Source organism: Dendrobates tinctorius, unplaced genomic scaffold (assembly GCF_039654945.1).
Source record: "Dendrobates tinctorius isolate UK_male_01 unplaced genomic scaffold, ASM3965494v1 ptg000085l, whole genome shotgun sequence".
Taxonomy (NCBI): Eukaryota; Metazoa; Chordata; class Amphibia; order Anura; family Dendrobatidae; genus Dendrobates; species Dendrobates tinctorius.
The window spans coordinates 5,148,938-5,289,847 of NW_027361753.1; the positions used below are offsets into that span (position 1 = coordinate 5,148,938).

Here is a 140,910-nt window from a genome sequence, read left to right on the forward strand (position 1 = left end):
TACAGCAAGATTTACCGGTATCTCCTTTTCATCTGCTTCCTAACTGTCCCCTGATCCAGTAGCACATTTCTGGATCCAGTAGCTTCACAGCTGTCCCGGTGTCCCGGGAGGTCGAGAGGATGTCCCAGTTTTGTCAATATGCATCTCCAAGATGCAGAAACGGTTGAATGCATCAGCTCCCTGCTCCGCTATTCGGCCTGTGCAGCTGAATCTTGGCGCTTTGACATCACTATACCGTATTAGATAACAGAGCAGCTCGTTATGGGGCTAGATTATTGTGTGGGGGCATTGTTGGGGGCATCATACATTTTGTGTGAGAGGGAATCAGTCTGTATGGTGACCACAGACCAAGTATTGTAATGGATGGGGACACTGAAGGACTTCACAAGGGACACTGTTTCTGCTTGGGAGCACAAAAAAGTACTCGGCAAGATTAGTGGTGTCTGTAAAAGTACTTAAAGCCAGCGTCTATTTATGAAAATATCTGAATTTTGGTGAAAATTTTGCAATTTTCAACATTTCAAGGAATTTATCTAGATGTGTGGTGAGCACCTTGAACCCCACGGTGCATCACAGAATTTCATAACTTTGAGGTGTAAAAATAAAAAAAAAAGAAATTTCTCCCACAAAAATGTTGTTTTCACAAGCATAACAGGAGAAAATAGACAGTACAATTTGTTGTGACATTTCTCCTGAGTACACCGATGTATCATTTATGGTAGAACACTACTGATTGTGCACAGCGGCGCTCAGAAGGGAAGGAGCGCCATTTAACTTTTTGAACGCAAAATTGTCTGGATTGGATAGTGAACGCCATATTGTGTTTGCAGAGGCTACGATCTGCCTACACAGTGGAAACCCCCACAACTGACCCCATTTTGGAAACTATACCCCTCAAGAAACTTATCTAGATGTGTGGTGAGCACCTTGAGCCTACAGGTACTTCACACATTTTTATAACGTTGAGCCGTCAAAATTATAGACTACATTATGGTCCATTTTTACAAACTACTTTTTTCCCTCAAACATTTTGGTTTTGCTCCAATTTTGTTTCATTTTCACAAGGCTAACAGGAGAAAATGAACCATAATATTTGCAGTGCAAATTCCGCAGAGTACACTGATACCCCACATGTGGTGGAAAACTACTGTATGGGCAAACGGCAGGGCTTGGAAGTGAAAGAGTGCCAACTGAATTCTAAAGCTCAATTTTGGTTGGAAACGATTGCGGATGCCGTGTCACATTTGAATAGCTTCTGACAGCAGAAACCGCCACAGGAAACCCCATTTTGGAAACTACTCTTCTTGAGTAATTCATCTATGACTGCAGTGAGCAATTTTAACCTTCATGCGATTCACTGAATCGTATAACATTAGGCTGAGTAAATGGAAAATTAAAATTTTTGAAATGTTGCTTTGGCCCCAAGTTTTTAATTTTCAAAAGGGATAACAGAAGAAAATAAATAGTTCAATTTGATACACATTTTTTTCTGAGGAGGCCAGGAGCCAGTGTGTGGCCAAATCACTTTTGAGACACAGTGCAAAGCTCAGAAGTGAAGAAGCGCCATATTGGCGTTCAGATTTTGCTTGAATGGTTTAAAGGCCCCGTCACACACAGTGATCTCGCTAGTGAGATCGCTGATTTTGTGATGCCACAGCGATCTCGCCAGCGAGATCACTGTGTGTGACGGGGATCAGCGACCGGCCCCCCTGCCGGTTATCGCTGATTGTGCAGCATCGGCCTGGGCCGTTTTTCGATCGCTGGTCTCCCGCTGGCCAGCGCGCATCGCTGAGTGTGGCAGCGAGAGACCAGCGATCAGCGACGCTGGATGCTGGTTTCTAATGTAAACATCGGCTCCTGTATACCCGCCGTTTACCTTGGAAACAGGCATACACACTGTTTTCCAAGGTAAGCAGCAGGTATCCAGGAGTCGCGCGGCTCTTAGATACCCGATGTTTACATTAGAAACTAGCGTCCAGCATCGCTGGTCCTGATCGCTGGAGAGCTGTCTTGTGACAGCTCACCAGCGATCAGCCTAATTATGTCCCAGCGATCCCATCATGTCGGATCGTTGGTGGGATCGCTGGGACATCGTTATGTGTAACGGCGCCTTAAGGGTGCTATGTCACATTGGCAGAGACCTATAGCTGCCAGAACAGCAGAACCCCCTATATGTGATGTCACTATACCCCCAATGAATTAAAACATGGAATTACCCTCATGTGTGGCTGTACAGTACTGCTTAGTCACACGTGAGAATCAGGAAAGAAGAACTCTTGGAGAACAAATTATCTTAGAATAATTTGCAGACTCCATATACAAAGCCCCTAAGTGCATGAAGAGCAGAATCCCAAATGACAACATTTTGGAAATTGCACCCCTGGTGTAGTGACGATTTTGACTCCATGGGTGTTTTCCAGAAATAAACAGCAGTGGATTTTGCTAAATGAAAATTACAAATCTGCCATTGTAAAGCCCTTATATTGTGGTGCCCATGCAATATGCACAGCTCGTGGTTATGGAGACACATAACCTGTAAAATTAAGCAGGCTCTCGTCGCTACAGAAATGCCAAACATTTGGATGCTAAATGTGGTTTAAAGGGAACCTGTCACCCCCCCAGGCGTTTTTAAGTAAAAGAGCCACCTTGTGCAGCACTAATGCTGCTTTCTGTCAAGGTGGCTGTTACTTAGCTTCCGTTCCACAGCAGAAATAATCATTTATAAAATTGTTCAAAAACACCTGAAATTTGAGAGGGTGTCAGGTCTTTCCCCCTCTGACAGACGCCTCGCATCCATCACTTATTTCGTATTTGGCGCTGTCTCCTCAGTTTTCCACCAGAAATGCAGCGCCTGCGCTGTACTATATCTTCTTGGGCATGCGCAGTCAGCGTTGCCCGTGCTCACAGATCACATCCCGGCCTTCATATCGCGCGGCCACAGATCCCGCCCCGCAGTCGCTTATGATTTATTCACATTGCGGGGCTGGGAATCTTGGGCATGTGCAGTAGTTATCTGCGGCTCTCGTGCCCCCCTGTCAAATTTCAGGTATTTTTGAACAATTATTTCTGCGGTGGAAGGGAAGCTAAATAACAGAGCCACCTTGACAGAATGCAGCATTAGTGCTGCACAAGGTGGCTCTTTTACTTAAAAACACCTGGGGGGGTGACAGGTTCCCTTTAAGCACACTGTGGGGCTCAGAAGGGAGGGGGCATTTGGATTTGGGAGCGCATAATTTGCTGAATTTCTTTTGAGGAGTGAGAAGCCATAGCACTTTTCCAGAGCCTTTATACTACCAGTAATGTGGAAGCCCTCTATATTTCCTATTTCCTTTAACAGATGATGGACGGGAGTAGGGACTTTCTTTTTTGGGGATTGAGTTGAAGCTTTTATTGGGAAAATTTTACACAACATTTTGGATCATATTTATCCTGCGCTCTACACTGAGCACTTACATCTGGGCTTCCATCTAAATCTCCGAATGACATGATTTAGTTGAAGCCCAAGATGAATCCATTCACTTTAATGAGGCTGTGAACTTTGTCTGGCTTCTGTTCAGCGGAGGTACACAAAACTGTGGCTGACGGCACTTGTAAGCTTGAAAAAATGGATACTGCTGGAACATAGGCCAGACGACGTCCACAGTGCATCCATCTGCCTTATTATAGGGAATCCGCCAGAGGTTCCATCTGAAATCATGTATTTCAGAGATTTACATGGAAACCCCGGTGTAAGCCCAGGATGAATGTGCGCCGAGCCTTACTGCAATGTTTGGGAGCAGAATGAATAAGTCAACAGCAGGTTAAAACTGCTTATAGTTATTTTTTTATGCCATTCCTAGTGTGGTATAAGTGTGGTGCCCCTGAGGCTCAGTCGCCACAGAGGTACTGCACCTTCTCCTAAGGTGTGGTGCCCCACCAACTAGGTAAGTTGGGAACTCCTTTCCACACTCCAACACCTGCATCCCACACACAGGATAGTTCAGTAGGTCCGCCTAGCAGCTTCAGGCTGGGGGTAGCAGAGCACCCTTCGTTGAACCCTGCTTCGTAACACGAGATGTGCTGGGAGGTGGGTGGAGTTAGTATAAAAGAGAGGGAAAGTTGAGGATAGTAGGTCAGTCTGACGGGAGGTCAGGCGAGAGAAGTTCAGTTCTGAAGTTCAGTTTTGAGTTCAGTTTGAGTTCAGTTTAAAAAGAGAGTGCTGCAGCTGCCTCAGTGATCTGAGCCAGCTGGCACGGGAAAGAGAAGAGAAGGAGAAAGACGTAGACCTGCAACCTAAGCTTCCATAAGAGAGAGAAGGAACAGCGAGGAACGAAGGAGTCGGAGAACAGAGAGGAGTTGTGGGTTGAGAGAGTACCCTGCCTATAGGTTCTCAGCGCAAGGCCAGGGCCCGGTCCCCCAGGTTGTATGGACACATACTGCGTGGGAAATTCCCACACAGCAATGGCATAAAGTGAGACTAGGGACTTTTTTTTTTTTTAAGTGGCGGAGGAATACAGTGCGGAAGGATACCTACCTTCCGTCATTGGATTCCTGCAGCCCGTAGAGAACGGCAGCAACAGCTGATGCTGCAGTTCTCTACCCAAGATCGTCGTGGGACACACTCGTGGACTGCTTCGGATCGTGGGTGAGTATTTTTGTGGCTTGTTATGTTAATATTTATTCCGGAAAAGACAATGGCTTCGGGGAACAATGTGACAAGTATTGGTAAGTATGTTACTCTATGTTATATGTACTGTATGTCTATGTATGTATTGTATGAATGTATTGTATGTATGTAGTATATATGTGGTATGTATGTAGCATGTAGTATGTATGTAGCATGTATGTAGCATGCATGTAGCATGCAGTATGTATGTAGCATGCATGTAGTATATATGTAGTATGTATGTGGTATGTATGTAGCATGTAGTATGTATGTAGCATGCATGTAGTATGTATGTAGCATGCATGTAGTATATATGTAGTATGTATGTAGCATGTAGTATGTAGCATGCATGTAGTATATATGTAGTATGTATGTAGCATGTAGTATGTATGTAGCATGCATGTAGTATATATGTAGTATGTATGTAGCATGTAGTATGTATGTAGCATGCATGTAGTATGTATGTAGCATGCATGTAGTATGTATATGGTATGTATGTAGCATGTAGTATGTATGTAGCATGCATGTAGTATGTATATGGTATGTATGTAGCATGTAGTATGTATGTAGCATGCATGTAGTATATATGTGTTATGTATGTGGTATGTATGTAGCATGCATGTAGCATGCATGTAGTATGTATGTAGTATGTATGTAGTATATATGTAGTATGTATGTAGCATGTAGTATGTATGTAGCATGCATGTAGTATATATGTAGTATGTATGTAGCATGTAGTATGTATGTAGCATGCATGTAGTATATATGTAGTATGTAGCATGTAGTATGTATGTAGCATGCATGTAGTATATATGTAGTATGTAGCATGTAGTATGTATGTAGCATGCATGTAGTATATATGTGTTATGTATGTAGCATGTAGCATGCATGTAGTATGTATGTAGTATATATGTGGTATGTATGTAGCATGCAGTATGTATGTAGCATGCATGTAGTATATATGTAGTATGTATGTTGCATGTAGTATTTATGTAGTATGAATGTAGCATGTATGTAGTATGTAGTATGAATGTAGCATGTATGTAGTATGCATGTTGTATGTATGTAGCATGTAATTTTTTTTTTTTTTTTTTTTTTTTTTTACATTTAACACATTAGCCGGATGATGGGACTACTACTGTCCCATCATTGGCTAATGTGTCAATCACTGTCATGGTAGCAGGCATCGCCCGATGGGACTTGTAGTCCCATCGGACGATGCCTGCACAGACCCCCGGAGCCTGCACAGACCACCGGCAGGCCGGCACAGCCCCCCGGCAGGCCGGCACAGCCCCCCGGAGCCTGCACAGCCCCCCGGCAGGCCGGCACAGCCCCCCGGCAGGCCGGCACAGCCCCCCGGAGCCTGCACAGACCACCGGCAGGCCGGCACAGACCACCGGAGCCTGCACAGACCCCCTGGCAGGCCGGCACAGCCCCCCGAAAGGCCCGTACAGACCCCAGAGAGGCTGTACAAGGGCAGGAAAGGGTTTTTCTTATTCCGATACCGGAAGTCCCATAGACTTGAATGGGACTTCCGGTATCGGAATCGGCGATACCGATACTTTTTTTAAAGATCGGCCGATACCATCCGATACGATACTTTGAAGTATCGGACGGTATCGCTCAACTCTACCGATCAGGTGTAGTAAAAGTAATAAGATAGTATGATTTTTCAGGTCAATACGATTACAACGATACCACATTTATATAATTTTTCTTATGTTTTGCTGATTTTACACAATAAAAACTGATTCTGACAGCCATAACTTTTATATTTTGCAGCTGACGGAGCTGTATGGTGTCTTGTTTTTTGCAGCACAAGATGATCATTTCAGCGATACCATTTTTATCTACATTCGCCTTTTGGATCTCGCTTAATTCCCCTTTTTTTGGCAGTATGATGAAAAAGCATAGTTTTTTTTAAGGAGTTCACTGAAGGGGTTAAATAGCGTGACAGTTTTATAGATCAGGTCATTCCAGACGTAGTGATACCAAAAATGTGTATTTTTTATTTACATAAATATATCTATTTATTCGTTTATTGGTTTATATTTTTTCATTTTTTTTGTTCTTTGATTTTTTTAAATATTCTGACAATTTTTTTTTTACTTTTTTTAAAAACTTTTTTACTTAGCCCTCTTTGAGATTTTTAGTTTTATTAGGCCGGGATCACACATGCGAGGAATATGGCCAAGTCTCGCATGTTAATACCCGGCACTGCCGCCGGCACTCAGTAGCGGAGCGTGCAGCTCCATGTATCGCTATGCGTTCGCACACTCCGCTCCTGAGTGCCGGCAGGAGTTCCTGGTATTAACATGCGAGACTCATCCGAGTTTCTCGCATGTGTGATCCCGGCCTTACTCTGATCTCTGGTACTGCAATGCCTTATCCCTGTCAGTGTTACACAGACAGAGGACTATTAGACCATATTGCTGGCATGATCTAAGCAGGCCTCCATAGCTAGCAGACATTGCAATGATCAGACCCTCGCAATGATGTCACATGGCACCAGTTGGAAAGAAGAGGCAACCCCCTACTCCGAGCCTTCTAAATGCTGCAATCATTATCGATCGCAGCATGGCCCTGGACAGGGTAGGCACGGCTCCTGGTTATGACAGTCAGGGCTTAGCTATCATGTAAGCCAAGCTCCCTGCGGTGAGCATGCGTGCACTGTTCCTGTGCCTACATGATCGAAATGGCATAAATTTATGCCATTTTGTGGGAACACCTTCCCGACCATGAAGTAAACTTATGTCAAATGTTGTGAAAGGGTTAATGGAATAGGTGAACTGAAGAAGATGGGATAGCAAACTTCGGGCTTAAGGGCTACGCAATCTCTATGTACATTACAAATTATAATGATTATATTGCACATAAATTGTCACTGTATGTCATCTCCTCCTGTATATAGTATATACCTATATGTCATCTCCCCTGTATATAGTATATACCTGTATGTCATCTCCTTCTGTATATAATATATACTTGTATGTCATCTCCTTCTGTATATAATATATACTTGTATGTCATCTCCTCCTGTATATAGTATATACTTGTATGTCATCTCCTCTATATAGTATATACAGTACCTGTATGCCATCTCCTCCTCTATATAGTATATACCTGTATGCCATCTCCTCCTGTATATAGTATATACTTGTATGTCATCTCTTCCTGTATATAGTAAATGTTGTATGTCATCTCCTCCTCTATATAGTATATACCTGTATGTCATCTCCCCTGTATATAGTATATACATGTATGCCATCTCCCCTGTATATAGTATATACCTGTATGTCATCTCCCCCTGTATATAGTATATATACCTGGATGTCATCTCTCCTGTAAATAGTATATACCTGTATGTCTTCTCCCCCTGTATATAGTATATACCTGTATGTCATCTCCTTCTGTATATAATATATACTTGTATGTCATCTCCTTCTGTATATAATATATACTTGTATGTCATCTCCTCCTGTATATAGTATATACTTGTATGTCATCTCCTCCTCTATATAGTATATACCTGTATGCCATCTCCTCCTGTATATAGTATATACTTGTATGTCATCACCTCCTGTGTATAGTATATACTTGTATGTCATCTCTTCCTGTATATAGTAAATGTTGTATGTCATCTCCTCCTCTATATAGTATATACCTGTATGTCATCTCCCCTGTATATAGTATATACATGTATGCCATCTCCCCTGTATATAATATATACCTGTATGTCATCTCCCCCTGTATATAGTATATATACCTGGATGTCATCTCTCCTGTAAATAGTATATACCTGTATGTCATCTCCCCCTGTATATAGTCTATATCTGTATGTCATCTCTCCTGTATATAGTATATACCTGTATGTCTTCTCCCCCTGTATATAGTATATACCTGTATGTCATCTCCCCCTGTATATAGTCTATATCTGTATGTCATCTCTCCTGTATATAGTATATACCTGTATGTCATCTCCACCTGTATATAGTATATACCTGTATGTCATCTCCAAGTTCCCTCCCATCTGTACACGGTGGAGGCGCAGTGTCCCCACACCACAGAGCATTTCAGTGTGGCGGCTCCGCCCCCTGAGTGTAATACCATTTAGTTAGAAATTGTAAAGAAGGACTATTATAAATAATTTTAAAGCGAACGAGGCATTGTCAGGTTAGCGCTGTTACACCGATTAAAATTATACCTGGGTTGGAGAAATCCATCTTGTGTTTCTTTTTTTAATCTGTGTTTGAATTTTTATGTTAATGAGATGCTTCATGCCAGACAAAGAGAAGTTCCTGATTCTGGGCTCCCCTTGCAGTCTGTGTCAGAGGGTGGTCTGTGTTGGCACGGTAAAAAAATTGTGTTATTTCCAGATTTACAGAAGGACGATAACACCATAGAAATGATGAGAATAATAGGAATCAGTTACCACAACTGTCTGCAAGGAATACTGTTGCTCATAGCAACCAATCACAGCTCAGTTTTCATCTTTTAAACAGCTCTGGTGAAATGAAAGATGCTTAGTGATTGGTTGCTATGGGCATCACAGGCAGTGTAACCTGTTGTGGTCAAAAAGATGTGCCTATGAAATATATACAGCTCTGGCAAAAATGAAGAGACCACTGCAAAATTTTCAGTTTGTCTGATTTTTCTCTTTATAGGTATATTTTTGAGTAAAATGTAAATTGCTCTTTTATTCTATAAACTACTGACAACATGTCTCCGAATTTCCAAGCACTAAATTTTGTATTTATTTTCAGAAATTGAGAAATGGTCAAAATAACAAAAAAATGCAGAGCTTGCAGACTTCAAATGATGCTAAGAAAACAAGTTCATAATCATTTAGAAACAACAGTATTAATGTTTTAACTCAGGTAGAGTTCAGAAATCAGTATTTTGTGGAATAACCATGATTTTTAATCACAGCTTTCATGCATCTTGGCTGCTTTCCTCCAGTCTCTCACACAGCTTTTGAGTGACCTTGTGCCACTCCTGGTACAAAAATTTAAGCAGTTCTTCTTTGTTTAATGGCTTGTGACTATCCATCTTCCTCTTGATTATATTCCATAGGTTTTCAATGGGGTTCAGGTCTGGAGATTGGGCTGGCCATGACAGGGATTTGATGTGGTGGTCCTTCATCCACATATTGATTGACCTAGCTGTATGGCATGGCGCATTGTCCTCCTGGAAAAACCAGTCCACAGAGTTGGGGAACATTGCCTGAGCAGAAGGAATCAACTGTTTTTCCTGGATAACCTTGTATGTGGCTTGATTCATACTGTTAGGCGTCGGATTTCTGTCGCTGCACAGCGAGAATCCCGAGCCTTTCTTCCAGCAGTCTCCCATTCCTCTCCAGCCGCAGAGGGGGTTGCTCAGCAAACTCAGCAGTCCAGGCGCTCTGCCCAGACCAGCTTCGTGGGTTTGCTTGCTGCTGCCACCTCTGGCGCAGCTATGACAACACATGCTGCTCAGTAGCGAGATTCTCCAGGGACTGTCCCCATGTCGGGCCACTGAGCATGCCCGTGGAGTGATCTCCCATTGGAGATCGAGGGTCACGTGCTCAGGTCCTGCTCCTGTTCGGATTGGCCCATCCAAGAAGCCAGGAAGGTCCCGGACGCTCGCGGCTATAAAAGGTTTGCATGACCGCTCGGCCATGCGCTAGGATAAGACTGTATTTACAGACTATGTGGAGTGAGTGATGTATGCACGTATGAATGTCTCTGGTGAATGACTCATTAAGAAACCCCTACTCTTGGTACGCATGTGTTGAGCAGCCTAGCCTGCTAGCACCCAGGCTTAGGTGTAGGTAGGACAGAGGTTGAGTCAGGCATCAGTCTTCACCAGGGACTCGGCATGCCTCTGTGCACGTGCTCCACTTCATAGCCAGCGTCTATGGTGGCGCTCGCAGCAGCGACGCCACGCGCCCAGTGGGCCTAGAGGGACTCTAACCCCGTGTCCTTGGGGTAGAGTTCTGTGGCCGTACACTGTGTGCTCTATTGGCCGGGCTCTGTGAGCTAAACAGGGTCCGGCATTTACGTTCAGCAGTTGTGCATTAACAGAGTTCGCACCTGTTCACATTGGGTGACGTAACCCACGTGTGACTGTTTTTACGCTGCTCTATTCTTCCGCCATTACTTAGCAGCAGTGTACCACCTCTGCAAGGTGGGCCCCGGGCTGCGAACGCACCTACTATTATTTTATAATTTGGTGCGTTCCGCCAGCCCTAACACATACGTCCTCTGCAAAGATTAACCTACCCAAATCCAGCCTTGCTGAAGCATCCTCAGATCATCACCGATCCTCCACAAAATATCACAGTGGGTGCAAGACACTGTGGCTTGTATGCATCTCCAGGTCTCCGTCTAACCATTAGACGACCAGGTGTTGGGCAAAGCTGAAAATTAGACTCATCAGAGAAGATTACTTTACTCCAGTCCTCTATGGTCCAATCCTTATGGTCTTTGGCAATCTTCAGCCTGGCTCTCCTTTGCTTCTCATTGAAAGGCTTTTTTCTAGCTTTACGTGACTTGAGCAATGCTTCTAGGAGCCTGTTACAAACTGTTCTTACCATGCACTTCACCCCAGCTGCCATTTGCCGTTCCTTTTGTAGGTCACTTGATGTCATCCTGTGGTTGCTGAGTGACATTTGAGTAAGATGACGTCATCCCAGTCAGTGGAGAGTCGTTTTTGCCATCTGCCGGTCTATAGATTTGCTGTCTCCAATGTCTGCTGCCTGATTTTGTTGTAATGAACTGCCATCTTAGAAATTTTAAGGATGAAGGCAACATGATGCTCACTGTATCCCTCTGCTAGTAAAGCCAGAATTGAGCCCTTCTTTTCCTTACTGAAGACTTTTCTTTTCAACTCCTTTGGCATGGGTAAAAGTTATTTTTTCATTCCTATTACTTTTGGGATATTACTAGCACTTGTTTTGCCATCCAGCTTGTCCTATTGCAAGAGGATTGTGAACACCACAACAGGATTTTTTATACTTTCCTTCGTTAAATAAGATTTGGTTCAGGTGATCACCTAATCAGAAGAACATTACATAGAATGAGGTGTACTCTGGTTGGAATTCAGCTGACACTGGAATGGAATGGCTGTCAGACATGTAGAGAAGCTGATTTTTATAAAACTGTGCAGTGGTCTCTTAATATAGATTAGATTAGATATTTATTATACGGGGCTTTGCGTGTGGAGTGAGTGTGGCTATGTGGAGTGGGTGGGGCTATGTGAAGTGGGCATGACTTGACACACACACATACATACATTCATACACTCAGTTTTATATGTATAGATTTGAGCTTTTGAGTACAGCAGCATAAGCATCACAAGAGGTAGTGGCTCTTACCCATATCCGTTCTGTGGTGTTGCACACACGATCCCTTGTAATGTATTCATGTACTGATGGTGGTTCTACTGTCCTATTAATTTACAGATGATGGTTCTGGTGCTGTTTTTATGTACTGTTGAAGGCTATGGCGATACAGTCATATACTGATGATGATTTTGGTTTTGTTTTCATATACTGATGATGGTTCTGGTGATGAATACAGCACCAGAACCATCATCACTATGTGATTACAATACTGTATGAGTACAGCACCAGAACAACCATAACTACAAAAGATGTCAACACAATCACCATCAGTACAGGAATTCAAGACTAGAGTCACCATCAGTACATGAATACGTTACTAGAACCACTATTCATACAGGAATATGGCACCAGAACCACCATTAATTTTGTTTCAAACTGTATTTGTTGCATGTCAGATGTAAAAACAATCATACGTATCCCATTATAATGGGGTCCGTTTTGCTTCCATTGGGGTATCCGCCAAATGCTGCACACCTTAATTGAAACCAAATTGCCCCATTATATTTAACCAACATTAGTTTCCCATGGCAGTCCATGGTTTTGACACATAAAATATAGGATGTCAAGGATATGTTGTACGAGTTGTTATAATTATATAGACGCCAAATATGTCTGTTATTTGTTCATTTGTGATGTTCAATTTTTTAAAAGACGTACATTAAATAGTCATACTAATTGTTTTCAGAATTATTTAGTAATTTTATAGGAAGAAAAAAATCTGACTTTATTTTCCCTCTAAAATACAGGTACATAAAAGTGCACTGATTTATAGAGATGAATTCCTATGTGTTAGGGGCCAGGATTCTTCCTCGGCACTGGAGAAATCCCAAACACTGTCTTCTCCTGCGGATTCCTATCCAGTCTTAACCGTAGTGGAGCCTGCTCAGCAGAGACTTCAGTCCCAGCATCTTGCTCAGACTCAAGCTGTGCGTTTGGTTGCTTCTTCCTCTCCAGGTTCAGCTATAGCAACCAACATTAGACAGTGGCGAGCAGACGTTCCTGGGACTAAGTCCAGGATTTGCCCTTCTGAGCATGCCCGTGAGACGACCGCTCATTGGTGGTCGGCAGTCAGCTGCACAGGTCCTCAAGTGTGTCCAGATTTTTCCACCAGCAAGGTCCTGGCAGACTGGGACCAATAAAGGGATCTCACAGCCGCACAGCCATGTGCTAGTATAGACTATGTGGTGTGTGTGTTGTATGCACATATGATTGTCTCTGGTGATTGACTCATTATGAAAACCCCTACCCTTGGAATTCATGAGTTGCTCAGCCCTGCCAGCTAGTGCCTAAGCTGATCGTGCAGGTAGGAGGCAGAGTCAGTGCCTAGCGTCAGCGCCAAGTAGTGCACATTGTGGGTCCGGTCAGGCCCTTACCCCAGCGTTTTAGGGGCTAAACCTAGAGACCTTACTCGTGCCATGTCTGCTGTGCCCTGTAACAGTTAACAGGGAACAGTGTCCTTTTACGTTGTTGCTGCGGCTCTGTGGTGCAATAGAGTTCGCCGCTGTTCAGACCGGGTGACGTTTAACTCGCGTGTTTTTCAGTGCTCACCCGCCATCTTGTTCCACCATCACTTAGCAGCAGGTTCCATCTCTGCACGGTGGACCCTGGGTTGCGAACGCACCTCATTATTATATTTTATTTGGTGAGTTCCGCCAATACTAACACTATGTATCAGTACAATCTACCTGTAATTTAGGAGAATACAGAGAATATTCAAGGATAGGAAATTTTCTTATACATGTCAATACAGCCTGTGGCTCATAAATTTTACTGCTGCTTCCTATGTTGCAGGTTGGGTGTTCGAATCCTGGTGCGATCTCAAGAAAAGGAAAAAATGAGTTATTTAATTATTGAATGTATATAGTAGAGAGATGCTGGCATTGCTCCCCAGGGGGGATAAGGATCTAAGGAGCAATAAAAAATGCAGGAGAGAAAACATAGCACAGAATGAGTGGAAGTTGGAACATGGCCCTTACCTCCCGCCGTAGCAGGACACCTCCTCCCAAATTGTGACATTCCCGCTGGATTCAGGACAGCTGGAAGTTATAGGATTGATGTTTTCTATGTCTAGGAATAAATAAAAGAACAATATATAGCTCATAATTGATATATAAAACATTAAACAAAATATTACTCTACTCTTTATCCATTGTGATACAACTAAAAAGAGAAATTATAGATTTCAAGCCAGCAAAGTCCTCACCTGAATAGATCTTATCCATCAGAACCATCCGTGGTAATTCTATGTTCTCAGTATTTCTTGGTTTAATAGGGTATAGTGTTTCCTCTCATATGGGCGTCAGAGATTCGCTCCGGACGTAATAGGATCTGACAATTAGGTATTCTGTATGGGGAAGTGATGGCGTGTGATGTAAAATGTTTCACAATCACATTGTCATAACCTTCATTATTGCTCCAAAAGATATGTCTGGCTCACATACAGGCTGACACCACCGACCATCGATGTGGTCCTATAGATAAACCAAGAAAGATTAAATGAAATGGCATTCGATCTTCCGGTATTGTTTCCTATTAGTGATAAGTTAATGGTCCCAGTGAATGCTGTGCACAAGAAAATCACTCTGTGATCCTACAGGGATCCACATGGGATTATTGGACACCCAAAACTCGTTGAAGCGCAGACAGGCCGTCGTCCACCCTATGTGCCTCACTCTCCCTTGCGGTCCATTTTAAATGCTACCTCTTGAATAAAATCATCAGATTTTAATAGGACCAGTGAATGCCATTGTTCTTTCTTTTTTCTTTTTAGGTATTTATTAAAGTTATGCTTTTTGATAACAAAAAATGTATTAATGATGGCGCCAGCCAATATCCGTCTGTGTTTTTTTTAGTCATTTAGCATTAAGGTGGCGATTTCTTGATGGTTTTTATGCCAGAATTCTTTCGTAAAACACCTTAAAAAGTCATATTTTTTCACAACTTGGGAATTGTGCAAAAATATTGTTGCCTTTAGAGTTTTTATGCCAGTCCCGGCCAACTGCACCAATATGGGAGGGATGGGGTGTAGCAACGTTGCTTGTCAAATTCATGAAAAATTGTGGCACTTTAGTGATGTAATTAACCCCAGAAATGCACCCTAGTCCCTGACTTAAAGGGATTCTCCAAGAATGTGATAAAATTGCACCCATAACATAATTCAAATGGCTGCCTGTCTTAGTCATATTTCAGTAGGGGTTGCAGTCAGAAGAAACACATTTCCCGAGACCTGTGTCTAAACTGACAGAGGAGCTGTATCGTAAGCCCACATACATCAGTGAGCTGAGGATAAGACATGTCAAATCAGAAGAAATAAGTCTTCTGTTCAGCAGACTGACGGCAAAAGATTTTTTTTCTCCAGCTAAAGTCTGCTCCAGAATCTCACTGGTTTGCGGCTATTCTGTCATTGAGACACAGGTCTCAAGAGCAGTTTTGAAAGATGGATATTTGTTTGTGACATATAATCCTATTTTATTATGGTCACAATCTGTGGTCGTCAGTCATGTTAGAAGTTGTAGCGTTCAATATATAGAGGGATCTTATTAATCAAGATCGGGGTTTTGTCTTGAGGAAGAGGTCGCTGGAACAAGATGCACCAAATTTATGTCATGTGCCTTTTAATGAATTTAGTGCATCTTTTGGTAAGACATGTTCTCTTGTCATAGACCAGAGTTAATTTCTATCTTAATTTCTGCCAATTAATTAGGGAGAAGGTGGTGGTGGGGTGAGAGAGAGTTCAATTCATGATCACTTTTCTGGACATGTTGATGGTTGTAGTGTTCTCTGTATAGAATATATTATAATTGCATTATGGTCATGTCCAGTGGTTGGATCACATTAGGAGTTGAGGTATTCTATATATAGAAAATAATATGTGCATTCAGATAATGTAATCGTATAATAATAAGTACATCCATTGGTAGAGTTATGTTGGGAGTTGTAGTGTTCTACGTGTATAATATAATTTAAGGGTATATTGGTCATACTCATTTCCAGTTGTCAGATCATGTTGGAGTTTGTAGTGTTTTACTTGCATAGAGTATAGTAAAATTTATGTTATAGTCGTGTTCAGTAGTTTTGTATATAAAAAAAGTTCTATTATGGTTGTGTTTAGTGCTTGGGTCATGTCGCAAGTAGTAGTACTATGTCTTAGACCTACTTCACATGTCCTGGTCTTTCCTATACAGGAAAAAACAGTACTAGCAAGATAAATAGCGCACGGACTCGGACTATCTGTGTGTCTGAGTGCTTTCCTTATCTGTGTGTCTGTGTGTCGTCAGTGTGCTCTCAATGTGTCATGTATGGAATGAAATGCAGATTAGAAATTAAAAAGTGTTAGGTATTAAAGATATTTAAAGATATAAACAGCTATGAGAAACATGATAGATAGATTACTAACAGCTCTCAGCTGTTTGCTTAGCCTTTACTGGTTATTTTACAGGAGGACCCCAGAAAAACAGTTATGTAAAGTCACCCTATAAATTCTAACCAGCAAAGGCTAAACAGACAGCTGTGGGCTGATATTAATAGCCAGGGAAGGGGCCATGGATTTTGCCCCCCCAGGCTAATAACATCATCCCTCAGTGGCCCCAGAAATGACTCATCAATAAGATGCACCAAATATGGTGCTTAGCCTCGCTCTTCTCACTTGCCCTGGTGTTGTGGCAAGTCGGGTGATAGGATTGGGGTTGATGTCAGCTGTTTTATGGCCGCTGATATTAAGACAGGGGTTAGTAATGGAGAGGCAGCTATAAGAAGCCGCCATTACTAACCCCACAGCTGACATCAACCCCAGTCCTATTAACCCATATGCTACCATACCAGGCAAGAAGGAAAAGTGAAGCTAAGCCCCAGATTTGGCGTATCTTATTGATGTGCTATTCCTAGTGCCGCTGAGGGCTGATGTTATTAGTCTAAGAGGTGGGCAATATCCATGGCCCCTTCCCTAACTATTGATCACTAGGGAGTGTGAAGGGGGCCAAAAACAGTATTATAACCATGTCAAGTGGTCGGGTAATGTTGAGCGTTGTAGTGTTCTATGTATATAGCATAGTAGAATTGTTATCTTCATGTCCTGTGGTCAGATTATGTTGGGAGTTGTAGTGTTTTCTGTATACAGTATATTATATATTTTACACCAGTTGAAATCAGAATAGCTGGTATATCAGCCTGTAGTCTTGACACGTCATTGCCTTCACTGTAAATATGATCCTATGTAATTGCCGTCTACAAAGAGATGAATTTTTGTCCTTATCTTCAAAGTTCCTTGCTGCCCTTACACCTTGAAAATGGACATTTACAATAACGGCTCCGGTGTCAACTTTCAGGATAATTATCCATAACCCAATCTCAGCAAAAATGGCCGATCAAAGACATTTTCTAGCCTAAAGTGAAGGGTCTGACAAAGTTACGCAGCAGAAGGGGAATACTGTAATTTGTGAGGCTGTTACAAGAACACAATCCCATTGTGGAATATTTACAGTCTGTGAGCACATTCTATGGAGAAAAGCTTCCTGCGGAGTACAGTACAGCAGATGAAAATTCGCATAAAATGTAATAGTAGATGTTGGGACTATGGGAAAAGAATGCAAAAAAATTCTCATTTTTATTAATTTACTGAACGCACCAAAAATAATTTTCGTTCCCCCCAAAATTAACCAAATCGTGTAACAGGCGCAGTTGTCGACATGCAGTTGTATGTGGTGGATTACAGTTACTGGGGGCACAGTGGTGGATTATAGTTACCAGTGGCACAGTGCAATGAAACAAAGAGTGAAAAATTTAAAGGGGTCTGAATACTTTCCGTAACCAATGAATTATTGGTGGGTGCATGTCTGTATTCAGCAACGCCGTTAGGAGGGGATTTCTTATTCAAAAAAACAAATGTGCAAATATATGTGACGATTTTTATTTTCAGAGCCGCGGTGATTAGTGCAGTAAACGGCAATAATAATAATAACAATAATAAATTTTATTTTTATAGCGCCGACATATTCCGCAGCACTTTACATTTCAGAGGGGATTTGTACAGACAATAGACATTACAGCATAACAATAATCACATACAGTAGATTATAACAAATACCAAGAGGAGTGAGGGCCCTGCTCGCAAGCTTACAGTCTAGGAGGAAAGAGGTAGACACGAAAGGTGGGTGGTAACAGTTGCCCTGATTGTATGGACCAGCCATAATGTTAAGTGTGTAACAGTACAGACACAGAGGGCTAATGGATGCATAAAGCATGTGGGAACATTGTAGGGTCAGTGGCGAGGGAGGAATGGCAATTGGGTGGTGGTGCTGCTGGTGTTAGAGCAGATAGGCGGCGGAGGTGTGCTTTACTCACAGGAATGGGGGGTGACCCGCTTCTTGACGTCGACAGGCACGAGACAGAGGCAGGAATTGTATTCAACAGGTTTACTTTTATTGGCCACCCTCACGACGACCAGAACAAAACACGACAGATGTTTCACACTGTTATCCTCCTGCAGACAGGCCCGGGTACCTTCACTTGTACACTTTTTTTTCCATCAGGCGTACTTCGTGGCTCTATCCGCCGTGGCTGCCCTAGGCCAATCCACCACAGCGTTTCACCTTACAAAGTCCACCAATAATCCAGGTCCTCACAGGCCGTCTCTGCCTGTGACCAATGCCCTATAGGGTCACCCCCCCGTGACCGTTTCCACTGTCCAAAGTCTCTGAGGGGTCTCCTTTGTGTGACAGACTCTCCTAACCTGTGAGCTCCCCTGGCTGACTGAAGCTTCTGGAAGCTTACCTCAGTATTTATTCAGACAGACCAGGTAGCCCCACCCTCTGTCACCTGACAGTCACCTCTGCCCAATCAGAGTCACCTTGACCTCTGGCAGTTATGTAACACTCAAATGACAGTTACATAATATCTGCCATCGGTGCTCTCTAGTGACCTCTGATGGGCAGTCTACCACATGACACCCTCTGTCAAACTCTCTGTCTCCATTACAGACAGAACCGTACCCAGCTCAACCTCCCCACATTCTCCCTTCCTTTGACCATTGTCGTCCTCGACAATTGCGTCACGGGGATGAAAGTGGTGTCAGTATCTGGTACTGACATGGTCGTCACCTGGGTAACACATACCTCTCTGCATCACACAGACTCCTGTGTCACACAAACCTTTGGTCACACAGACCCTCTTGTCAGTCTTCCCTGCGTCACACAGTCTCCCGGTCGCACCGACCTCTCTGCGTCACACAAACTCCTGTGTCACACAAACCTTCCTGCGTCAGAGACTTCTCTGTGTCACACAGTCTCCCGGTCGCACAGACCTCTCTGCGTCACACAAACTCCTGTGTCACACAGACTTCTCTTACTCAGGCACCCAGTCCATTTTGCCTTCTCTCTGTCCCGTCGTCCTTTCAGCTTAACATCGTCAGGGTCGGCATATTCCACGTACCCGGGACCTGCTGAATACACATTTTCATTTTTCAAATAACATTTCTAACTCACTATACGTATTACACATAGCTTTGACATACATTTCTTTTTGATGGGTACATTTACCCTCTTCTTTGCAACATTCTACATTACAGTAAGTACCATACTATGCTTAAATTACTCACTAGTTTTGTTACCTATATCTACCAGTATCATTATGCAAAGCATTTTCTTTTTTTTAAATAAAGCATAACATCTTTAAATTTTTAACAAGGACACTAGTGCTCCCCCTTCCTTTGAGGAGAGCACTCCCCCCGTATACATCCCCGCTACACCAAGAGTGAGCACTTATTACCCAATTGAGGACTTCGAACTGTCCCCAGGTCGTGCAACGGTGCACGACAGTCCCCGGCAGTCCATTTAGCAGGATAGTCCGGGCCACCTCCTGGCGGCCGATGTTTCGCCAATTAGCAGGGAACTCCACAGCCGTGAAGTCCCTGGGATGCTTGAAATATTCTGGGCCTCGAGTGTCCCTAATGCCCGAGACCCAGGAGTCCTTTTCTCTTTCTATGGAGGCTCATACCCCTTAGGGTAGGTGATGACCGCTACCGCATAGCAGCCGCAGTATTCGTTGTAATAGGAGACCGGGTCTCCCTCCCGCAGAGCCCGTCCATGTCTGATGGGGGTCACATTGAGGTAGTCTTTGTGGCCGGTGGCGAGGTCCCAGATGAACCCGTAGCCTTTAGCGGTGTGAGCATGTACAAGCCGCCCATGTTTGAGGGGTAGTCATGGCTGCCTCTCCCTTCTCGTGTAGCAGTGCCCACACCTCCCACTCTTTGGCCTCCTTCTGTTCAATAATCACCGCAACCCAGGCGGAGGAGCCGGCGTAGGCCTTAGAGTCCAGTGGGCGGGCCACAGTTGGGGCCAAGAACGGGGCAGAGGCGGCCACGGACATTGAGGAGCAGGCCGTATCCAGAGTCATGGAAGGGACAGAGGCGGCCACAGGCATCAGCGGGTAGGTTGCGGAGCAGGCCGCAGGAGGGATCAAGGCGGCCACGAGCTCCGGCAAGAAGGCCGCAGCAGGGGCCACGGATGGAGCAGCGGCAGCCATGGATGCCGGTGAGTAGGCCACGGCGGTCTGGGGCGGGGCCGGGGTCGCTGAAGAACAGAGGTCAGGCGGGGCGGCCGGTGTCTCGTACACGGGGCATGGGGGCGGGATCTGTCTGAGGTACCACCGGCTGAGCCGGAGTAACGCTCACCTTCCCCGGCACCGCGGCTCCCAACAGTCCATCCCGCAGCTCCTTCCGCAGCAGATGTTCTTCACCCCGCCGTCCGGCAGGGCCAGCCTCCAGGCCCGATGACTCTGCACAGACGGTCGGCAACAGCTCCTCTAGCAGCTGTTCCTGGTAGTCCAAGGTGGCTGCAAACTCCTGTGCTTCTTTTTGGCGCCAAATTGCCACAGCCATTTATATCAAGGCCTTTTTCGCTCCAGATCCACCTGCAGAAATCCAGCAATTCACAGTCCAATTTTTGTAATCCACAGGGAAAAATAAAATCTTCAACCCACACAGCTTAGGGTCCTTTGATTCTTCTGGCGCAGGCTTACCGCTGAAGATGTTGTATTTGCGGCGATGGATCCTGCCGACTACGCCAAATGTAGGGTCGGTGGCGAGGGAGGAATGGCAATTGGGTGGTGGTGCTGCTGGTGTTAGAGCAGATAGGCGGCGGAGGTGTGCTTTACTCACAGGAATGGGGGGTGACCCGCTTCTTGACGTCGACAGGCACGAGACAGAGGCAGGAATTGTATTCAACAGGTTTACTTTTATTGGCCACCCTCACGACGACCAGAACAAAACACGACAGATGTTTCACACTGTTATCCTCCTGCAGACAGGCCCGGGTACCTTCACTTGTACACTTTTTTTTCCATCAGGCGTACTTCGTGGCTCTATCCGCCGTGGCTGCCCTAGGCCAATCCACCACAGCGTTTCACCTTACAAAGTCCACCAATAATCCAGGTCCTCACAGGCCGTCTCTGCCTGTGACCAATGTCCTATAGGGTCACCCCCCCGTGACCGTTTCCACTGTCCAAAGTCTCTGAGGGGTCTCCTTTGTGTGACAGACTCTCCTAACCTGTGAGCTCCCCTGGCTGACTGAAGCTTCTGGAAGCTTACCTCAGTATTTATTCAGACAGACCAGGTAGCCCCACCCTCTGTCACCTGACAGTCACCTCTGCCCAATCAGAGTCACCTTGACCTCTGGCAGTTATGTAACACTCAAATGACAGTTACATAATATCTGCCATCGGTGCTCTCTAGTGACCTCTGATGGGCAGTCTACCACATGACACCCTCTGTCAAACTCTCTGTCTCCATTACAGACAGAACCGTACCCAGCTCAACCTCCCCACAACATGATGCTGGGAACCTGGTTATGGTAAAACTTTTGGCTCTGCCACACAGGGATAGGTTAGGTTAATGTGTTGAGGCGATAGGCCAGTCTGAATAAATGCGTTTTCAGGACACGCTTAAAATTATGGGGATTGGGGACTAATCGTATTGACCTGGGAAGTGCATTCCAAAGAATTGGCGCGGCACGTGTAAAGTCTTGGAGACGGGAGTGGGAGGTTCTGACTATTGAGGATACTAACCTCAGGTCATCAGCAGAACGGAGGGCGCGGGTAGGGTGGTATACTGAAACAAGGGAGGAGATGTAGGGTGGTGCTGAGCCATGGAGGGCTTTGTGGGTGAGGGTAATAAGTTTATACTGAATTCTGGAGTGGATGGGTAGCCAGTGTAATGACTGGCACAAGGTAGAGGCATCGGTGTAACGATTGGTGAGGAATATGATCCTGGCTGCAGCATTCAAGACAGATTGGAGAGGGGAGAGTTTTGTAAGAGGGAGACCGATTAGAAGAGAGTTACAATAGTCGAGACGAGAATGAATAAGAGAAACAGTAAGAGTTTTTGCAGAGTCAAAAGTAAGAAAAGGTCGAATTCTAGAAATGTTTTTGAGGTGCAGATGACAAGAGCGAGCCAGTGATCGAATGTGGGGGGCAAAGGAAAGCTCGGAATCAAGTATGACCCCAAGACAGCGGGCATGTTGCTGGGGAGTAATAGTGGAACCACAGACGGAAATGGCAATGTCGGGTATAGGTACATTAGTAGAGGGAGGAAACACAAGGAGTTCAGTCTTTGACAGGTTCAGTTTCAGATATAGTGAGGACATGATATTAGACACAGCGTTTAGACAATCGCCAGTGTTTTCTAGAAAGGCTGGCGTGATGTCAGGAGAAGAAGCGTATAATTGGGTGTCATCAGCATAGAGATGGTAGTGGAAACCAAATCTACTGATTGTTTGACCAATAGGGGCAGTGTACAAGGAGAAGAGGAGGGGGCCTAGAACCGATCCTTGAGGAACCCCAACAGTAAGGGGAAGGTGAGAGGAGGAGGAAACGGCAATGACTTACCTGGCGTTAGGGAGTTGACATGAAGATTTGACAAGATGAAGAAAATGGTTGGAGTCAGATGAAACATCAGCGGTGAGTTCCTGGATGTATTTATTCTGAATAGGAGGACAGTTACACGGAATGACCAGGAGCACTAAACCACCACCAATCGGTAAACCATTACCGGTTAGCAGTCCGACACTGCGGTCTGTCTGCTTAAACAGGCTATTAAACAATGATCTGTCCCAAACTATATAGCATCCCCTGTTGTTATATAGAGCGCCATCCCGTATTCTATAGCATCCTCTCTTAGTACATGGTATCTTCTATTATATATAGCGCTTTTTTATTTAGAGCACTGTACATAATGGAAAAAACTTTGCACGGCGCAATACTTGGGCCACTCTCACTGTCTTTTTGCATCTGTAGGCGTGCTCCAGAGCACCTCAAAGGAAATTTTGTGACATGTCACGTGATGCATTGGGTACTGGGAGACAGTGCCCACATCCTCTAAACTGCACGGGGTCCTGGCTACTCTTAATCCGCCCTTAGATGGGAGTGATGCTATACTACATGCAAGGGTAGGGTCACATAACCATTTTCTCTACATTCAAGAAAAAAGGTCCCGATTACTCTGATCAAAGGTTCATCAAAGGTTGATCAGATTGGCATCAGTTTTTCTTGGATGTGGAGAGAAAAAATAAAAATGTTTCTTCACCTTCTTCATTCTGTCAGTCTATGAAAATAGAACTACATTTGAATGTCATCCGAGTGCCGTCCGATTTTTTTCACGGACCCATAAACTTGCATTGCCGATTGATTGCCGACGCTTGGATCAAAATCAGACATGTCTGTGATTTTTTTTTTTTCTGAGAATCATTCCATCCGAGGAAAGAACTGGGCATGTGCACAACCCCACAGAATATCATAGGTACGAGTGCTATCTGTAAAAAACACCGATAGCATTCAACTACGAAAATTGGTTCTATGCATGAGCCCTAATGAAGATTTCCAAGATTGCATTTATTTTAATAGATTAAATAAACCACCACAACTCATAACTACACATTTAGATCTTTATTTCCCCAATGATAATGCATCTCATTTTATGACTAATGTGCAATCATACATTTTTTTAACCTTTTATTACAATTATTCCTTCTTTAATCATTTTTGCAATACCGACATGCCCGAGATGAACTTTTACACATCATGTGTCTTTCTTTTGGTGCCACAATTATTTAGAAATCTCACCGGCATATATATATGGCAATAACCAGTCATATGTATTTTTGTCCTGAGGAAGAAGTATGGCACGTCAAAATGCATAGATATAATAAGAAAAACATATTATCTTGGTGTGCACCTGGATTTACTGTTGTCTACCAGCGATGCTAAGAGAAAAAAATACCATTGTCAGAATTACCATTTTTTTCACCATACCCCCTAAGCAAAATATAATAAAAAGTGATTGAAATATTGTTGATACCCCATTAGAGTACCCACAAAAACTACAACTCTGCACACTAAATAAAAAGTTATGGATCTTAATAACTACATAAACCCCCCTCAATTTTTCTTTACAAAGTTCTGCATTTTTAGACATGAAAATATAAAAAATCGGAATTGCTCTCTAGAAACACTAGATGCTAATTTGCCCTGTAGTATTTTAACCTCTTTTATGTCAGCTGTACAACTGAGAACATAACAGAGTTTTGCCAAGTTTGGAAGTTATCCCTTACCCATAGGATTGAGTATAACTTTCCGATCATTGAGGGTCAGAACTCTAGACACCCACTGATCTCAAGAATGGGTCTCTAAAGAGCCCAGACTGAATGGATCGGAGGTCGAGCATGCGCACTGCCGCTCCATTCATTCTTAATTGAGTGCAGCGTTCAATTATTCATGGCAGTCCTATTGAGAATGAATTGAATGGCAGTGCACATGCCATTCAAAAGGGACTCTTTAGAACCTCGTTCTCTGGATCTGGGACCCTAAGGCTACTTTCACGCATCAGGTTTTCGGCGTCAGGCGCGATCCGGCGTCGTGCCGGATTGCCGGATCCGGCAAATGTTTTGTAAAACCTGATGTGCCGGATCCGTCTCATCCGGTTCATCCGTTTTTCTATCCGTTTTTTCGACGGATTACGCCGGATCCGGTTTTTAAAATTGACCCTTGTGGCCCCTCAAGGCAGAGTACACTGGCAGGATGACAGAGTGTGAAAGATTTGTGCCCTAACCAAACTTGTGTACCTTCTGGACCAACAGTATATACCTTTGCCAACCAAAGTTGGCTATCTTGTCATGGTTTTACTATTTTTAGCTTTAGGCCACAGGTGTGTACCTGGTTGTGTTTTATGCAAAGTATTTCACCTTTTAACAAAAGTTGTGTACATTGGTAGGAAATCACCAACAATAAACACAACTTTTTAGGTGAAATACTTTGCTTCAAACACAACCAGGAACACAACTGTGGCAAAAAGCTAAAATTTACCCACAGTTATATACCTGGTTTTGAATACCTTTTTACCTTTGAAATACCCTGTATTTAACCTTTTTTTTAAACATAGTTCGCCGCAGAAAGAAAAGACAGACAACCATTGTGAAACGATAATTTAACTTTTATTTAAAAAATTTTTTTTTTTTTTTAAATTTTTTAAAGTGCAAAAAACTTTTTTAATAAAGGTTTTAAACCCAATGGGCATTTTTATTAAAAAACACACATTACAATTCTGTGTATTGTGGGGTGGAAATACTGCTGGAGGGGCTGCGGGACACTTCGACACTGGGTGTGTGGAGAGAGGACTGGGATCGTGGTGGGGAAGGAACAGTTAGAGGTGAAGGTGTGGAAAAAACTACAGAATGGGTGGACATGTGGGAAGCAGAAGAGGTGGTGGGTGGTGGAGTGGAGGGTTGGGCAGGGACTGTAGGAGCAGATGATGTTGATGGAAAGTTGTATGGGGAAGGAGTTTGGTACGGGGAAGGAGTTTGGTACGGGGAAGGAGTTTGGTACGGGGCAGGTTGCTGGAAGTGGGGAGATGACTGGTACTGGGGAGGTTGCTGGTACTGGTGAGGTTGCTGGTACTGGGCAGGTTGCTGGTATGTAGTAGGAGGGGGAGGATGAAAAGTGGCTGGAGGGGGTGCAGATGTAATAGGAGGGGGAGGATGGAAAGTGGCTGGAGGGGGTGCAGGTGGAGGAACTACAGTGGTGGGAGGTGGAGGTTGGGAGGTAACCTGCTGTAGAGCACCGTGGCACGAATGCATTACATGCATCTGCTGGGCAGGAGAGAGCGTTTCCATGCGCTCCACAACAGACCTGAAAAAGGTGTGGTTTGGCGAAGATCTTGCTTCTGAATGCATGGTTTGCAGAAGTGTCTTCACCTCCAGAATGCTGGAGTTGATCTGCTGAAAGCCTGCGGAGATTTGCTCTGACAAGACTTTGAGACAGTTCTGGAAAGATGCATTCAGATGCAATAACTCTTGCGCATAACTCTTTTCCTGACCCCTCTGCCGCTGCCGCCCAGTACCCGCAGGTGTACTAGAGGCGGCAGGGGCAGAAGGGTGGGGTAAAGGGAAAGCGATCTCCTCACCAGCAGCTTCATGTAATGTAGGCGGCCACGATGCTCCTGTGCTGGTGGATGGGACAGATGGGTCGAATGTGTGGGAAGGCAGGGAAGGTGCAGATGTACCGGGGCGGTCGAAGTGTCCCTCGGTGCCGGTCTCCTCAGGGATCGCCTCAGAAGGGTCCAATCGTGCAGGCTCCCGAGTGCTACTCACCGTGCTGTGGAATAAAGAGAAAAAAAAACAATTAAAATACTGACATGGTATGGCCCTGGCTGAAAAAAAAAAGTTACATCTTTTTCACATGTGGTGTGTAATATTTACCTTCTGGTGAGCATTGTTTCCCGGAGGAACGACAGGGCTTGTGCGTACTTGTACTTGCTCCTGCGTCCTCCAGATCCACTCGGGGCCCGCATCTCTTTATTGAACTCCTTCTTGAAACGATCCCTCACAGACCGCCACCGATTCACAATTCTGTTCCCTGAAACGAGAAAGGAGTGGTTAGTATACAACATCAGTGTTTCACAAACTCCAGTCCTCATGGTCCCCAGGGGTCATGTTTTCAGGATTTCCATAGTAAATAGAAATCCTGAACACATGATCCGTGGGGACCACGAGGACTGGAGTTCGGGAAACACTGGTTTACATCAAGCAACCGTTACTGTATATACTTACGCTCTTTTATCTGGTCCCGAGCTTCGAGGTCCTCCCAGCGGCCCACAAGGAGAGAACAGATTTCCTCCCAGAGTCGTCGGGTAATGATCAGGTCAGCGTGGCGGCGGTCAGCCATATTCCAGAGCGGCTCCCTTTCTCTGACGAGATCGATGAGGCGGTCCACATCAATCCCTCCATCCTCACCGTCAGAGTCGGGAGCACGCTGTGAAGGCTGTGAAAGAAAAAGACAAAAATAACATAATTAGCCTCCACAAAAGAAATGAAATAAAAAGTGCAAAAAAACAAAGCAAAAATATTTATACTTACACGCTGGTGACCGCCGCGTTGCTGTCGCCGACGACCCTGGGAGGCACTGCGAGGACCTCTTGGCCGAGCACCAGATTGGGAAGACTAGAGAAGAAAACAAAAAATGTTATGAGTTTGGATGTAGGCATTTGTTTGCTGTGTGTGGTCTGCAGAACATTGTTTTCTATGTGTTGTGTGTAGTGTGATGTTGTGTTTCTGCGTTTGATGTAAAAAACTTACGAATTGTGAGCCCACTCCAAGCGTCTGTCCACCCCATCCTTCTTCTTCTGGGAGCTCCTCTTCATCTTGTGATTCCTGTTTTGAAATAAAAGGCAATGAATAGACATATATTACAGAGATGATGGATTTTGGAAATAAAAACTTACCGTCAAACGCTGACGATGCGAGGGAGGGCTCCCAGAAGAAGATGTGCTGTCCTGTTGATGGCCAGACTCCATGGCTGTGGGTATTGCTGCTGCCAGTGATGCCATTTCTGCTGCTGCTGCTGCTGCTGCATCTCTTTGGCGGCTGTTGAATAAAGAGAAACAAAGGGCCAATGAATATCTTGATATTCCATGGCCCTAGTTTGGAGGAATGGGGGATTTGATAATTACCGTCTCTCATCTGCTTCTGGACTCCCCTCCCGTTCAGCATGCTGCTCCATTTGGGGTGGTGCTGATGGTGCTGCTGCTGCATCTCTTTGGCGGCTGTTGAATAAAGAGAAACAAAGGGCCAATGAATATCTTGATATTCCATGGCCCTAGTTTGGAGGAATGGGGGATTTGATAATTACCGTCTCTCATCTGCTTCTGGACTCCCCTCCCGTTCAGCATGCTGCTCCATTTGGGGTGTTGCTGATGGTGCTGCTGCTGCAGATGTCTGCTGCCTTCTCCTGCGCCTGGTTGCTGTCTTGGGTGGCATGTTGGGTGTGGCTGAGGGTCCCATTGTCTTCCTTTTATATATCTCCTGTGGGCAGAGCTACTGAGCATGCTCAGACCAAAAAAAACGGATCCGGCCACCGGCGCTCATAGGCTTTCATTGTGTAAAAAGCCGGACGCGCCGGATCCGGCGTGTCCGGCTTTTTCGCCGGAGACAAAAAACGTTACAGTAGACGTTTTTTCCAGACGCCGGATCGCGACACATTGCGACACATTGCCGGATCCGGCGAAAACCGGATGAAACGCATGGCCATCCGGCGCGATCCGGCGCAAATGCAAGTCAATGGGGGGGAAACCGGATCCGGCATTGCATTTCGCCGGATCCGGTTTCTGTCAAAAGCGACGGATCGCGCCTGACGGCGAAAACCTGATGTGTGAAAGAGGCCTAAGCGATGGGAAGTTATATCTATATTTTAACACATTATAGCAAAGTCAAGCAAATCCTCTGAATTTTACAGAACTGGGTGTCCATATGAATGACATTTGGCCGACTGGTATTCAAGGTGTTTGGTCACCTGTGCACTGAGCACCGTCTATAGACACCTGTGGAGCCCCTGAGGATTCAGTTGCCACAGAGGTACTGCCCCTCCTCCTGAGGTGTGATACCCCACCATCCAGGTAGGTTGGAGGCTCCTGACCACATTCCAACACCTGCACCCCACACAATACAGTAGTTCAGCAAAGCCACATTGCGGCTCCCTTCTTTGAGTGTAGTAGAGCACCTTTGGTGGCTCCCTGCTTGGAACACGAAAGGTGCTGGGAGGCGGGTGGAGTTATAATACATAAAAGAGCGGGAAGGTTTAGGATTTCAGGCAGTCAGTCAGTGAATGGAGTGGAGAGAGTGAGGAGAGAAGATCCCTGGGAGAGGGATGGAGGAAGGAGGTGCTGCAGCAGATCTCAGTGACCTGGGTCTGCTGGCACGGGAAAGGAAAGAAAGAGAAAGACATTGAACCAAAACCTGATCTTCCATTAGAAGGAGAGACTAGTATGGAACGTAGGAGTAAAAGGGAACAGAGGACGTGGGTTAGAAGAGAACCCAGCCTAGAAGTTCTAAGCGCAAGGCCGGGGCCCGGTCCCCGAGGTTGTATGGATACTAATGGTCCTACAGCAGACACCGGTGGAGTAGTGAGCTGTAAATGCACTACTCCCATCTAAGACTTGGGGGCACAACAGCAACTTGGATAGTGAGCCGGGACTCAGGAGTAAGGAGTCCCCGAAGCAGGCTACAGTTGTCTGCCGTACAAGTATGGTTCTTGGGAATATCTGTCAGGAGGAACTCCAGTGTAACTCAGTACTAGGAGTACTACACACCAAAGGTGCTATAAGAGGAGACATTCAGAAAGGCACATGTTGGTGGACTGTTGGAAGGGAGCATTCCATCTGACCTGGAGGTTGACTGAGTCCCTGACCCAGAGGACACGGCACGGAGGCAGGCACCTGTGTGTACTACGGACTGTGAGTAAAGCTTTGGAACTATATGCCCTGGTGTCCTCCAATTATTCCTGCGCTAATACACCCTGTACCACTACCTCGGGGTCCCAGCTTCTACACCGCCTGTGCCTCTCCTCTACCCCTACATCTACACTGCCCTGGGACTACGGCTCCACCTGAGGGGAGCTTCACCATCTTGGCTGCAACACACCACCAGTCCCAGAGGATCTGCATGCAGCGTCGGCTTAACATCTCATTTGCCGAACACCACAGGTGGCATCACGAACTATTCATTTAATCAACTACATTCCACCATTTCAATTCCCCCTTTACTTGGGCGCCCAGGTCCACGGACCGGGTCACCGCTGCTGTGACACATCCCGCTGACACCGGCCCGGTTCCGAGTACCCCACGGTCCTGAGAGGGCGACACAAACTTGGCGCCACAAACAGGATGACGAGACCTGATGCCATCGGGTTCTGTGTGCCTAAGTTTTTCAAAATGTGCAGAAGACCTAATTTGATAGACTGTCAAATGAATGTTAAAAATGGCCGCTGGGGCGGTGAAGAAGGGCGTGACAACCTGTGAGGTCCTAAGAAAAGACCACGAACTGTCCTGGGCCTCCCCTGCCTGAATTGCTATGCGATAGCGACATGGCCCACCCCCCGAGGGGTTCGTATACTGGCTTGGTATGGAGGAGCTGGAAGAAGATGCCGCCCCAAGAAGGAGGAGCGGAAGCCAGTGGCGGGAAAAGAGCTCAGACAGGAAGAAGAACGCCAGAACGCTATCTTGGAGGGAGAAGGGAGGAGGCCTGCGGAGCGCGAGGAGGTTGTGCTGGATCTCCCCGGCGCCATGGCTGAAGGCTCCAACCCAGTGTCCGAGATGAACCGCCAGCAGCTGGAGAACGAAATAGCCCAGCTGACGCGCCGCCTGCAATTGAGGCAGGAGGCGCTATGGACTTTGAATCTGCAGCGCCCAGGAGGGGCTTACACCTGCGGTACCCACCACACCGGCACCCACCACTGCTATACCGGATCTTTTCCAGGCAGACCATGTGAAGCTTGCGACCGCTGCCATACCACCGGCAGCGTATATTGGTCCTTCTCTGCCGCCACTACCGGATGAGTTGTACAAGGCCCTGGGAGCAGAAGTGGAGGAAGAAGAGCTCCCGTCCGGGCCTGATGCGGCCGCGCAGGTCCCTCCAGAGACCCCTGTGGATCCAGAGCCGCCATTGGCTCCCCCGCCGTCCCCGATATCCCACCGAACGGCGTCCACCGCCACTATGCCTGTACCGGAGCAGAGACCACACCGCCAGGAGGCTCCAGGTACGTCTGATGCCCCTGCACCTGGGAGGGCCCTGGGGTGTACCACGGTCGCATCAGATGGTCAGGTTGTGTTAGATCTGGTATGGGACCGGAATACCAGTCCCCCGGGAAGACACCAGAACCCCTAATGGTGGTGCCGCGGTACGTGACGTGCCGGGATCGGTCTCGAGAAGAATGGGAGGAAGATGAAAATTGGACTAGCTGCCAAGCAACCATACGCCAGCTGGCAGCCGAGCAGCGGGTGTGGGAGCAGCGCAAGTTGGCTGTGCTGGGCCCTGACTTGGACCGGAAAGAGCGGGTCCGCGCCGGTCACTACGGTCCCCGGGACTCCGCAGGTTGGGGATACGTTTTAAATGTGAACCATGAGAGGGGGTTCGGCTTCATCCATCACTCCAGCCAAATCTCTGATCTGTTCTTCAACCGGAGGGATGTGGAATCACACTTGAGGAAGGGGCACCCTGCCAGACACCTACACCTGGGAGATCACGTAACGTTTACCAGACATGAAGGATTGAGAGGCTGGTATGCGATGAATATCAAACGGGTCCCGGAGGATCTCATCAAGACCTGCAGACAGAAACCGTCTACTGCCCCTTCACCCCCAGTGATTACCAAAACAGTGTTTGTGCCTACCCCCATGTGCCTGTCATGTCGGACACTGTTCACACCAGGGTGTCCGGCAGACAGCGGTAATACCCTGTTGGGTATTCTGTTCCAGTCGGGATAGGGTTAACCAGGTTGTCATGCTGGCTTAGGGCTGGGCCACGCCCTTGGTCTTTAAATAGTTCGTCCTGACTATGGGCGTCGCCGACTATAGCTTTAGCCTAGTGCTAGCAATACCGGTCAGCAGTGGTGGTGTTGGAGCGTCTGATATCTGGTGCAGTATATCCCTCAGTGGTTCTTTCTCCAATCTGTTATATATATATTTGGTTGCCCTTGCACCTTATTGTATTCCCTTGTGTATTAACTGTGTGGTGTTTCTTTTACCCCTGTCCATACGTATTTGTGGGGTCTGGTGTCTGGTCCCCTCACTGGGTGGAGGGTGGTGGGTTCAGCTTAGGGCTGGACAGGAGACAGGGACAGGGTGGAGGCTCAGGCAGGCACACCTTCAGTGTAAACCCTGGGTAGAGGGACAGACAGGGTTCCCCTAGTCTGAGGGACATCACAGGGGTCCCGGGGTTTTTGCCTAAAGTAACCTAAGCATTCCATGACATTATAGTCGGCCCAAATAATAAAGTGAGAGAGAAAAAAAAAAAAAAAAAAAGGGTATAGATAGGGAATATAGGGGTTACTTACTATGGATCCTATACTTTCCCTAACCAAGCAGCTGGAGGCTCTATCCATACAGGTCACTGAACTCAGGGCGGCGGTTCAGCAACAAGGCCTGTCAGCTCCTGCAGTACCTGCTGAGGCTGCAGCCAGGGCAGCTGAGCCCAAGTTTCCCCTTCCTGAACGATTTGCTGGTGATCGTGGTAAGTTCACGGTGTTTCGTGAATCATGCAAATTGTATTTCCGTATGCGTCCACATTCCTCAGGTAATGAGGCTCAACGCGTGGGCTTGGTGATTTCTTTGCTGAGTGGTGACCCACAGGCCTGGGCCTTTTCACTCCCTTCAGACTCACCGGCATTTGAATCTGTAGATTTTTTTTTCTCTGCTCTGGGTTTGATCTATGACGATCCGGATAGATTAAACTTAGCAGAGTCTAAGATACGCTCACTGCTACAAGGTGATCGACCAGCTGAGGATTACTGCACGGAATTCCGGCGCTGGGCGGTGGACACGCAGTGGAATGACCCTGCGCTTAGAAGTCAATTTTTGCATGGGGTTTCTGGAAGGGTTAAACAGACTCTCCTAATGTACGAGACTTCCGCCTCTCTGGAGGCTGCGATGGCACTTGTAGTACGCATAGACCGACGTCTCCGTCAGGGGGCGCTGGTTTCGTTGCCTCCGGGAGGTGGGGGAGTGGTCGGTGAGGTTGTCGCGGGTGAATCCGTGGAACCCATGCAGATCGCTGGTATAGCACAGTCACCGAGTAACAAGCCTAAACGTCCTTGGCACAGAAGGCAGGGGCTCTGTTTTTTTTGTGGCAAAGGAGGACATTTTATTAACGCTTGCCCCTGGTACCTAAGAAGGGCGCGCCGGCGGAAAACTGATAGGCTCAGAGGGTTTGGAGGAGTCTAGTCTGAGCCTTTGTGTATCCTCCGTCATGGTTTCCCAGTGTATGCTCCCTGCTAGGGTGGTACTTGGGGGGCAAATGCTCTCTATTACAGTATTTATTGATAGTGGCTCAGCTGCCAATCTCATTGATGAGAGGTTCGCGCATACAGCGGGATTTCCGGTGGAGAAATTGCCGAACCCCATCCGGGTGGTTACCATCAATGCTTCCCCGTTGTCTCAAGGGGAGATCACAGAGTGTGTGTTGGATATACAACTCCACATCGGAGTATTACACTCAGAGCGGGTAACTTGTAAGGTGCTTAGTAACTTACCGGCTCAGATGGTTCTGGGCTTTCCATGGTTGTCAATGCATAATCCTGTTATTGATTGGAAGACCCAGGACATAATTCAGTGGAGCAGGGAGTGTCAGGAGAGGTGCCTGGCTACATGTATTTCCGCTTTGACTCCCAGTATCCCGGAGCCGTTGCTGGATTATGCGGATGTATTTTCTGAGAAGGGTTGTTCGGAACTACCACCGCATCGCCCCTATGACTGTGCTATTAGGTTGAAACCAGGGGCCAAGTTACCTAAAGCTAGAATGTTTAATATCTCAGGTCCCGAGAGGCTAGCTCTCAAGGAATACATTGCGGATAGCCTGAGCAAAGGTCATATTAGACCTTCCTCTTCTCCTCTGGCTGCTGGCTTCTTCTTTGTTAAAAAGAAGGATGGCGGTTTACGCTCGTGTCTGGATTTCAGAGAACTCAACCAGATTACAGTCCGTGATCCTTACCCTATGCCACTTATACCCGATTTATTCAACCAAGTGGTTGGTGCCAGGTGGTTCTCCAAACTGGACCTCAGGGGGGCGTACAATCTTATAAGAGTCCGTCAGGGGGATGAGTGGAAGACAGCGTTCAATACCCCTGAGGGTCACTTTGAGAGTTTGGTAATGCCGTTTGGGTTGACTATGGCACCGGCGGTCTTTCAACACTTCATTAATGATGTCTTCTCTCAGTTGTTGGGGAGGTTCGTTATAATTTATCTTGACGACATCCTCATTTTCTCTCGTGACCATGATACACATATAGAGCATGTTAGACAGGTTCTACTGTTGCTCAGAGAGAACAGGCTCTATGTCAAGCTTGAAAAATGTGTGTTTTTCGTACAGGAGCTACCGTTCTTGGGTTATATAATCTCCGCCTCAGGTTTTAAGATGGACACCGCAAAGGTGCAGGCGGTACTACATTGGGATCGACCTGATAATCTTAAGGCGCTTCAGCGATTTCTTGGCTTCTCCAATTACTATAGGAAATTTATTAAGAACTTCACTATGATTGCCAAACCACTGACTGACATGACTAAGAAGGGTACCGACTTTTCTGACTGGTCTGAGCCTGCGGTACAGGCGTTTGAATTCCTCAAGAATAGTTTTGCCTCAGCGCCCATTCTGGTGCAGCCCGATGTCTCCTTACCGTTTGTCGTGGAGGTGGATGCGTCGGAGGTTGGAGTGGGGGCTGTACTGTCTCAGGGCCCTTCTTGGGCCAAGTTGCATCCGTGTGCCTTCTTCTCCAAGAAGCTGTCGCCTGCGGAGCGTAATTATGATATTGGCAACAGGGAACTATTGGCCATCAAATTGGCATTTGAGGAGTGGCGACACTTCTTGGAGGGGGCTCTTCATCAGATTACTGTGATAACCGACCATAAGAATTTGCTTTATTTAGAATCTGCTAGGCGCCTGTCCTCCAGACAGGCTCGCTGGGCATTATTCTTCACCCGGTTCAACTTCATTGTTACCTATCGACCTGGGTCGAAGAATGTTAAGGCAGACGCTTTATCCAGGTGTTTTCCTGGTGGAGAGTTATGTGAAGAGCCGGTGCCTATTCTCCAAGAGGGTGTGGTGGTATCTGCCATCACGACAGAGATTGAGGCAGAGATTGCGGAGGCTCAGGAGGTGGTACCGCCGGGGTTGCCTGCTAATAAATCTTTTGTGCCGCTACATCTACGCTCTAGAGTGTTGGGCGAACATCACGACACGGTACTGGCAGGTCATCCAGGGGTTAAGAGCACTCTGGAACTGGTATCGCGTCGTTTTTGGTGGCCTAAAATCCGGCAGGATGTGGCCTCATATGTGGCTGCCTGTACCACGTGCGCACGGGCCAAGACTCCTCGTTCCCGTCCCGCTGGTAGCTTGCAGCCTCTAGGGGTGCCCAGTAAGCCATGGACTGAGATTTCCATGGATTTTATTACTGACTTGCCCGCCTCGGCAGGGAACTCGGTCATTTTGGTAATTGTTGATAGGTTCTCTAAAATGTCACATTTCGTTGCTTTACCGTCTTTGCCCAATGCTAAGACTCTTGCTCAGATATTTATTCGCGAGGTGGTCAGACTTCATGGTGTCCCGTCTGACATTGTGTCTGATCGAGGTACGCAGTTTGTGGCAAAGTTTTGGAGAGCTTTTTGTTCTCGCCTTGGAATCAAATTATCTCATTCATCGGCTTTCCACCCTCAGTCGAATGGACAGACTGAGCGGATGAACCAAAACCTGGAGCAATACTTGCGCTGCTTTATTTCCGACAATCAGGAAGAGTGGTCAGCGTTTCTTCCTCTGGCAGAATTCGCTATAAACAACCATTGCCAGGAATCGTCTGGGGAATCTCCTTTTTTTTGTGTGTATGGTCAACATCCTCAATTTTGCACCTTGCGTCAGGGGTGCTCAGTTGGCGTCCCTGAGGAGGACCAGTTGGGAGCTCAATTGTCGTCTGTTTGGAGGAGAGTCAAGCAGCGCTTGTTGAAGGTGGGTTCCAGGTACAAACAGGTGGCTGACTGCAGACGTGTGCCAGGTCCGGACCTGTGTGTGGGTGATTGGGTGTGGTTATCTACTAGGAACATTAAGCTCAAGATACCGTCACTTAAGTTGGGTCCCAGGTTCATTGGCCCATTTAGAATCTCAGCAGTGATCAACCCCGTGGCATTTCGTTTGGAGTTGCCGGCTGTGTATAAGATTCATAATGTATTTCACAAAGCATTGCTAAAGAAGGTCGTGGGTTTGGTGGATGGTTCTCCCGGGCCACCACCTCCCGTCTTGGTGGATGGCGCGTTGGAATTTGAGGTGTCCAAAGTGGTGGACTCTAGGGTTGTGCGTCGCACTCTACAGTACCTGGTCCACTGGCGTGGCTATGGTCCTGAGGAGAGGACATGGGTGCCGGCCTCTGACATTCATGCTGATCGACTGGTTACTATGTTCCATCGTCGCCATCCGGACAAGCCAGGTCCTCGACATGGTGAGGTTCCGGAGGTCCCTCGTAGAAGGCGGGGTACTGTCATGTCGGACACTGTTCACACCAGGGTGTCCGGCAGACAGCGGTAATACCCTGTTGGGTATTCTGTTCCAGTCGGGATAGGGTTAACCAGGTTGTCATGCTGGCTTAGGGCTGGGCCACGCCCTTGGTCTTTAAATAGTTCGTCCTGACTATGGGCGTCGCCGACTATAGCTTTAGCCTAGTGCTAGCAATACCGGTCAGCAGTGGTGGTGTTGGAGCGTCTGATATCTGGTGCAGTATATCCCTCAGTGGTTCTTTCTCCAATCTGTTATATATATATTTGGTTGCCCTTGCACATTATTGTATTCCCTTGTGTATTAACTGTGTGGTGTTTCTTTTACCCCTGTCCATACGTATTTGTGGGGTCTGGTGTCTGGTCCCCTCACTGGGTGGAGGGTGGTGGGTTCAGCTTAGGGCTGGACAGGAGACAGGGACAGGGTGGAGGCTCAGGCAGGCACACCTTCAGTGTAAACCCTGGGTAGAGGGACAGACAGGGTTCCCCTAGTCTGAGGGACATCACAGGGGTCCCGGGGTTTTTGCCTAAAGTAACCTAAGCATTCCATGACATTGCCAAGCTGGATCAACACCAGTCCAGCAGCCAAGAGTACAGCAAGCTGCAAATTTTACTCCGATGGAAGAAGATTACCTGCGGACTGCCAATGCATTTTTCTCCCCTGGAAGCAGTTCCAGTAACCAGTTTCCAGAAGTCCCAGGAGGAGACCACCACTAGCAATCTCCAGCAAAAATAAATAACTCTCGTTGCCCAGGAGGATATTTGCACCGTTGTGCCTTTTGTTTTCTATTTTTGATCATCATGGTTTAGTTTTGTTTTTCCAGTTGTTGCCCAGTTGTATTGGCAGCTTTCACACTTGAACTGCAGAGATCATGAACGCTGAATAGTCCAGAACTGTTATTGTACATAGTTTGCAACTCTTTGGGTGCCCTCTCTTGGTTTTACATAGACACTTTGCGAAGATAACGTCAACCTCATTTGGAGCATGACCCCAATCAAAGGACACTGCAAGAGATCCCGGCTGGGAGCGGTGTCCAGCACTTACAAGAATTATTGAAAGTTTTAATGTGAAGTATTTGATAATGTGTCTTATGATAGCTTTCATATAAGATGTAGGAATGTTTTAATAAAGAGATGAGAGATTTGAATAAAGAATGAAGATTTGGAAAATGCAGGTGAACCAGGTATCAGCGGTTATCACTTTAAGCTAATGACAGAAAGGTAGAAAATGTGAAAAAGGAAAGATGAGGAAGAAATAGGTTGATGATGAAACTTGCACTTTTGAATTAAGACTTTAGATAGTTAACTAAGAATTGTTTGCAAGTTCAAGAATGAGTGCCTCTCATATTGAGAAGATTAGATAAGAAATGTTTATTCAGCATTAAAAAATTTTGTATGTTCCTATACTGTTAACTCTGTTTACCTTGCAGCCCGCGGACATGCTGTGTTTAACAGGGGGGAATGTGGCACCCCTGAGGATTCAGTTGCCACAGAGGTACTGCCCCTCCTCCTGAGGTGTGATACCCCACCATCCAGGTAGGTTGGAGGCTCCTGACCACGCTCCAACACCTGCATCCCACACAACACAGTAGTTCAGCAAAGCCACATTGCGGCTCCCTGCTTGGAGTGTAGTAGAGCACCTTTGGTGGCTCCCTGCTTGGAACACGAAACGTGCTGTGAGGCGGGTGGAGTTAGAATACATAAAAGAGCGGGATGGTTTAGGATTTCGGTCAGTCAGTCAGTCAGGGAGTGGAGTGGAGAGTGAGGAGAGAAGATCCCTGGGAGAGGGATGGAGGAAGGAGGTGCTGCAGCGGATCTCAGTGACCTGGGTCTGCTGGCACGGGAAAGGAAAGAAAGAGAAAGACATAGAACCGAAAACTGATCTTCCATAAGAAGGAGAGACTAGTACGGAACGTAGGAGTAAAAGGGAGCAGAGGACGTGAGTTAGAAGAGAACCCTGCCTAGAAGTTCTAAGCGCAAGGCCGGGGCCCAGTCTCCAAGGTTGTATGGATACTAATGGTCCTACAGCAGACACCGGTGGAGTAGTGAGCTGTAAATGCACTACTCCCATCTAAGATTTGGTCGCACAACAGCAACTTGGATGGTGAGCCGGGACTCAGGAGTAAGGAGTCCCCGAAGCAGGCTACAAGTATGGTTCTTGGGAACATCTGTCAGAAGGAACTCCAGTGTAACTCAGTACTAGGAGTACTTCACACCAAAGGAGCTATAAGAGGAGACATTCAGAAAGGCACATGTTGGTGGAGTGTTGGAAGGGAGCATTCCATCTGACCTGGAGGTTGACTGAGTCCCTGACCCGGAGGACACGGCACGGAGGCAGGCACCTGTGTGTACTACGGACTGTGAGTAAAGCTTTGGAACTACATGCCCTGGTGTCCTCCAATTATTCCCGCGCTAACACACCCTGTACCACTACCTCGGGGTCCCAGCTTCTACACCCCCTGTGCCTCTCCTCTACCCCTACATCTACACTGCCCTGGGACTACGGCTCCACCTGTGGGGAGCTTCACCATCTTGGCTGCAACACACCACCAGTCCCAGAGGATCTGCATGCAGCGTCGGCTTAACATCTCACTTGCCGAACACCACAGGTGGCGTCACGAACTATTCATTTAATCAACTACATTCCACCATTTCAATTCCCCCTTTACTTGGGCGCCCAGGGCCACGGACCGGGTCACCGCTGCTGTGACACATCCCGCTGACACCGGCCCGGTTCCGAGTACCCCACGGTCCTGGGAGGGCGACACAAACTTGGCGCCATGAACAGGATGACGAGACCTGATGCCATCGTGTTCTGTGTGCCTAAGACTTAAAGTTTTTGAAAATGTGCAGAAGACCTAATTTGGTAGACTGTGAAATTAATGTTAAAAATGGCCGCTGGGGCAGTGAAGAAGGGCGTGACAACCTGTGAGGTCCTAAGAAAAGACCACGAACTGTCCTGGGCCTCCCCTGCCTGAATTGCTATGCGATAGCGACATGGCCCACCCCCCGAGGGGTTCGTATACTGGCTTGGTATGGAGGAGCTGGAAGAAGACGCCGCCCCAAGAAGGAGGAGCGGAAGCCAGTGGCGGGAAAAGAGCTCAGACAGGAAGAAGAACGCCAGAACGCTATCTTGGAGGGAGAAGGGAGGAGGCCTGCGGAGCACGAGGAGGTTGTGCTGGATCTCCCCGGCGCCATGGCTGAAGGCTCCAACCCAGTGTCCGAGATGAACCGCCAGCAGCTGGAGGACGAAATAGCCCAGCTGACGCACCGCCTGCAATTGAGACAGGAAGCGCTATGGACTTTGAATCTGCAGCGCCCAGGAGGGGCTTACACCTGCTGTACCCACCACACCGGTACCCACCGCTGCTATACCGGATCTTATCCAGGCAGACCCTGTGGAGCTTGCGACCGCTGCCATACCACCGGCAGCGTATATTGGTCCCTCTCTGCCGCCACCACCGGAGGAGTTGTACAAGGCCCTGGGAGCCGAAGCGGAGGAAGAAGAGCTCCCGTCCGGACCTGACGCGGCCGCGCAGGTCCCTCCAGAGACCCCTGTGGATCCAGAGCCGCCATTGGCTCCCCCGCCGTCCCCAGTATCCCACTGAACGGCGTCCACCGCCACTATGCCTGCACCGGAGCAGAGACCACACCGCCAGGAGGCTCCAGGTACGTCTGATGCCCCTGCACCTGGGAGGGCCCTGGGGTGTACCGTGGTCGCATCAGATAGTCAGGTTGTGTTAGATCTGGTATGGGACCGGAATACCAGTCCCCCGGGAAGACACCAGAGCCCCTAATGGTGGTGCCGCGGTACGCGACGAGCCGGGATCGGTCCCTGCAGGTTGGGGATACGTTTTAAATGTGAACCATGAGAGGGGGTTCGGCTTCATCCATCACGCCAGCCAAATCTCTGATCTGTTCTTCAACCGGAGGGATGTGGAATCACACTTGAGGAAGGGGCACCCTGCCAGACACCTACACCCGGGAGATCACGTAACGTTTACCAGACATGAAGGATTGAGAGGCTGGTATGCGATGAATATCAGACGGGTCCCGGAGGATCTCATCAAGACCTGCAGACAGAAACCGTCTACTGCCCCTTCACCCCCAGTGATTACCAAAACAGTGTTTGTGCCTACCCCCATGTGCCAAGCTGGATCAACACCAGTCCTGCAGCCAAGAGTACAGCAAGCTGCAAATTTGACTCCGATGGAAGAGGATTACCTGCGGACTGCCAATGCATTTTTCTCCCCTGGAAGCAGTTCCAGTAACCAGTTTCCAGAAGTCCCAGGAGGAGACCACCACTAGCAATCTCCAGCAAAAATAAATAACTCTCGTTGCCCAGGAGGGTATTTGCACAGTTGTGCCTTTTGTTTTCTATTTTTGATCATCATGGTTTAGTTTTGTTTTTCCAGTTGTTGCCCAATTGTATTGGCAGCTTTCACACTTGAACTGCAGAGATCATGAACGCTGAATAGTCCAGAACTGTTATTGTACATAGTTTTTGCAAAAAAAGGGGGAGACAAAAAAGCGCAATAGGGTCTTATCCACGTTACAAAAGACAGTATATCATGAAATCTGCTCACCTGGTTAGGATGAGATAAGAGCGTGTAGGTAGCGGCTGCTGCAGATCCACAGGTCTTCAGTGACCAAAGAAATGATGAATCCAAAGGGAGTTTGTAGCTATATTCCGCGCTGCCGCTTTAGACAAATTCCATTTTTGATCATCATGGTTTAGTTTTGTTTTTCCAGTTGTTGCCCAATTGTATTGGCAGCTTTCACACTTGAACTGCAGAGATCATGAACGCTGAATAGTCCAGAACTGTTATTGTACATAGTTTGCAACTCTTTGGGTGCCCTCTCTTGGTTTTACATAGACACTTTGCGAAGATAACGTCAACCTCATTTGGAGCATGACCCCAATCAAAGGACACTGCAAGAGATCCCGGCTGGGAGCGGTGTCCAGCACTTACAAGAATTATTGAAAGTTTTAATGTGAAGTATTTGATAATGTGTCTTATGATAGCTTTCATATAAGATGTAGGAATGTTTTAATAAAGAGATGAGAGATTTGAATAAAGAATGAAGATTTGGAAAATGTAGGTGATGAACCAGGTATCAGCGGTTATCACTTTAAGCTAATGACAGAAAGGTAGAAAATGTGAAAGATGAGGAAGAAATAGGTTGATGATGAAACTTGCACTTTTGAATTAAGACTTTAGATAGTTAACTAAGAATTGTTTGCAACGTTCAAGAATGAGTGCCTCTCATATTGAGAAGATTAGATAAGAAATGTTTATTCTGCATTAAAAAATGTTGTATGTTCCTATACTGTTAACTCTGTTTACCTTGCAGCCCGCGGACGTGCTGTGTTTAACAGGGGGGAATGTGGCACCCCTGAGGATTCAGTTGCCACAGAGGTACTGCCCCTCCTCCTGAGGTGTGATACCCCACCATCCAGGTAGGTTGGAGGCTCCTGACCACGCTCCAACACCTGCATCCCACACAACACAGTAGTTCAGCAAAGCCACATTGCGGCTCCCTGCTTGGAGTGTAGTAGAGCACCTTTGGTGGCTCCCTGCTTGGAACACGAAACGTGCTGGGAGGCGGGTGGAGTTAGAATACAAAAAAGAGCGGGAAGGTTTAGGATTTCGGGCAGTCAGTCAGTCAGTGAGTGGAGTGGAGAGAGTGAGGAGAGACGATCCCTGGGAGAAGGATGGAGGAAGGAGGTGCTGCAGCAGATCTCAGTGACCTGGGTCTGCTGGCACGGGAAAGGAAAGAAAGAGAAAGACATTGAACCGAAACCTGATCTTCCATAAGAAGGAGAGACTAGTACGGAACGTAGGAGTAAAAGGGAACAGAGGACGTGAGTTAGAAGAGAACCCTGCCTAGAAGTTCTAAGCGCAAGGCCGGGGCCCGGTCTCCGAGGTTGTATGGATACTAATGGTCCTACAGCAGACACCGGTGGAGTAGTGAGCTGTAAATGCACTACTCCCATCTAAGACTTGGGGGCACAACAGCAACTTGGATAGTGAGCCGGGACTCAGGAGTAAGGAGTCCCCGAAGCAGGCTACAGCTGTCTGCCGTACAAGTATGGTTCTTGGGAACATCTGTCAGGAGGAACTCCAGTGTAACTCAGTACTAGGAGTATTTCACACAAAAGGCGCTATAAGAGCAGATGTTCAGAAAGGCGTATGTTGGCGGAATGTTGGAAGGGAGCATTCCATCTGACCTGGAGGTTGACTGAGTCTCTGACCCGGAGGACACGGCCCGGAGGCAGGCACCTGTGTGTACAATGGACTGTGAGTAAAGCTTTGGAACTACATGCCCTGGTGTCCTCCAATTATTCCTGCGCTAACACACCCTGTACCACTACCTCGGGGTCCCAGCTCTACACCGCCTGTGCCTCTCCTCTACCCCTACATCTACACTGCCCTGGGACTACGGCTCCACCTGTGGGGAGCTTCACCATCTTGGCTGCAACACACCACCAGTCCCAGAGGATCTGCATGCAGTGTCGGCTTAACATCTCACTTGCCGAACACCACAGGTGGCACCACAAACTATTCACTTAATCAACTATATTCCACCATTTCAATTCCCCCATTACTTGGGCGCCCAGGGCCATGGACCGGGTCACCGCTGCTGTGACACATCCCGCTGACACCGGCCCGGTTCCGAGTACCCCACGGCCCTGGGAGGGCGACTCAAACTCTTCGGATTGTTTGACACTCATTAGAATGCAGCACCAAACAACTTCAAAGCTTTTTTCATACTTTGTGATATACAGTGGGGAAAAAAAAAGTATTTAGTTAGACACCAATTGTGCAAGCTCTCCCACTTAAAAAGAAGAGAGAGGCCTGTAATTGACATCATAGGTAGACCAAAACTATGAGAGTCACAATGAGAAAATAAATCCAGAAAATCACCATGTCTGATTTGACAAGATTTTTTTTTGCAAATTATGCTGGAAAATAAGTATTTGGTCATTAACAAAAGTTAATCTCAATATTTTCTTATATATCCTTTGTTGGCAAAGACAAAGGTCAAATGTTTTCTGTAAGTCTTCACAAGGTTGGCACACACTGTTGGTGGTATGTTGGCCCATTCCTCCATGTAGATCTCCTCTAAAGCAGTGATGTTTTGGGCCTGTCGCTGGGCAACATGGACTTTCAAATCCCTCCAAAGGTTTTCTAAGGAGTTGAGATCTGGAGACTGGCTAGGCCACTCTAGGACCTTAATATGCTTCTTGCAAAGCCACTACTTCGTTGCCCTTGTGGTGTGCTTGGGATAATTATCATCCTCAAAGACCCATCCATGTTTCATCTTCAATGCCCTTGCTAATGGAAGGAGGTTTGCACTCAAAATCTCACGATACATGGCCCCATTCATTCTTTCATGTACATGGATCAGTCGTCCTGGTCCCTCTGCAGAGAAACAGCCCCAAAGCATGATGTTCCCACACCCATGCTTCACAGTAGGTATGGTGTTCTTTGGATGCAACTCAGCATTCTGTCTCTTCCAAACACGATGAGTTTTGTTTCTACCAAACAGTTCTACATTGGTTTCTTCAGACCATATGACATTCTCCCAACACTCTTCTAGGTATTCCAAATGCTCTCTAGCAAACTTCAGACGGGCCCTGACATGTACTGGCTTAAGCAGGGAACACGTCTGGCACTGCAAGATCTGAGTCCCTGGCGGCGTATTGTGTTACTGATGGTAGCCTTTGTTACTGTGGTCCCAGCTCTCTGAGGGTCATTCACTAGGTCCTCCCATGTAGTTCTGGGATTTTTGCTCACGGTTCTTGTGATCATTTTGACCCCATGGGGTGGGATTTTGCATGGAGCCCCAGATCGATGGATATTATCAGTGGTCTCGGATGTCTTCCATTTTCTTATTATTGCTCCCACAGTTGATTTCATCACACCAAGCTGCTTGCCTTTTGCAGATTCAGTCTTCCCAGCCTGGTGCAGGGCTACAGTTTTGTTTCTGGTTTCTTTCGACAACTCTTTGGTCTTCACCATAGTGGAGTTTGGAGTGTGACTGTATGAGGTTGTGGACAGGTGTCTTTTATACTGATAACAAGTTCAAACAGGTGCCATTACTACAAATAATGAGTGGTGGACAGAGGAGCCTCTTAAAGAAGAAGTTACAAGCCAGAAATCTTGCATGTTTTTAGGTGACCAAATACTTATTTTACATCATAATTTGCAAAATAAATCTTGCCAAATCAGAGAAGGTGATTTTCTGGATTTGTTTTCTCATTGTGACTCTCATAGTTGTGGTCTACCTATGATGTCAATTACAGGCCTCTCTCATCTTTTTAAATGGGAGAACTTGCACAAATGGTGGCTGACTAAATAGTTTTTTCCCCACTGTACATGGATTGTTAGAAATAGATATAATAAATGAATATTGCGAGAGCAATGAACTTGCTATTGAAAACTTGACAAAGCCTTTATTAAAGTGTATATCTTTAACCTAATCCCACCCCTCATCTTTCCTTCCACTGTAGCTCCCTACCCAATCCTCCATTTACTTGGTACTGGTATTTCTATTGGTCATTGGATTGGTTTTCTCTACGTTACAAATCCTCATGCTTTCACGTGGGTCATGATGCACATCATTGACGTAAATGATGTGTATTGTGATACACGTCGCGCCCCATGTGAGATCTTGGTAGCACAAGAAGGTTCTGACTGAAGAGAAGACAATGACCCACCTGAAGAGAGCAGAGGACCAGGCAGGAAGCTGTGACAGCAGGTCAGGTGAATGGTGGGCTTTGGACAGGTAAGTTTAATGTTTTTTTCTATACTTTAATCTCTTTGTTTATTATGCTTTCTAGTCTGGGGAGATTTGATTCAGACCTAATTTTTTTCAAACAGAGCTAAATATGTATGACAATTTTAGCAAATCCCCCCAAAAAAGAATTTTGGAAGATTTGATCATCTCTAGACTTGAATAACTTTGACGAAGGCCGAATTGTGAATGTCTAGGCTAATTGGTAGGTGTTATGGAATGTTCCGGCTATAAGGCAGGTCTTGAGTTGTGTTCCTGGTATAAGGCAGGCCTTATGGGATGTTCTTGGTATAGGGTAAGTCTTGAGTTGTATTACTGGCATACAGCAGGTGTTATGGGGTGTACTCAGTTTATGTCAGATGATAATTGGTTTTCCAGTATACGGCAGGTCTTATAGGGTGTTCCTGGAATAACACAGGTTTCTAGTTTAGTCCCGGTAGATAGCAAGTCTTATGTTTTGCTTCCTGTGTATGGCAGATATTATGGGGTATTCCTGATACCCAGTAGGTTTTATGTGATGTCCACGGTATATGGCAGACCTTGAGTTATGTTCCCGATATACGGCAGGTCTTGTTTTGGATTCATGGTATATGCTATGCCTTTGGAAAGGTTACCAGTGTATGGAAGGTTTTATGGAGTATTTCCGCTGTAAGGCAGATTTCTGATTTGGTCCGAGTATACGGCAGGTCTTGTGTTGTGTTTCTCATATATGCCAGATCTTATGGGCTGTTTCTGGTGTACAGTAGATCTTGTGTTGTGTTCTTGGTATATGGCAGGTTTTATGTTGGGTTACTGGTATATTCCAGGTCTTACAGCGTGTTCCCAGTATATGGAAGATCTCGAGTTGTATTACCAATATTGTTGTGAGTTCATTTTCCCCTTCACTACTGAGGCCCGAGGAACTCCCTCTTCTGGTGAAGAAAGGTAGTGAGCCTGATTATCAAACACCTGAGCCTGATGATGATGACTGGCTGAGTGGAGTTACTGACTGGATATAAGGCTGCCGACGCCCTTCTGCCCTGCGGGTGATTTCTCTGTGGGATCCTTGGAGACCAGTCTGAATTCCTGCTCTTCTAAAGCTAAGTTTTCTGCTCGGCTTTTTGCATTTGTGCTTTGACTTTGTTTTGCTTTGTTTTTCTGGATTTCTGCCATTCCCTGCTGGGGTGAGCTGAATTCCTTTAGCTCTGTCTTCTGAAAATACCTGAGTGCTGATTTAGTTTTTGAAGCCTAGCTGCTTCAGGGTCTTTCTCCATATCAGCTTGTTGGCTTATGTCTTTGATAGGGTTTTGGCAGATTGTAGACAGCAACCTTCCTTTCCTGTTCTGTTTAGTTAGATTTGACCCCATCGTTTGCTCAGCCTATCTTTCTATCTGTGTGAGTGTTTTTTCATCTTGCTTCACCATCATTATATGTTGGGGGCTGCCTTTTTACTTTGGGGTCTGCTCTGGGGCAGTTTAGATTTCCTTTTCTGTCTTTAGGCTATTTAGCTCTCCGGCTGTGATCGAGGGGTCTAGGGCACCGTAGGAACCCCCCACGGCTACTGCTAGTTGTGTTGATAGGTTCAGGGGTCTGCAATCTGATAGTTGCCAACTTCTCTGGTTTTCTGGACGTAGCTTCTATTTAGGTGTCTGCCTCCTACGGTGACTCAATCATAACACAATATACAGCAGATCTTATTGGGTGTTCTGGTTTTACATGAGGTTTTAAGTGGTGTTTCCAGTGTACGGCAAGTCTTGTGGAATATTTTTGGTATACAGGATGACTTATGGGGTGTTTCCGGTATATGACAGGTCTTATAGGGTGTTCCCATTATACAGCAAGTCTTATAGAGGGTTCCCGCTATACAGTGGGAATTAGTAAGTGTTTCTAATACAGTGGGGCAAAAAAGTATTTAGTCAGTCAGCAATAGTGCAAGTTCCACCACTTAAAAAGATGAGAGGCGTCTGTAATTTACATCATAGGTAGACCTCAACTATGGGAGACAAACTGAGAAAAAAAAATCCAGAAAATCACATTGTCTGTTTTTTTCATTTTATTTGCATATTATGGTGGAAAATAAGTATTTGGTCAGAAACAAGCAATCAAGATTTCTGGCTCTCACAGACCTGTAACTTCTTCTTTAAGAGTCTCCTCTTTCCTCCACTCATTACCTGTAGTAATGGCACCTGTTTAAACTTGTTATCAGTATAAAAAGACACCTGTGCACACCCTCAAACAGTCTGACTCCAAACTCCACTATGGTGAAGACCAAACACACTACGCCACCATGGACTCAGATCCTGCAGTGCCAGACGTGTCCCACTGCTTAAGCCTGTACATGTCCGGGCCCGTCTGAAGTTTGCTAGAGAGCATTTGGATGATCCAGAGGAGTTTTGGGAGAATGTCCTATGGTCTGATGAAACCAAACTGGAACTGTTTGGTAGAAACACAACTTGTCGTGTTTGGAGGAAAAAGAATACTGAGTTGCATCCATCAAACACCATACCTACTGTAAAGCATGGTGGTGGAAACATCATGCTTTGGGGCTGTTTCTCTGCAAAGGGGCCAGGACGACTGATCCGGGTACATGAAAGAATGAATGGGGCCATGTATCATGAGATTTTGAGTGCAAACCTCCTTCCATCAGCAAGGGCATTGAAGATGAAACGTGGCTGGGTCTTTCAACATGACAATGATCCAAAGCACACCGCCAGGGCAACGAAGGAGTGGCTTCGTAAGAAGCATTTCAAGGTCCTGGAGTGGCCTAGCCAGTCTCCAGATCTCAACCCTATAGAAAACCTTTGGAGGGAGTTGAAAGTCCGTGTTGCCAAGCGAAAAGCCAAAAACATCACTGCTCTAGAGGAGATCTGCATGGAGGAATGGGCCAACATACCAACAACAGTGTGTGGCAACCTTGTGAAGACTTACAGAAAACGTTTGACCTCTGTCATTGCCAACAAAGGATATATCACAAAGTATTGAGATGAAATTTTGTTTCTGACCAAATACTTATTTTCCACCATAATATGCAAATAAAATGAAAAAAAAAACAGACAATATGATTTTCTGGATTTTTTTTTTCTCAGTTTGTCTCCCATAGTTGAGGTCTACCTATGATGTAAATTACAGACGCCTCTCATCTTTTTAAGTGGTGGAACTTGCACTATTGCTGACTGACTAAATACTTTTTTGCCCCACTGTATGTCAGGTTTTGTGATATGTTCCCAGTATGCAGTGGTTAGTACCTAGCAAAATTGAATCAAGGACGGACGGCTGGTGAACTGATGACAGGGTCATGGGTGTCCAAAGTGTATGGTGCAATTTATGAAAAATATTGCTAAAAAGAAAGTCCTCGAAACATTCACAGGTGTCGTGAAGTCCATGGGGCGACAGGTCAGAGCTAGTTTAGTTGCACAATATTATGTAGCTGGTTATTAATGATTAATCGGTGTATAATTTTGAAATAATATATGCCTGACTGAGAATGTCATACAGTATTCAAAAATACAGTAATTACGGTACTTATTTATTTTTGAACATTGTAGGGCAAAATCTTTTCCTTGCCCCAAACAAACTCTTTAAATCCTATTTGTTCAGCGGCCTTTCAGAGTAGTTTGCACTAGTTGTCACCGATGGACTGTTGGAATAACTTTTTCCCTTGTGATTAAGTGGTTAATTGCTGCCACAACAAACATTTCCTCAACTTTCCATTTCTTTAGCTCCAGCAGTTTTTGGAGTCACTGACCATTCCCAGTTCATTAACTGATTGACCTCGGCATTAACACCCCCTCAGCCGGGGTTGTCTTGGAAACAAAGCTTCCTGTGCGTAATCCAAGATTATCCGGGCCTTTATCCCGCATGTGACCCTTAATTACTTGCTAAATTAGAATGGTTTTCTGAAAATCACAAGAGGAGGTTAATGTGCTCTTCCAGATCTGGTCAAGCTAAGATGACACTCAGTTTACAGGGAATTGAAATTATGTGATCCCTGAAGGCGTCTCTTTTCAGCAAGAAGACAGCGTGGGCCAGCAGGAGACAGTAGGTCCTCATGAAAATCCTGTCACTTACTCTCCCGCGGTCATTATCCTTCTATTAACTAATCTCATCTACACCATTCAATCAGGTAAATAGAAGCTGTCAATAACGAAGAATGAGTTACAATCAATTGTGTAACCAAAGTCAGCGCATTATGGCCCCAACGTCAAAGCAATTTTTTCCAAAACTGCTTGTTAAAAAAATGACTGGTCGTCTAGATAGAAAATTTCTGTAAAATGAAGAAAAGAATTGTGTAAAAGTCAGTAGCAACTAAAAAATAGTTTTTCTTGAGTTATCAAAAAGTTCAGTTGTTAGGTGACAACCAATATGGCTGACATTACAGATGGATCAAACACATGGGGACTCAAAATGTTGTCTAAGTCCTGCCCGGCCCCGTATTGTGACATGAAAAGTCCATTTGAAAGAGTGGCGTTCGGGAATGGAAAGTCTGCCTTCTGCTGGTTTCCCAACATCAAGTTAGAGAAGTGCAACTGTTTGTTGAGGTCTAAATTATTTTCGGTGGGGAACAGAAACCTGAGGTCTTTAAAAATTTTGGTGTCTGAAGTTTGGTTCTAAAGTAATTCTTCGATCAGAATTCACTTTTTGTCATGGTCACATGTGTCTGGATGCAGATGTTACTGCAAGATTGTCATGGTCATGTGTGTCTGGACGCAGATGTTACCGCAAGGCGAACCCATAACACACGTGACCCTGGATACAGCGCCTCCAGTGGGGCGAATTTAAATAATAATACGTGCAGATGGATACGCCGCCTCCACCTGGCGAATTTAGGTATTACACGTTATAAATACATTCTGGAAACCCCGCCTCCAGTACGGCGAATTTAAATAATAAGGAGGAACCTGGGAAACATTAACAATGGTGGGCCCTGCGATAGGGAATGGGGACATGGAGACCTCCTGCACTCCCCTGAGCCAGTGTCCCTGCACTCCTCACGTTCCCTATACAGGCTCCGCACCTGTCGCCGCACTCGAACCTTAAACCCTTGCTCGCCCTGACCCTAAACCCTCACTAGGGAATTGGTCAGTGCGGAAGACTAATCCCACCACTGCACTAACAACACACATGAGGGAAAGAGACAATACAGGGGGACACCACTTAGCTTTATGCTCTGTGCTTATGCTCCTGCAACAGAGCCCTCCACCTGCGTGCGTCTTCTCCTCCACCCGGATCCATCACCATAACAGGATCCTTCACCATAGTGCAGCCTTGGAGCAGAGTCCACCACCAGTTGCTGCTGCTTAGTAACAGAGTCCCAAAGATGAGTTTAGCCTCTGCCACGAAGTCAAGCATGCTTGAGTCCAGCTCAGCAGCCAAGTCCCACATGGTGAGTGCCACTCTCCATAGTCGCCACTCCACCAGTCCATGCAGACACTTCCTGCCGACACCATCACTGCGACCCCACCACGCCATGCCAGCCCTTTGTCCAGACACCATTAGCTGCCACTCGTCTCCTCTGGCTGACTGCGCAGGACTCCTCTTCAGCTCCATGTTCACCCAGGCTTCACAAACTCAGAATGAATCAATCAATCAGTCAGTGATTGCACACCCTGAGACTCATTTATAGAGCCCCACACCTGATTCATAATTACGTGCACATTAAACCTAAAGTGCGATACCACTAACCACCACCGGGGACAGTCAAGTCACTTTGGCAACTTGCCAAAAGGAAAAAAAAGTTCACTCTGTGCTTTTAAAACTGTCAGATCAAATTCAGATCATGACACTTTTCAGATCTGAAGTCTGGGATTTGAGTTACATTTAGGGTCCTGAAGTCCAAGGTCTTACTTAGTTTTGTGGTCTTAGACTGGGCTCTGAACTATTTTTTGGGTTAAAGATGAGTGAATCAATTTAATGTGGATCAAATACATGTAAATTTTTTAGGAATTCACTAAACCCTTGGAATTCGAACAATATGTCCAAATTGCCTAAAGTGGTCTCAAAATTGCAGAAGATAGCAAAAGCTAGAGAGAAATCATGTGATCTCAAATGCAGCCCAGTTGGCTTTGTCATATTATTTAGCACATCAATGGTATAACACAGTCAATCAGGAGGAGCTATCAAAGCCTGTATCAAAGCAGAGGCAGGGAATACAGCATCCACTTTTTAGTAAATATGAATAGTGAGAGGATGTCACAGCTCAGCTATAACGAAAAAAGTGGTTTGATATCAGCCTGATGAAGGGACATAAGCAGTCCCGAAAGCTTGCTTTGTAACAACATTCACTATTATTTGTTAGCCATTAAAAGGTATCATACCCACAAGATTCCTATTTTGTTTCTCTCACTGAGAGCACTTTATATATTTTTAGCTCAGCTATAGAGATAAAGAAAGCTAGAAAACACTGAATATACTGTTCAGATAGTGTGTAATAGCACAGCAGTGAAGACAGTTCTATTGATTGGAGTATATTGATTCCCCTTGAATTGACTTTCCTGGCAAAATTCAGTGAAACTGCTGAATTCAATTTTTTCAAAAGATTCCCTCAACTGAATTAATTTTACAATATCACATTTCAGGTGCTCTTCCTTTTTACTCCCTACTCTCAAACAATCTGCAAAAAAAATGCCTGGTTTAGCTGCTGATTGGTTGAGAAAATTTTTAGAAGGGATTCAAATTGTACAAGGTTTCACCAACTTTGGCATTGGGGTTCCTGTTTAGTTGGTGTAGTTGTCACACTGGTTTCTCTCTTTAACCCTTAACAGGATATGATTTAAATATGGTACCCTAGACCACCAGGGAGCCTTACAATAACTCATACCCTAGATTACCAATGATCCTTAGATTTACAGTTTGAATTAATGACTACTGCCAGGTATGAACGGGACACATTAGAGATGGAAAGTTGTAAAGGACTTCAACCTACTCAGATCAATGATCACTCAAGATGCATCAAGGACACCAGAAGTCAATAGAAGAAAAGTTCTGGGCAAATCAACAACTAAGTCACTGGACAAGGTCTTCAAATCAAGGAACATTTCACTTGCGACACGGATCTTTTCTGTGGTAATATATGGATGCGAAACCTGAACAATAAAAAGCAAGACAGAAAAATAATCAACGACTTCGAAAAGTGGTGCTGGAGAAGGAAGTTGTCAATACTGGCAAGAAGTCAACATATCAATCATGGAATCAGTCAAGCCAGACATGTCACTTGAAGCAAAGATCACCAAGCTATGACTTGCCTACTTTGGACATATTATGTGAAGAGAGCAATCACTGGAAAAGGATATGATGGTTGGAAAAATAGAAGGTACATGATGAAGCGGAAGACCAGCAACCCGAAGTCTTGATACAATCAAAATAATGGTGGAGACCCTGGGGGATCAATCTAGGCTTGCACAAGATCAATCTTCCTACACGGCGTCCATCCATCAAGCAGCCATGACTCGGGATTGAGCCGAAGGCCATTAAAAAAAAAAAGACAACTAGGGATTCTTACATTACACCATACCTTAGATCAACAAAGATATAATACTGGACATGTCAATCTGGAAGATCCCTTCATTGAGTACAATTCAAGAAGCACGTCATGCAGAAATGCAAGTGTTTTTTTGTGGGCAGACACTTAATCAGGACCTATCATTTGCCACATATTTGGTATACAGCAGGTCTTGTGGGGTGTTCTCAGTTTACAGCAGGAGTTAAGTGATGTTTCCAGTATACGGCAGGTCTTGTGGGATATCATTTCTAACCTGTTGACCCTACTATTTTGCCTGGACATCCACCTCTTGGCTTTTGAATGGATGGACAGACATCATTTCATATTTTTCTAACTGTCATGGCACTCAGATGCAATTTGGCTATTTTCTTGGCTGAGTATCACGCACAGTGTAGGACAGACTAAGTGCAACACAAAGGGATAAGGGGAAGGGGTGCCCAACACTAGGGAAGCAGGGAGTGGAGACCCCTAGGCAGTTCTAATGTCACCATGTCTGCCCTAAGAGAATCTAAATAGGTTCTGCACCTATCGCCGAGCAGGATACGTAATCCCTGCCAGACCCTAGCGGTAAGCACTGCTTAGGGAAGGAAGGGGTGAACGATGGTAGACCCTAACTAAACCTAAAGACGGCTAAGATAAATGAAACAAGGGAGACACTTAACTTGAGTGGACACCAAGGAGGATGCTAACAGACTGCTACAGCTCCAAGCCTCAACAGGGAAGTGCACATAGAAAATATCACCCGCAACGACCAACAGCAAGTTGGGAGTTATAAACACCCATATCCAGGTTTGACCGTTAGAGCCGGGGGAGGTGGCCACTGGGTCCTAGCATCAGAAAGACCAGGCAGAAGTCTGCAAAGCAAACTGCTGAGACCTTCTGCAGCAAGATGCAGTGCAACGTTCTGCAGCCTCTGACACAACCGTGACACCGAGAGACCGCTATCGATGAGCTGCATGATGCTGTTTCTCTTTTCTTGGGAAATCTTCTTCATGGCTGCTCCTCGATTCAAACCAGTGACCTTTCGCTTGAGATTCAACCTAATATCACACTGAGCTATTAAAACAGACTGTTATTTGTAGTACACAGGAAGAAAAAAGATTTTTCCATCACCAGGAGCAAAACAATAACGATGCAGTGACATGACAAGAATCTGCATAGCTAGTATATTCTAAATAGTTGCCAGTCAAATTTATATATGAGATAGCCAAGATGATTGTCTATAAAATGATGGTAGTCTCACTTTTAAAACAGTAGTAGATGGTGAGATATGCAGACTGAAAGTCAAAAGTTCAAAATATTGTAACCATTTTTCTCCTGAAGAAGTTCATTACGAAAAGTGCGTTGGGGCGGCAGAGACATTTGTGTTATCCTACACATCCAGTAAGTCTATTCCTGTGCTCCTATATATGTGCATTGTACTTTTCTTAACCCTTTGTGGGCTTTAAATTTGCCTACCATTAATCTATAAGCGCCTTGTGTGCAATCAGCATCCAGCACTGTAGCATTTTATTTTATTGATATTTGTACAGATTGATGTAGTTTTACTCATAACGTCTAATTTTTTTGTATTAGGACTTCCTTGGTCACTATGGCAATTTATTATTAAAATCTTGCTTCAATAATTTTTGTCTTATTATTTTAGTATTACTTGCACATTGCACTTTTCTTTATCTTTTGCTGCTATTGTCTATACTGTATTGGGGCATATATGGAGCTGCACTTATCTGGTTTTGTTAATTTGTCCTGTATTGTTGTATTTCTTTGATAACACCTTTGTTCCTGTCTAAATTGGTGTCCAGCAGTGTGGTGTTACCTATTTTAAACTGTTTATGGCGTAATAAAATTCTATTTTTATGGATTATACTCTGTGGTGGTAGTTCATAGACTCCCTTCCTCTTTTTTGTGGTTTAATCGTATCTTTTGAGTTCATGTCCTTGAAATGAAATTTGGGACTTTTGTGGTGTTATACAGAAAATGCAATCAAAGAGTTGCAGGTTCAAATACTAAATATATATATAGTAAAAACAAAACAGGAACAGATTCAATGGTCGATCAGTAGCTGGTTTCCATTTTTATTTTATTATCTGTGCATATCATGAAGCAAAAATGATAGTAAAGTTATCGCGTGGCCAAAATTCACATTTTCTGGATTTTCTTCAGCTTGTCTTCACTCATTGTATAGTACACGGTTGGTATTTGGAACCCATTAAATGTTGTTGAGTTTGATATACTATAGGCACCCTTGTTTGGGAATATTATCCATTCGCCCATTTCCAGCTCTGGGAGATTGACTTCTTCTATAATAAGGTCGTAGTCTGTACAGCAGGGTCCCCAAAGTCTGCTGGGAAACTGTTGTGAATGGTGGTGGTCCTAGTATAGATGGAAAAAAAATCTAAGTGTAAATACACATTTGCTCCACTCTGATATAACATGGACATCCCTTCGTCATGTGTGTATCATTGGTAGAAGAGGTCATTTACCTTCAATGGTTTCATTTTCAGTCCTCCTAATTCACGAGGCCAAAATGTTCCGAGTACTCCATCATTCATATAATACGAGAGTTTCCTGATCTCTCTCCCATCTGTGTCTGTAAAACACAAAAATAAAATCAATGTACACTACAGTCAACTATCACTGGACCAGAAATATTTCTTTTGCACCATGTTGGTTGGTATGCTCTAATCTAGTATGTAAAAACTTCCCCAATACTGATCAGTCTCTAAGTTATATAGAAAATTGTCACCCACATCCCTCAACCTGTCATCACCCAATAGCCTGGAACATGGGCAATCAGCTCCGGACATAATGAGAAATGTGGGACTTTTGGATAAACTTTATTCAAAGGCACTTAAAAACAATTTGAACTGCACTAGGCTGAACTTTTTGGGTGATCATGACCTAAGAAGTCATAAAATTCCAGAATATGATAGGACATGAAAAAATTGTCAATGTAGTGGTCCAGATGATAAGATAGTTCTGAGTCTCCTAGATCCCAGAGTATCTATAATTTTGTGCTTTGGGTTCAGAAGGAAGAGTCTGAAGAGTTTTGGAGGGCACACTCAGATTTAACCATTTGCAAGAACCATAACTTTTTTATTTTTTAATTGATAGCAATGTTTGAGGGTTCGGTTTTGAATTGAACCTCCATGGAGATCCACAGAGAACTTCTTCCTGTCACGATTCCTCCACTCAGTGTGACATGGATGCAGTGATTGACAGATCAGTCATCCAATCTAGTGCAGGACGTGTTGAGCTGACAGTATTTTTGGAGACAGCTCAGCCGTCTAATCTGAGCCTGGGAGATGCTAAGCTTCTCTCAACTATTCTTTGTTCTTAGTGATTACCCAGCTACTTTTCTAAGCTGTCAGTCCCAGATCTCTGTCAATTGTATCTTGTGCCCTGTGGTTCATGTTTGCCTTGTTTTTCTGTGCTTTGTTTATTGATCTATTGCTGGCTATCCTTGGACCTCGTTCTGACCATCCGATTGCCTAGCCCTTTGCTGTGATCCACTATCTTCCTGGTATTTTGACCTCATACCGTGTCACAAACATGGTTTGTGGAACCATTGTGCCATGGAGAGCCTGGAGGGGCATGACCAAGCGAACACCTGACTTTTCACTAGAGCCTCTGATGGTGAGGTTAGACTTGGCTCCCGATGAACGCCAGGTGCCAATCCAGGACAGACCAACGATAGCGCAGCAACTTGACTCAGAGGACAGACTGGAGGGAGCAGCTGGCAGAGATTGTAATATACAACTTAGGCTTCGAAACAGGAAGGTTGCTCAAGAACCTCCCCAGTGGGGAGGAAGCAATATACACATAATGTCCCACAGTTATTGGCTGGGGAGGAAATAGCAAGTGCATGCACTGACCCTTTAAGAGGGTGGGAGTGCATGCACGCATGCCCTAAGGACATGACTAGAGGACCAGCTGGAAGCATGCAGAGCATGGGGAAGAGAATAACTGACCGCAGCACGGGTGAGTGAAGTGACATGCTGGAGACCCTGCCTGTCAGAGCAGGACTCCAACGTGGTGCTAACAGACCGTGACCTGACTATGCTTTTGTCTTTCCCCTTTAGCTTATGACGTGCTCTCTTGGCATCTGACCCCAGAACGTTTGACTACCCTACCTCACAGCTTGCCCCTACTGTGAGGAGACCCTGAGACTTTTGCACTTTCTTTGTCCACACTAGCCCCAGAACAGTCTTCTATTGAGGCCTTTTTTTATGCCATAGAGATGATCTAAGATGAACCTGACAGGGTCCAAGTTGTGGACACAAAGACCATGAGCCATGAATCATGACACAAGGGGCCACACTGCTTTAGTTCCGAGTTCCGGCAATGGTCCTCTGAAGTTCTGTGGAATAATGCAGCTCTCAGGTGCCAGTTCCACACAGGTCTTTCTGACACTTTTAACCCTGTGTCAGGCTTAATAGGCCTGACAGGCACAGAGCACACATTTCTGTTTCTTCCTACTCTTCAAGGCGGCAGGGGATCCCGCCCCTCCCAGTACCTTCCTATCGTTAGGTGATGAGTGAAACCTCCCCATTCAGTTTTACCGCCGTCCTTGGGAGAGCAGGTGTGACCTAAGTGGCCTCTCAAGCTTATTGCGCTGGAAGGTTCTCACTTTTGAAGGTTCGTGATTTCTGGGGGTTTTTCATCATAATTGTTTATTTTGCTCGTTTTATGAATAATGAAAATTTGTAGATATTTTGTAGATCTCAGTAGGGTTTTCTTACAAATAAGAGGGTTTTGGGGGTAGTTGTGAAATTTAGCTATTTCTTGTTTTATTACTTTTATGATTATTAAATCGGTGTTATGGACTGATCTGGGTTGGAGTAGTGGTATTGATACCACTAGAGGCAGCACCAGCAGGTAGCGTAGTCAGGAATAGCCAGGTGTCAGTACATAGGAGCAGCAGTATAGTCTTGGATGAAGCAGCAGGTGAAAGGAGAGTTTGACTAAAGGCTGGTAGCTAAATAATTATGCAAGGAAGGAAGTACAATGCCAGGTTTAAGTATGGCGTTCAATCAGATGATTACAGGATGGAGCAAATCAGGAATTCAGGGTGGAGACAATCAGGAACTCAGGGTGGAGACAATAAGAAACAACACAGGCACTTGTATCTGGGTTGGCAAGGAACAGTTCAGCGAGCTGAATAGCTCAGAGTGAAGAGCTGCCGCCTGGTGCGCAAAAGCGGCTGGGTTCAAATCCTAACATTGGGTTTTTTTGCATCTGATTTTGTGTACTCTCTTTTCATACAACCCTATGAAGGTTACTGATTACTTTTAGAGCCCAGAAATTGAGATAATTAAATATTATAGGTAGTTCTCTAACCTGTGCCTGTCAGGAGCACTGTGCCTGAACTAGGGAGTGCCAGAGATGCGTCTGACACAGGGTTAAGGATGCTCTGGCTCTGCATACTCCACCTTGTCCTTTAGGGGAGGCCATGACTTAGGCTATTTAAATGCATTGAAGAATTCGGGAGAGACATGATGAGTGGCTGAGTGTTTCAATGTTCCCGAGTCCTTCCACTTACCAATGGAGGTTGGAGCTGCCAGCTCTTGAGTTGTTGAGAGGAGACGTTGGCGCAATCTTGGACTCTGGCTGTATTGTGGTCGAGCTGGACATTTCCTTAAGGACTGCTCAGCACACCGTCATGCAGGCAAGCCAACATGAAACACCTAAGGCTGGGTGATTGTCAAGGAGGTCACCCAAACAAAATACTGCTAAACATGGAACTACTTTTTAAGAAACAATAGTTATCTGTGTTAGCTTTCATTGACTGTGGGTCAGTCGCCAACTTCATTGATTTTCGACTGGTTCTGAAATTAGAGTTAGGGACAGTAAGGTTGGAAAGATCAATTCAAATTTTTACCATTGACAGGATGCCGTTACTCCAGAATCTTGTCCAGATGGTGACGGTGGAGTTCACGCTTAGAATGATAAGAGTTCGCTTTGGGTCCATCTCCTGCTATGTGTTGGACAATTTACCTGCTGGGTTGGTATTGGGGCTTCCATGGCTATGTATTCACAATTCACAATTTTGCTTCTGTGGATCTCATAGGATGCACATGTTATTTTGTCCTCCTGTGTAACCTTTGGTTTTCCTGCAACTTCTCTACTTGAGTCACTACCTAGCTAAAGCATATCTGAGGGCATTTATGCACACTTTATCGAAGTACAGTTTATCAAAGTACTGGCAGTTATAACATGGATGAAATGTGACACGCATCTCTATTCTCTTCATACAGGTAACCACCTCTTTGAATCTCTGCTCTGAATCAACTCCTCCATTCAATGTCAGCAAGCAGTTAATCCTGAATGCTATATATGTCTTTTCAACTCTGCAAGCTTATAGCTGGTATATATTTATTTCAACTTACTCTGCTTGTCCCGTTTTGCTCTGAGGTCAAGAAACTTTTCAAAGTGGTTTATGATGCATGTAGGCCTGGACATTGGTTTGTCTGATAATTACCTTTATTGTGCCCTGCTGTCTTAGGGTACCGTTACACCTAGCGATGGACCAGCGATCCCGACCAGCGATATGACGCGGTCAGGATCGCTGGTGCATCGCTAGGTGGTCGCTAGTGAGCTGCCACACAGGCAGATCTCACCAGCGACATCGCAGGGGTCGGGTATCGCTACTTACCTGTCACACCAGGCGATCCTGCGTCCTCCCGCCCGCGTCCACGCGTCGCTCGTCGGCGCCACAGGAAGCCCAGCAGGAAGTGACCGACGAGGAATGGTCCAGGACATTCTCGCGTGATCAGCGATAACCAGCGGGGGAGCCGGTCGGAGGTAAGTATCACATGCAGCGATATCGCTAGCAATATCGCTGCTACGTCACAAAATCGGTGACGTTACAGCGATATTGCTAGCGATGTCGCAGTGTGTAACGGGGGCTTTAGTTTAGTTTGATTGATTAACGAGAAGAGAGAGAGAAAAAAAAATCTAAGCCTTAGATTCCTATATATTCAGACATAGCTTGGGGGAGCATTTATGCAGGGGGCATTTATGCACACTTTATCGAAGTACAGTTTATCAAAGTGCTGGCAGTTATAACATGGCAGTTAGACAGGACAGGAGACAGGTAAGACATTTATATACATCTACTCCCTGTACATTTGGATTACAACAAATATATACCATATGCATTTGTGTAATTTATATCCTGGCCACTGCATTCACACACATCCACCGCCCTGGCATTAACTCTCCACACTCCATCCATATCGGCCCCTCACTCCTTTCCTCTCCTATGTATAGCACTCACACTCTTTTCACATTGTTAAATTGCACAGATCCATTCAGTCCCACCATTCAACATAAGAGACGCTCCCACAAATCACTCAACCATCTGCTCACTCTTTCTATCCTCCTTCTCCTAGTCGCAGGAGACATTGCTCCCAACCCTGGTCCCCCATGTTATAGAAAGTCAAACCCCCCAACTGCTAGACTCAGAAACCCCTCTAATCTTATTAATATTCCCTGCATGCCATCTGTCTCTCTTAATTGTGCCCTTTGGAATTCTCGCTCAGTGTGTAATAAACGCTCCTTCATCCATGACTTCTTCCTTTCTAATTCTCTTAACCTCCTGGCTCTTACTGAAACCTGGATCCAGCAGTCAGACACTACCGCTGCTGCTGCTCTTTCATATGGGGGATTACACTTCTCTCATACCCCAAGATCAGACAAAAGAGCAGGTGGAGGCGTTGGTCTGCTCCTATCACCAAAATCTACCTTTCAGGTTATCCCTCAAGTATCCTCACTAGTCTTCCCTTCTTTTGTGGTCCATGCTGTCAGACTCTACACCCCCTTCTGCATGCGAGTGGCGGTAGTGTATCGTCCCGCCGACCCCTCCCATCAGTTCCTGGATCATTTTGCCACTTGGCTTCCACATGTTCTCTCCTGTGACATCCTTACCCTCATCATGGGCGATTTCAACATCCCCAGTGCTCTTCCCCTCTCCACATCTGCTACTCACCTTTTATCTCTAACCTCCTCGTTTGGTCTTTCGCAGCTTACTAATTCTCCAACGCATGAAGACGGAAACTCCCTCGACTTGGTCTTCTCTCGGCTTTGTGCAGTGGATGATTTCACAAACTCCCCTCTCCCGCTCTCTGATCACAACCTTCCTTCATTCTCTATCAAGAACTGCCAGGCCGCTCAGGTCACCCCCACTGCCCATACTTATAGAAACATACAGGCCATTAACACCCAGAAATGTACGATGAACTAGCAGTCTTCATTGGCCCCTATCTCCTCCCTCTCATGTCCTGATTCTGCACTGAAGCATTACAATGAAACACATCAAACTGCCCTGGATGATTTTGCACCTCCTATACATAGAACAACACGACAAAGACAGCGAAAACCCTGGCACACCCTGCAAACACGTTTCCTGCAGCAGTGCTCCAGGTGTGCTGAATGTCTATGGAGAAAATCCAATCTACACGAAGATTTCATCCATTATAAGTTCATGCTTAGAACATACAACACTGCCCTTCACCTCTCCAAACAAACCTATTTCAACACCCTCATCACCTCACTGTCCAATAACCCGAAACATCTCTTTGACACTTTTCATTCCCTGCTCAACCCAAGAGTGCAGGCCCCAACCACGGTTCTCCGAGCTGACGATCTGGCCAATTACTTCAAAGAAAAAATTGATCATATCCGGCAGGAAATTATCTCCCAATCATCTCATACCATGCACTGTCCTCCCTCCCCCACTGCATCTAGCTCACTCTCTGAGTTTGAACCAGTCACAGAAGAAGAAGTAAGCAGGCTCCTTGCATCTTCTCGCCCAACCACTTGCACCAGTGACCCATTTCCGTCACATCTGCTCCAGTCCCTTTCCCCTGCTGTCACCCCTCACCTAACTAAAATATTTAACCTCTATCTCTCTCTCTTCTGGTATCTTTCCCTCCTTATTTAAGCATGCCATCATACATCCACTACTTAAAAAACCATCCCTCGACCAAAACTGTGCCGCTAACTATAGACCTGTCTCTAATCTTCCCTTCATCTCTAAACTCCTGGAACGCCTGGTCCACTCCCGTCTGATCCGCTATCTCTCTGATAACTCTCTTCTCTACCCTCTCCAATCCGGTTTCCGCTCTCTACACTCTACTGAAACTGCCCTCACTAAAGTCTCTAATGATCTACTAAGAGCTAAATCTAACGGTCACTACGCCATGCTAATTCTCTTGGATCTCTCTGCAGCATTCGACATGGTGGATCATCAGCTCCTCCTCACTATGCTCCGCTCCATCAGCATCAAGGACACCATTCTCTCCTGGTTTTCCTCCTGTCTCTCTGACCGCTCCTTTACTGTATCTTTTGCTAGTTCCTCCTCCTCTCTTCTTCCCCTTACTGTTGGGGTTCCTCAAGGATCGGTTCTAGCCCCCCCCCCTCTTCTCCTTGTACACTGCCCCTATTGGTCAAACAATCAGTAGATTTGGTTTCCAGTACCATCTCTATGCTGGTGACACCCAATTATACGCTTCTTCTCCTGACATCACGCCAGCCTTTCTAGAAAACGCCGGCGATTGTCTAAACGCTGTGTCTAACATCATGTCCTCACTATATCTGAAACTGAACCTGTCAAAGACTGAACTCCTTGTGTTTCCTCCCTCAACTAATGCACCTATACCCGACACTGCCATTTCCGTGTGTGGTTCCACTATTACTCCCCAGCAACATGCCCGCTGTCTTGGGGTCATACTTGACTCTGAGCTTTCATTCACCCCCCACATCCAATCACTGGCTCGCTCTTGTTATCTGCATCTCAAAAACATTTCTAGAATTCGACCTTTTCTTACCTTTGACTCTGCAAAAATTCTTACTGTTTCTCTTATTCATTCTCGTCTGGACTATTGTAACTCTCTTCTAATCGGTCTCCCTCTTACCAACCTTTCCCCCTCCAATCTGTCTTGAATGCTGTAGCCAGGATCATATTCCTCGCCAATCGTTACACCGATGCCTCTACCTTGTGCCAGTCCTTACACTGGCTACCCATCCACTCCAGAATCCAGTACGAACTTATTGCCCTCACCCACAAAGCCCTCCATGGCTCAGCACCACCCTACATCTCCTCCCTTGTTTCAGTCTACCACCCTACCCGTGCCCTCCATTCTGCTGATGACCTGAGGTTAGCATCCTCGATAATCAGAAACTCCTACTCCCGTCTCCAAGACTATACACGTGCTGCGCCAATTCTTTGGAATGCACTTCCCAGGTCAATACGAGTAGTCCCCAATCCCTACAATTTTAAGCATGCCCTGAAAACTCATTTATTCAGACTGGCCTACTGCCTCAACACATTAACCTAACTATCCCTGTGTGGCACAGTCAAAAGTTTTACCATAACCAGGTTCCCCGTATCATGTTCCCACATGCTTTATGCATCTATTAGCCCTCTGTGTCCATACTGTTACACACTTAACATTATGGCTGGTCCAAACAATCAGGGCAATTGTTACCACCCACCTTTCGTGTCTCCCCTTTTTCCTCATAGATTGTAAGCTTGCGAGCAGGGCTCTCATTCCTCTTGGTATCTGTTATGATCTGTGTGATTATTGTTATGCTGTAATGTATATCGTCTGTACAAGTCCCCTCTGAAATGTAAAATGCTGCGGAATATGTCGGCGCTATAGAAATAAAATGTATTATTATTATTATAATTCTGTTATTGATTGGTGTTAGAATCTTATTTTTAAATGGAGCTTCACTTGACAACGAAAAGTCTTATTTCTGTACAAAGTTGCTCCACTTGCCTGGAGGATCTGCTAGAGAATCTGAAAGACTCTGGAGATGTGTCCTTAGAAAAAAAGGCATTTTTCTTTTCCCTTTAGTTTATGACGTGTTCTCTTGGTATCTGAACCTGGAAGATTTCTCTACCCTGCCTCACGGCTTGTCCGTGAGTGGTGACTGGCGTCACACTACTCCTTCCTTTTTTGAAAATCAGCCGAGGTCTCAGCACTTGGACCTCCACCAATCAGAACTTCAGACATGTCTCTGACTTGTCAAAATTTTTATGAAAGTTCATAAAAATATTCAGAATTGAGAGTCCTCAGTGGTTGATACCTTTTAATGGCTAACTGAAAAGATGGTAAGACATTGCAAGCTTTCGAGACTACTCGAGTCTCTTCATCAGGCATTGACTAATACAAAATCTGAAGAGTCACATATTTATGCACAATACAGCACAGAAAAAATGCAATAGATAAAACAAGTATCTACTGCATTATTTCTGTGCTGTGTTGTGCATAAATATGTGACTCTTCAGATGTTGTATTAGTCAATGCCTGATGAAGAGACCTGAGTAGTCTCGAAAGCTTGCAATGTGTTACCATCTTTTCAGTTAGCCATTAAAAGGTATCAACCACTGAGGACTCTCAATTCTGAATATTTTTCTATCTAGTGGCTAACACGGTACAAAGATATACATCTTTCCTGTATGAAAGTTCAGTGATTCTTTAAAAAAAGAACCACTAAAATAGGAACCATCACTTCAAGGAATGAAAAATGTTCTGCAACACCTAAAATAGTTAATCTTCGTAAGTGATGATGCTTCTCTTAAAGGTTAAAACTAATATATATCCCAAAGCACCATGATCTATTCACCTGTCACATACTCCTCTTTTTTGCCAATGATATTGAGAGCGGCTGTAAAAGCAGAGCCTACAAAGTATCGTCCAGGCTCTGAGATAATTTCCACTTCTTCCTTTCTGGGATAATACTGATCCAAAGCTTCAGAAACCACCGCGAAAAACTGAAATGAGAGATGATGACAGGTATTTTAAGATGAATTGTTTCTGTTATTTTTCATCCCTAAATGTCCACCACAACCTGAAACTTTACATCTTTTGCTTCCTAAAGTTGTTCATAAATGTGATAGTAAGAGAAGTAGAAGAGTCAAGGGTGGCCATGCCAAATAAACCTTTCTCATATGGCTGGATTGAAAGCATGCACAGTTGTGATCAACTAACTTCTAGTTCTGGTCTAGTGCAAAGACGAGATCGGGTCAAGTATTCTCTCCTTCACTGTACACGGGTTGGAACCTAAATCCAATGAGGTGCAATGGCGAATGCTAGCAAATAATCCAGGTAGGGCAGACTTAAGGCATGAACATTCTTGACTCTTCTCTTCCTGACTCCACGTTCATGACTTCAGAAGAGTAATTTACCGTTTTAGCACATTCAAGGAATAAGTCTCTTTTTAATCAATGCTGTTCCTGTAATTACAAATGTCAGACATCTTTAGAAAGCAAGTATAGGTATTTTTGCAATATAAAGCTTTCTGTAACACATTGTGATCATAAGTTGACTAGAACATTTTCTGGAATCCACTTTCTTCATAGAAATGAATGGAAATCACAAGTAGTCATGACAGTTGTCCATCCAATTTTGGTAGTGCATACAAAAAAAATTAAAATTTAGTGAAAATCGGAGGTAAGAAATCATATGTGTTAGGCTTATTGGCTTAGCAGAAAAGCTTCATAAAAGTCTTATTGTGTGTTCATGAGACAGGGACATCTAATGACATGGGCATACATAATACGAGCATTAAAATTGCAACAGTAAGAAGGAAAAGTCGTAGGGTGAGGGAAGTCACAGGATGAATACACACGTTACTGGTCATAAACTTTTTTAAAACAACTTGATTTATTCAGTATCAAGTATGAGTGACACTCGCTGATGTTCCCACGTGAAGGTCTCTTCATGGCATTGCCCATGTGGACTCCAGACCAATCTCTGGCTATCATTGCTTCTAAGACAAAAGCGGCATTCATAGCTGAAGATGATAGACCGCCATTCCAGCCCCCATTGTTGTCTTGCTCTGCATCACAATAGCCTTTCAAAGCAGTGACATGAGGTCAATGGGCACGTGGGCAATGCCAAGAAGAGGCCCTCAAGAGGAAATGTCATACTGGTCCTACTCCCAGTCTAGGGTTATGGTGTGGAGTGGCATAGTGTATGGTTGCCAGACCCCTCTAGTCTTTATTGATTCTACCCTAAATGCTTATCGCTACATTGATTTTGCTTGTGGAACCAGTGGTATGGTCATTCTGCTGTGAGCTACCATGGACTACGTTGTCTCCAGACTTGTCTTCCATCAATCTCCCATCATCTGGGACATCATTGGTTGACAATTTCAAAGGTGGCTGCCAGCAGCGGATCTTGATGATTTGATCAAATGATTTCAGTAGGGCAGATTCTTCTTCAAATGACCATTAATATCTTCACTGATAGCAGCCGAGGCTGCAAGTGCTGGGATTTCTGCATATAGCACTTATAATTGACAATGAATAAATCGAGATTTTTTTTCATCATTTACAGATCAGTGTCTATACATTCTGTGATTACTATAATTTTAAAACTTTTCCCTCTTGTTGTTGAAATTTCAATATTGAGGAGTGTAGAAATGTCACCCCCAAATAATTAGTTTGTGCTTTTACGCTATTATGCCAGTAACAAAAAAAAGTCAGTATTCAAACATCGAGACCTTGATTGTTTATAATGAAGATGATGATGATTGCTTTAAATATAACAAATTAGTATCCCTCATTCACAGATGATGGAAGAAGGCAGAAGTTCACAGGACAGATGAAGATCTGCTTTACTCACAAAGAGGTAAAAGGTTTAGTATTTAGAGTTTTATAAGTGACAAAGTGATTGCTGGTTTCAACACTTGCGTCAATCTCTTCAGCAGCACTTTGGATCATTGCTTGTGCCTCGTATTTTGCAGTGTAGCACACATTCACATTGTTTGTGACTGCCATCCTCACTGTGTGTACACACAAAATGGGCTTCTCTCCTCCACCCTGGATATACTGAGTGGAGCTCATGCTGGAACTTCTCTCATTGGTGACCCTCGATAAACACTGAGGTGGCACATCTCAGTAACAAATGCTACTCACCCCTACTTGCTGGCTAGCTATGTTGCAGCCACTTCCTCACTGCTGCAAAGCTTCCCCTCCTCTCTGACTTTCTTCATTGAAGTGGGGTTCAAATGACATCAATTCCTAATTTTTGATAATGGTACTGCAGATTGATTTTTCAACCTTCTCACAGTCACTTCATTCTTTTTACATTTATTTAACACAGTGACAAGACATTTCTTGGGATCTGCCTATGGAGTATTGGATTCTCATACCACCAACTGTACATACCCAATGTAACAAACACCAATGCCAAAGTATATCATTTTTACTTCTGGAGTGCCACTTTGTAATCTTACTTCTTCATATCCCGGCTGGAAGTCGTCATCTCCAGGAAAGCCTCCTCCAATATCTAATATTCTCATGTCATGACCAACTTGCTTTCCAAGGTCAAATACATATCTAGAATCTGCAATGGCCTGGTAAAAAGTTTTTGGCTGTCTGGATTTGGTACCGATATGAAAGCTGCAGAAGAAGTTAAATATAGAAGTTAGATAGAAGACAAATGTAACTAAAATTTAATTATATAGTATCGTTTGTGCCTTTTTTTTTAACTTTTAGGGTAGGTTGTACTTTCACATACATGATAATTTGTTCTCTGAGAAATAGGCATCATCCTCTAGATAAGTTTATGATAAATTGCTATACAAAATGAACACACAGCCTATCTTGCTCATATTGAGCCACTATAGAATCATAGAATGTTAGAGTTGGAAGGGACCTCCAGGGTTATCGTGTTCCCCCGGCTCAATGCAGGATTTACTAAACCATCTCAGACAGATGTCTGTCCAGACTCTGTTTGAAGACTTCCATTGGAGGAGAACTCACCACCACTCGTGGCAGCCTGGTCCATTCATTGATCATCCTCACTGTCAAAAAGTTTTTTCTAATATCTAATCTGTATCTTCTCCCTTTCTGTTTCATTCCATTGCTTCACGTATTGCAATGTGCAAATGAGAATAAGGATGATCCCTCTACACAATGACATCCTTTCAGATGTTTGTAGACAGCTGTTATGTCTCCTGTTAGCCTTCTTTTTTGCAAGCCAAAGATTCCCAGATCTTTTAACAGTTCTTCTTAGGACATACTTTGCAGTCTGCTCGCCATCCTGGTAGCTCTTCTTAACTTGTTCCACTTTTTGATGTCCTTTTTATAATATGGTGCTCAGAACTGGGCACAGTATTCCAGATGAGGCATGGCCAAGGAGGAGTAGAGGGGGATAATTACTTCACGTGATATAGACTATAAGCTTCTCTTAATACATCCTAGAATTGTGTTTCCCTTTTTTTCTCTGTATCACACTGTTGACTCATGTGCAGTCTGTGATTTATTAGTATACCCATCTTTTTCACACGTGTTGTTGCTTAGTTCTATTCCTCCCATTCTGTAGATACAATTTTCGTTTTTCTTGCCCAGATGTAGAATCTTGCATTTCGCCCTGTTATATACCATTCTATTAGTCGGTGGCCATTATTCAAGCTTATCTAGATCCTTCTGAATCCTTTCTCTGTCTTGTCTAGTGTTAGCTATCCCTCCTAGCTTTGCATTGTCTTTAAATTTGATTAGTTTACCTTCAATTCCCTTATCTACATCATTTATAAAAATGTTTAACAACACTGGGGCCAGAACAGAGCCTTGTGGTACCCCACTTGAAACACTCTTCCAATTGGATGTGCAACCATTTATTACCACTCTTTGGTTACGATCAATGAGCCAGTTATGAATCCACCTAACCATAGCCATGACAATCCCATACTTGGTGTTTTTTTTCAAAAAGGATAGTTTGAGATACTTTATCAAATGCTTTGCTGAAGATGAGATATACTATATCTACGGCATTTCCCTTATCCACCCTGTCAGTGATTCCATCATAGAAGGAAATTAGATTAGTCTAGCATGACTTGTTTGCTACAAACCCATGCAGGCCCTGGTTAATTACTGTATTCTTATCCAAGTACTTACATACAGTACATGCTGTTTAATAATTTGTTCAAAGATCTTTGCTGGTATAGAAGTGAGGCTCACTGGTGTCATGATCCAAGGTGGATCTGACAGTTTAAATGCACAAAGTGAACTTTTTTTCCTTTGGCTTGGTGCCAAAGTGGGTTGATTGCCCCCCGGTGGCCATTAGAATTATTACACGTGTTGTCGCTCATTCTAAGTTGCCCGGTGGTGGTGAGTGGTATCGCACCTTAGTTTTAGGGTTAATGTGCACGCAATTACAAATCAGGTGTTAGGCTCTATAAAAGGGAGCCAGGTGGGTTCAATCACTGTTGGTGATATTGTGTGTGAGTCATTCACAAGGAAGCCTGGGTGAAAGAAGGAGCTGAACATGAGTCCTGTGCAGCCCAGCCAGAGGGGACGAGTGGCAGCTAGGTGGTCTTCAAGAAGGGCTGGGATGGCGTGGAGTCACAGTTTATGGTGTTGGCAGGAAGTGCTTGCATGGCTTGGTGGAGTGACGACTATGGAGAGAGTTGCACTCAGAATGCGGGACTTGGTTGCTGAGAGCTGGACTCAAGCATGCTTGACTTTTTGGGCAGGAGCTGAACTCATCTTTTGGACTCTGTTACTGGACTTCTGCAATTGGTGGTGGACTCTGCTCCAAGGCTGCACTATGGTGAAGGATCCAGTTATGGTGATGGATCCGGGTGGAGGAGAAGATGCACGCAGGTGGTTTGCTCTGTTGCTAGGAGCGTACGCAACAGAGCAAAGCTAAGTGGTGTTTCCCCTGTTTTGTCATCTTTCCTCATGTGTGTTTTAGTGCAGTGGTGGGATTAGTTTCCGCACTGATCAATTCCCTAGTGAGGGTTTAGGTCAGGGCGAGCTAGGGTTTTTAGGTTCCTGTTGCGCGCCCGGTGCGGAACCGGCATAGGGAACGTTAGGAGTGCAGGGACACTGGCTCAGGGGAGCTCAGGAGGTCTCCACTTCCCTATTCCCTATCGCAGGGCTCACCATTGTTAATGTTTCCCAGGTTTCCCTTATTTAAATTCGCCTTACTGGAGGCGGGGTTTCCAGACTTGTATATATGTGTAATGTCTAAATTCGCCAGTTGGAGGGGGTGTATCCAGCTGCACGTGTTTATTATTTAAATTCGCCCCACTGGAGGCGGTGTATCCAGAGTCACGTGTGTCACATGGGTTCGCCTTGCGGTACTCGCTGCGTCCAGACACACGTGACCGTGACAACTGGCCTCTAATTTCCTGACTCCATCTTCCTTCCTTTTTTGAAGTTAGGTAGAACATTTGCCCTTCTCCTAACTTCTGGGACATCTCCTGTTCTCCAAGATTTTTCAAAGATTCTGTCTAGTGGTTCTGCGATTTCCTTTTCTACCTCTTTCAGTACCTTAGGATGTAATTCATCTGGACAAGGAGATTTAAATTTATTTAAATTACCCAAGTTTTCCCTCACCATCTTTCTGTTTATACATAGTAACTTAGTTATTAAGGTTGAAGGAAGACTTTAAGTCCATCTAGTTCAACCCATATCCTATCCTAACTTGCCCTAACATGTTGATCCAGAGGAAGGCAAAAAAACCCATGTGGCAAACAGTAAGCTTCACATTGGGGAAAAAAATTACTTCCCGACTCCACATACGGCAATCAGACTAGCTCCCTGGATCAACACAATATTAAGGAAACTAGTGTATATACCCTGTAATATTATACTTTTCAAGAAAGGCATCCAGTCCCTTCTTAAATTTTAGTAGGGAATCACTCATTACCACATCATATGGCAGAGTTCCATAGTCTCACTGCTCTTACAGTAAAGAATCCGCGTCTGTGAGTATGCTTAAACCTTCTTTCCTCCAGACGTAGAGGATGCCCCCTTGTCCCCGTCACAGGTCTAAGAGTAAAAAGATCATTAGAAAGGTCTTTGTACTGTCCCCGCATATATTTATACATTGTAATAAGATCACCCCTAAGCCTTCAATTTTCCAAACTAAATAACACCAAGTGTAATAACCTATCTTGGTATTGCAGACCCCCTAGTTCCCTAATAACCTTGGTCGCTCTTCTCTGCACCCGCTCCAGTTCAGCTATGTCTTTCTAATACACCGGACACCAGAACTGTACGCAGTATTCTAAGTGTGGTCGCACTAGTGACTTATATAGAGGTAAAATTATGTTCTCCTCATGAGCATCTATGACTCTTTTAATGCATCCCATTACTTTATTTGCCTTTGCAGCAGCTGCCTGACACTGGCCACTAAATGTGAGTTTGTCATCCACCCATACACCCAGGTCTTTTTCAGTGACAGTTTTGCCCAGTGTTTTACAATTAAGCACATAATTATACATCTTGTTTGTTCTACTCAAGTGCATGACCTTACATTTATCCCCATTAAAGCTCATTTGCTATTTATCAGCCCAAGCTTCTAGTTTACATAAATCCTCCTGTAATATAAAATTGTCCTCCTCAGTATTGATTACCCTGCAGAGTTTAGTGTCATCTGCAAATATTGAAATTCTACTCTTTATGCCCCCTACAAGGTCATTAATAAATATGCTAAAAAGAAGCGGGCCCAATACTGACCCCTGTGGTACCCCACTGCTAACCGTGACCCAGTTCAAGTGTGCTCCATTAATAACCACCCTTTGTTTCCTATCCCTGAGCCAGCTCTTAACCCACTTACACATATTTTCCCCTATCCCCATCCCCATTGTTCTCATTTTATGTATCAACCTTTTGTGTGGCACCATATCAAAAGCTTTTGAAAAGTCCATGTACACTATGTCCACTGCATTCCCTTGGTCCAGTCCGGAACTTACCTCTTCATAAAAGCTTATCAGATTAGTCTGACTGGAACGGTCTCTTGTAAACCCATGTTGATATTGGGTCATGAGGTTATTCTTCTTCAGATACTCCAGTATAGTATCTCCTAGAGAACCCTCCAGGATTTTACCTACAGTTGAGGTTAAACTTACTCGCCTATAATTTCCAAGTTCAGTTTTTGTCCCCTTTTTGAATATTGGCACCACATTGCCCTATGCCAGTCCTGTGGTACAGACCCTGCTATTATGGAATCTTTAAAGATTAAAAATAATGGTCTATCTATGACTGTACTTAATTCCTGCAGTACTCAGGGGTGTTTCCCATCTGGTCCCGGGGATTTGTCAATTTTAGTGATTTTTAGACGCCGCCGTACTTCCTGCTGGGTTAAGCAGGTGACATTTAATGGAGAATTTTTATCACTGATCATGTTATCCGTCATGGGATTTTCTTGTGTAAATACAGTGTTGAAAATAAGTCATTTAGCATATTGGCTTTTTCCTCATCCACCATTTCACCCAGACTATTTTTAAGGGGGCAAACACTATCATTTTTTAGTTTCTTACTATGTAGTTAAAGAATATTTTGGGATTATTTTTACTTTCTCTGGCAATGAGTCTCTCTGTCTCAATCTTTGCTGTCTTGATTTGCTTTTTACAGAATTTATTTAATTTTCTGTATTTATTTAATGCCTTATCACTACCTACTTGCTTTAATTCTCTAAATGCTTTCTTTTTGTCACTTATTGCACCCTGTGGATTATTTTGTTCCTTCGATGGCACCATGTAGATCAGTTGATGTTACAATTGCTTCCTTAGAGAACACAGATGCAAAATAGGAATTTAAAATTTCGTCTTTCTCAACATAATTTTTGACCACTTCACCTGTTTCATCCTGTAACAACCGTATAGCATCTTTGACTTTTCTTTTGCTTTTGACATACCCCCAAAATCCTTTTTAATTGCTTTTGGTCTGCCTTGCAAGTCTCACTTCAATACTGTCTTTAGCTCTTCTAACTATTGCCCTGCATTCCCTGCACACAGCATTATATTCTTCATTAGATATGGCCCCCTCTTTCAATTTGATAGACATTTCTTTTTTCCTTTTCCTTAAATGCTTCCAATTCTTCCTTCTTTTCGGGATTCTTACCGAGTGTGCGGTGAGAATTTCATTTAGCAAAATCTCCCATCCTTCTTGGACATTTTTGTCCTTTAGAACATCCAGCCATTGGACCTTTCCTACCGGCTTTCTGAGTCCATTAAAATCTGTCTTTTTGAAGTCCAACCTTTAAGTCTGAGTCATCACAGGTCTTCCTCCTCTTTTAATCATGATCGCTGCCTCCTAAATTCCCAGCAACCTTTACTTCTTCAACAATTTCTTCCCTGATGGTAAGAATTAGGTCCAAGATGGCCGATCCTCTTGTTCTCTCTTCTACCTTTTGATAGATAAAGTTGTCATCTCCAATTTTTCAATAAACTATAGTCGCCTCCTTTAAAGTGGCTTTCATCTTGGAAAAAAACGTATATTGATGCCAATCCGAGGTCCGAGCAGCTCCACTTCTGGCTTGTGTTCGAAACAGGAGAGAGTTTCCTCTGTTGGCACATAATGAGCACTATCAGAGAGGCTGACTGTCTGATTATTTTAACAGCTGAGCCAGCCCCTTTCTATATGTAAGGAGGTGGCTTAGGTATTGAAATAAATTCAACTGCCAGCCCCCTTCATTCTCGCCTTTTGTCACTTTATTGACACAGGAAACAAAAAGGAAGTGGACCTGTGCGGGACCCAGAATTGGCACTGATACTTTTAGTTTGGGTCACCTTTTTTAATGCAAGTCTATTAGTAAGTTGAATATATGTTATCTTCATGCTAATCTAGTATTTATGATGCTTAGAACTGGGCTTTAATGCTGTTCTGTTGCAAATTTACAGCCTGGATTGAAAGTCCCTGCAATCTAGTAAGAGCAAGTCTAGTCCCCAGCTGTTACAGCTGTTAGATACAGTCACAGATCCTGGGGAGAAGTCGGAGTTGGTTTATTACTGTTTCTGCCTTCTCTTTTGCCAGCCATAGAATGCTCAGTTAGCGCTATGTACTGGATAGATGCACCAGGACTGCAGAAGCTTCAGAACTACTGAGTGAAGACATGATCGGTAGATGTGTAGAAGGGAGGACCAGGCTGTGAGTGCTGCTGAAGAGCCGAGTCCAGAACTGTCGAGGTCAAGCCACCAGTTGCAGGGGGAGAGACAGATTGGGGATGGAAGAGACCCATGACCTCCAAGGAGGGATGTGGCGAGTCCAGACAGTATTAGGAGGTTTACGCGGGGAGAGGGGCTTCCCACCAGAGAGCTTAGTGAGTCAGGACCTGCGCCATGAGCAGTGAGAGGACGTGTGGCAACGATAAGGGCCGGGGCCAATAAGGACCCGGGAGCGTCGCCGAGCGCGCAGATCAGAGCAGAGCACAGATCCAGGACGGCTGCATGAGAGACCTACTGCTTGAGAAACTTACTGATATCGTTGGGTGTGCAGAGCAGCGTGCGCCAGGCAGAGCATTACAGTGCGGGCATCTGGGTGTCGGCTGGCACAGAGAGGAGCGCACACCGAGCAGAGCTGTGCAGAGCAGCCATTTAGGTGATTTAGGTGACGGTAGCTGCTCAGAGAGATACGTGCCATGTGGTACCTTGTGGAGAGCGTAACTCTTTCGCTTTGCAGTTAAATGTGGATCGCCCTCGCACCCAGGGCGGCGGGGTACTCGGTACCGGGCCCGTTGGTTTCAATGGGAGATGTCACGGTAGCTGTGACCCGGTCCGTGGCCCTGGGCATCCATTGTAAAAGGGGAATGTTGAGCGTGTGGATGATAATGATTAAAGTTTATTAGTGAATGATTCGTGACGCCACCTGTGGTGTTCGGCAATGAAGATGTTAAGCCGACGCTGCAGACAGATCCTCTGGGACAGATGGTGTGGTGCAGCAATGATGGTGTGGCCCTCCACAGGTAGGGCTGTAGTCCCAGGGCAGTGTAGATGAAGCGCTAGTGAGGAGAGCGTAATGGTGCAGTGTTAAGCACAGAGATGTAGTAGTGCTGAGTGGGTTGGCGCAGGAATAAGCGGAGGACACCAGGGCACGTAGTTCCAAAGCTTTACTCACAGTCTGTTGAGCATACAGGTGCCCGCATCCGTGCCGTGTCCTCCAGGTCAGGGGCTCAGCCAACCTCCAGGCAAGATGAAGTACTCCGTTCCAACACTCCGCCAACATATGTGCCTTTTCTGAACTTCTCCCTTTTGCGCCTATAGTGAAGTACTCTCAGTACTGAGTTACACTGGAGTTCCTCCTGTCAGATGTTCTTAGAACTCAACTTGTACGGCAGACAGCTGTAGCCTGCATCGGGGACTCCTTGCTACTAAGTCTTGTCTCTCTCTCGTTGCTGTTGTGCCCCCAAGTCTTGTGTGGGAATAAAGTGGTGACAACTTCTATTCCTCCGGTGTCTGTTGCAGGACCATTAGTATCCATACAACCTCGGGGACCGGACCCCGGCCTTGTGCTGTGAACTTGGGAAGGGTTCTGCTCTAACCCTAATCCTTAGTCCTCCTCTCCTTACGTTCCGTACTAATCCTTCTTTCTTATGGAGAGAGTCAGGCTTTCTATCAATCTTCCTTCCCTGTGCCAGCTGACCCAGGTCACTGAGGTCGACTGCAGCACTTCCTTCATCCATCCCACTCAGGGGATCTTCACTCCTCCTCTGACTCTGTTAGACTGACCAAATCCTAAACTCTTCCCGCTCTTTTGATGCTAACTAAACTCCACCCGCCTCCCAGCACTCTTCGTGTTCCAAGCAGGGAGCCACCAAAGGGTGCTTTGCTACACTACTGTGTTGTGTGGGATGTAGGTGTTGGAGTGTGGTCAGGTGTCTCCACCTTACCTGAATGGTGAGGTACCACACCTCAGGAGGAGGTGCAGTACCTCTGTGGCGACTGAACCCTCAGGGGTGCCACAAATGGACTAGGGGTTCAGCAGGCAAAACCGGTGACCACCCACTGCCGCCAGAAGAGAGACTGTGTGTTGGGTGGGGAAGCCTGAAGACGCAGTGTCAGACTCCGCCAGCATTACATCCTTAATTAGACTGCCAGCGACTAAAGGACTGCGGAGTCACGATAAGTGGCATTTGATAGCAAGACTGTTGCGTGGTATCACAATTACACTGTTTTCACCTGCTTTTCCCCTTTCCTGTTAAATTCACGGTTATATCCCTGTTATCTCCCTGCCAGGAGTTTATTACTGTAATTAAACCGCACTCTTGTTAACCCTCGCTCTGCGTTACTGCATCCGTTTAACCTGCTTACAAATATGTGCCAGGAATAGCAGATCTGCTGGATATTAACAGATCTGTGTATAAAGAGTCTTAAATACTGAAAATTCTAAGTAAATGTTAAGAAATGTGTATTTACCTGACTCCAATTACTGCTAAATTTAGAAACTTTGCCAGTTTTAAGAGTTCCTCGCATTTATGTAACTGGACACCAAATTTTTTGCTGAGGAAACTGTTTGCTTCAGAGTCATTAGCGACAATTCGGATGAGCAACCTATATTAGAGGAACGGAAAAAAAAAGTAAGTCAAACAAAAAACTCAAGTGGCGCAAAAACATTTAGTAAATACCAGCAAATACTGTTGAATACTGGTGCTTTCGTATATTAATCACTCCCCATTGATTTGATTGGAGAGATGAAAGTAGCACGTAAACAAAAAAAGTGCATAGAAAAATACGGATGAAATATGGATCAAGTATGTTCATCGGGAGGACCTATAGGAAGTTCCTGCGTTGTTCTGGATTTAATATTGCATCTAGGTGGTTGTCCACTTACTTGGCCGCTGGGTGGTTCTCTGCCACTTTGAACAGTTCACTTTCACAATCAAAAGTCATTTTGAGTACTCCGTGCTTGGCCGCATGTCGAATGTAACACGGTTGCTTGCAAGTATTTGCATAGACTATATCATCTGCCGGCACTCCTAAACTCAATACTAGGTCTATCTCCGCCTGCAGACAAAAAACAGCGAGAGTCAACCTACATGTAAAAGCGTACAAGTCAATTTCAGTTTAAAGTGCTTTTTTCATGCAAACTGTATGACGACGAATGATCTCTTATACCCCATACAGCATGCATATCGTCGGCCGCACATACCGATAGGCACAAGGAATTGTGTTGCTGGCAATAATGATTTTTGGGCAGCAAAAACGATCCTGTGAAAGCAGAAGATTTGCTCGATCACTGTCATGTTTGCAAACTCCAATGATCAGGGGCGTGCCATCTTATAAATGTTTGTTTGGCCCATGTAAAGGGCCGTTTGTTTCAGACGGAGCTGATGATGATACAGGGGTCAAATTCATTATAGCTTTTTTCGCCTTTTTTTTATCTAGTCCTGTTTTTGTGTGCATCCAATTCATCTTTTCATTTTTTGTCTTTTTTTTTAAGTCACTTTTTTATCTGTCTGTCTGGTTTTTTTTAATTTGCCAGATATTTTCAACTAAGTATTTAGTTTGCTAAATTTTTGCGCATATGTACTCCCGTATTCGCATTTGCAAAATTTTGTGCTAAAAGGTAGCAAAAATTAAGGATGTTTTCCCATGAGCAAAATTAGCTTCATTTAACACTTTAATCAATAGATCTTGGAATAACAATACGTTCCACAATTAGAGGTGTTCCTGTGCTGAGAAAAAAAATCTCATCGTGCTGACCCCTAAGACAAAGTTAACTTTGAGAGAATAAAAGTAAAAAAAACAATGATCGAATTATTTTTTATTTTTTTTAGCAAATTATACGGCATCATTCAAACCTATAACTTGTCACACACACAAAAAAAAAAAAAAAAAATCCTTTCTACGGCTGTATCGGCTGAAAAGTAAAAAAAAAAAAAAAAAGATATCGTTCTTGGAAAGTGAGGAGGAGTTAATAAAGGGAAAAAAAAAACATGGCTGCATCTCCATAGGATTAAGAGTTACTCGATTATTCTTGTTAGGGTTTAGTATAAACCCAACACATAACATCATATTAATTTGTGTGGATGGTTGTGAGCTTTTTCCAAGTTCCTTCTCTTTGCTCCACATTTATGGTCTGATGCAATGATAGTGTTGTGTAGAGGGAGACAATGATGGCGCCATGATAGAGCTCAATGGACCTCTGCCTGGTACTGTAGGTGTCTGTATGAGTTTTATATATGCCAAACCCAACCTAGCTCGATGCTCTGAATAGTCATCAGTCTAAGGACCAAGAAGCAGGTTACCTTGCTGGCACAATCAAATCCAGCACCCAGGGTGGAGAGTGTCAGGATAACCTCCTTACTGTTGTTGCACTTCACTGCATAGAAAGGCTTCAACCCGGGCAGTTCCTTTTGGAATCGGAAATATTTATCCACCACATCACTCAGGTCAGCGACATAGAAAGCGTCATGGTCACCCTGATGTTGGACGACAGATGAAACAGAAGATTAGTTATTGCTAAATAATACAAACAAATTTATTTGTGTGGTCTAAAGGGGCTGGTCAACTTTTACCCAACTTCTACAAAGCCCTGGCTCCACCCTCTTTGGCACAGGTACTGTGAGCTTTCAGCAACTGTGCAGAAGAGGAAGAGAAGAGTTACAGGGGTAAATGTTGTGACTGTCACCATTTTCATTGCTATGGATGCATTGGTGCCACTGTCCAGTGTTTGCGTCTTTGACTGCTGCGTGCAACAAAGGGGAGAGACAATGGGGGTGTTTATCACTGCCTTAGTCAAAACGCAACAGTTCATGGCATTGGGTAATTTAGGAAATAATTTTTTTTTATATATATTTTGGCTTTTATTTTACTATTTTTTTTCTTTGACCTGCTTCATAACTGAATTGTGATCTAAATCAGAAAAATTCTTTTTTTTATATGCTAGCACAGGGAGCGTGGTTGGCTTTCTAACACCTGGAATGGAGATATGCCTTTGAGATAATCTGATTGTCTCATTTGGGGAAAAAAAAAATCTTAAGTTGGGATATTATAATTTACCTCTCCAAACCCACTATTTATTTTTTCCTTGATGAACTCCTGGACAGAAGTGCCCTCTTCCACTATGGTCACATTGCTGAGATGATCAGTTGTTCCCTTCAAAGGGCAATCCTGTTCTTCAACCTTTCTCCCTACTAGATGCTTCTCTTTACCTGTTTTGTAAAAGGAAATAAATGAGTGTTATGAAAAAAAAAATCTAATCTGGAGTTTTGTGGCGAACTACAAAATAAACTGGAAAAGTATCAAAGCTATCGCCAACTTTTCCTTTACTATTAATCTTCTGATTGGATGGGAGGGGAGTGGGATTCTCAGGTTAAAAATATTGTAAAGACCTATAAGTATATTTTAGGAAATTGTCCAAATTAGCCGAACATACAAAGTTGGAATAGTTATTACAGTAGTGATGAGCGCAAGTGCTCGTTACTCAAGTTTGCCTAGGGTGCTCGGGTACGCACCGAGTATCGCTCGAGTGACATGCTCTAGTCCTTCTATGTCAGACAATCCACGCATGTTTTGTTGCTGTCTAACAGTTGCAAAACATGCGGACACGGGAACTCGAACATGTCACTCGAGCACCCGCTATACTTGGTGCACACCCGAGCACCCTAGGCAAGCTCGAGTAACGGCACTTGGCTCATCACTAACAGTAATCTAAAACATCAAGGGTTACCTATAGATGGAGTTATTCTTTAAAGAATAACAACATTTTCATTCTTTTTTTAATAATTTTGCCCAGAATGGACAGACAACACCTACATGTCTTGCACATGTAGAACAGCAGTGAGACATGAAGCCGTGGAGACGCGAACATATTTTTCACCACGCTGAGGTCACACGGTTAGCACCCGAGCATGCGCAGATAACAGCATACCCGAGAATGTTCTCTCATAACTACCATATATACTCAGGTATAAGCCGAGATTTTCAGTACATTTTTTGTGCTGCAAACGCCCCCCTCGGCTTATACATGAATCATTGTCCAGAAAGTCGGCGGGGGAGGGGGGAGCGGTGAAGCAGCGGCAGGAGCCGGGTGGCTGTGGCACAGTGACAGCTGCAGCCACCGGCTAACAGAAGACATCATTCCCTCCTCGCACCATCACTGCATCTCCATCCCTGCACCTCTGTTGTCCCGGGCATCAAGGCAGTATGATTATGGCGATACCAAACTTATACAGAAATTAAGTAATTAAGTAACACAAATATTTATGTTTTCATTCATGGAGCTGTGTGGGGGGTTGTTTTTTCATAGTTTTTATTGCCATCATTTGGGAGGTACGTAAGGTGTCTTGTTGGCATTCTTGGACCCAAAAACTGCAATTTTTCCATTTCAAATTTTTCTATTTTTATGTCGTTTACCGTATAGATTCCTATAGATAATGCAATACCAAATACACTTACTCTTTTAAATATTTTATTTTCCTATTGGAAAAAAGGGGGTGATTAAAACTTAGATTTTTATTTCTTTACATTCTTTTAACTACTTTTTGGATATTTTTATAGGAACATTCGATTGTTTCATTGTTGTATTGTACACTGTATAATGACGTTTCCAATATCTTATGATGTCCAGCCACAGACTTTGTTTCATAGGAGCTTCCCCGGATGCCAAAGTTACAACTCAACACTCCACAACTGAACGCACGTCACAACCATTTATATGTTGACGTTGGAGAGTGATAGTGGCATCTAAACGGTTAAACAGCAGCAATCAGAGCTAGATAGATGTTAATTGTATGATCCCTGGTGGGTCCAGTTATGGAGACCCCACCTGTCCCAAGAACTGGGAACCCAATGTCCCCTATGTGAATGGAGTCGTAGTGAGCACGTGCGACCACCAATTGTATAAACAGTGAATGGAGCATGCTCACTATTGCTACATTCACAAAAGGTTCCAGTAGTCAAATCCACAAAATTATACATTTATCACCGATATTCTGTGGATAGGTAATATATACTTTGTCTATAGGACAAAACCTTTAACAGTAAGTATAATATATACAGTATTTTATATACTTACTGACGCCCTGTTTTTCAGCCATCCTTCAACCCTCTGTAGCTTGGAGAGATCTGGTGGAAGATACATATGGAAATTTGAGAAACATTATAAATAATTTCAATCATCCATCTATATATAGTACAGTATATATATATATGTTGAGATATGATTAGTATTAATGCGTTTCATATAGTTTTTTTAGCCCTAGAGTTACATGTCGATGTGATGTCAGCACCAGTGGCGTAACGATCGGAGTCGCAGAGGTCGTGACCGGGGCCCTGCGGTTGAGGGGCCTACCTTCGAAAGCAGAAACTTCAACTGGATGTGCGTTCTCAAACACACATTCAGCTGAAGTGTATTGCCACACAAAGACCCACCATGTCCAAACGTTGCAATACACGCTGCCAGAGAATCAAAGGCCAGCAGCTGACGTCGGCATTCACAAGACTGAGGGCGCATGGCAATGACATCAGAAGAGGACGCCGTCGCCAGGGGAGTGGAGGGAAGGTGAGTAGAATCTTTTTTTTTTCTATGCATTAAAAAACAGCTGTAGGATGGGGGAAATATACCAGGATAAGGGACATATATATCAGGACGTAGATTATACTGTATATACCAGGATAAGGGATATGTAAACTAAAATGTGACCCAGAAAAAGGGACATACAGTGTATACTAGGATGGGGCCCAAGATAAGGTAAATATATACCAGGATGGGGGATATGTATACCAGGATTCTGCCAGGATAGGGAACATATATACTAGGATAGGCCCAGGATGGAGGTCATACATATCAGGATGGAGGTCATATATACCAGGATAAGCAACATATATATCAAGATAAGGGACATATACTGTATACCAGGATTCTGCCAGGATAGGGAACATATATACTAGGATAGGCCCAGGATGGAGGTCATACATATCAGGATGGAGGTCATATATACCAGGATAAGCAACATATATATCAAGATAAGGGACATATACTGTATACCAGGATTCTGCCAGGATAGGGAACATATATACTAGGATAGGCCCAGGATGGAGGTCATACATATCAGGATGGAGGTCATATATACCAGGATAAGCAACATATATATCAAGATAAGGGACATATACTGTATACCAGGATGGAGCCCAGAAAATGGACATACAGTATATGCTAGGATGGGGCCCAGGATAACGTATAAACATACCAGGATTGGGGATATATACCAGGATAGGGCCAGGATGAGGGACATATATACCAGGATGGGTGATATATAAACTAGAATGGGGTCTGGCACTCACTGGACAGAAAGCTCCACACAGGACTCTCCTGCCTCTGTTATTTTATGCAACTTAAATAAAAGGACTTTTAATGGGACGGTGAGTGCCACCCTTATTTCTTTGGACACAGACTTTACCCGTGTTGATCGACTGCATTGGGTTGGCACCCGAGATCCCGGGGACGGATCATTCAGCATTCTCCTGACATGGTCAGGTGTGTGGGCCATAGGTGTTTCAGCGGTGCTGATAATTTTCATCTTCTCCATGTGGTCATATACTAGAATGGGCCCTGGATGAGGGACATAAATACTGTACCAGGAAGCAGCCCAAGATGGGGGACATTACTACATAATGGAGGAGGAGGTGCATGGTGTGTGTGCTTGTAGAATTTAGAAAGCTACAAGGGCCCATACATCTGGCCAACATGCAGGGTGGAGGGGGGCCCAGGTACAAATCTTGCATTGAGGCCCATCGAACTCTAGTTATGCCACTGGTCAGAGCCGCAGAAAATACACTGGGAGCAGTGGCGGAGACTCTGTGCTGGCCTCGGAGACGGTGAGAAAAAACACAACTTGTCTTCCAAAAAGAGGGGTATTGTGAAGTTGGAAAACCCCTTTAAAGGTTAGTTAGAAGCAGTAGCGTAGATACCCGTGGCAGAGGGTGCCTTCGCCCAGGGGTCCACACTCAGAGGGACCCACTCGGAGCTACAGCTAATCTTAACTACAATACAATTAAGCTCTGAGGTAGAGCAGGGAGTCATGGATAGTGACTGATAGTGGCAGAATGAATTAGATGAAACAGCAAGGGAGATCCTTGTACCCCCAAAATGGGGCACAAACAAGGGAAGAGACTGGTTCAGCTGAGAACGGAGCTATCAAGTCCAGGAATCTACTAGTAATGACAAAATTAATTTGCAGGACCCAGGTCAGTATTTTGTGGCTGCCGGTTGGATAGAAGCCCTGCAAACTGCCTCCTACCTGCATCATTGCACTGCTACACATGCATGATATTGCACCCGGCTTAATTAGAAAAGGATCTGGGGATGCCGGCAGGTAGTAGGTGGTTTGCAAGTCTCCAGTTTGGCAGCAATGGAGTACTGAAATGGCTGCTGAACAAGGGTCCTACAAGTCAATTTTCCCATCTCTATCGGGTACCATTGTTAATTGGAAGGAGCACCACAAAATATCAAACAAATGGGTCTTAGCAGCTAAGAAATAGTGCATTAGCCAGAATGAAACACTGAGGTGCTGTGCTAAAGCCGTGCCATATGGCGGAAAATAGCTACAGGAAGAATGCAGGAGCCAAACATGTTGGCTTATGTCTGAACTTGTATTACTGCTCTCAATTGTTTAGCCACCACAGGTAACTGCTAAGCTGATACAGAATCTGTAACCATTAACAGGCTGTCCAGGTTTAGAGCTCAGGTCTGCAGACACTCTATGTGACAGCATGCGTTGTCAAGATTCTCGGGTGCCAGCGCCATGAGCAGGTGGTCATGGGAGAAGATACAGATTAGATATTAAAAAAATATTAAAAACAACCTTTTTGACAGTGAGGGTGTGTAAGGAGGAATACCGGGCTGTGGGTACCTGTGCAATACCGGGTCCAGAACTGCCGAGGCTGTGTCCAGTGTTGCACGGGGGAAAGAAATGGGAGTTGGACAGGACCCATGACCTGGAGAGAAGGGGCGTGGTAAGCAGGGGGATGAGAGAGAGTGTAGCGTGGGAAAAGCCAGAGAGGAAGGAGAAGGCAGGGACGACTGTACTCTGCGAAGTAATGTGAAGCGTAGAGCAGAGACCCAGGAAGGGTTCAGTGAGGGCTCCCGAGTAGCAGTGAGAGTACAGCGACGGGCGCTGAGCAAAGCAGCGCAGCGTGGGTGTGTAGGGAAGGTGACCTGACGGACGGACGGACTAGTCAGAGTGAAGAAAGATAGGTTTGCACAGTGTAGGTAGGAGTCAGTGATTACAGTGGGGAAACAACTAGGAAAGTGTAGTGGACGTGCAGTACCTTGGGATGACCATTAGATGGCAGGGTGGAGTGTGAGCGAAGGACTTTACAGCAGCTTAGGGCTTTAGAAACCGTTGGTCATGGGGGGCGAGATGACAGTTGGAGTGACAGTTTCAAGGAACCGGGTGAGCTATAAATTCTGAGGGAGGGTTCCAGAAGGTTCCAGTCCCCAGGGGGAGCTCAGGTGACAGGAAGACTGCGACAGTCTGTGTGCCCTGAGGAGAATCCGACCAGGGGGACTGAGGAGAGAGAACATCAGGGGGGTGGTCCTGACAGGAAGGTACCGCAGAAGAGACGTGGCAGTGGGTGCAGGATACCGTATTTAACACGACGACTGACCAGTGGAAGCGCTGTTGGTTTATGGGCCTAGGGCGGCAACAGTGACGGACCTGTCAGGAGCGTCAAACACTGAAGGAGGGACGGTACGTACAAATACGTCCCTGGTGACAGTGTGAAAACGGCTCTGAAATCGAAGAGCCGACAAGTGAAGAGAAGTGCGGTGTGTTGCGGAGGCCGTTAGGTGAACGGCAAGTAAAGAAATAAACTTGGACCTGTTGTACCCAGTAACTGCCTCCATCGTGTCTCTGTGTCATCTCTGCGCGGTAGTGAAAGAGGGACCACCCCCCCAGCTCGGCCCACCACCGACACTACATTTGGCGTAGTCGGCAGGATCGCCGCCGCTAATACGCTATCTTCTGCGGCAGGCCTGCAACTGAAGGACTGAGGAAAACTTGGACTGCTCTATTTCGGATTATAAACACCTGTGGACTACCAATTACTGACCTGTGGATTACAAATTGGGACGCTGTGTCGGATCTGTGTTGCTTGCAGAGGATCCAAGGCAGTAGCTGATTCTGCCCAAGATGGCGGTATTACTTCAGCGCAGAGGAGAGGTCCGGGTGTTTGCAGTTGTTCAGAATGGACTGGGACCCCCTCCAACGTACCCCAAAAGGAAGCAATATATGCCCGGAGACCGACGTTTCCATATATTGGACCCTGGCAGATGGGTGGAAAGGTCTGCCAACGCCCCACCCAGCAGGAGGCGTGGCACAGAAGAAAAACTTGGCTGCGGCTGTCTGACGCCATTCGAGTGCTGCCCAACGGACGGTATGAGATGCTGCGGGTGTCGGGGCATCGGCCGCCTAGAGTGGCAATGGCGGCGAGAGATGGAGCTGCACCAGAAGTCATCTTCAGATTTACGGGCAGGCAGCGGGATGCTGAGCCGGGGAGCGGAGCCTGAGGGGAGTCAGCGAGAACGGCTGCCACCAATACCAGCAGAGGACTTCTCAGTGGAGCCCCCGAGTCCGGAGGCAAGGCCCGCAGGACAGTGGAGCAAGGAACGGAGGCTGCGGGGGAAACCGCGTGATGATGGGACGGAGGCCGCAGCGCCGGGGAAGGTGAGAGTACCCCCGGCCCTACCAGTGCCTCCGCAAGCGGCCCCTACCATTCTGCTGCAGCACGCGGCCCCCTGCGCACCGGAAGGCCTAGTTACCACGGGCCCCGTGGTGTATGCGGAGCTGAGTGAGGACCCCGCTCATGTCCCCGAACTACCCCGCCCGGAGTCTGTGCTTTCCCTGCTAATAGCAGCTGCATCATTGAAATCGGCCGTTACTCCGGCTCCGTTGGAAGTAGTGGATGCGACCTGTCCTGAGGCCGCGGTTATGCCGCTGCTGGAGTCGGCTGCGGCCGACTTAGCGGGCCCTGTGATTCCAGCCCCCGAGGACCCGGTTGTCTCCATTTGCCACCTGACCCCAGCGGCTGCTGGGCCGCAGAAATCTTCGGCCGTTTCTGTCTTGCGGTCTTTTTCAGCGGAGTCCCGCCCACCGGACTCCAGGGCCCGTGCTGTTCCCTCCGTGTGGGAAGCGGAGGTGATCAGGAAGAAAAAGGCCCGGGAGCAGGAAGTGTGGAACCTGCTCCACACTGAAGGAGAGGCCGTCATGGAAAATAAGAGGACTTGAATGGACACCCTCAGTATCCCCGTGGAGCCCTCACCTCTGTCCATTGAGAGTGGTATAGACTGTCAGGAGTTCGATGCACCGTTGTGCAGATTATAAGGACAGTTGCATTTAGAAAAAAGTTTTGTTGTTGTTTAACTGATGCAACTATTTTCTCTCTCTTTCTTTCTTCTTTCTATGTTCTTTATATACAAAAATATGTTTACCTGACAGAACGGGGATATGGAAAGCGGAGGAGTGTCCAGGTCCCAGGAAGGGGGGAGGAGGAAATAAGACATGCAATGTTATGTTATATTTTGGTTTTAAAAGCAAGAGAAAATGAAAAAAAAAAAATTATAAAAATGGGTACTTGTGCTATTATAGAGTTGTTTGATGTATAATATGCATAAGTAAAATGCAACAGGTCCGAGTGCGGGAAGGTCCGAGGGACCAAAAGGAAGAGTTGAGATCCGAAAGGGGTCTACGAGTTGAGAAGGTCTGGGAGACCGGGACGCCGACCATGACCTGTTATGAAAAGAAAGGTAAAAGATGGATGACGTAGGAAAGACAGCCGTCCTAGGTTAGGTCCCCGATACCACGGACACCCCCAAAGAAGGAAGGTGGGCACTGGTAATGATCTGGTAGGTGTGAGGCCTCGATCATGGCGTACCGGATAGTGGAAGGTGACAGTAGGGGAGAGTAGGGGAAGGTACACGCCATAAAGAGAATATGGGTGTACCTAGCCCAATTTGAAAGACGTTGTCATGTGGCGTGCGCGCTGGTGAGTAGCAGTAGGCTGCTCAGAGCATAGTGCTCCCAGTATGGTTCGGCCCCCGCAGATAGTGGGTTTGGCTCAACTTCTGGTCCGACAACAGAATGTAGGTGTAGATTCAGAACGACGAAGGCAGGGATGACGATTGTCGAGGATGACAATGGACAAAGGAAGGTGGAGTGTAGGGAAGGTGACCTGACGGACGGACGGACTAGTCAGAGTGAAGAAAGATAGGTTTGCACAGTGTAGGTAGGAGTCAGTGATTACAGTGGGGAAACAACTAGGAAAGTGTAGTGGACGTGCAGTACCTTGGGATGACCATTAGATGGCAGGGTGGAGTGTGAGCGAAGGACTTTACAGCAGCTTAGGGCTTTAGAAACCGTTGGTCATGGGGGGCGAGGTGACAGTTGGAGTGACAGTTTCAAGGAACCGGGTGAGCTATAAATTCTGAGGGAGGGTTCCAGAAGATTCCAGTCCCCAGGGGGAGCTCAGGTGACAGGAAGACTGTGACAGTCTGTGCGCTCTGAGGAGAATCCGACCAGGGGGACTGAGGAGAGAGAACGTCAGGGGGGTGGTCCTGACAGGAAGGTACCGCAGAAGAGACGTGGCAGTGGGTGCAGGATACCGTATTTAACACGACGACTGACCAGTGGAAGCGCTGTTGGTTTATGGGCCTAGGGCGGCAACAGTGACGGACCTGTCAGGAACGTCAAACACTGAAGGAGGGACGGTACGTACAAATACGTCCCTGGTGACAGTGTGAAAACGGCTCTGAAATCGAAGAGCCGACAAGTGAAGAGAAGTGCGGTGTGTTGCGGAGGCCGTTAGGTGAACGGCAAGTAAAGAAATAAACTTGGACCTGTTGTACCCAGTAACTGCCTCCATCTTGTCTCTGTGTCATCTCTGCGCGGTAGTGAAAGAGGGACCACCCCCCCCAGCTCGGCACACCACCGACACTACAGGTGCACTGAGGAATGAGCACCTGGAGCAGTATCATGGGTTGTGTATCCATCTATCAGCTGATGTGCAGCGTAGCATACGCCGAGTAGAGACTTGTGCAGAGCCTCACACTTCGACTCAGTTTAATGGACTAGGAGCTAAACGGGCAAAACCGGTGACCGCCCGTTGCCATCAGAAGCAGGACCGTGTGTTGGGCGGGGAAGTCTGAAGGCGCAGTGTCAGCCTCCGCCAGCATTCCATCATCCATCAGAGCGCACGTGACTAAAGGACAATTACACTGTTTTCACCTGTCTTTGGAGCGCCCCACAGTGCCTTAGGTTAGCCGGTACCGGGCTCATCAGGTTAGGGGATGTCACGGTGGCAGTGACCCGGTCCGTGGCCCTGGGCGTCCAGTAAGAAATAGAGGAAAGTTCTGTGGTGTTTAATCGTGACGCCACCCGTGGTGTTTGGCAATGGGTGGCTGACGCGGCGATTTTGGTCCACTGGGGCTGATGGTGATGCAGCAAAGATGGTTCAGCTCCCACGGGTAGAGTGGGGCCCCAGGGCAAATATATTTGATTGTTCAGATGGTGGTGAACGTTGGGGCGCAGAGAATAAGTGAAGGACACAGAGAGGTGCAGTTTTCTTTACCTTTTACTTGAAAGTAGTTGCAATCTGGGGTACCACATTACAGATGACAGATTGAGTCCGGCTTGCCTGGAGGCATTCAGGGGATCCACCCTGCCAGGTGGGGTTGAGGACCTTCCTTCTGTGCTCTCTTTTTGGGTCCCTGCTGCTTATAGCTAAGCTGTGGCCCTCTCCTGCGTGATGATTGCTAACCTGTATGGATGACAGCGTGAGCCTATATCACGGGCACTCTCCTCTTCACTGTCAGCCCCGGGCTCTTGGTCTGCTGCTGTGCCTTCAGGTGTTCAGTGTGGCCAAGGAACTTGTAGTCCCCTGCACTCCAGATTCGGCTGTCAGGGCGTACAGCTTCTGCCCAGCCAAGGACTTTGGCGTCCCTTTTTATCAGCGCTTCGCTCTGGGGTCAGCTATACGCAATTTTAGTTCCCCAGAGCCCCTTGTCTCTGCTCCCGTCCCTTCTCTCTCCACAGGCCAACTCCCACTGTCTTTAACTGTCTTGTCATGAGCTCCAACTGCCCCCATTTCCATGACAACTCTCTTGTTTAATCTCTCAGCTGTCTTCTTACTGACTCACTAACCCCACCTGCTGGCCAAAATTTATAAGGAAAATCCCCTGTCTGGCCTGCAGCAGGAATTGTCATGTACACTGTGTTATCTGGCATGGGGACCCCCCTCCTGCATCCAGGCATGACATCACCCCTTAGAAGGAGGCAATGTCACTATGGCAACCGGACTCTAGGGTGCCACATTTTCCCTTCCTGTTATCTCCCCATGAGGAGTTTATTGCTGTAGATTAAACTACACTCTTGTTTACCCTTCCTCTGCATCTCTGCCTTATTTTATCCTTGCACCTGCTTACAGGTGATCAATGAATGGAACAGGCTGCCACAAGAGGTGTGGTGAGTTCTCCTTCAAACAGAGACTGGACAGACATCTGTCTGAGATGGCTTAGTGAATCCTGCATTTAGCAGGGGGTTGTGTTATGATTGAGTCACCGTAGGAGGCAGACACAAAAATAGAAGCTACGTCCAGAAAACCAGAGAAGTTGGCAACTATCAGATTGCAGACCCCTGAACCTATCAACACAACTAGCAGTAGCCGTGGGGGTTCCTACGGTGCCCTAGACCCATCGATCACAGCCGGAGAGCTAAATAGCCTAAAGACAGAAAAGGAAATCTAACCTGCCCCAGAGCAGACCCCAAAGTAAAAGGCAGCCCCCAACATATAATGACGGTGAAGCAAGATGAAAAAACACTTACACAGAAAGATAGGCTGAGCAAACGATGGGGCCCAAGCTAACTAAACAGAACAGGAAAGGAAGGTTGCTGTCTGCAATCTGCCAAAACCCTATGAAAGACATAAGCCAACAAGCTGATATGGAAAAAGACCCTGAAGCAGCTAGGCTTCAAAAACTAAATCAGCACTCAGGTATTTTCAGAAGACAGAGCTAAAGGAATTCAGCTCACCCCAGCAGGGAATGGCAGAAATCCAGAAAAACAAAGCAAAACAAAGTCAAAGCAAAAATGCAAAAAGCCGAGCAGAAAACTTAGCTTTAGAAGAGCAGGAATTCAGACTGGTCTCCAAGGATCCCACAGAGAAATCACCCGCAGGGCAGAAGGGCGTTGGCAGCCTTATATCCAGTCAGTAACTCCACTCAGCCAGTCATCATCATTAGGCCCAGGTGTTTGACAATCAGGCTCACTACCTTTCTTTACCAGAAGAGGGAGTTCCTCGGGCCTCAGTAGTGAAGGGGAAAATGAACTCACAACAGGGTTGGACACGATGACCCTGGAGGTCCCTTCCAACTTTAACATTCTATGATTCTATGATTCTCTGACCGCAAGTATGCAGTTTGTTCTATTCCAACTAGACATGTCCGGCCTCACTCAATACACTTGCATTGAGCGAGACCACTTATCTAGGCGGCACATCACATACTTGCAGTCCCGCTCCCGCCAGCACCTGGCTCCGGCACGAGAGAATCCCCACACCGTGCGTACACTTGGCTGCTTCTGGGGGCACTTGATGTACCTTTGGCTCCTGTAAAATCAAAGCTTTCAATCAAGGAAAAGGTAAGCTCACTACTCATAAAACAATTGTTCACATACACACATGGACAAAATTGTTGGTTCCCTTCTGGTACAGTAAGAAAAACCCACTTTAAAAGAAGGTACCAACAATTTTGTGGATGTGTGTAGCTCTATCAACAGAAAACGAAAAATATTATGGGTGCCAGAAAATGGTGACAAAAATTTTGTACAAATTTGGTGTTGCCATAATCGCAGTATTGACCTGAAGAATCATATTGCCAGAATACTTTTATGACACAATGAAAAATATAAAAATAAAACCAAAGAAAAGAGACGGATTTGCATTTTTTATCCTCACTTGGAATTTTCTTCCCATTTCTCACAACTATTATATTGCAAAATGAGTGGTGTCATTAAGTAGTACACTTCATCCTGAAAAACACAAGTCCTCATACTGCAATGTTGATGGAAAAGTAAAAAAGTTATGGCTTTTGGTAGAAATGGAGGTAAAAAAACAAGTTCAAAAACAATATTTAGCCACGTTATAAAGCGAATAAAGACACTACAGGCAGTTTTATTAAAAAAAATAAATAGATGGCGAGTAGTGTTGAGCATTCCGATACTGCAATATCGGGTATCGGCCGATATTCGCTGTATCGGAGTTCCGATACTGAGTTCCGATACTTTTAGAATATCGAATACCGGAATCGGAAGTTCCCATAATGCAATGAGCCAGTTTGATTTTATTCAGCCAATGAGGAATCCTAAGAAGTGTGGGCACATCCTGTTATGCATGTTAGGCATGTTAACTAATGGCATGGCTGTGATTGGCTGCTGAAATGATGTCATGATGCACTATAAAAGCCGCCGCCGCCATTTTGGGTTCGCTCTGCTGTGAATTTACTTAGGGACAGGCTGCTGTTCTGACTCTGAGGGACAGTTTGAGCTAGCGATTTGCTTTATTGCGCTTTACCCAGGCTACTTTAGCAACCGCTGTGTGAGAAGCTTTCTTTTGCCTTGCAGCGCTGTTCACGGCTGTCTGCGAGGTCTCTCTGTGTGTGAGTGCAGCTCATGCTGTAGTGTGTTCTGCAGCCACCTCCGGTTGTAGTCCGCTCAGCGTGCGTCACTGCCTCATACATTGTCCTTTTTTGCATTAGTGCTGCTCATTTTTCCAGATTTCTCCTATTAGTGTGGTTTTATCCGTATCCAGCTAGAATATTTGCAAACACTATACAGGAGTAGATAGAGGAGCCTTTCTGCTGGCTTGTGCCCAGCAGCTCCAGCCAGATTAGTATTAGCCTATTTTTTGGAGCCTCATCTATTGCATTGTAGGTTACCTTTCTGCATTGTAATAGCTACAAAAAGTTTGTGATACTATCGGTTTTACATCTTTGGGCACATCCAGTGTCTTTTTGTGAAAAAAAAAAGTTAATAAAGTTCACCAAACACTCCACTTTACAGTTGTGTAGGCCACATTAGCTCATATTAAAGTCTAGTCCACACTTTATAAAATTAGTGTTTCTTATACCTGTTAGCAACTGTTCAGGAATAAGCAAACTAAGCCCTTAGTACTTTTCTGCCTATCTTTCTCAGTCTACCAAGATGAAGAAGGCAGGGAGTAAGGCACGTGGTCCTGGGTGTGGAGTTTCTGCAGGGACAAGGACGTGGGGATTCTGTGCCTGCTGCGGGCACCAGTGACTCAGCATCCCCCAGTTTTACCAGGGAACAGTCCTTTATGCGCAGCTTTGTAGGAGCTCGCTGTACCCCTCTGATGCGGGACGAACAAATTGAAGCCGTTGTCGGATAGATGGCAGCTAACGCATCGACTTCAATTAGTTCCAGATCCTCTCAGGTCCAGAGCACTGAAGAGCACCCATCTGTCTCTTCACCACCTGCCAAATTGCCCAGGCAGTCAGAGAGCCCTGGACAGGAGCCATCTCTACTTCTGTTCTCTGAATCTGTTGGCTTGGAAAGAGGGGGCCAGCCAAGCAGCATTCGAGAATTTGAAGAAGAGGTAGTATGCAGTGATGCGCAACAGCTTTGTCTCTCTGAATCTGAAGAGGCAGGTGGGTCAGTGCCTATGGTCAGCACACCTCAGTACGCATCTGATGATGAGACTCAGGTGCCACTTTCTGGTGCGCACTGTGCTGTCGAGACTACCCAGGAGAAGCAGTCGTTTGAAGAGGGTAGTGTAGATGATGAGGTCCTTGACCCACCATGGCATGAGGTACAGGAAGGTGGTTGGAGCAGCTCTGAGGAAGAAATTCCCTGAACAGTCAAAAAAAGGAGGGAGAGGGAGGGGGCAGACTCGGTTGCCTGTAGCCTCCACTTCGGCACCCATTAGGAGCATGCCTCTTCCAAAACCCAAAACTGGCACTCCCAAGGCTTGCAGTGCCTGGTCCTTTTTTGACACAGTTGCAGATGACATTTGCTTTGTCAAATGCAAGCTGTGTAATCAGAAAGTGAAAAGAGGGAAATGTGTCAGCAACCTCAATACCACAAATATGTGGAAACATGTGCAGACCAAGCACGTGGTGGAGTTACAAAGACACACTGAAGACCTAGGCCAACCTACAGCATCACCTACCACCTCTTCAGCTCGTGTTGTAGCCTCTTCCTCCAGCTCACACACAGCTGGTTCAGCTTCCTCACAGGATCGCCATGGAAGAACCTCTGGCACTGTTGTACAGAGACAGAGTGTCATTCTACCCACAGCACCACGTTCCCTGTCATCCTCACATTCCCAGGCCAGTCTACAGCCATCAGTAGCACAGGCATGGGAGAAAAGGCGCCCATACTCGGCAAACCACCCCCGAGCACAGGCTCTGAATGCTGGCATTGCAAAACTACTGTCCCTTGAAATGCTCTCATTCAGGCTGGGTGGAGACTGACACCTTCCATAACTTCATGGCATTGGCAGTCCCACAATACAACGTGCCTGTGACGGGAGTATTCTCCAGAGCAAGGAGGGACAACAGGCCTGGGAACGATCCAACAGATTTATTGACCAGAACACAGGAACAACACGAAGGTAATTTGCAGGGTCCCAAAATAAGTCCACAGGAAACTGATTCGGGGGCACCTCCCGACAATCCTTGTGCCAGATCACAAAACCATAGTCCTTTTAGAGTCCCAGAAATCCGCCACGATCACACTAAGGCCGAGGCTTCCTCAGACAGCCTCGCCCTTCTCTTTCAGCATCCAACTCACATCTGATGGGTCACACATAAGTCCATTGTCTTGGGCTCCTGGGATCAGCCCAAGTGTAGGGGAGTAGAAGTTCCCACCTCCTAGTCAATGGTTTGGTCCATCGCATGGCTCCGAGGTGTCTACGAGGATGTGTATTGTGAGTCCTCCCCCTGCTGAGGAGAACAATGGTGATTCCCCTAGCTGTGTTGACCCAAGCCTGAATTCAATTATGGTCTAGATACACAAGTCTTGTGGAAAGGAGACAGGTTACTTACATAATTACATTATAGTCCCAGAGACACAGGCAATGGGGAAAGGAAACATATTGTTACAGGTATACACAAGACATTGCAAAGTATTGGGGAAAAATACATATCATGACAATCCCTTCCCCTCCTAATTTGTGTACGTACTAGGGACCTCTACAGGTCACTGGTTAAGTACACACAGGCATGGCTGACTAGACTCAGGGCTCCTCCTGCCTGGACAGTCCATCTGCATTTTGGTGTTGGCTGCCTCTTCTATACTGTATGGTAAAGTTATAGGGCTGCAGAGCCAGGCTCCATCGTAGTAAGCGTCCATTGTCACCAGAGACTCTGTTCAGCCAGGTGAGGGGATTGTGATCAGTAACCACAGTGAATTCTCGTCCATACAGATACGGCCTTAGTTTCCTAAGGGCCCACACTACAGCCAGACATTCTTTTTCAACAGTTGCATAGGCCACTTCTCGGTCCAGCAGTTTCCTGCTAAGGTAGGCAATGGGGTGTTCATCCCCAGCTGCATTCACCTGGCTGAGGACAGCCCCCAGTCCATAAGCAGAGGCGTCCGTCTGCACAATGAATCTCCTCTTGTAATCTGGAGCAGCCAGAACAGGGTCGCAGACCAGGGCGTCCTTCAGCCGGTTAAAGGCCTCATCACAGGCTGGAGTCCAGATCACCAGCCGGGGCATCGTTTTCTTGGTCAGGTCGGTAAGAGGCTTGGCCACAGTGCTGAAATGAGAAACAAATTTTCGGTAATAACTGGCAGTGCCCAAAAAAGCCATAACTTGTTTCTTAGTTTGGGGTACAGGCCAGTCTCTAATAGCCTGGATTTTGGCAGGTTCAGGACGGAGCTTCCCTCCTCCTACTCTATGCCCTAGGTACTGGACTTCACCCATCCCCAATTGGCATTTATCTGGTCGAATGGTTAGGCCTGCTGCAAGAAGCAGGTCAAGAATAACGGCTACTTGGTTCAGATGTTCCTCCCACGTCTGGCTGAAGATGGCGATATCATCCAAGTAGGCACAAGCAAAATCACCACATCCCCGGAGGATCTGGTCCACCATTCTCTGGAAGGTGGCCGGGGCATTCTTCATTCCAAAGGGCATATTTAGGAATTCATACAGACCAAAGGGGGTTATAAAAGCGGACCGTTCTCTCCCTTCCTCCGTGAGAGGGATTTGCCAGTATTCCTTACTGAGATCCAAGGTAGTGACATATCGGGATCCAGCCAGTCGGTCTAGAAGTTCGTCAATACGAGGCATTGGGTAAGGATCACTGACGGTATGGTCGTTTAGTCGTCGATAGTCCACACAAAATCGAGTACTCCCATCCTTTTTGGGTACTAACACCACAGGAGAGGCCCAAGGGCTATGGGAGGCCTGGATTACCCCAAGCTGTAACATCTCCTCCAGTTCGTGCTGCATGGTGTTTCGAACTGATTCAGGTACCCGGTAAGGAGCCTGTTGTATGGGACGGATGCCCTGAGTGTCCACATGATGTTGGGTGACGGTGGTTCGACCTGGTTGGGATGAGAAAGCAGCACGTCTCTGTTGAAGCACTCCCAGCATCTGGTTTTTCTGTAAGGAATCCAGGTGATCTCCCAGAGGAACCTGTTCCACAGTGGATGGGGCCCTCGCTGCTTCCACGAGATCAGGTAGGGAGTCCTCATCCTCTTGACCGTCCTCTGAAGCTAGCCGACAGCTTGCTATCATTGGAAGGTTCCGGTCATGGTACTCCTTAATCATATTCACATGGACAGTCTTTTGTCTTAGCCCCTGATCATCTAAAGCAAGAAGGTAATTGGTGTCATTCAGTTTTCTGAGAACCCGGAAGGGACCCTCCCATGCTGTCTGCAGTTTATTCTGCCGATGGGGAACAATCATTAAGACCTGTTGTCCTTCTACAAACTCCCGGTAGCGTGCTTTACGGTCATACCATGTCTTCTGTCTGGTTTGAGCCATCCGCACATGACTCTGGGCAAAACTAGCAAGTTGGGCCAGGGTTTCTCGCAGCTTTAGGACATAAGGGACAACAGGGGCCCCTGTATCTTCAACTTGCCCCTCCCAGTATTCCTTGAGCAGGGTTAAGGGTCCTCGGACCTTTCTTCCATAGAGTAGTTCAAAGGGGGAGAACCCAGTGGACTCCTGGGGAACTTCCCGATAGGCAAACAAGAGATGGGGTAGGTACTTCTCCCAGTTTGAATCTCTGTCAGTGAAGGCCCTCAGCATATTCTTCAGAGTGCCATTGAATCGTTCACAAAGTCCATTTGTTTGGGGATGATACGGGGTCGTGCGGATCGCTCGTACTCCACAGGTGCGCCACAGACACTGGACCAGCTCCGACATGAACTGGGAGCCTTGGTCCGACAAGATCTCACTGGGAAATCCTACTCTGGTGAAAATGGTAACCAGGGCCTCGGCCACCTTGGCTGCAGAAATACTTGACAAGGCCACCGCTTCTGGATATCGGGTGGCATAGTCCACAACAGTGAGAATGTACTGCTTTCCAGATTTACTTGGTTTAGCCAGAGGTCCAATGATATCAACAGCTACTCTTTGAAAGGGTTCTTCTATTATAGGGAGCGGTTGCAGGGGTGCCTTTGGGTGATCTCCGGGTCGCCCTCTGCGCTGACATATGTCGCAAGTTCGGCAGAAATGCGCCACTGCTTGGGAAATCCCAGGCCAATAGAAAGATTGAGTCAATCGTCTCTCGGTGCGGGTTTTGCCTTGATGGCCAGCAGTAGGAATATCATGAGCAAGGTGTAATAGGGGAATTCTTTCTGAGGAACAATCAGCTGTTTGCTAAAAGTCCAGGGCTTATCTAGGGAGTCAGCATTGGTAACCCGATACAGAAGTCCATTTTCTCTGATAATTCTTTCTCCATTCTCCCCTAGCTGCCCTATTTCAGCTCGAGCTCTAAAACTAGCTAGGGTGGGGTCAGTCTCCACTTCTTGTCTAAACTGAACTTTATCCCAGGTAACATTCATATTATCCCCACAAGAAGAATCACTCACCGGCTGTGACGGCGGTTCTGGTGGCCTCATTTCCATGGATGGGTTGTACACGTCCACATTTGCTGCTCTCTTGGCTTGACTTCGGGTTACCGCACCGACAAAGTGGCAATGAAGATTCCCCACATCATTTCCTAGAAGAACGTCTGCAGGGAGGCCGCTCATCACACCGACCACGCATTGTTTGGCCCCAAAGCCATAATCCAGGGTCACACTCGCTCTTGGAATATATCTCTGGGTACCTCCAGCCAATTCAATGGCAATTCCTGGTCCCTTTTGAATTGCTTCTGGTTGAATTACTCGGGGATCGGTTATGGTGAGAAAAGCCCCAGTGTCACGGAAGCCAACAACTTTTTGACCATCCAGCACGACCTCCTGTAGATGTTTGTGCTGAAGATCAGAAGAACAGGTGGCTGGGGCTCGCACCCCATAGACTCCTGGTAGGGAAGCCAGGATATCAGAGTCACTTGGCAAGTCATCAGGCACTGAATCCATCTCTTCTCCAGGTGAGGGGGTCTGTAGATAATGAACAGGCAAAGGCGGTCTGTAGGTGTTCTGCCTCCGTACACCTGGACATTGGAATTGCATATGCCCAGGCTGCCCACATCCATAGCATCTGCGCTCCGGGATTCTTCCTCCACGTCGTAGTCCCGAAGGTGGAGCAGGAGTAATGCGAGGCACAGTCACACGAAGGTCACCATGAGTTGATGGTCTAGTGGGATGGTGAATATTGGAGGCAGAAGGACCAGGGGCCGCCAGCGTTGGGGGGCTGGTAGTGTTTTTCTCCCTGAGTAGTAATTTTTTCCACTGAGGCTTGATGGTGAGAGCCTCATCAGCTAGAGCTGCAGCTTCCTCCACTGTTGCTGGTCTCCTTTCACGCACCCATTCCCGTATCTCAGCGGGGCACTTAAAATAAAACTGCTCTTTTAGGATGACCTGCAGGAACGTCTCCCAGGTTATGGCCTCCTCTGCCTCCAGCCAGCGATTACATATATGTTTGAGTTTGTGAGCATACATCTTGAAGGACACTTCCTCATCACAGGCTAAAGTACGGAACTGAGTCCTGTAAGTGTCTGGGGTCACCGCATAATGTTCTAGAATAGTCTGTTTAATCTCCGCATACTCACAGTTCCACCGAGGGTCCATAGCTCTATAGGCTGCGGCAGCTCCACCCTCCAAGAGCCCCACAAGATGTCGGACGCGCTCCCTTTCCGGGACTTCCATTAATCGACACTGATGCTCAAAGTCCAGGAAGAAGCCCTCAATGTCACCGGAAACCTCATTAAACGGCTTGAAGTCTTTGCGGGACACTCTGGGGAGTTCCCTCATGGGGGATGCTGTGGGTACAGTCTGTCTGGAGCTTCTCGCTGCCTCCAAAGCGATCTCCCTCTCCAGCATTGCCCTCTCCTCCATCCTGCGCTGCCTCTCCTTGGCTGTGCTCATGACCTCCCTCTTATCTTCTATGGTAGCCTCTTCTCCCAGCAAGGCCATCTCCTCCTCGTACCACACAACCCACTGACTTTTTTGGGTATTCACCTCCGGCTGCCGTCTTTCCTCTCTTTGCTGTGAGGATCCTTCCTCAGCATCATCTTGCAGGCGAACTGCTTCCAAAGCCTCAATCAGCTGCTCCTTGGAGAGTCCCTTGTAGCTGACTCCCAGTTCACGGGCCTTTGTTTGTAGGTTCACCGCAGTCCAGTTCTTGTACTCTGCGGTGCTGGTTCCCGATGTTGATGGGCCGTTCTCCTCCATTCCTTCTGCTCCGATCCCACCGCTGCCAACCAGTTTGTGACGGGAGTATTCTCCAGAGCAAGGAGGGACAACAGGCCTGGGAACGATCCAACAGATTTATTGACCAGAACACAGGAACAACACGAAGGTAATTTGCAGAGTCCCAAAATAAGTCCACAGGAAACTGATTCGGCGGCACCTCCCGACAATCCTTGTGCCAGATCACAAAACCATAGTCCTTTTAGAGTCCCAGAAATCCGCCACGATCACACTAAGGCCGAGGCTTCCTCAGACAGCCTCGCCCTTCTCTTTCAGCATCCAACTCACATCTGATGGGTCACACATAAGTCCATTGTCTTGGGCTCCTGGGATCAGCCCAAGTGTAGGGGAGTAGAAGTTCCCACCTCCTAGTCAATGGTTTGGTCCATCGCATGGCTCCGAGGTGTCTACGAGGATGTGTATTGTGAGTCCTCCCCCTGCTGAGGAGAACAATGGTGATTCCCCTAGCTGTGTTGACCTAAGCCTGAATTCAATTATGGTCTAGATACACAAGTCTTGTGGAAAGGAGACAGGTTACTTACATAATTACATTATAGTCCCAGAGACACAGGCAATGGGGAAAGGAAACATATTGTTACAGGTATACACAAGACATTGCAAAGTATTGGGGAAAAATACATATCATGACAGTGCCCAGCCGCTTTTATTTCAGCAGGCAAGCCGTTCCTGCCCTGCAAAAGCATGTGGAGGGAAAAATTAAACATGCGCTACTAAACGCCGTCAGTAGCAAGGTCCACCTGACCACCGATGCGTGGACCAGTAACCATGGACAGGGACGATATCTTTCCCTCACTGCCCATTGGGTAAATGTTGTGGAGCCGGGTACAGATCTTGAGAGTGGCGTTGTACGTGTTCTGCCAACTCCAAGGATTGCAGGAATCCAGTCTGTACACATTGACTCCTCCTCATACTCCAGTTCCTCTGAATCAGCGCTGCAGGAGCCGTCACAGTCTACCTCCACATAGACCCGTGAACGCTTACCTGTTACGACCGATATGAGCACAGCCGTGGCCAAACGTCAACAGGCCAAATTGAAATTAATTTCTTTGGGGAATCGAAGCCACACAGCGCAGGAGCTCTGGAATGCCATTGGGTCGCCCTCCCAGGGATGTGGGGTACTCGGTACTGGGCCGGTATCAGCGGGATGTGTCACAGCAGCAGGGACCTGGTCCGTGGCCCTGGGCGCCCAAGTAATGGGGGGAATGTAATGATTTGAATGAATAGTTTGTGACGCCACCTGTGGTGTTCGGCAAGTGAGATGTTAGGCCGACGCTGCATGCAGATCCTCTGGGGCTGGTGGTGTGTTGCAGCCAAGATGGTGAAGCTCCCCACAGGTGGAGCTGTAGCCCCAGGGCAGTGTAGATGTGGGGGAAGAGGAGAGGCACAAGCGGTGTAGAAGCTGGTACCCAGATGTAGTGGGGCTGGATGCATTGGCGCAAGAATGAATGGAGGACACCAGGGCTTGCAGTTCCAAAGCTTTACTCACAGTCTGTGGTACACACAGGTGCCTGCCTCCGTGCCGTGTCCTCCGGGTCAGGAACTCAGTCAACCTCCAGTCAAGATGGAATGCTCCCTTCCAACGCTCCGCCAACATGTGCCTTTCTGAACGTCTCCTCTATAGCGCCTTTAAGTGTGAAGTACTCCCAGTACTGAGTTACACTGGAGTGCCTCCTGACAGATGTTCCCAAGAGCTCTACTTGTAGGGCAGACAGCTGTAGCCTGCTTCGGGAACTCCCTACTCCTGAGTCCTGGCTCACTATCCAAGTTGCTGTTGTGCCCTCAAGTCTTAGATGGGAGTAGTGCATTTACAGCCCACTACTCCACCGTTGTCTGCTGCAGAACCATTAGTGTCCATACAACCTTGGGAACCGGGCCCCGGCCTTGCGCTTAGAACTTCTAGGCAGGGTTCTTCCTCTAACCCACGTCCTCTCTGTTCCCTTTTACTCCTTCGTTCCATTCTAATCTCTCTCTCTTAAGGAAGATCAGGTTTCAGTTCAATGTCTTTCTCCTTCTTTCCTTTCCCGTGCCAGCAGACCCAGGTCACTCAGGTCTGCTGCAGCACCTCCTTCCTCCATCCCTCTCTCAGGGATCTTCTTTCCTCACTCCTCTCTGAGTGGCTTCCTCTCCCAGACTGACCTGTAATTCTAAACCTTCCCGCTCTTTTATGTATTCTCAACTCCACCCGCCTCCCAGCACGTTTTGTGTTCCAAGCAGGGAACCACCAAAGGTGCTCTGCTACTCTCTAAGCAAGGAGCCGCAATGTGGCTTTGCTGAACTAACCTGTTGTGTGGGGTGTGAGTGTTGGAGCATGGTCAGGGGCCTCCAATTTACCTGGATGGTGGGGTACCACACCTCAGGAGGAGGTGCAGTACCTCTGTGGCGACTGAGCCTCAGGAGCGTCACACCATCAAGCAGGAGAGCGACGTGTGGTTTGTGCCAGCAAATCTCCAGCAGGCATGGTAGTGTGTGACAATGGCCGAAATCTGGTGGCAGCTCTGGGCCTAGGCAACCTCACTCACATCCCATGTCTGGCACATGTGCTCAACTTGGTCTTGCAGAGTTTTTTGAGGGACTATCCGGATCTTGATGCACTGCTGCACAAGGTCCGCATAGAGTGCGCTCACTTGCGGCGTTCCAGCATGGCTAGATCGCGCATTGCAGCTCTGCAGCGCCGATTCCGCCTTCCGGAACATCGCATCATATGTGACCTACCCACCAGGTGGAATTCAACGTTACATATGTTGGAGAGGTTGTGTGAGCAGCAGGCAGCAGTAATGGAGTACCAGCTGCATCAGGCGCAAACAAGTCGCACTGCGCGCCGTTCACACTTCACCACCACTGAGTGGGCCTCTATGAAGGACATCTGCCACGTTTTGCATGCCTTCGATGATTCCACACGGATGGCGAGTGCAGATGATGCACTAGTCAGCATGACTGTCCCCCTTATCTGCCTGCTTGAAAAAACACTGCAAGCACTAAGGGAGGAGGTTGAGGAAGAGGTGGAGGATGAGGAGTCACAAATGCCATCTGCTTCTGGACAGTCTGCGCAACATGGTTCCTCACAAAGGCCTAGGCAGGGGACACCTTGTGAGGAGGATGAGGAGGAGTCAATGGAGGAGGAAGACATCTCTCCAGAGGAGGGAGGTACACAATGCTCTAGTAGTCAGTATGTAGAGCGAGGGTGGGGTGATGCAGAGCAGGCAGAGATGACGCCTCAAGCAGGGGACAGCGTTTCTTGGCCAGTTGGCAGTCTGCAGCACATGGTTGATTTCATGCTGCAGTGCCTGAGAAATGACCGCCGCATCGCCCACATTCTAAGCACGCCTGATTATTGGGTGTACACCCTCCTAGATCCTCGCTACTGGGACAACTTACAAAGCCTCATAACACCGTTGAACCGGGAGTGTAAAAAGCGGGAGTACCAAGACACACTGGTGCATTCCATCATGTTCTCCATTCCACCTGAGAGCAGTGCTGCTAGTGCTTTACAAAGCAGCTCAGTGCGTTGAGGCAGTGGAGGAAGCTCTGCACAAAGAGGGAGCAGAAGCAGCACCTCAGCACAAGGCAAGACCAGTATGGCCCAAATGTGGCAAAGTTTTGTGTCCCCGCCACAAATGTCTACACCATCACAGACGGTTCCAGTCAGCAGGAGGCAATGTTTCCGTCAGATGGTGACAGACTAAATGTCTTGCCCTGCCCTCTCCGTGTTCTCCCATACGGCTCTTCCCCCTTCAAATTTTGGGTCTCTAAGCTGGATACATGGCCAGAGCTTAGCCTGTATGCATTGGAGGTGCTGGCTTGCACTGTTGCTAATGTATTATCGGAACGCGTCTTTAGTGCCGCAGGTGGTGTACTAACAGATCGTCGCATGTGACCATCCTCCGATAACGTTGACCGGCTTACTTTTCTGAAAATGAACAAGGCCTGGATCTCGCAGGAATTTGCCAGTCCTCTTCCAGATTAAATAATTGGTTGGCAACAGTATCCAGGTCTCCTGTTGTGTTCATGTTTCTACCATCTGAACTGTAGTCCCTGGGCTCCAACACCGCCAGTTGCTGCTCAGAAGTGCCGTCTGCACAGTCAACACTTGCTCCTGTGTTATTGGGGTTCAGTAATGTCAGCTGATCCCCTGCTGTGTGTCCTGCAATTTCTCCTGCTCCGACCACACTCACACTACTATAGATATTAAACTTGATCCAATTAGTCCTCTGGCTACACTCTGTTTCTCCTGTAATCCCTGGGCTCCAACACTGCCAGTTGCTGCTCAGAAGTGTCTTTGGCACAGGTACTCCCTCCTGCACTGCCTGGTTCCAGCACACCAGCTGTTTCCGGGTAGTGTCAATGTCACTTTGCCTCCAATACGTTGTCCTGTCGTGTTGCGGTCGGGTTAGCCGACTCTATGGTGCCTGCAGTTTAGGTGCTTCCTATGTGGGCTGCGGGATCTGGCAATGAAGGCTGGTTCTGTAATGCCAATAGAACAAGCTCCCCCTGTAGGACTGTGGGTTTCGGTAACTCCGGCCGGCTCGCGGCCTTGCAACTTTTTTTTTCATGTATACCTTCTGCTGCCTATCTGAGTTCCAGTACCATTAGCTGTTTTTTTGGAAGTCAATCTTGAATATGCCCCCCTGGGTTCCAGTAACGTAAGGTGGTTCCAGGCAGAGCCTTTGGCTTAGGTGCCTCCTTCTCGGTATCCGGGTTCCACCAATGTCTGCTGGTCCTTGCTAGTGCTTTCTGGCACAGTTACCTCCTGCTTAGTAACCGGGTCCCAGTACCATCAGCTGGTCCTCGGTAGTTCCATTGGCTCTTGTACCATCGGCTACCCATCCAGGTTCCAGTACCGTCAGCTGGTTCTCAGCAGTTCCTCAGCCTTTTTGAAATGGTTTTTGGTAATCACTCTGGATCTCCCTGACGACGACCTTAAAGACGACGACCCTGAAGACCACCCCGAAGAAGACGACGAAACGTCTTTAAAAAAAAATTAATTCCTGCTATTCCATTTGATTGGGCTATACCTCTATGCCTTTAATGTCTCCTCCACCTCCCCCAATACATTATACATTATTCCTAGTTGTTTTCCTTCATGTAGAATTAACCTACAAGGAAAGTAAGGGTTTATTTTCATTCCGATATTTGTGTCCCATTGACTTGCATTGGTTTCCGGTATCGGAATCGGCGATATCCGATATTTTTGGGGTATTGGTCAGATCCAATCCGATCCGATATTTCCCGATATCAGAAGGTATCGCTGAACACTAATGGCGAGTAACTCTTATGAGACTTAAATGCTTCTTCTTAATCTCTCCTCTTGTGTCTTGGACTAGTTGGATTTCAGGATCGTTAGAGAGCCGCGCAGATTAGAGATGAGTTGATAGGTCTTCTTTTGTGACATTCCCATTTCCCATTTATACAATTTACATAACTATTTTATTAATATAAGTGGTGGACACACATAAGGCGTGTTTACACTAGATGAATGACATTAACAAGCATTTCAAAATGCGCTTTCATCGGTGGAATGATTTTTAAGCCTATTTAAAGGGGGCCTGTCATCAGGTCAAAAGTGTACAGTTTTTGGCTCTTACTTTACTCCCACTGCTTCCCTAAGTATGGCATTATCTTTTTTTTTTTTTTTTTAAATCCCCCATACCGTTCTAGAGATATGGGACTTTTATTCAGTGTTACTTTATATGGTTTTTATCAAAAAGGCATTGCTCCCAGGGTAAGTGCAGTCTAAATACACAATCTCCGAAAATCATGCAACCCACATTCCCCCATGGTAAAGACCATCAAAATTGGCACTAAAAGTGTCAGGACTCGAACCCAGGAGCTCTTCTCTCTGAGCTATTCTGCTTGCCTGACAGTCCCTTGCTAAACCAGATACTTGTACCTGTGTTGTTCCTCATTGTCTCCACACTGAGTTCCTGATTGTCTCCACCCTGGGTTCCTGATTGCCTCCACCCTGAGTTCCTGATTGCCCCCACCCTGTGATCTCCTGATTGAACACCCTACTTAATCCCAGCAAAGAGCAAACAGATGAACGGCAAACTAGGGCACACAAATCACCACATTAACAGACAGACCTATTTATCTGAAGTATTGCGGTATATATTTCAGTCAAAAAACGGAGGTGCTTGCATGAAAAAGCATGAATATTTCAATGTGAAATGAAAAAGAAGAAATATGCAGCACTCACCAATATAGCTGAAAAACTGTGCATCTTTATTTCACATGAATTCCATCAATGGATATGTGGACATGCAGGACATTAGAGGAATGCTAGTGGAGGGAGGTGCCGGGACCCGTAGAAGTGAGTAATCGCGAAACGGCCGTTGTCCGGCACCTCCCTCCCCTAGCATTCCTCTAACAGGAAAAGTTTACAGTTTTTCAGCTGTATTGGTGAGTGCTGCAGATTTCTTCTTTTTTCATTTCACATTGGAACACCCTACCTAAACCTGGCACTGCACTTCTTTCCTTGCAAGATTATTGAGCTCCCAGGCTTTAGTCTATCTTTTTTCCACCTTCTGATTATACTCGAGATTCTACTGCTGGACCGTGTGCTGACCTCTGGCTATTTCCTGGCTACCATACCTTCTTATCCTCCCAACTATACTGCTGCACCGTGTAAACAAGACATAAAGACAAACAGGGATAACAGAAAGCAACAAACATAAAAACACTCACCAAAGGTAGAGCCGTATATAGGGAAGGATAGCAATGTACCAACCAAACGGGAATAGGACAATGAGGAAAGCATACACCCAAAAACAGCCCGCAACAATCTCCAATAGCAATAACAAACTCCTCTTCAGCACAGCGTCTCCGAGGAGTTAGGAAGCAAAGCTTTTACTGGCAAGACAGAAAAGGTCTGGCCAGGTTTTATAGGGAAAGGTAATGACCAGATCAGAAGCGACTGAAAATCAAGCTGTAATTTTCTGACCAGCATAGAAAGGATCGTTAACCTCTTCAGCACCAAAGAAAACCAAATCCATTTGATATGGGGCACAAACACACAAGCTAAATAGAAGATCTGCGATTCACAATACGTAGTGATCTTCTAACCCCAGATCTCCCAGGAAGACGTGACACCATATCTCTGCGTCTGTATATCGGATTTATAAAACACCAAAAGTGAAATATTCAGGGGAACAGCGGGAAAAAATGAGAGCAATCTTGGACAATTTAGACCTGTTAATAGATCCTTTTTAAAAATTATTGCTATGTGCAGCACATCGTCCCGTGTAAACAAGAACTGAGAACAATAACGTATGTGCACAGAATGATTTATTACTGTGTGTTTTGTGCACATTGGTAGCATGGTCAACCTGCCTAAACAGGCTATTAAATGGCTGCTGATTGGCCAGCATGCAGAAGATCAGCGATCATTGAGCAGCACAGATCGGCTAACATAAATCCACTCTTACTTGTTTATTGCTAGTACTTACACGTTTACTTTCTTCTTCTAGCGTTCCATGACAGTTCTCTCACCTTTTCTTCTTTCGCTACAATAAGAACAACCCCTCTTCTGCCCTGGCTTTATATACTGTACATCTCATTGATAAGAATGTCACCTGTCCAGTTGGTCATAATAATTTGGCCTTTTGAAATTTCAGATCTTGGCAAGCGTTTTCTCGTATTTCAGGATTTCTTTTCTTAAACTTGTTTGGTGAGAGACAATTTTACGTCATCACCACCAAATGTGACATTCTTAAACACATTTCCCTGTCCTGCGCTGTTATATACCTGATATATAAGTACATAGATATAATTTATCAGAATATATTATATATCATTCATCTTCATGTAAGATACAAGTTTACCCTCACATGTTATTAAAGGGAACCTGTCATCAGTTTTGCCCGATATAAGTTACGGACCCCCGCCTTTCAGGGCTGATATACAGCATTCTATAAGCTGTATATTGGCCCCCAACCTGACGTGTAAGAGAAGAAAAATAACTTTTATTATACTCACCTGCGGGGCGGTCCGGTCCGAGGGGGGGTGTCGTAGGTCTTGGTCCGGCGCCTCCCATCTTCTTGCGATGCTGTCCTCCTTCTTGCTTTCTGTGGATGATGCATCCCTGAATCATCCACACAGTCTCCTCGGCATCATGCTCCTGCGCAGGTATACTTATGTGCAGCGTCGGACTGGAACACCTTGGGCCCACCAGAGAAAATCATTCTTGGGGCCCACTATGTAGCTGCATAGAGTTAAATACCAGACCACCAATTATGTGGTAAAACACGCTAATATCCGGGTATAATATAAGGTTGTACATGTCTTAATTATGTAGCAGGAGTTGGGGTAGCCTCCTCATAGAATATAAAGCAGCCCCCTCACATAGTATAATACAGCCATCTCATAGAATATAATGCAGCCATCTCATAGAATACAATACTGCCCCCCTCATAGGGTATAATGCACCCCCTCATAGGGTATAATGCACCCCCTCATAGGGTATAATACTGCCCCCCTCATAGGGTATAATACTGCCCCCCTCATAAGGTATAACACTGCCCCCCTCATAGGGAATAATGCACCCCCTCATAGGGTATAATGCTGCCCCCTCATAGGGTATAATACTGCCCCCCTCATAGGGTATAATACTGCCCCCCTCATAGGGAATAATGCACCCCCTCATAGGGTATAATGCACCCCCTCATAGGGAATAATGCTGCCCTCCTCATAGGGTATAATGCTGCCTCCTCATAGGGTATAATGCTGCCCCCTCATAGGGTATAATACTGCCCCCCTCATAGGGAATAATGCACCCCCTCATAGGGTATAATGCTATATAGATATATAGATATAGAGTTAGATAGATATAGATAGAAAGATAGATGTAGAAATAGATAGATATAGATATAGATAGTAGATAATGGATAGAAAGTAGATAATGGATAGATATAGATAGAAAGATTCATAGAGATAGATAGAGATAGATATAGATATAAAGATAGATATAGAAAGAAAGATAGATAGATAGATCGATAGGTAGATAGATATAGAGATAGATAGAAAATAGATAATAGATAGATAGATATAGAGATAGATAGCTATAGATAGAAAGATATAGAGATAGATAGATATATAGATAGAGATAGATAATAGATAGAGATAGATAATAGATAGAGATATACAGATATAATAATAATAATAATAATAATAATAATAATAATAATAATATAGACATATATAGATATAGAGATAAATATATATAGATACATGGCTATAAATAAAAATAGATATAGAGATATATAGAGATAGATAGATATAGAGATAATAGATATAGAGATAGATAGATAGATATAGAGATAGATATAGAGACAGATAGATATAGAAAGATAGATATAGAGATAGATATAGAGATAATAGCTAGATATAGAGATATGTATAGAGATAGATAGATATAGAGTTAGAAAGATAGATATAGAGAGATATAGAGATAGAGATAGATAGATAGATGGATAGATAGATATAGATAATAGAGATAATAGATAGATATAATAGATAGATATAGAGATAGATATAGAGATAGATGGATAGATCAATAGATAGATAGATAAAGAGAGATAGAGATAGAGATTGATAGATAATGAGATATAGAGATAGATATAGAGATATAGTGTTAGATAGAAAGATAGCTATAGAGATAGATAGATATAGAGATAGATAGATATAGAGATAGAAATGGATATAGAGATAGATATGGATATAGAGATAACAGATATAGAGATAGATAGATATAGAGATAGATAGATAGATAGATATAGATAGATAGATATAGATAGAGATAATAGATAGATAGATAGATAGATATAGAGATAATATATAGATAGCTATAGAGAGAGATATAGAGATAGATATAGATATAGAGAGAAACAGATATATATATAGATATAGATATAGAGATAGATAGGTAGATAGATATAGAGATAATAGATAGAGATAGATAGATATAGATATAGAGATAGAGAGAGCGGTAGATAGAGAGAGAGATAGATACAGAGATCGATAAATAGATAGAGAGATAGATATAGATATATATAATAGATAGAGATAGATAGATAAAGATAGATAATAAATATAGAGATAACAGATAGATATAGAGATAGAGTAAGATAGAAAGATATAGAGATAGGTAGATATAGATAATAGAGATAGCTAGATAGATAGTAATAATAGATAGATATAGATATAGATAGATTTAGATAGAAAGATAGATATAGAGATATATGTAGAGATAGAAAGATAGATATAGAGATAGAGCGATAGATAGAGATAGATATAGATAATAGATAGAGATAAATAGATAGATAGATAGATAGATAGAGAAAGATAGATATAGAGATAGATATAGAGATAGAAAGATAGATAGATATACAGAGAGATAGATATAGAGATAGAGATAAATAGATAGATAGATATAGAGAGATATAGAGAGAAATAGATATAGATATAGAGATAATAGATATATATAGAGATAGATAGATATAGATATAGAGAGAGATAGATACAGAGAAAAGATATAGAGATAAATAGATAAAGATAGATAGATATAGAGATAGAAAGATAGATATAGAGATAGAGCGATAGATAGATATACAGAGAGATAGATATAGAGATATATAGATAGATAGCTATAGAGATATAGAGATAGATATAGAGAGAAATATAGATAGATATAGAGATAGATATAGATATAGAGATAGAGCGATAGATAGCGAGAGATATAGATATAGAGATAGATAGATACAGAGAAAAGATATAGAGATAGATAACGGATAGATAAATAGATAGATAGGTATAGAGATAGATAGATATAGATATTAGATAGAGATATATATAGATAAAGATAGATAGATATAGATGGTAGCTAGATAGATAATAAATATAGAGCTAATAGATATAGAGATAGATAGAGTAAGATAGATAGATATAGAGATAGATAGATAGACATAATAGATAGATAGATATAGAGATATATATAGAAAGATATAGAGATAGATAGATAGATATAGAGATAGATGTAGAGATAGAAAGATAGATATAAAGATAGAGCGATAGAGATAGATATAGAAATAGATAGATATAGATAATAGATAGAGATAGAAAGATAGATAGATATAAGAGAGATAGAGAGAGAGATATAGAGAAATAGAGATAGATAGATAGAGAGAGACAGATGGAGAGAGCGAGAGAGATATAAAAAAAAAACAAACCACAATACTCACCTCTCCTCCTCGCTCCCACGCTGATCCCGGCTTCAGTGTCAGGAGCTGCCCCCTCTGCCAGACACACAGCGGGTGCGCGATGTAGTGACGTCATCGCGCACTGGCTGTGAGCCAGGAGCAGAGAGGACTGAGGGCGGCGCCGGCCCTGATGCAGAGCGGCTTACTGGGCTGGGGGCGGGGCCTCTGGGGGTGGAGACCTGAAATGATATTCACTGCTTCGCAGTGAATATTCATTTCTCTTTAGCAGCGGAGACAGGGGCTCCTGCCTCCTGACACCCGCTGCTGCTCCGCTGGCAGGGGCCCCCATAGCAGCTGCATGGTGTGCGACACACCACTGGCTGGGGGCCCCTGGAGCAGCGGGGGCCCTAGGCAACTGCTGGCCCTGTATGCCAGCAGGTGCCAGGGCCCACCAGATGCCAGGGCCCACCGGAGAATCCACCGGTTCCCCGGTGGGCCAGTCCGACGCTGCTTATGTGCCCTATTGAGGGCAGAGAAAAGTACTGCAGTGCGCAGGCGCTGGGCCTCTCTAAGGCTGCTTTCAAATATCCGGCTTTTTGAATCCGGCACGATGCGTCGAAATTTGGAACAACCGGATCCGTTTTTGTCCCATAGAGTTATATTGTCGCCGCACAGTGCCGGATGGGTATGCAGCGCATCCGGTTTTTGCCGGATACGGCAAGAAGAAGCCGTCCGGCGTCTGCAAAAAACGTTCGCTGCAACGTTTTTTGACAGCGCCGGACCGGTTTTTCTCACAGCGCATGCGCGAAGACTGTGAGTCTCGCGCTGCTCTTTAAAATGTGGGAGCCACCGTATCCGGCCACACAGGCATCCGGTGTCTCCGGCACATCCCGGATCCGCCCCTACGGCTTTTCGCCGCCGGATGTGTGAAAGAAGCCTAAACCTTTCCCGACACCTGTGCACAGTCACTGCAGTACTTTGCTCAGCCCTCAACAGGCAAGAGAAGTGCACTTGCGCAGAAGAGCGACACGAAGTAAGCAGGAGGACGGCATCGCATGAAGATGAAACGAGGCGGACCAGGACCTGCGACACCCCTCGGACCGGACCGCCCCGCAGGTGACTATAATAACAGTTATTTTTCTTGTCTTACAATTCAGGTTGAGGGCTGATATACAGCATTATAGAATGCTGTATATAAGCCCTGAAAGTTGATGGTCGTAGCTTATATCGGCCAAAACTAATGACAGGTTCCCTTTGAAATAGCAAGTCCTAGATTGAAAAGGTGGAGTATGATGGTGAATCTTCTCAGTAGTTAAAGGAGTGTTCTGGGCTCAAGAGGAATTTCTGCAACCACTCTAATATGCACACTGTCTAGATTTCCCTCTGTTATGGAGGTGTTATGAATAAGCTCAATCAAAATCTGATATCTCATGACCTCTGGCAGCTTCTCCTGCGTGCAGATAAAATAAATTGGGAAATAAATGACAGTGGCTGGTAGGGCAAATTATGTGTACAATTTCGTTACAAAGAAGTGCTAATCAATGCAATGAGAGATAATTGCCCCAAAGGCAGATGGTCCAGTTCCGCTCCATGTCATAAACCCAGGGTCGGCGTTAGGGGGCGCAGGGCAATGTCCCAGGGCTATCGCTCTGTCAGTGGTCCCCATCGTTAGCAGGAGAAACTACATTGGCAATAGCGATTCTTCATTGTCAGTGTAGCTGCAGATGTTGAGAATGAACCATGACCTTTGGTGACATCACAGTCATGTAACAGTGACATCTCCAAAAATTCTGGACCCTGCGGGAGTTTAAAAGAACTGAACAGCAGACAAGACTGGTAAGTCCTCTTTAGTGTATGTGAATTGTGATAAAACGCTCCGGGATCGCCTTTGCTGGGGTCAAAGGTCACGTGCGTTCAGCATGAAACTCAGGCGCACAGCCGGGGTCCGGGTATAACTGACACTGGGTCAGGTTTATTAACGGTGAAAGCAATGCATAAAGAAAATAAAACAAAAAACAAATCCTTGCCTGTCCGGCACTAACTAAACAAGGTACAACCTAACTACCAACTGGCGGGCTTCTCCCGTCCGGCCAAACCACAGTTGCAGTGGGCACTGCTTCCACTCACGTGTGTCTCTCACACAGACAGGCTCTCTGTGTCCCCAGGCTGAGACACTCACACAACCACCTGGCATCCTTTTATATCCACCTCCCATTATCCATTAGTAAGCAGGTGCGATACTGACCAGACTAGGCCACATAGGAAAGGAATCTGGGCGAGATATACCTGCCCTCATCCACTATTCCCACATGATTCTCACATATCCCCCCCCCTGCTCAGACCACTCCGGTCGAGCAATGACACCCGCCAAACAGTGCTCTCGGGACAGGGCATCTGCATTCCCCATCTGTACCCCTGGGCGGTGCTCCACCGTAAAAGTGTAGGCCTGCAGGGCAAGGAACCACCGGGTCACCCGGTTATTCCGTTCCTTGTTCAAGTGCATCCACTTGAGAGGGGCATGGTCAGTGATCAGCCTGAACTTTCGGCCCACCAGGTAATATTTGAGGGCCTCTAGAGCCCACTTAATGGCTAGGCACTCTTTTTCTACGACTGCATACTTTTGCTCATGTTTGTTCAGCTTCCTGCTGAGATAGAGGACTGGGTGTTCCACTCTGTCCCTCACTTGTGACAGTACGGCCCCGCTACCGGTATCAGAGGCATCCGTTTGTACCACAAACTCGCTGCAGAAGTCCAGAGTCACCAGTACTGGTTGAGAGCAAAGTGCCGGTTTTAGGCTATGGAAGGCTTCTTCAGCCGCTAAACTCCATTTAATCATGACGGAGTCTTTCCCTTTTGTAAGATCCGTCAGGGGGGTAGCGATGGCTGCAAAATTGGGTATGAACTGGCGATAATAGCCGGCGATCCCCAGAAATGCTTGTACCTGCTTCTTGTTGACAGGTTGCGGCCAGTCCTGAACCGCCTGAATCTTATCGAGCTGGGGTTTAACAATACCCCTCCCAATTACATACCCCAAATACCGGGCTTCTTCTAGCCCGATGTGACATTTCTTGGGGTTTGCGGTTAGACCTGCCTCCCACAGGTCGTCAATCACAGCTTGTACTTTCTGGAGATGAGTCTCCCAGTCCAAGCTGTAAATGACAATGTCATCCAAATAGGCCGAAGCGTACTGCCTATGTGGCCTCAGGACTCGATCCATCAGTCTCTGGAAGGTCGCCGGTGCCCCGTGCAGTCCAAACGGCATATACACATACTGATATAAACCTTCCGGCGTAGCAAATGCCGTCTTTTCTCTGGCAGCCTCAGCCAGAGGGATCTGCCAATACCCCTTTGTTAGATCTAGGGTCGTAAAATACCGGGCTTTTCCTAACCGATCTATTAACTCATCGACCCGGGGCATAGGGTAGGCATCAAATTTTGAGACCGCATTCAGTTTCCTGAAGTCATTGCAGAACCGGATGATGCCATCCGGTTTAGGAATTAGCACAATCGGGCTGGACCAAGCACTGTGCGATTCCTCAATGACACCTAACTCTAACATTGCCTTCACTTGTCGGGAAACGGCTTCACGGCGCGCTTCCGGAATTCTGTAGGGTTTTACGTGAACACTGACACCAGGTTCCGTTACGATGTCATGTTTCATTAGCGTAGTCTGCCCGGGTTTTTCTGAGAAAAACTTTTGGTTGTGAAGTAGAAACTGCCTGACCTCAGTCTTTGCCGCTCCGAGAGAGTCTCTGCAACCTGTACCTCCGGTACGGTATGCGAGCAGACGGGACAGTCCAGCTCCGCTGTCAAGGCAGACCGATCTTTCCAGGGTTTTATCAGATTTACATGATAAATCTGTTCAGGTTTCCGTTTACCTGCCTGGTATACTTTGTAGTTTACTTCACCAACTCTTTCCTTAATCTCAAAGGAGCCCTGTCACTTTGCCAGGAACTTACTGTCTACCGTGGGGACCAGGATCAACACCCTATCTCCGGGTGCAAACGTACGGATCTTGGCGCCCCTATCATAGATTCTTTTTTGGGCTCCTTGAGCCTGCATCATGTGTTCTTTGATGATAGGCATAAAAGCCTGTGACGAACAGCCCACCGCTGTTCGTCCAAATACGGGCGACTGACGGGGGTACCGCTGCCACCAAAACGCGACGGACAGCGGACCCTGTGTCACCACTATGTCACAGTCCCACCACTGACACGGGTGTATCAGCGGACGGAGGGACGAGACACACTGCCGGCACAAGGCTATCACAGGCACAGTGGGGGGCTTATCTTAGTTATCCCACCGCTGCCACCAATATGTGACGAACAGCCCACCGCCGTTCGCCACTTACGGGCGACTGACCGGGGTCCCGCTGCCACCAAAACGCGACGGACAGCGGACCCTGTGTCACCACTATGTCACAATCCCACCACTGACACGGGTGTATCAGCGGACGGAGGGACGTGACACAATGCCGGCACACGGCTATCACAGGCACAGTGGGGGCTTATTTTAGTTATCCCACCACTGGCACCATGTGACCAAAAAATATCCAGCAAGCTAATCTCGCTCTGACAATTTGCCGCAGGGGGAGTTTAATTTGGATGCCCAACCACTGCTATCAATCTTCCAAGTACTGCAGGGATTTATGTATATCCCACTTTCTCAGTTCCACTTTGGAACTCGCAGCTCTCCGGCGCCCCCCTTACCCTCAGGTCAGTCAGGGAACTGCACCTAGGATAATTGGTCGCCGGACGGGCTGCCTGTTGTGAACCGGCAATTAGGCTTCTGCAGTAAGGGAATTATCAATGCTGTGGCCGCAGCCCCTCATTCAGCAATATAAGACCTTTCTGTACTGCCAGCAAGCCGCAATAGCAGTACACAACGCGCTGCCACCAGTCACGGTTACTTAATTCACAGTGTTAAATTAAGAGGGTCCGTGGCAAACCCCTCGAATTAGTAGCGATTATCTATCAAAGGCGTATAGTTCGATTCTTAGAGCATGGAGACAGGCTAAATATTAAATCATTTATTTTCCAAAAGAGGACAGTGATTACAGATAAAAGTTGCTATAAAATTGAGACATAAAATATGTACAGTACAAATATAAAATAAAGGGATTATAAACAGAGGTACACTCACGGTTGATCATGACTCTTTAGGCAAACCCATGCGGCTGAGAAAGAAGGCGGAGCCACACATCTCCACTCATCTGGAGTTCTTGTCAGCACAAGGACTGGAGCTCTTCTGAGCTGGTTTTGCCCAGGGAATGCCTTATAGACTTTCCTGTGTGACATCACGGAGAGGTGCATTCTGGGTTAATCCCACCTCTCTTCCAAGTTAGAAATCTTACTAAAAACTTATAATCATCATAGCTTTGCGAGGGAAACTAGTATGGACTCATCAGTGGTATCAATGGTTGCAATTTACCGAATAGAATCAAACAATACCATGCACGCCATAGGTACGACCTTCTATTTGGGAGCAAATCATATCTCATGTTCTGGACATGGTAGAACTGCAGAAGTGACACTGTAGCAGAGCTGGGACCGCTCAGATTACCAAAATATGATTTTCATATCTCTACTTTGTATGGTTTTCGCAGGGCAGGCTCTTAAAGGTTTACTTCTAACTCCTGATTTCAGACAAAGAGGTTTTTTTCCAGCACTTTTTTTCCCTCTTTCAGCTGAGGCTGAGAGAAGCCAAATGGTGTGACAGGAAGTTGGTTTATGACACTTGGGGGGGGGAGGGAAGCTGCTGCAGTGTGCAATGTAACTGAGACACTGGCAGGCAGCTACTGACAAAATGGAGGATTTTTTAGCACATTCCAACCGAAAACAAATCTTGCAGACATTGTACATCACACAGCCGCAATACGGTCCTGCATTTGTGTGACGTGATCTATCACCGTTTTAAACGGAGTGACCTGACCCTCCCAGGTTTCTTTTGTGACGTCTAACAGTCCGCGAGGACGTCGGGCGTACAATAACTCGAAAGGAGAGAATCCTGTGGAAGACTGGGCTACTTCCCTGATGGCAAAAAGCAAATACGGAAGTAAATAGTCCCAGTTTTTCCCATCCTTGTCTATCACCTTTCTCAGCATCTGCTTTAGAGCTTTATTGAACCGTTCGACCAACCCGTCTGTTTGAAGGTGATACACGGATGTGCGTAACGGTTCAATTTGTAACAATCGGCAGAGCTCCTTCATTACCCTGGACATAAAGGGGGTCCCCAGGTCGATGAGTATCTGTTTTGGTATACCGACCCGACTAAACACATGCACCAGTTCCTTGGCAATCGTCTTGGTGGCCGTGTTACGCAAAGGGATGGCCTCCGGGTAACGAGTCCCATAATCCAAGATGACCAGGATATGTTGGTGTCCACGTGCAGACCGTGGAAGGGGCCCAACTAAATCCATCCCAATCCTCTCAAACGGGACTTCAATAATAGGTAGGGGTACCAAAGGGCTACAGAACCGGGGCTTAGGTGCAGAGGCTTGGCAGTCAGGACAAGACTCACAATATACACGAATATCGTGATGCATGCCTGGCCAAACAAAACAGTGTAATATCCTTTCAGTGGTTTTCTGGACTACCCGATGACCTCCCATCACATGTCCGTGGGCCAGGTCCAGCACCTGCCGCCGGTAGGGTTTTGGCACGACTAACAGTTGCACCGTGTCTTCCCCCTTTTTCTCTATCTGATAGAGTAAATCATTCTCCAGAACCATGTAAGGATATGCCAGCCTAGAGCCAGGTTCTACAGGTACCCCATTTATCACTTTTACATTTGTCCTAGCCTGAGAAAGGGTAGGTCCTTTATTTGCTCGCTTTGGAAGTCATCTTTCTGAACTTCTAAATCCGGCAAACGGGGAGGTGGACGGCTGTCGGCCTCCTCCTCTTCCCTGGTCTCCTCCGTGTCACCCGCCATGACTGAAAACGGGAACTGCAGGTCATTTCCAGCAGACTCTTCCCCCGAGTCTTCCGGGGGGACCTCTTCCAGGGGTTCGGGACCCACACGCGTCCTGGGAGAAGAATCATGTTCACTATAACCCTGGGGTATCAACTGATTCTACCACAATTGCCAGAAGTGGGGAAAATCCCGGCCCAAGATAACATCATGCAATAACGCAGGGACGAGTCCCACTTTATGTTGCACAGACCCATAGGAAGTAGTAATGCATATGACCGTGGTGAGGTACGAACAGGTGTCTCCATGCACACACGTTACAGAAAATTTGTCTGATGGTCCAGTCGGGGCTGACACCAGACTGGCCTTCACCAGAGTCACCACACTTCCCGAGTCTAACAATGCCACCACATTTTTGCCATCAACAGTTAAATCACACAAGTGTTTTTCCACATCCTTTTGACCGGCATTCACACTCACTACCCGTGCAACCATAGATATGCGGTTTTTAGAGTCTGTGACGTCGCACTACATGGGTTCAGTAGTGACCGGACAGTTCGCAGCAATGTGGCCCATCTCTTGGCAGCGGAAACACTTAATGGGCCCCTTGCTTAGACCATAGTTCGTTACTCTCGGCCTCGCATTGCGGGCAGTCACGTTTTCCTCCCCCACTGTCTTAGGGATTTTTCCTTCTCCCCCACTCCCTGGAACAGTCTTACCGGTTCCACGTGGAGATGATGAAGAACTAGGTGGGGTAGCGTCGTCTCGGAGTCCTTCCGCCACGGAGTAATGTTCAACCAGATCTACCAGTTGATCTGCCGTCGTAGGATTTCCATGGCTTACCCACTTCCTCAGGGCTGGTGGTAGAGCTCTCAGGTACTTGTCCATGACGACTCTCTGGATTATCTCTGGCGCTGTCAGCACCTCGGGTTGTAGCCACTTCTTCGTCACGTGGATAAGGTCGAACATCTGTGACCGCGGTGGTTTATCCGGCTGATAAGTCCATTGATGCACTCTCTGTGCACGGACAGCGGTTGTCACTCCCAGCCGGGCCAAGATCTCGGCTTTCAGTTTGTCAAAGTCCTGCGCAGCTTCAGGCTCTAAGTCATAATAAGCCTTTTGGGCCTCACCGGAAAGAAACAGGGCAATCAGGCCGGCCCATCGTGCCTTTGGCCATTTTTCTCGCACCGCCGTCCGTTCAAACGTGGTCAAGTATGCCTCGACGTCATCTTCGGTCGTCATCTTCTGCCAGTACCGACTCACGTGAATCACTCTCGACTCGGCTTCCAGGTTAACCTCAGGTAAGCTTGCCAAGCGCTGCGCCACCTGCTGGAGAAGCGAACGATCGGTAACTGTCATGTCCACCAACTCCTTCAGCTGGGCGATCATCACCCGATTAGCTTCTTGCTGGACGGCGGTGGACTGTACCAGCGCTTTCACCACGTCCTCCATGCTCATACTTCCAACGTGATGCCCACGTTCTCCACCACAATGTGATAAAACACTCCGGGATCGCCTTTGCTGGGGTCAAAAGTCACATGCGTTCAGCATGAAACTCAGGCACACAGCCGGGATCTGGGTATAACTGACACTGGGTCAGGTTTATTAACGGTGAAAGCAATGCATAAAGAAAATAAAACATAAAACAAATCCTTGCCTGTCCGGCACTAACTAAACAAGGTACAACCTAGCTACCAACTGGCGGGCTTCTCTCGTCCAGCCAAACCACAGTTACCGTGGGCATTGCTTTCACTCACGTGTGTCTCTCACACAGACAGGCTCTCTGTGTTCCCAGGCTGAGACACTCACACAACCACCTGGCATCCTTTTATATCCGCCTCCCATTATTCATTAGTCACCAGGTGAGATACTGACCAGACTAGGCCACATAGGAAAGGTATCTGGGCGAGATATTCCTGCCCTCTTCCACTATTCCCACATGATTCTCACAGAATGTATGTCTGCATGTGCTGTGCACACATATCTATATATAGATATATATATATATATGCTTTAAGCATACATATGTCTGTGTATGTGCTCTGTGTACACATATATGTATATGTGATATGTATACATGTAACATAGTAACATAGTTTTGAAGGCTGAAGGAAGACCTTAAGTCCATCTAGTTCAGCCTATTTTTAGTGCAGCTGTTCTGCATTGTTGATCCTGGGGAAGGCAAAAAACCCACAGAGTAGAAGCCAATTTTCTCCATAGGGAAACAATTTCCTTCCCCTAAGCTGGGTCAACCATCTACCTATAATATTCTGTTATTTGTAACCTTCTATACTGTTACTCACAAGAAAAGCCTCCATTCCTTTCTTAAATTCATTCAGTGAGTTGGCCATCACCACTTCCTCAAGAAGAGAATTCCAGAGCCTCACTGCTCTTACCGTGAAGAACCCTCTTCTATGCTGGTGCAGAAATTGTCTTTCCTCCAAACGAAGAGAATGCCCCCTTGTTGTTGTCACAGTCCTTGGTACAAACAGTTCATTGGAGAGATCTCTGTATTGCCCTCTGATATCCTTGTACATATATATTAGGTCTCCCCTAAGTCTTCTCTTTTCTAGAGTAAATAGACCTAATTTTGATAACCTTTCTGGGTATTGTAGTGAACCAACTCCATTTATCATTTTAGTAGCCCGCCTTTGAACCCTTTCAAGTTCAGTAATGTCTTTGTATGTATGTGCTTTCTGTATATGTATATGTCTGTATGTATGTGTTCTGTATGTATATATACTGTATGTGCTTAGTGTATATATGTGTCTGCTTGTATGTGCTGTGTATACATATTTACCTGTGTGTATGTGCTTTGTGTATACGTGTGTCTAGGTCTGTGCTCTTTGTACATATATGTATATGCTGTGTATATATATATATGTATCTGTATGTACAGTATGTGCTGTGTATACATGAGTCTGTATGTATGTGCTCTGTGTATCCATATATGTATGCATGTGTTCTGCGTCTATATGTGGGTGTGTGCATGTATTCTGTATATACATGTGTGTGCTATGTGTACATACTGTACATATGTGTGTGTAACATGTAGTGAGTGTATATGTGTCTATAACATACAATGTTTGTGTGAGTCCTTAGGTGTAAACATGTCGACAATTACCTATTGAACAAGCAAAATGCTGCTCATTCATCCGGTGATTGAATTGTTTATGCAGAAAAGAGATCGTCGTTCTCAGCAGCACATCGCCCACTGTAAACTACAGATGTGCTGCTGAGAACATGACATGTATGGGGATCTAATAGTGATCTCTCTGGAAACAGTCACCCAATGACTTGAATATGAGGATGGCGCTCGTTTAACGTCCTGAACTCAGCGCATGTAAAAGCAACCTAAATGTTTCTGTGTGATGATGCAATACGTTACTATTTGGGGCCCCACTTTTAACTTACGCCCCACTTTGCATAAACCCTTAGTTGCATATACTGTAGCTTACATGAATTGTTATTGGAGAGATATCTCATCTCAAAAGAAATGAAAGAAAAGAAAGAAGGGGGAAGACAAACAACAGCTGTATCTAAGCCTAGTAATAAACGCATAAATAAATGATAACAGAGGTGTAGCAGAAAAGCTCTCACCTTCTAGGGCTTCACTATGACCGGCATATACAAATATTCCGAACGTGTGCAGCCTGTCCTGCTGCCTCCTCCAAACAAGATCCCGGGGCGGAAACTTATTGCAAAGCTCAAAGATCACTGGACTGATCCTGCGCTGCTAAACATACTGTATATTTTATATGTAAGACCACTGGTTAAAGAAAAAAGTGGTTTTATTGAAGCAATAAAAAATAATAAAATCCAACGCGTTTCGGCTAAACTTAGCCCTCATCAGCTACTTAGCAGACTGTTAGATTGCATGAATTTGTATACTTGTCAATTTCTCTGTATTTGTATCCAGTCTGGCAGTACTGATGCGTGTGCTCTCCAGCTGGAGCAATCCGGTCCATTGCTTCAGCCTATTGGAGAGCACCACACCCTACTTAAGCTCCCATCAGATTACTGGAAGCTGCCAGATAAAGCCTTGTGCTCCCGTGGTTCAGCCCTGATATTGTACCGTTTTCTGATATTGTACCTTCCTTATACTCTTGGTTCAGACCTGACCATTGATGCCAGGTGCACCATTGGCCATCAGTCCCAACCCAGTGGCTCCTTTGTAAGTCCAGATCCTTGTAAAGGGGTTAAAGGGCAAAGGCCAGGATAACCCCTGATATCCGATAAATAGAATAGCCAGCACTAAGATTGTCCATGGTGGCCGTATTTAGCCATTACAAATGGCCGCTGGATGACCTTTTTCAGAATTGTCGAAGTCCATCAAAATGTTAAAAAATAGAAAAATTCTTATACTCACCTCACTGGTCACCTCTCTGGCCCCTCAGCCCCTCACAGTCACCCATCTTTTCCTTGCCACATGAGCTGAAATTCCTGAGGTTCACATTCTGGAGTGAGGTTTATGACCTTGATGAGGATGTATGAGGGCTCTGCAGATGTGTGCGAAGTCATGGCCCAGACCGTACTGTCAGTGTAAGGGGGACAACCGGACAGCGGGTACCTGCATGCCAAGTCCGGAACTGTTGAGGCTGCATCCCCTGTTCCCGGGGGGAAGCATTAGTGTGCCGGACCTTCCTCCTGACAGTGGGGGTCGGGGGGGATAAAAAGGCAGAGCGAGCGCAGCAGCAGAGTTTGACGCCAACCCGGGGCAGCACGCAGTCAGAGGAGCGCTGCGCCCCGTCCCTCCACACAGAGTACCGGCGCTGCGACAGGCCCCACCGCCTACAGAGGGGCCGCAGCAGAGAGAAGGGCCAAGCATGCTGCAGCAGACCAGAAAGAGAGGGACTGCTGTGCTCAGGAAAGCCGGGTGTCCAGCAGACCAGAGAGGAGTGCTCCGTCCTGGGAGCACCAACATCGTGCAGGCCAGCGTCCACCGTTTCCCGCCGCCAGCCGCAGGGACCAGAGAGAGACGTGCAGTGTGAGCCCAGTGATTACCAGAGGACGAGACGCCGAAAGTTCCTTGTCCGTGAGTACAGCACACGTGTCACATAAGTGTGACCGGGAATTGGACAGACACTTGCACCCTGACTATGCCAGTGAATATTTGCCCAGGCACTTGCCCCCTGACGTTGCCAGTGAATGTTTGCCGAGCCACGTTGGGCTCGTACAGGACTGTGGCCCGTTCCCTTGTAAGCATGGGCGTAACTACCACCGTCGTAGCGGTAGCCACTGCGACTGGGCCTGGCGGGTCAGGGGCCCAGTGGTAGGTCAGAGGCACCCAACACCATGGTGCCGTACAGTCAGAAGCATGTCTAAGGGGAGGGGAAGCCAGGACACGTGCAGGGGTAGGCAGAGGGACACTAAGCAGCTGATTCGGCCTGGTGGCCGGCCGGAACTGTTCTATATCATGTCCTGGCCAGCTGCATCACAGTGGCCCAGACATGCCCACTACTCCCTGTGTGCAGCGTCTGCTGAGGTAGATGGAACGCGCTGCATCTTCTTCTTGCTGGAGAGGAATCATAGAATCATAGAATCGTAGAGTTGGAAGGGACCTCCTGGGCCATCTGGCCCAACCCCCTGCTAAAAGCAGGATTCGCTAAATCATCCCAGTCAGATGTCTGTCCAGCCTCTGTTTGAAGACTTCTATTGAAGGAGAACTCACCACTTCTCGTGGCAGCTTGTTCCACTCATTGATCACTCTAACTGTCAAAAAGTTTTTTCTAATATCTAATCTGTGTCTCCTCCCATTCAGTTTCATCCCATTGCTTCTAGTCTTTCCTTGTGGAAATGAGAATAAAGTTGATCCTTCTACAATGTGACAGCCCTTTAGATATTTGTAGACAGCTATTAAGTCTCCTCTCAGCCTTCTCTTTTGCAAACTAAACAATCCCAAATCCTGCAACCTTTCCTCATAAGACAGGGTTTGCAGACCGGTCACCATTATGGTTGCTCTTTTCTGAACTTGCTCCAGTTTGTTGATGTCTTTTTTAAAATGTGGTGCCCAAAACTGGACACAATATTCCAGATGAGGTCTGACCAAAGAGGAGTAGAGGGAAATAATGACTTCACGTGATCTAGACTGTATGCTTCTGTTAATACATCCTAGAATTGCATTTGCCTTCTTTGCTGCTGCATCACACTGTTGACTCAAATTCAGTCTGTGATCTATTAGTATACCCAAGTCTTTTTCACATGTGCTGTTGCTTAGGCCTATTCCTCCCATTCTGTATATGCTTTTTTCATTTTTATTGCCCAGATGTAGTACTTTGCATTTTTCCCTGTTAAAAACCATTCTGTTAGTTGCTGCCCACTTCTCCAGTTTATTTATATCTTTTTGAATCCTCTCTCTCTCTTCTCTAGTATTAGCTATCCCTCCTAGCTTTGTGTCATCAGCAAATTTAATCAGTTTACCCTCAATTCCTTCATCTAAATCGTTGATAAAGATGTTGAATAATACAGGGCCCAGGACAGAGCCCTGTGGTACCCCACTTGAGACATTCTTCCAACTGGATGCGCAGCCATTTACGACCACTCTTTGGGTCCGATCACTAAGCCAGTTATGAATCCACCTAACAGTTGCCTTGTCCATTCCATACTTAGTCACTTTTTCAATAAGGATTGTATGAGATACTTTGTCAAATGCTTTGCTGAAGTCAAGATATACTATATCTACAGCATTTCCTTGATCCACCCAATCAGTGATTCCGTCATAGAAGGACGGTCTTCCTGGGTCTCCTACCATACAGTAGGAGAAGGACGGTCTTCCTGGGTCTCCTACCATACAGTCCCTTTTCATTCAGACGCCGACGGATAGAACAGGTTGACACTGTTGTACCCTCGGACTGCAGGGCAGATTGAACTTGTTTGGATGTTAGAACACAAGAGAACACAAAATGACAAATTTGCAAAAATACTCTGCAGTAAAAAACATAACAGTGATCAGCAAGTGCTGTATGACAAATACAGGGTATTTATTCAATACGTTTTTTGCAAAAAATGTATGCCAAGCCGCTTCACGAAGCAGTCCCTATCTAATGTATTTAAAACTTGAACATGTGAACAGTGTCTAAATGAACAGGATACAGACAGGCACCTCCTAGTATATGTTTGGATGTTAGTCGAGGTTCTTTATTCAACATCCGCACAATCTTGCATTGAAATCTCTTGTCAATTTTTTTTTCCGTCCACATCTAGGGAGGCTAGCCACAGTGCCATGGGCTTTAAAATTCTTGATGACACTGCGCACGGTAGACGATAACGATAGGCCTTGCACTCAACTCCATCCTCTATTCAGTATGTGCTATATTACCTTACTGAAGAGACTGTTGTGGAAAATAAAAGTCATATAGATTAGAGTTTTTGACTACACATAGCTCAAAGATTGACACGCAAAGCATGTGTCAGTAGTGGAGCTATGTGTTGACAAAAACGGCAAATGTATGGTGCAGTGTGTGTACGCCACAGTGTGGGTAGGCGGTGAAAGACACATTAAACAAACCTTTTTTTGAACCATAAAAATAGCACTTTTATTGTTTTGTTTTTTTTTAAATTATTTTCGTTTTGAAGGATGTTTGGGGGAAGAGTGGGATACTTTGGGGGTGTGGAGAGACGAGGAACGGCTGGAAATTGAGGAAGGGGTTCTAGGGGAAGGGGCTTCTAAAGTACTGGGGGAAGGTAGATCAGGTATGGAAGCGGAGGCAGTTTGAGAAACATTGGAAGGAGAGGGGGGACTGACTAACAAAGTCTTTTGTTTCTTCTTTGGGGCAGGAGTCACCTGCCTGGACCGAACACCATATGACCGCCTTACATTGGCTGACCAACTAGAGATGGTGGACCGTGTCTTGGCAGAATAAAATATGGAATGTGGGTCTCCCCTAAGCTGCTCGGTTGTGGCGCTGGCGGTGCTCCGTGAAGGAGAAATTGTGGTGACGGTGCTCAACGAAGAAGTGTGAGCGGGGCTTCTGGTGGGAGAAGTGGTGGCGGTGCTCCTATCAGGCGAAGTGGTGGCGGTGCTCTTCTGATGAGGAGTGTTGGCGGTGCTATGAGGAGGCGAAGTGGTGGCGGTGCTCCTGTGAAGAGTAGTGGTGGCGGTGCTCCTCTGATGAGTGGTGGAGGTGCTCCTTGAATGATGAGGATTTGTGCCGGTGCTCTCATAATGATGAGAAGTGGCGTGCTCCGATCTGGAGATGATGATGACTCTGTGCTCCGAACAGGAGAAGAGGTGGCGGTGGATCAAGCAGATTTTGCACTTAAGTTGCACCAAGATGAGGTAACAGTGTCAGTACTGGTGCTCCAGACAGGAACAGCGCTTGACATGGTGGTGGCGGGGGTGGAGTGACCAGCAGCACTCGGCATTGGTGTTGTATAGTGGTGTCTGGCTTGCCTAGGAATGTATGTGGCCGTGCAGTGATATGCAGCAGAAGTTGGTACTGTGGTGAAGCAAGACAGTGGTGGCACAGGTGGGAATGACAACACTGACTGTTGCACGTACTGATTCTGCTGCATAGCCTGCAAGAAAGCAGTGTTGCAGGCGTGTAACACATTCAGCTGTTGCTCAGGACTAAGGTGTTCTGCCATGCCCCGTTCAATTTTACTAAAGAAATGGTGCGCTGGTCTATTGAGGTCGGCCTCCAGCCGTTCATGGCGCTGGTTGGAAGAGTGGATGAGGTGTTCCATGTGGTTAAAACCACGTTCCATTAGTGAGAAACCACTTTCCACTCTATCAGACAGCGTCTTGAGACTGGCATGAAAGGCCTCGCTCAAGTGCATGAACTCGGGCAAGACAGGCCTGTCCGAGGCCCTCTGCCGCTGGCGCGTAGTGCCCGCATAACCAGTGGCAGAGACCTGGGACAGGGGAACACCTGATGGACCAGCTTCCTGGTCACCAGCTGTCTGTGTTGCTGACCTGCCACTTGCTTCCTGGCTGTCGGATGGCTGGGACGGGTCTGAGGTCGATCGATGAAGAACCGCTCCAGGGACAGATTGCAGGGTGCTGCTCCAGGTGCTGTGGAAACAAAAGTAAAACATTAGTATCATGCATTATTGCGAAGATTCACCTGTGGAATATAAAAGCACCACTTAGTTCAATTAAAAACAAAAAAAAACACATTATATACTTACGCTCTGGTGGCAAGGACCGGTCGTAAGAATTCCAAAGCGCGATGGTAGCCGTACTTTGTTCTTGTCCTTGCCGCTGAGCCACTGCGAACCTGTCCCTCAGCCCGAACATCAGTGTTGAAGTGGTCCTTCATCAAGCGCCAACGTGTGCGGACTTTGTTCACTGTTGAAAAAATTATTAAAAAAAATTAGACAATGCAGTGACATCTGTAGAAACACAAAAACCTGAGTGACCATGTAAAACATTCAATGCAGCCTCCCAAATAATTCTATACACAAAGCATACACTATTGAACCAGAAGACACTGGTGTGTTTACTGCAAGTATATGACTTGCAATAAACACACAAGTATCATCAGGAACAAGAGCGTAGCATGAAATATACCGCATGACAATACACAAGGAAGACACTATTGAACCTAAGAACACTGGTGTGTTTACTGCAAGTATATATATCTTGCACTAAAGACACAGGTATCATCAGGAACAAGAGTTTAGCATGAAATATACCACATGACAATACACAAGGAATACACTATTGAACCTGAGGACACTTGTGTGTTTACTGCAAGTATATATCTTGCACTAAACACAAGTATCATCAGGAACAAGAGTGTAGCATGAAATATACAGCATGACAATACACAAGTCATACACTATTGAACCTGAGGACACTGGTGTGTTTACTGCAAGTATATATCTTGCACTACACACACAAGTATCATCGGGAACAAGAGTCAATACAGCATCACACAACAGAGACATACTTACTAAACGACTTCTTTAAAGTTGCAGAGGCGCTGTCCCAGCCCTCCATCAACGCTGCAGCCACTTCATTCCAGAGCTGCCGGGTCACCACTATGTTTTTGTACTGCTGGTCATGGCTGTCCCACAATGGGACACGCTCCTGGACAAGGCTGATCAGTTGCTCGTTGTCAATATACAGGTCTTCATCCCGATGTGGAACCTAGAAAATAAATATTTAGAATCTTGGAAATTGTGGCGAATAATAGAGATAGAAAATAAAAAAAAGAGAGAAAAGCAGGGCAGAAAAACAGGAATGGAAAAAATTATTGAACCAAAACAACAGGTAGAATGTATCCTTACATGGCGTCTCCTCCCCGCCGTGCCTTGTGTACGCTGCTCTGGCTGTTCCCGCTCACTTGCCTGGTCCGATTCTGAGGTCTGTAAAAGAACAGAAATTATTAGCCATTTGTAGAGGCAGGTATGTAAAGGCAGCAAAATACTCACCTCACGCTCTGCCCAGGGCCAGACTGGGACTAAAATTCAGCCCTGGCCTTTGAAGTTACACAGGCCCACTAGTCACATGGTGACTATATAATATCTTTGAACACTTGTAGGTTACAAGAAGTGAGAGGAGATTAACACGACTATATAACATGTAGTCACAGCTGTGCCCAGTCTTTCAGCTCAGTCCTATTTATTGCATTTAGGTACAGTACTCCTCCCAAAGCTCTGTCCCCTTTTGTACGCACGGTGACAGAATTCCTGGCAGAACTGCTATCCATTGGGCAACCAGACCCCTGGTCATAGCTGCCCTTATCATACCTCCCAACTTTTGAAGAAGGGAAAGAGGGAGAAAGACAGCGGCTGCAAATTTTAGGCCACGCCCCGGCCACATCCATTTCGCAACTAGTCACACCCATGTCCACGCCCAACTGCACCCATTTAGCACTGCTGATCAGACTGACTGGTACTGAGGGCACAGTGGCTGGTACTATGGGCACACTGACTGGCACTAAGGAAGAGAGAAAACAGAGAGAGAGAGAAAAAAGAAAACAGACAGAGAGAGAAAGAAAGAGGGGAAAGAAAGAACAGAGAGAGACAGAGAAAGAACAGAGAGAGAAAGAAAGAAGTAAAGAAAGAAAGAACAGAGAGAAAGAAAGAGAGGAAAGAAAAAGAAAGAAAGAGGGGAAAGAAAGAACAGAGAGAAAGAAAGAGAGGAAAGAAAAAGAAAGAGGGGAAAGAAAGAACAGAGAGAGAAAGAAAGAACAGAGAGAGAAAGAAAATGAGGGAAAGACAGAACAGAGAATGAAAAAGATAGAACAGAGAAAGAAAGAAAAAGAGAGAAAGAAATAAAGAAAGATTCTATAAAGATACTATAGCAGCCCGGCTCCAATTGTAGTGCCCATCTGAGCCTCCCGATGCAGGATATATCATGATCCGCTCACATGGCCGGCATCCCCGATTCCAAGGCGATCCCGCTGTCGGAGGAAGACATGGTGATGGAACTGAAGCATTCCTAGTTCCGTCACAATCTCCTCATGAAATTATATCATTTCCGGTCAGCTTCCAGCATATCACTTCTGGTGGAACGTCATGTGTAAGTTTTAAAATGCTCCTCGGGGCTCCGCCGTGTACTCCTGTGTCCGTGGGAAAAGCCCGCTTTGTATGCTTCGTACACACTTGGCTCCGCTCCGTGCATCCCATACACATATAGCTCCACTCCGTACACACACGGCTCCGCTCCGTATACCCCATACACACGCGGCTCTGCTCCATACACCTCGTACACGCGCGGCTCCTCTCCGTACACCTCGTACACGCGCGGCTCCTCTCCGTACACCTCTTACACACGCGGCTCCTCTCCGTACACCTCGTACACACGCGGCTCCGTTCTGTACACCTTATACACACACGGCTCCTCTCCATACACCCCCTACACATGCAGCTCCGCTCCGTACACCCCGTACACCTCGTACACGCTCGGCTCCTCTCCGTACACCTCGTACACGCGCGGCTCCTCTCCGTACACCTAGTACACACGTGGCTCCTCTCCATACACCTCGTACACGCGCGGCTCCTCTCCGTACACCTCGTACACGCGCGGCTCTGCTCCGTACATCTCGTGGACACACAACTCCTCTCCGTACACCTCGTACACACGCGGCTCCGCTCCGTACACCTCATACACACACAGCTCTGCTACATCTACCCTGTAAACGCCTCCTGACCCCACACATACTTACCTCATCCAGCACCATGACAACCAGAACAGCAGAGTCCGGCAAACACCAAGAAGCAGGGCTGTGCGCACAGGACCTGTGATGAGGTCAGAGGAGGGGCGGAGTCAGGGGTCTGGACTAAGACTCCTGATCATGTGACCCCTGACTCCTCCCCTCCTGTGACCTCATCACAGGTCCTGTGTACAGAGAAGAGAGCAGGCAAGCGACGCTGTGAGTGGCTGCGGGGAGGGGAGGTCTCATGCTAGGGCGAGGATGGGGTGTGTTGGGTGGCGGCTTATCTCCCTGCATTGCGGGATAGAAAAATCCTGGGAGGGTTAGAAACTATAACCGCCGTGCCCGCAGAGGGCCGGCGGCAGGAACAACAGCCAGGCCAGTGGCCGCATCAGCTGGAAAGTGGCCAGATGAGCAGGCGCTGCTGCCCGCGTCCCACATGACAGCGGCCCAGCGGGAAAATGCCCAGTTGGTTGTATTACCAATCCGGGCCTGGCTCTGCCTCTTCCTCCTGTGGAGCAGCATATTCAGATCCAGAATACATGCTGGGAAAAAAAAAAAATTAGTACTTTATTGTAAAGGACAGGCTCACATACATTGGTTTTAGAATACTCACATTAAAGCTGCTGTTTTCTCTAAAGTTGTGGATGGTCTCTGGCTGGGTTGGTGTTGTCTTGTCTTCTTGCTGTCTGTCTGGAGAGTGATGATCTGGCACTACAAATCCCTTATTTTATTTACCTTCCTTCCAAACAATGTTGCTTGTTTAGGGGATGGATTTACCAATTGTCTAGACATTGTTTACTCTGAAATCACGCACGCTCACAATGCGCCGACCTGCGCAGTACACAGCGCACATCAGCGCCACCATAGACTCTAATGCTAATTTTTTGCGCATTGCGTGCGCTGACGTGCGCATGCGATTTTTTAAAGACGTGGGCCGGAACAAAAAATGCAACATGTAGCGTCTGATCGCACACCTGGAAAATGCGCAGCGCACTCAAACGCTGAGGCACGCGTGCAATCACTGGACACTGCGACCGCCATTTTAAAGATAGGGGACAATTGCGCGTGCGATCGCTGAGTGTTAAAACGCTAGTGTGAAACCAGCCTAATAGCTTCAGAGAGGAGGACGCTGCTCACCTCCCTATAAGTCCAGGGCCGTGTGTGTCTTGTATCAGCGGCCACTCTGCTGATGCTCACAGATTTATTGCAGAAGTCGGGTCATTGGCTCCAGGGTCACCAGACTACAGGAATGTTCAGTCTGCTGCAATAAATCTCCCTATACTGAGAGTGACCAGAGACTCTATACAGAATCCAGCAATGGAGTGATCAAGCCTGAACCCGGTGACTCGACATCACATGCTATATACATGGCCCTCTATATATACAGTGTATGTATGTCCTGGGCCAGGTGTAGGATTGAGCCATCCAGTGTGTATAACATTGTACTGTATATCTGTGCCCATAGTATACCGCTATAGCATAAAGAATAATCCAGACATTAGCTGTTATACAATATACACACTGTCATATATCTGTATATACATACACCAATGTGTATACTGTATAACAGTATATCAAATGCCAGTCATACTATCTTGTATGTGTTAGGGTATGTTTCCACGTGGCGTATTTGGTCTGCATTTGCTGCGGATTGAACGCTGCGTACAGCCGCAGAGTTCAATCTGCAGCGTCCAGATGTTACAGCATAGTGGCGGGGATTGTATGAAATCCCGCCTCCACTATGTGCCCACGGCCGCATCCGTTGACCCTGCGTATCCGGACATGTGGCCTGACTTTCCAGACCGCAGCATGTCTATTTATCTTGCAGAGACGCTCCGTCTCCACAAGATAAATAACCCAATCTATGGATACGATGTGGTGATTCTGCATGTGTTCAATGAGCACATGCGGAATCACCACACGTACAAAGGGGGGCGGCGCTTTGGGTGGAGCGAGGTTTCCACTACGTCCAAAGCACAGGGATTATGCCCCGTGGAAACCTACCCTTAGGGCCTGTGCACAATTTGCAGACTGTCGCGGGTTTTTCTGAACAAATTTGTCACCAAACCTGAAGGGATTCCTGAAGCCAGCAAAGTGAATGAGAACCTTGAGGTCTCATGCACACATTGCTTATTTTTCCTTGCAGATTTGATGCAGATTTAAATCTGGGGCCAGTATCTCCTCAGTTGTGGGAGGCTGCAGGAATCTGGACCACAAACTGCTTCCCCCCCTGAAAAGTGCGGGTCAGCAGGAGACGTGATGAGGCCACGTTAATGAAGGCTGGAAAAGTCATCGCTGCCAGGAAACGTATGGTCCATTTGTGACGAACGGGGGTCCCGCTGCCACCAAAACGCGACGGACAGCGGACCCTGTGTCACTAATATGTCACAATCCCACCACTGACACAGGTGTATCAGCGGACGGAGGGACGCGACTCACTGCCAGCACACGGCTATCACAGGCACAGTGGGCGCTTATCTTAGTTATCTCACCACTAGCACCATGTGACAAAAATGCAGCAAGCTAACCTTGCTCTAACAATTTACGGCAGGTGGGTTATTTTGGATGCCCCACCACTGCTAACAACCTTCCAAGAACTGCGGGGATTTATGTATATCCCACTTTCTCAGTTCCACTTTGGAACTCGCAGCTCTCCGGCGCCCCCCTTACCCTCAGGTCAGTCAGGGAACTGCACCTAGGATAATTAGTCGCCGGACGGGCTGCTTGTTGTGCACGGACAATTAGGCTACCGCAGTAAGGGAATTATCAATGCTGTGGGCGCAGCCCCCCTTTAGCAATATAAGACCCTTCTGTCCTGCCAACTAGCCTAATCAATCGCACACACCACGCTGCCACCATCCACGCTTTTCTTAATTCACAGAGTTAAATTAAGAGGGTCCGTGGCAAACCCCTGAAATCAGTAGCAATTATCTAAAAGAGGCACATAGTTTATTTCTTAGAGCATGGAGACAAACTGATAATTTTACGATTTACTCCCAAAAGGGCAGTGATTATACAGATAAAAGTTGCTATAAAGTTGAGACATTAAATATGTACAAATACAAATATAAAACAAAGTGGATGAAAGAGCAGAAAGTAACACTCACATGTGCGTAGTTGGTATCAGGCAGACCATGTGGCTGAGGGGGGAGGGACGCTTAACCAAACATCCCACTCATCGGCACTTCTTTCTGGCATGAGGACCTCGGCTGAACTGACTGAGTTTGGGAGGGTTTACCATATCCCTTTGGGTCTGTGACCTCATGAAATGGGCGGTCTGGAGAGGTCCCACCTCCCTCTCTCCAAGTTATGATTTGGCTACAAAACTTAGAATAACTATATCTAAACGAGAAAAGCCCATACCACCACACATGGGGCATCATTGGTTGTGATTTAACGAATCCAACAAGAAAACATCAAGAATGCACTAGCTAGGACGCTTCATTTGGGAGCAATCCATATCTCAGGTTCTGGTGAGGTTATAACCGTGAAAATTAGGACTTAGAAAGCTGGCCTCGTGCCCTTTGCAGAAATGTGAGTTTTATATCTCTAAGGTGTATGGTTTTTTCAATATGACTTGTTTTAATACTTCCCATATACTGGCATACAGCCTGTGTTTTCAGAACAAAGAGATCTTTTCCCCCTAGCTGTTCTTCGAGAGGAAATGGACGGATTCAGGTTACCAGCAAGCACAGAGCTGATAAGGAGCAAAAGGAGGAGGCTGTAAGGGAGGGGGGGGAATTGCAGCTACATGACAGACTCGTCTCCTTGATGTGTAGCAATGGGAGATTCTAGAAAGTTCTAGAAACATCATACTTTAACATACAGATCTTACAGACATTTTACATTACACCATTCATCACGGACCCTCCATGGACGGCGCAGACGGAGGCCGTCACCCCAACGACTGCAGTATTATCCCACCACAAAACAACGTGTGCACCATATGGCGGCATCATTTAGTAATGGCATGGTGTTATTATTTCAGCTCTGATTTATAGCATTACTTGGTTACTGGGTGGTATTATTTATGTAGTGGTGTTATTTCAGCACTTTATAGAGGTATTATTTATGCACTCTGTGGTGGCTTTATTTAGGCACTGTCTGGTGGTATAATAATATATTACTACTATTTGTGCATTTTATAATGGTATTATGTATGCACTACATAGAGGTATTATATTTGCTCTGTATAGTGGTATTATTTATACCAGGGGTGTAATTACCACTACCTACTACCAAAAATTAGTCCCCTGAAATAAGATTTCTTTTAGAAGGAAGAAATATTAGGATGAGTCACCGGATAGTTACGCCACTGAGGTCAGACTATACAACATTGCAACAAAGCTATAGATTTAGAAATGAATAGGGAAAATGTGAATTAGGGTGGAAAATATTTTGGCATGGGGGGGGGGCATTTGAAAGTTCGCGCCGGGGCCCATAACTTTGTAGTTACGCCACTGGTCTGGACTACTCCTGTAGGAGGCCACTCACTGCGCAAGAAATTTCAGTCATTCTGCCTCACCAAAAGCAATAAAGACAGATTAAGAAGTTTGTATTTCAAGGTCCGAGTAAGGAAAGGTGGGTGTTGCATAGACTGGCCGTGGGTAGGGGTGTAACGATGTTGGCCGCAGGATGTGTGACTGTTCCCAGTGGGAAGGGTGGTCCATTGGGGAAGGCACTATTTTCAATCAGAGGTACGTCTTTGGGCACTTGCGCCTTTCTCCTCGCGGACGCTACAGTCAGAGCCCTGCAGCTGCTGAAAACTCCAGCATAATGTCAACTTGACACAAGCAGCTGTGGGCTCCTGAGTCCGGATCTAAACCCCATTGATCACCTGTGGAGAGATCTTAACATTGCTGTCGGGAGAAGGCGCCTTCACATATGAGAGACCTGGAGCAGTTTACAAAAGAAGAGTGGTCCGAAATCCCAGCTGAGAGGTGTAAGAAGCTTGTGGATGGTATAGGAAGGCATTGATTGGAGTTATTTATTCCAAAGGGTGTGCAACCAAATATTAAGTTGAGGGTGCCAACAATTTTGTTTGGCCAATTTTTGTGGTTTTGTGTGAAAATATGTCCAATTTGCCTTTTTTGTGTTGATCCAATACACATAAAGGAAATAAACGTGTATAACAAAACGTTCAATTGCAATAATTCATTTTTTGGAACAATTGAAAGCGTGCCAACACTTTCTGCCATGACCCTATATATGAGGCTGTAAAGTTCGAGTCAGGTGACCCTCAGTCAGTCTATGCATTTGTAAGGGTGTGACAGGGACTGTCTTATACCGTCCCTCAAGACAACAATTGTAAAGTGTGTACTGTGACATATTGTGTTATTGCGTTGTTTTATTGGGCAGGGTTGTGGAACCACTGTGCCAGGGCCCTAGGAAGGCCTGGAGGGGCAAGGAGCCTCACCTTGTCTGACCCCGATATGGAGCAACGTACGATGCCAAGATCTGAGGAAAGACAAGGGACGTCCAGTATATGCAGGCAGGCAGACTAAGAACTCGGGTACGACGGGTGCAGATGGGACCCACTGATGTAAAGATGGGCACTGGCACGTGCAGGCAAGACCGGTTGATAGACAGGCTAGTCCAGTCAAAATACGGTTTGACCCGGAACAAATTCCAAGAAAGCGTTTTATGATTTTTTTATTACTATTATCTGTGGGGAACAACATATTAAAAGTTTTCCAAAAATTGATCCCCACAAAGGTCCTAACTATGACGTCATAAGATGATGACAGCCATCGCACTAAAAATAACGAATATTTCCCATTTCAAAGCTGTAGCTTTAGGTTACAGAAGAGTTTGCATTTTGTATACTATATATTTTCATATAACAATTTTTATACAAAGTTTTATACTAACTACATGGACAGGCGAGGTCATGACGTCATCAATGACGTCATGACATATATGTACATTTCTAGAAATTATAGAATTAATACTCAGTGCATTTTAAGACCTACTTCATCACTGAATAAGCATGTCAGGTCAATAGTCACTATTTTCATCAACAGACATTGCTTCCTCACTCATATTGTCACAATGCCCTTCTTGACATGGTCTGCGTACCCGTAAACAGGTAAGTCTGTGTCTTTTGCAAGTGCACCAAAGCGTACTACAACCACGAGAACAATTGCAGTGAATTATTTTCAGAAGTGTTTCTGGTGCGGGTGAAGTATCCATCATCCCTGGAGCTAGACTGTTGTTCTGCAATTCCCATTCCCATTCAGTAGTGTCCATGGCCTCACCATTGTTACTGATCAAGGAGGAGATGGCCACGAACTGCACGCTGAACTGCCTTTACAGTCATGATGTGTTGCACAGCATTGTCACCGTAAATTGTTCCCAAGATCTCTTTGATTCCACTCCCATCCATTAACATTCCTATGGCACCCTGTTTTGAGTTAATTCTCTGGTTCACCAGTTGTGAGTTCTCCTTCCAGACTCCCTCTGGTGGTAACAGGAGGTAGTGAGGCTGATTTGATCGGTGGAGATCTGCCACCTGAGAATGAGGATGATGATTGGACCTCAGGAGTCTCAGATTGGATTTAAGACAGCCGACGCCCTATTCAGTTGCTGGTGATTCCTTCTGGCTTGTCAGCTCTTGGTTTTCAGCTCTGTTCCAGTCATCTAAAGCTAAGTTTTTCTGCTAATGTTCACACTTGATTTTGTTGGTCTATTCAGTTTTTTGTGTGGTCAGCCAGCCCCGGCTGGGGGCTGTGCTGAATTTCCACTCTTATTCATCAGTATTTTGCAAATTTGCTTTTTGGCCCTTACTAGTTTGGTCTCTTTTTGCTCTGTCTCAGAATATTTCAGAGTGCTGATATAGTGGGAGAAGTCTAATGACTTCAGGGTTAATTTTGCTATCAGAAGTGTTGGACATTATTTTTGTAAGGTTTTTTGCAGGTTGCAGACAGTGTTTTTCCTTTCCTTTCTAGTTAGTTTGGGCCCCATCGTTTGCTCAGCCTATTTTCCTGCCTGTGTTTGTGCCTTCATCTTGTTTCACCATCAATACATGTGTGGGGGCTATCTATTCCTTTGGGGTCTGCTCTGGGGCAATTAGTTTTCCCCTTTTCATGCTTCAGGTTTATTTAGTCCTCCGGCTGTGGCGAAGCGTCTTGGAACATCGTAGGCACGCTCCACGGCTGCTGCTAGTTGTGTGGTTAGGATCAGGGATCTGCAATCTGCATAGTTACCAACCTCTCTGGTTTTCTGTGACTTAGCTTGTTTTACTTTTTTCTCCTCGGTGACCCATTCATAACAGAATCACCAGCCATACCGCAGATTCTAGGGTACCCAAAAGCCAGAAAAAGTTGTTAAAAAAAAAGTGTCAGAATTTTTTTTTGTTTTTTATATTTTTTCCTCTTTTTCTCTGGGGCTGTAGGAGGATTTTTTTTTCTTTTTCCTAATGGAGATGAAGCAATTGTCTGATCGTGTGGAGCAGCTGGCTGCTGAAGTGCAGGGAATTTCCACCTACCTCATTCAGTCACATGCTGCTGAACCTAAGATCCCTACTCCTGATGTGTTTTCTGGGGATCGGTCTAAATTTCTGAATTTTAAGAATAATTGTAAATTATTTCTGGCCTTGAAGCCTAACTCATCAGGGAGGTCTGTGCAGCAGGTTAAAATTGTCATCTCCTTGCTGTGTGGCGATCCCCAGGATTGGGCTTTTTCTCTGACACCTGAAATCCTATTCTGACTAATGTGGATGCATTTTTTCAAGCCTTGGGGTTGTTGTATGATGAACCTAATGCTGTTGATCAAGCTGAGAGAACCCTGTTGGCATTAAACCAGGGTCAGGATTCTGCAGAGTTATACTGTCAAAAATTCCGAAAGTGGGCGGTCCTTACTACATGGAATGATAGTGCATTGGCAGCTCTTTCGGAAGGGTTTATCAGAGACCGTAAAAGATGTTATGGTGGGATTTCCTGTTCCCTCTGGTCTGGATGATTCTATGTCATTAGCCATTCAAGTTGATCGGTGTTTACATGAACGTAAAACTAAACGGGAGGTGCTGCCACCCTTTGAACAAACGTCTGAACCTATGCAATGTGATGGGGTTTTGTCTAGGGCGCAACGTCAGGAGTTTAGAAGGCGTAATAAGCTGTGCTTTTTCTGTGGAGACGTCTCTCATACTATTTCTGTCTGCCCAAAACGAGAGAAACGTTTTGCACACACATTTGCTGTGGGCAGTATACAACCTAAGTTTCTTTTGGCAATTACTCTGATCTGCTCCTTATCCACGTTTTCCGCTAAGGCTTTTGTGGATTCAGGAGCAGCGTTGAATCTGATGGATTTGGACTTTGCTAAACGTTGTGGTTTTTCCATGATGCCTCTGCAGACGCCTATTTCTTTGAGGGGTATTGATGCTACTCCTTTGACGGAGAATAAACCTCAGTTTTGGATCCAGGTGACAATGCGATTTGCCCCAGACCACCAAGAAAATTGTAAATTTTTGGTGCTGCATAATTTGCATGATACTATTGTTCTGGGTTTTCCTTGGTTGCAAACTCATAATCCAGTTTTGGATTGGAAATCTGTGTCTGTGGTGAGTTGGGGTTGTCAGTGTGTTTTTAGGGAGGCTCCTGTTTTCTCCACCTCTCCTCATTCTCATGATATTCCTGATTATCTAGCCGATTTTTCTGATGTATTTAGTGAGAGCAAGTCTGCGTCTTTGCCTCCTCATAGGAGTTATGACTGTGCAATTGAGTTGATGCCTGGGTGTAAATTTCCCAAGGGTCGGCTTTTCAACTTATCAGTACCTGAACATGATGCTATGCGATCCTAGGTTAAGGAGTCATTGGAGAAGGGTCATATTAGACCATCCTCGTCACCTTTAGGCGCTGGTTTTTTTTTTGTGGCCAAGAAAGATGGTTCATTAAGACCGTGTATTGATTATCGTTCCCTTAACAAGATGACGGTTAAATATCAGTACCCGTTATCTCTGATGTCTGATTTATTCTCCAGAGTTAAGAGTGCCTGCTGGTTTACTAAGCTTGACCTCAGGGGGGCGTATAATCTTATTCGCATCAAGCACGGGGATGAATGGAAGACGGCGTTTAATACTCCGGAGGGACATTTTGTGTACCTGGTGATGCCTTTTGGGCTCACTAATGCCCCTTCTGTCTTCTAGTCCTTTATGAATGATATTTTCCGTGACTTTGTGGATAAGATTTTGATCATCTATCTGGATGATATTTTGATCTTTTCTAGCGATTGGGATTCTCATGTGGAACACGTCCGGACTGTGTTCCGGATTTTGAGGGAGAATTCCCTGTTTGTTAAGGGATCGAAATGCCTCTTTGGTGTACAGAGGATTTCATTTTTGGTATTTATCTTATCTCCATCGACTATTGAAATGGACCCACCCAAGGTACAGGTCATTTATGATTGGGTTCAGCCTACTTCTTTGAAGGCCCTCCAGAAGTTTTTGGGTTTTGCCAATTTCTATCGTAAATTTATAGGTAATTTTTCTGGTATTGTCAAACCACTGACTGATCTGACCAAGAAGGGCTGAATTGGTCGCCTGAGGCTATCTCAGCATTTCAGGAGCTTAAGCAGAGATTTACTTCAGCTCCAGTTTTACGGCAACCTGATGTCTCACTTCCATTTCAGATGGAGGTAGATGCTTCTGAGATTGGTGCAGGAGCTGTTTTGTCCCAAAAAGACCCTGTGACTTCTAAGATGAATCCCTGTGCCTTCTTTTCTCGAGAGTTCTCCCCATCTGAACACAACTATGACGTGGGGAATCGGGAATTGTTGGCCATGAAGTGGACATTTGATGAGTGGAGACTGTTATGAATGAGTCACCGAAGGAGGAAAAAACAAAAATACAAGCGAAGTCCAGAAAACCAGAGAGGTTGGTAGCTATCGGATTGCAGACCCCTGATCCTATTCACCACAACTAACAGTAGCCGTGGGGGGTTCCTACGGTGCCCTAGACCCCTCGTTCACAGCCGGAGAACTAAATAAGCCTAAAGAAAGAAAGGGGAAATCTAAACTGCCCCAGAGCAGACCCCAAAGCAATAGACAGCCCCCAACATGTATTGTCGGTGAAAAGCAGATGAAAACACAGACAGAAAGACAGGTTGAGCAAACGATGGGGCCCAACTAACTAAATAGGAAAGGACAGAAAAGGTGCTGGCTGCAATCCGCAAAAAACCCTACCAAAAATGTCCCAATGGTCTGATAGGGAAAAAGGTCCTGAAGTCGCTAGACTTCAAAATCACTATATCAGCACTCCGGAATATTCTGAAAACAGAGCAAAGAGATAAACTGATCAGAGACAAAAATGGAGCTCAGCCCGTCCCAACAAAGGCAGGCTGAACACAAAACACGAAGCAAACAGACAAAATCTCATGGAAAAATAAGAGAGCAAAAACTTAGCTTTCAGTAGACAGGACTAACTGGTTGCAAGAGCTCAGAGCAGAAAAGATCACCAGCACCCCTGTAGGGCGTCGGCTGCCTTATATCCACTCAGTGATTCCGGGTGTCCAATCAGGCTCCACCTGTTCAGATGACAGGTTCTTCTCAACCCAATCAATTTCACTACCTCTCTTCACCAGCAGAGGGAGTTCATCAGACATCAACGGTGAAGGGGAAAATGAACTCATATCAGGAGACATTGGTTGGAGGGAGCTAGACATCAAGTTGTGGTCCTCACCGATCACAAGAATCTGATTTATCTGGAGTCGGCCAAACGCTTGAATCCTAGACAGGCTAGATGGGCTTGTTTTTCACGCACTTTAATTTTGTGGTCTCTTTTCTTCCGGGCACTAAGAATGCTAAGGCAGACACCCTTTCTAGGAGTTTCTTTGCCGACTCTCTTAGTGTGACCGAGCCTACTACCATCCTAGGTGAGGGGGTAGTTCTTTCTGCCATTTCGCCCAATTTGAGATGCGCCCTGGAGGAATTTCAGGAGGATAAACCTGAGCGTTGCCATATGGGAAAATTGTATGTTCCTGACCAGTGGAGAAAGAGAGTGATGTCTGAAATTCATTGCTCCGCATTGGCTGGTCATCCAGGTATTTTTGGTACCAGAGATTTGGTGAGTCGGTCCTTTTGGTGGCCTGCCTTATCTCGTGACGTCAGGAATTTTGTACAGTCCTGTGGGACTTGTTCTCGGTCTAAACCCTGTTCTCGTTCTAGTGGGTTGCTGATGCCCTTGCCGGTGCCCAAGAGGCCATGGACTCATATCTCAATGGATTTTATTTCTGATCTTCCTGTCTCTCAGAGAATGACTGTTATCTGGGTGATTTGTGATAGATTTTCGAAGATGGTCCATCTTGTACCACTCCCAAAGTTGCCATCTTCCGCTGAGTTGGTGCCCTTGTTTTTACAACAGGTGTTTCGGTTACATGGGATTCCTGAGAACATTGTGTCCGACAGAGGAGTCCAGTTTGTTTCCAGATTCTGGAAAGCCTTTTGTTCCAATCTGGGAATTCAGTTATCCTTCTCCTCCGCATTTCATCCCCAGACCAATAGACAGACTGAGAGAGCAAACCAGACCTTGGAGTCTTATTTGAGATGTTTTATATCTGCTGATCAGGATGATTGGGACTCATTTTTGCCCTTGGCTGAATTCGCACTGAACAATAGAGCTAGTTCTGCCACTTTGATGTCACCCTTTTTCTGTAATTTTGGGTTTCATCCTCAATTCTCTTCAGGGCAAGTGGAATCTTCGTCCTGCCCAGGTGTGGACACTGTGGTTAAGAGAATGCAGCAGATATGGGACCAAGTGGTGGATAAGTTGTCACTCTCTCAGGAAAAGGTCCAGCGATTTTCCAACCAGCATAGGACCATTGTTCCCCGGTTTAAAGTGGGTGATATGGTTTGGTTGTCATCTAAGAATATTCCTATGAAGGTTGCATCTCCTAAATTTAAGCCAAGATTTATTGGTCCTTATAAGATTTTGGAAATTCTTAATCCTGTTTCATTTCGATTGGCTCTTCCAGTTACGTTCAAGATCCATAACATATTTCACAAATCTCTGTTGAAGAGGTTTGTTGAGCCAGTGGTTGCTATGGCAGCACCTCCTGTACTGTGTTGGTTGAAGGCAATGTGGAATAGGAGGTAGAGAAAATATTGGATTCTCGTTTGGTTAGACGGAGACTCCAATATTTGTTCAAATGGCAGGGTTATGTTCAGGAGGATAATTAGGATAATTCTTGGGTCTCTGCCTCCGATATTCATGCCAATAGATTGGTTTGTGCTTTTCACCGGGCCCATCCTGATTGGCCTGGTGG

General features: G+C 45.8%; 1 protein-coding gene across 2 annotated transcripts; it reads right to left on the reverse strand.

Moving 5' to 3' along the window:
- Positions 1-54,910: 54,910 nt before the first annotated feature.
- Positions 54,911-120,215, reverse strand: LOC141097564 (ornithine decarboxylase-like). Of its 2 annotated transcripts, XM_073584792.1 has the most exons (11): positions 120,150-120,215; positions 90,113-90,214; positions 80,631-80,680; positions 78,614-78,765; positions 77,860-78,033; positions 76,443-76,615; positions 76,028-76,162; positions 67,118-67,283; positions 64,502-64,649; positions 55,351-55,457; positions 54,911-55,240 (listed from the first exon to the last, which is right to left on the reverse strand). In XM_073584792.1, the coding sequence occupies exons 3-11, from the start codon at positions 80,650-80,652 to the stop codon at positions 55,007-55,009; spliced, it is 1,311 nt and encodes a 436-aa protein (XP_073440893.1). In that variant the 5' UTR covers positions 80,653-80,680; positions 90,113-90,214; positions 120,150-120,215; the 3' UTR covers positions 54,911-55,006. The 2 variants fall into 2 exon arrangements, with proteins under 2 accessions (XP_073440893.1, XP_073440892.1); XM_073584791.1 differs by lacking the exons at positions 90,113-90,214; positions 120,150-120,215 and adding an exon at positions 83,467-83,563.
- Positions 120,216-140,910: the final 20,695 nt, after the last annotated feature.

Coding starts and splice junctions, on each gene's coding strand:
- LOC141097564 (XM_073584792.1), bottom strand. CDS start 80,652: ATGGCTGAAAAACAGGGCGTCA. Junction 78,766..80,630: donor GGCTGAAAAACAGGGCGTCA/GTAAGTATATAA, acceptor TTTACAAAACAG/GTAAAGAGAAGCATCTAGTA. Junction 67,284..76,027: donor TTAGCAGTAATTGGAGTCAG/GTAAATACACAT, acceptor CTTCTTCTGCAG/CTTTCATATCGGTACCAAAT.